At 36.8% G+C, this 144,179-nt stretch overlaps 1 protein-coding gene across 3 annotated transcripts; it reads right to left on the bottom strand.

Annotated features, from left to right (window-relative positions):
• Nucleotides 1–33,492: 33,492 nt before the first annotated feature.
• LOC100030497 (solute carrier organic anion transporter family member 4C1-like) lies at nt 33,493–139,458 on the bottom strand. Of its 3 annotated transcripts, none has more exons than XM_007486224.3 (13): nt 137,883–139,452; nt 126,670–126,933; nt 121,868–122,053; nt 119,903–119,999; nt 102,458–102,579; nt 97,423–97,538; nt 89,519–89,663; nt 88,497–88,692; nt 80,866–81,019; nt 65,512–65,702; nt 61,440–61,504; nt 59,440–59,577; nt 33,493–35,366 (listed from the first exon to the last, which is right to left on the bottom strand). In XM_007486224.3, the coding sequence occupies exons 1-13, from the start codon at nt 138,304–138,306 to the stop codon at nt 35,227–35,229; spliced, it is 2,238 nt and encodes a 745-aa protein (XP_007486286.1). In that variant the 5' UTR covers nt 138,307–139,452; the 3' UTR covers nt 33,493–35,226. The 3 variants fall into 3 exon arrangements, with proteins under 3 accessions (XP_007486286.1, XP_007486288.1, XP_056680974.1); XM_056824996.1 differs by lacking the exon at nt 33,493–35,366 and adding an exon at nt 43,214–43,843 and having other exon boundaries at nt 137,883–139,458; XM_007486226.3 differs by lacking the exon at nt 126,670–126,933 and having other exon boundaries at nt 137,883–139,455.
• Nucleotides 139,459–144,179: the final 4,721 nt, after the last annotated feature.

The following is a 144,179-nucleotide window of genomic DNA, read 5'->3' as shown; positions in this document are numbered from 1 at the left end:
CCAGAGATTCTGGTTGCTCTGGTCCCTGACCCCTGGGAATGCCAACTGTGCTAGATTGGACAATTCTGAAGAGCCATTAAAGTTAGGAAGTTTAAATACCTTTTTAGGGGGACTGAGGGTGAGAGAGGATAGTTGATTGGCTTTATAATGGTAATAAAGAAAAATGAGTAGTCCTGGACAGGAACAACAGTGAGGGATAGATGCTTTCACCTTCAAGCTAAGTAAACTGGGAGTCATTGAATCTTACCAGGCTAAACGTTTGGGGCTTCTCGATTCCACCCTGACAGATACATAATCCCATACTTCCTTGGGTGTCCTAAAAGTTGAATGAACTTAGTTAACAGACTCATCATCATGCATCCCCAGTGGAAACAAACCTCTTTAAACTCTGGAGATAAACTAAATCAAAATAGAGACAAAACTCCATTAGCAAATCCACAAACAGGCTGCCTGAGGAGGTTTTCCATGTCACCAAGGATTCAGGGATAATTGATTTTCTTCCTCTGGCCTCCCTTTAAGGAATGAGTCAGACTGTGAAGCAAAAGTATATATCCCACAGTGTAGCTTTTGTTCCGGTGAAGTGAACATTAAAACAGATTTTCTTTGACTAGAAATGGCTAGAGGAGTTGCCCTCCTCTAAAAGGATGGCTGAGCAAAAGAATCCTCAATATCACTCAAATTAATTGATAAAATAACATAAAAATGTATATTATCAATGAAATCCAGCAGAGATAGAATAAGAAATTCTATTCCAAATTATTACAAAATATAAACGACTGGGAGTCTACCAAGACACAAAAAGTAATTCATATGATGGAGTCACTGATATGTTCACAAAACATTTTTAACTGGAATCCCCCAAACTTAATTGGATAGAAATTATTCACGATTTGGCTATGAGTATAACAATATAATGTAATACAAATCCTATTAACTCTGGAACTCTGTCCTTCAGGAACCTGGTTCTGATCATTGAGCATATGTATCTTTGCCTTAATTTGACCAGCATCTCCACACTCTTCTTCTACTTGGGCCTAACCCCAACTTTCCACTTCCCTTTTCCCTGTTTTCTTCCACCTTTAGAGGCAGAGATTCCCTTACTTACTTGTATTTGTATCCCCAGTACTAAGCACAGTAAGCACATCATGTGTTTAATAAGAGACTTCTTCAGGTGTTTTGTTAAAATCACATCCATAGGGGGCAGTTGGGTAGTTCAGTGGATGGAGAGCCAGGCCTAGAGACAGGAGGTCCTGTGTTCAAATGTGACTTCAGACACTTCCCAGGGCAAGTCACTTGACCCCCACTCTTTTTACCACTCTTCTGTCTTGGAACCAATACCCAGTATTGGTTCCAAGTATCCCACATGGATACCCAGTATCCATGAGGGAAGGTAAGGGTTAAATAAACAAACAAACAAACAAATAAATAAATAAATAAAATAAAATAAAATAAAATAAAATCATGTGCAGAGCATTCCCTTCACACTCAAGTTGGATTAAGTCTGTTCTTGATCGAGGATCACAGATTTAAAGCTCAAAGGGGTGTTAAGCATCACTGAGTCCCATTCTCTCATTTTATAGGTGGGGAAACTAAGGCTGAGAGATGAAAGGAACTATGAAGTGTCTGAGGCAGGACCTGAATCCAGGTTTCCTTGAACCTAGTTAGCTCTCCATGAAAGCATTAATGGCCATTATTTCCCCATCTAGCTCCTTAGAAACCAGGCCTTTGACCATAGGCTATGGAATCATTCCCACATCAAAGTCAGGTTCATTCACCAGTGTTTGTCTCTTCCCTTTTCAGGAAATGGAAACGTTCGCCTTTCTTTGTCTCCCTAGCAGGCCTTCCTTTTGCATCCTCGGGATAATAGCTATTTATTTACAAATATGTACATTTAAGTAGTAATTATATTAATAAAAGAAAACGGAAATTCTTAAGAGAGAAACTAATAGATGGATGGAGAGTCACCAGGAAGCCGCTAGAGTTTACGGAGAAAAGTATTGTGGGAAGGGGGAGTGTCAGGGGGCCCTGAAGTGCCGAGGGGCACCCTCTGACCACTGTTCAGAAAGTCCCAAGAAAGCCGTCTTTAAAACGGACTATTTATTGGGAGAGAAGCATGGGACATCGCGGACTGAGACAAAACGTTTTTCCATGCACAGAGGCAGATGTGTGGCCGCGGCGGAGACCACGGACCTCAGACAAATTGACCTCCGATACAAAATGACTGCGGATACAAAGTTCTCCTAACTCACAGGAAATGATAACAGACTTGTTTTACACACTCCAGCCTGCCTTCCTTCCTTCCTTCCTTCCAATGAACATTTCAAAGAAATGGTCTGGAGTAGGAGACAGGTTTGAATCCAGAAATAAAGGACCGGAATCTTATGCAAGGAGGAGACGAGTTCCGGGCCGGCCGGATACCCAGGAGAAGCTCTGGTTTTACGAGGAATACTAGAGGCTGGTGCCAGTCCTTCTGGGAGAAGCCTCAGGGATTTCTAAGACAAAAGGATACTTCGGGGAGTGGGTGGGGGTGGGGTAAACTTGTCTGGAAGGGAGGGTGGGGGTGGGGAACCAGCTATAACTATTATCTGGACAGTAACACAAATCTCCCTCCGCGCGGCATCTGGAGATCCAATCTTGAGCTTCCGCAGCTTCGTGGAGAACAGACTACGGAGGGGAGAGTGGAATCCGTTTCTAATTAGTTTCACCGTCTCAAATCCTTCTACCTTCACGTCTATTCACTGTCCACGTGGAATCTGAACCCCACCCTCCCCCAACTTGTAGCCCTGCGAGATCTGGTCATCCCCAGTTTAGTTAGCTTGAAGGTGGAAGCCTCAAGGTCGACCTTGGCACTGGAGAGTTTCTCCAACTTCTGGAGTCTCCGACTAACAACAGACCGTAAAGAAGTTTAAGCAGGGCTTAAGTATCTCTTTTTGCCCCAATAGTTTCTCCCCTTGGGCCAAAGTGCTTTCCTGAGGTAGCCCAGCCCTGGGACTGGCTCTTTCCCTTTTGTGTCTGTTGTAAAGCATCCGCTCCTCACAGATATTCCTGTCCGGGACTCTTCTTTTTTCTTTGCTACCCTTGTAAAGCCAATCAACTATCCTCTCTCATCCTCTGTCCCCAGCTCCCCTAAAAGGTATTTAAGCTTCCCAACTTGAATGGCTCTTTGGAGGTTTTCCTCTAAATGGTGACCCCCTCAGGACTCTGTGACCCGAGGGTTTGGGGCTCAGCTCTCCTCAGGAGGCCTAATGATTCACCCACCCCTTTCCCCCTAATTAAGTGGTTTTTCTGACTCTTTTAATAGTTTGTGTTTTCTCCAGTTTAACTTGCCCAGATGCCAAAGGGATCATCCCAAAGCCTAGGTGTCATTATATGGAAAGTTAAGACTCGCTGGTCTGCAAATTTGGGGCAGAAGCAAGGGCAGCAGAGAACAAAATCCCAGGGTTCTCCTGGGAACTAAAAGATAGCTGGGCCTTGGGCTGTGGGCTTCCTCTGCGGAGACCGCTATTTCTGGGGGGCTGTTTTCTACCTGCTCTTCCCATCCTGCCTGCTGCCTCTGTTGCTCTGTTGCCCAGCTGGCTGCGGCTGAGTTCCTGGGTTGGTCCTGAGCTAGCTGGCAGCTGAGTGTGAGACCCGACCTGTATCTTTTCGGATCTGGGACCCCTTTGGGCCTGTCAGGCTTACCCAGACCCTTCCTTAAACCCAGCTAAGGGGGGTTCAGTCAGGAACAGGGCCTGGGCATTAGCAGGGGGGAGGCTGAGAGCAGACAGTTCACTCAGAAGAAATCTGGGCAGAGATCTTTAGATCAGGGGCTTGGGGAGCTTGACCTTCGTTTAGATGATGCCAGTCCCCTTTTCCTCTTCCCTTGTCTATTAAATACAATGATCTGTTCCTATTATAGAGCGATCTGTGTTGGGTACCTCCAGGCAGGCTCTGCCCGCCCTGGACTTAGGTGGCCTTCCCGAAACAGTTTAATCTTCTGTTCTGGCCCTACCAAACATCTCAACCCATCCCCAACCCCACCAACGTTAGAGCTAGGGTGTCAGCACTGCCCCTCCTAAGCTCCAGCGACCCCCTTCTACCTCCAATGGAACCTATAAAGCCTTTAAAGCTGTTTGTGACCTTTCCGTCTTTTTTGCACTTTACTGTTCTTCCTGGCCTTTTAAGATCCAGACTTCTTGCAGTTCTTCCTAAGAGATAATCCCTTTGTCAACTCTCCCTTTGCCCTGGCTATTCCCCTGCCAGCTTCCTAAACATGCCTCATGGCAAGATCCTAGAAGTGTTTCCTGGTCCTTTCTGTGGCCAGAGCTTTCTAAAGAGATTGTCTTCTAATTTACACTGTGAATATTGACCCCGTGAAATCTGGGGGGCCCAAATCTGTGTTTATTTGGGATCTAGAACCCCAAATTTAGTCAGCTTGAAAGACAGAGCCCCACGTTTGCCCTTCTGTCCCATGAGAGTTTGCCTCTAGGGAGGTCACAGCTTCTGCCAGTCCCAATTTCACACTAAGGGGAAGGACAATTCCAGTTAGGTGGGGCTGAGCAAATGCTAAGTGGTCCTAGTGGTATCCCTGGTATCTGAGGTCTTTCCCAAGAAGACCGTCCTTTTAGTGTCCATTGTAAGTGTTCTAATTCCCTGACACCCAGTCCCATGATGGCAAACCTACGACACACATGCCAGTACTGACACACTTAGCCATTTTTCACGACCTATGGCTGCATGTAGGCTCAGCATGCCCACAGCCGTGGTCACGGCCATGCCCCAGTGGGGTGGGGGGTGTGCTGCTTCACACACTGCCTGGAGGGGGGGGTAGCAAGCAGCTACCTGAGGCTGAGGCATGCGGGGCTCCTGCTGGGGCAGGCAGTTAAATAATATCAAAACCAACACAAGAAACAGATTGACAGATAAAGTTAGCGTCGCTTGCTTGGGCTTGAACTGTATAAAATACCAACCTTCAATTGAAGATTTAGCCAATGAAATTCAACAACAAAAAAGTCACTAATAAGCAGGTTAGTTAAAGAATTCCCCTCCCCCTCACTTATCTTAGTCCATGGCACCCCACACTAGTTAAATAATATTCAGACCAACAAAAGAAACCAACTGACATATGAACAAAGAAGTCACTAAGCAGGTAAGTTAAATAATTAGTTTTTGGTTTATTAAATACAGCTATATATTATGTGGGGTGCATGGGGTGTTCAGGGAGGGGTAGTATCTTTGGTATGGAGGGCTTGTCGTGCCCTTCTAAGGCAGCTCTCCAGCCTCTGACCCTCATCTGACACCCAGCTCTCACTTGTGGCTCCCAGTAGCTGCTAGCATGAGGCAGCAGCCACATCCAGGGCAACGGCTTCTACAGGCCGGCTAAACCTTGTGAGAGTAGCCATCCGGTCGTCGTGGACCCCTGGTGAACCAGGGCTTTGCTCACCCAGCATGTGAAGACTGCTTCGGCAGAACAGACAGAAGAAACCAATAAGAAGGTTCAATGGCTGAGATGGCAATGCAGCAAAGCACTGTGGAGTGCTTAGGGCATGTTGGAGCACAAAGGACAACACAACCATCCAATGCAGCTGAGGAGTCTCTAGGTGTAACGACTTTTCGTACCACTGGACCCAGGCTTCCAACGCCGAGAGAGTGGGATTGTCTCTGTGCATTGACTTTTCCACTTAAATCACCTTCACACACAAGTGTCTTTGTGCACACTCATCTATACACCATAGATGAAAACGCACAAAGACAATCGTCATCCTTGGTTACTGAGAGACTACTACTACTATATATTATATATTTTTATTATTTGAACTATATATATCACAAAATTATGGTTTATTTTTTCTTGAAGTGACATACCACCTGAGTTATGCTCAGTTTTTTGGCAAAATTTTGAATAATTTCCTGTAGTATTGTGTCCAGGCTTTTTCTTTTGTCATGGTCTTCTGGTAGACCAATGATTCTTAAATTGTCTCTCCTTGAACGATTTTCTAAATCCTCTATTTTGTGAATGAGATGCTTCATATTTTCCTCAATTTTTTCATTCTTTTGGTTTTGTTTTATAATGTCCTGCTGCCTTATGAGGCCGTTTAATTCTAATTGTTGTGTTCTGGTTCTTAAAGACTGGATTTCATCCCTGGCTTTTTTGTCATCCTTCCCTTTCTGGTCTGATTTTCTATGGAGGTCATCTTTCATCCTCTTTACCTCATCTTTCATCTCCTTTGCCTCATCTTTCATCTTCTTTGCTTCATCTTTCATCTCATTTGTCTCATTTTCCAGCTGGTTGATTTTGGCTTTCAAGACACTATTTTCTCGTTTAAGTTCAACTGCCTCTGTTTCCAGATGACTTATCTTAGTTTTTAAGTTCTTTTCCCAATTGTCTTCAGACTCTCTTAATTGTGTTTTGAATTGCATTTTGAGTTCTTCCACAGTCGGTATCCAATTTGCTGGGATTTCTGACATTATTTGCTGATCCCTCCCCCTCTGTTCCATTCACTGTATAGAAGATGTCTATTGTAACTTATTTCTTCTTTTTCTGTTGTTTGCTCATATTCACCCCTTCTTTGCTCCCCATATTTGTGCTCTTGCTCCTCTCATTTTTTTTGGTTTGGGGGGCTTCTGTCAGTCTCCCTTCTTGGAGCTTTAACAGAAGATCTCTCGGTGCAGTCTCTGGGGGAGTGTTGTTGGGGGGTTGAGCTTTCCTGTCCTCTGGAGGCTTTTGATTGGATTAAAGTCCAGAAGTCAATGAGGGAGGGGTGTGGAGCCTGGGCTTCCCTGAGTTCTGAAGACTTTTGATGGGGTTAAGTTCAGCTGAGTTGGTCTGGGTGTGCTTTGAGGCCAAAACCTCCTGGAAGGCTGGAGCAAATATGGAGGATCTCCAAATCTCTGGCCAGGCTGCCAGCTCTATGCTCCCCCTCCAGCTCCTTCCCCACCAACTATGTTTGACGCTCTGAGCTTGGCACAGCCCTGCCCACTAGGTACACCCTCCAGACCAGCACCTTTGCCTGCCCAGAGATTCCTGCTGCCACTGGAGTCTCAGCGATCTAGGTAGGCGGGTGGAGGGGTCCTGGGACCTTCATTCTCCCTCCCCCTTAAACCCGAGTGTTCTTGGATTCTGGTTTTTGGGGGAGAGTACCTTTTGAATTGAGTCCAGCAGGCAGGTTCCTTGGCTGTCTTGTTGTTAGGTTTGATTTTCACTCCCCTAGGAGCATTAAGTTTGTGATCGGTAAGAAAGGGTATTCAGAGGTCTGAACTTCTGCTCCTTCTAGGCCACCATCTTGACTCTTTTGGCAAAATTTTGACACACCAAACTCAAAAGGTTGTCCGTCACTTCCCTAGCCTCTGGCTAAGGTTCCTTTCCCAAGCCTGGCTCTGTAGTTTGAACCCTCCCATTTCCTTGTAGCCATGGTAAGGTCAATCCATTATATTTCCCTGTCCTTCAGTCCCCCTAAAAGGTATGTAAGTTCCCCAATTCTATTTTTCTTTGGAGCTACCGTCTAGCAGGATGGCTCTCCCAGGGACACCACCCCTAGTCACAGGGTGTAGACGAGGATGAAATATTGGCCCTCTCGATTTCCTGATTAGACTTGGTTTTTCTGACTGCTTTATTAGCTCTGTGTTATTTCCAAGGTAATAATATCTTATATGTTATTGTTAAGTTAATTCAGTTCTATCTGACTCATTCCAGATTTTCTTAGAAAAGAGACTGTAGTTGTTTGCTATTTCCTTCTCCAGCTCACTGTACAGATGAAGAAACTAAGGTGGCCAACAGAATGAAGTAACTTGTCCAAGATCATGCCGCCGATAAGGAATTGGTGCTGGATTTTCACTCAAGTCCTCCTGACTCCAGGCCCAGTTACCTCTGTCCACTGAGCCACCTAACTGCCCATTATACACACACACACACACACACACACACACAGATAGATAGATAGAGAAGAGGGGGTGGGAAGGAAAGAGATATTTTATTAATTCCTCCTTTTTTATATTTTAGAGGAAAAGGAGCAATAATATAGAGACACCCCCCCCTTCTGTTCAGATTGTTAGTTAGTGACAGTTAGAAGGGTGTGGCTGAGGGGAGTTAGTCAGTTGTGGGGAGTTGCAAAGGGCTTTTTGTCTCTGAGTCTCCTGGGGAGAGGGTGTACTGCTAGCACTCTCTTGTTGGCGACAGAAAAATGGAATTAAGGCCTTAATAGCCTTATTAGTAACTTATTTAGATAGTGGTTATATTATTAGATAGTCAGAGTAGGAGAGTAGCAGAAGATACTGCCCTCTGAGGCAGATAGATTTAAGGTTTTTTTTTTGTTTGCTTGTTTTGTTTTGTTTTGTTTTGTTTTGTTTTGTTTTGTTTTGTTTTACACCCTTACCTTCCATCTTGGAATCAAGGCTTGGCAATGGGGGTCAAGTGACTTGCCCAGGGTCACACAGCTGGGAAGTGTCTGAGGCTAGATTACAACCCAGGACCTCACTTCTCTGAGCCTGGTTCTCAATCTACTGAGCCACCCAGCTCCCCCCAGATTTAGGGTTTTTTATAGAAAATTTTAGTCAGGATTGGGATCTTAGCTATTATAATATTACTTTCACTTTCCTTCTTCCTATTTCCTATCCATATGTCCTAATAATAAAACTAAAGTGTTTATAAGAAGCTGCTCTCCTGACTTTTGTTCAAACTCCAACTTCAAAAAATTTACCCTTCCCTATATATATATATATACATATATATATATATATATATATATATATAATATACACCTAGTTATTTGTAAAGAGTTTCAATGTGAGATCCCTATGAGCAAGGCCTGTTTGTATCTTCTTTGTATGGCCAGTGTTTTTCACAGCTCCTACCTATATGCACTTAATGTTTGTTCATTTGACAAAACATATAGAGGACACGTGACCAGCAGAGGTCATTGCTTTTGAGTGATTGGGTTGGTGAATAGATTCATAGGGAGGTAGATGAACACATCTTTTCCAGTAACCATGGCAATATTTATTTGATTTGTGGTTATAGAACTGGAGATGGGAGTGGGGAGAAAGGATGACAGGTTAGAAGGAAAGAAGATAGCCAGAGAATAAAGGAAAGGATGGTTGGAACAACAGCTCATGTAGTGAACCAGGTGGAGCATTTACTAAAGAAAAAATTTATTGGGAAGTGGGATGGTGGTGGAGCGACAAGAATGGAAGCAGTAGCATTCCAGAGTAGAAATTGTTAGGTCTTTCAGACATCAGGAGCAACAGAGGGATCTCAGAGGTCATGGATTGGTGGCATCAAATCAAATAGAATGGAGGCCACTAAATTGAACATAAGGATACCAGAAAGTCACATATTGATTTAGAACACCACATATTAATATTCTCTATGCTCTATTGTATTTTTATTTATTTTGTTAGAATATTTCCCAACTGCATTTAAATCTATTAAATCTATTTCCAACATGGGAATGTTGCAAAATGTTGAATGAAGACCTGATTTTGATTCCAACTGATCCCATGATTTGAGAAGAGCCTCCCTCCCTATTGAAATGTATTTATCCACCACAGTTGCTATGGGATAACCCCAGATTGCAATCTCCTTACTCTAATTAAAAGATTCTTATTATTGCTACTTTGATCATTTTTTTAGTTGATACAGAGCAACACTAATTCTCTCTCATGGCCCTCAGTTTATAGATCCACAATCAATAAACATCTATGAAAAGACTACAACGTAACAGACACTTTCGTAAGTGCTGGGGATACAAGAGACAAAAGAACCCAACTAGTCCCTTCCTTCAAAGAGTTACAATATGACAGAAGAGACAGCAGACAAATAAGTAAATGCAAAGCAAGCTACATACAGAATAAATAGGGGATTATTAACTGAGGAGGCACTGGGAACAGCCAGAGAGGATTCCCAGAACCAGGAGAGGGAGTGGCTTGTTCCTAGAACAGGATTGGAGTCAACTGAAGACTGGTGAACTTGGTTTTGTGGAGCCTCTTGAGCTTGCCTTCCTCCCTTGGGAACTTGCCTTAAGGGAAGTCCCAGACTGACCTTGTCTTAGACTGAACAATAAACCTTAAAGTATCAAATGATCTCATCTTAGATAGAATTAGTAGATATAATGAAATTTTAAGTATCTTTTTGTCTTAGAAGTTTCTCCCATTGTATCAAGCCCTCTCCTTCCTTTGTGTCCATTGTGAAGCCGCTCAATTGAACCTTGCATCTTCCTGTCCCATATTCCCCAGAAAATACACATATAACTCCAAGTTCTTCCTCTCATTGGAAAATCCCCTTCTGAGGTGCTTTGTCCTGAGACCTTGTTCCCAGAATCCCAGAGCTTTGTTTCTGTAGTGTTTAGCACTTGGCCCTGCATGGCGGGCACTTATTGAGGACTTGTCTCTCATCCCGATTGAAGATTTGGAGTTTCTGACTATGCAGTGGTCCAGTGTTTTTCCAAGTTGCCATTGTAAATGTGTACTCATCATCCATGGTAATGAAATCAGCAATCTGGACTATTTCCAACGAGTCATGGAAGTACTAGAAAACAATGATCCAATGGTGGTAGCATTGTGAAAAGTGGATTTGAGGGAGAACATAACTGGCTCTATTTTGTGCTCCATTTTCTGGATGGCTTTGAAAGGAATGTGGAAATGATTGTATTTTGTAAAAGAACAAGTGCTTTGAAATGAATAGTCATTGTTCATATCCAAACCGCTTTCTTGAGTTCTACTGAAAATGCAAAAATGCTCATTTATCTGCTTGCTTACACTTAAGTTTAGCATTGCAGGATTCTTAGCAAACGGGAATTGGATTAGGTCCATTCATTCTTTTACGGATTCCTCAGTATGAAGGAAGTAATATGTACCAAGCATTGGGCTGGCTGTAAAGAGAACAACAAAAGTATTTTCTCTTCTCTAGGAGCTCATATTCTAATGGAGAGAAACAATATGAGCACAGAGAAGTAAATACAAAAACAGACAAAGTGGATATAAAGTGTAAACAAAGAAAATAGCAGTTGGCGAATGGCAGTAGCAACTAGCGGCCTTAGGAAAGACCTTCGGTGGGTATCACTTGAACTGAGTCTCAGGGCTAGAGATTCTATAAAACATATCTGAGGAGAAAGTGCATTCCAGGCCCCGGTAACCCAATTTCCTTAGTACAGAAAGGTCAGACTATCTGTCCCCTGATCAGCCACAGTTTCAGCAGCCCTAGTCAGAAACAGGACACACAAACCCCACAAACTAGGATGGTTCTAAAGGAGAAGGGTTGTTTTCGGGATGAGATATCTCAAAGGCAATCTGATATTCAAGTCTCCTGGTGTAAAAACACAGAGGGCAAGATGGAATGTCACGCATCAGGAACATCAAGTTAAGAATATGTGTGAAGGAGGCTATAAAACTGAAAACACAAACTGGATTCAGATTATGAAGTGCCTTAAATTACTCAAGGGGAGGTACACTGCGACAGGGACCTGGAATGCATGAATAGATGAGGTAGCTGAATGATAGCTTTGTATTTAAGATCTTCCATTTAATAGTTCACCCTTAATTATCTCCAAGATTTTTTTTTTAAACCCTTACCTTCTGTCTTAGAATCAATACTGGGCTAGGAAATGGAGTCAAGTGATTTACTCAGGGTCACACAGCTAGGAAGTGTCCGAGGCCAAATTTGAACCCAGGGTTGCCCATCTCTGTGTCTGGCTCTCAATCCACTGAGCCACCCAGCTGTCCCCTATCTCCACTATCATTAATTATAATTCTAGAAATATTAACTATTGATAACACAAGGAAAAGAAATTGAGATGAGATATGTACACAAAGAACCCAAAATTTGACTTTAAATGACAAAACAGGTTCGGAGCAACCAAAGCTTCTTTGTTGTCATTTTCACCTCCTATCCCTTCATCCCTCAGTTCTTTCCCAAGTATTCTTCTCAATGAGGTATGTTCATTCAAGTCCCTTGCCTTTCTACCCTCTCTCCTCTTACTGATCTTGCCCTGATTAAAGCTTAGTTTTGGATTAGTCCTATGCTCTGTTGTCTTTGCTCCTAAACAAGTGATGTTCAACAAAATTGGAGAAAATTGCAATACTGGGCCAACTGGCTTCACTCTGAGTATAAGTTACATAGTCTCAACTGGATGTTTACACCTCTCTAATTGACAATCCCAATGTCCACAGTGTCCTTTCCAATCCTTTTCATTCCTCCTCAAGCCTTCCACAGCTCTCCTTTCCCTTGCCTCCTCTTAGCTGAGAACCTCAGCTTATATTTGACAAAATATTGAGGCCAGAGGTACTTTTCCCCCCTCTTTTTTTCCTTCTTATATCAACCAGATGCATTCCTCCACTATCTCTTGCTTCCTCCCTGTCTCACATGAAGAATTGCTCTCCTTGCTAAGGCAAATCCCTATATGTGCCCAAGTGATCCCATTCTTTCCTATCTGGCATGGGCATTGTGTCCCCAGAAACTCAGGCAAACTATTATCAGGGAAATTCTGTTGCTCTTTTAAATCCTCCTAGCCCCAAACATCTGATAACTCCTATAAGACCCTGAGAGGATTATCCTCCTTGGATTGTCCTTTAGATTTAGATAGACAGAGAGATGCACCTCAATACCATCAGGCTGTATCTCAGACACCCATCTGTCACCCCCTATGTCTCCAGACAGACCCTGGTCAGATGACCACCCCCCTCCCCACCAAATGCCTGAGGGTTTACCGCTCTAGAGTCATATCCTCACTGTTGTAAATGTAATCCCCAGAATAATGGACTCTGGGAGCAGCCTTCCATCTTGCTGCTGTGAATATTAGATTTACTCCACCCTATTTAGTCTTTAGAATTTTAGCAACCAGGAATATATACACCCCCACTTAAGGATTAACTGTGGGGGAGGATGGTCTATGACCTGTGTGTACTAGCAAGTGACAAATCAGAAACAACTGACTGACCCCCGGGAGATCCCAAGCCAAGTTTAAGCCACCATTGGTATATGTGAGATGTAGGGAGTAATGTAAAGAACTGCCTTTATATTTCACATAACTTCCTGTGAGAGGAGCTTTTATGGCCTTGGCAGTGGTACTGGACTTGCAGGAGCTCCAGCACCAGACATCACACTGCTTCCCTGAAACGACCACATGGTGAGTGATAAGGTTGACTCCCCTTTCCCTTGACCTTTCTGAAGACCTCCAAGGAGGTCTTCCAGCCTCCAAGGAGGCCCCTCACTTTGGAGGAGGCCTCAAGACTGGAAGCCGAACTAGATTTAATCTTCTGGGAAGGCCCCTTGGCTGAGGTCTCTGAACTCCTCCTGGCTCAGGTCAGGCTGGAGCAGAACTTCCCCTTTCTCTCTCTCCTTCATTCTTAATTTCTTCCTTCTATTGTAAACAAATCACCATAAAATTCCATTCTGACTTGAGTATTTTATTGGGATTTAGAATTTTAAATCCCTGGTGACCTGGTAAAAATATATTCAGTCTCAACCCTAAAATTTACCCTTAAAACTGTTCCACCTGAACTATCCTCTTGGCCATTCTCAACATTACTTTCAAAATTAATAAATTTCTCTTTTTATTTTTAAGCTAAATTTTGGAGTCTTCCATTCTTGCAAAAGGTATCCTTCCCAAAACCCAGGGGTTCACCTTTGCACTCCACAACACTATCTTCTCTAGCAAATTGCTCCCTCCATCTTCCCTATTCTTGAGTTCAACTATCTACTAGATGCTTTCCCTACTTCCTAGAAACATGTCCAGAACTGAAATCACTCCTTATTTCCTCAAATCTGAAAATCACTCCTTATTTCCTTAAATTTTAAAAGCACTACCTTTCTCCCAGTCACTCAGGCTCACAACTGTCAACTAATACAGAAAAAAAAATGTTTTGAAGTACTAAAGCAGTTATAATAGTCTTTAATGAAGGTCAAAAGATTACAGTCTGGATTTCCCCAGAGCACCATGTTGGGAGTGTCCAATGAGAAAGATAGTTAAATAATGTAAGAGGAGAATAACAGCCAGGTTCAAGGAGTTCACAGAAACTTGGGCAAGATACAATAGCCAGAGGCTAGGGTGGCTGGGAGTGAGTTTCTTATTCTTGGGATTTGAGTGTTCTCTTTTAAATTCAATCCTTAGGAAAATGATTTAGTTTCTGGGAACAGTATCAGTTCATAGTCAATACAGAGTTATTATTTGTCTTTTGATTTCTCTGTTTTAGCACTGAAGGAAAAAGTCAGTCAGAAGATACTTCTTTAAATAAGGCTCTTATTTCCCCCACTGGTTAAGACAATTTCATTGTTGACCAAATGGAGGCCTAAAGAGTCAGATGTGCTGCAGTCCATCATGTATTAGGGTTCTGAGGAATACTACAGTGATCAGAACCTTTCAGAAATCACCTCTTGTGAAGATTAAATTTAACAATACCCTGATTATAACAATGAAAATACTTAACTCTCCCTTGATTTTGAAGATTAAATTGTAACCCCTGTCTATTTTTTAAAAATGGTACATGGGAGTCAATATGGCAGCATAGAGGCAGTGAAAGTTCAGACTTCTGAAAACCCTTCCTTACTGATTACAAACTAAATGCTCCTAGGGGACTGAAAATCAAACCAAACAACAAGACAGAGCCAAGGAACTATCCTGCTGGACTCAACTTAAAAGGTACCCCCCCAAAAGTCGGAATTCGAGAGCACTCCAGTTTAAGGGGAAGGAAGAAGGAAGGTCCAGGGACCCCTCCCCCACCTAGAACTCTAAGCCTCCATAGGCAACTAGAACCTCTGGGCAGGCAAAGGCACTGTTCTGGAGGGAGTACCTTGCAGGCAAAGCTGTGCTAGGCTCAGAGAATTGAACACAGACAGTGGGGAAGCAGTTAGAGAAGAAACAGCACAGAGCAACATAGACAGTTGCAGGAGTTGAGACACTCCATATTCCCCCTCCCCCCTTTCCAAACTTTTGCCCTCAGGGCACATCCAGCTCAACCCAGCTGGACTTAATCCCATCAAAGCCTCCAGAGGGCAGGGAAGCTCAAGCTCCAACACCCCTCCCCTAAGGACTGTACTGAGAGATTACTTGACAAAGCTCCAAGGTTCGTGAAGGCTGACAGAAAAGCCCAAAACCACAAAAAAAAAAATGAGAGGAGCAAAAGTGCAGAGAACTACAGGGAGTAAATAAGGGGGAAATATGAGCAAACAAGAGAAAAAGAAAAAAGAAATTACAATTGAACAGCTTCTATACAGGCAATGAACAAAGAGCAACAGAGAAGGATGAAGGAACACCAAGCCAAAACAAAAAAACCAACAAAAAAACAGAAACCCCAGTGAATTGGATACAGGCTCTGGAAGAACTCAAAATACAATTCAAAACACAATTAAGAGAGGCTGAAGGCAACTGGAAAAAGAACTTAAAAACTAAGATAAGTCATCTGGAAACAGAGGCACTTGAACTAAAACAAGAAAATAGTGTCTTGAAAGTTAAAATCAACCAGCTTGAAAATGAGGCAAATGAGATGAAAAATGAGGCAAAGAAGATGAAAGATGACCTCCAAAGAAAATAAGACCAGAAGGAGAAGGATGAACAAAAAGCCAGGGATGAAATCCAGTCTTTAAGAACCAGAATACAACAACTAGAAAAAACTACTTCACAAGGCAGCGGGACACTATAAAACAAAATCAAAATAATGAAAAAATTGAGAAAAATATGATTCACCTCATTCACAAAATAGAAGATTTAGAAAATCATTCCAGGAGAGACAACTTAAGAATCATTGGTCTATTGAAAGACCATGACAAAAGAAAAAGCCTGGACATCACACTACAGGAAATTATCCAAGAAAACTGCCCCAATATTCTAGAACAAGAGGGAAAAGTGGAGATTGAAAGAATCCACAGATTACCTCCTGTATTTAATCCCCAAATGACAACACCCAGATATGTTATAGCCAAATTCAAGAACTATCAGACCAAGGAAAAAATATTACAAGATGCTAAGAAGTCATTCAGATACCATGGAACCACAGTAAGGATAACACAGGATCTGACTGCATTTACCCTGAAGGACCAAAGGGCATGGAATATGATATTCCAGAAAGCAAGGGAACTAGATCTACAACCAAGAATCAAGTACCCAGCAAAACTGACTATATTCTTACAGGGAAAAGTATGGTCATTTAACAACATAGAAGAATTCCAAGCATTTGTAAAGAAAAGACCAGCCCTGAACAGAAATTTTGATACCCAAGCACCAAGCTCAAGAGAATCATTAAAAGGAAATTAAGAAAAAGGGGAAAAAAGAAAAACAAAACAAAACAAAAAACCAACTTTTTTTAAAGAGACCTAATAAGTTAAAATGATATGTATCTCTATAAGAAAAGAGGTTATTGGTAACTCTTAAAAATTGTTATTGTCACCTGGGCAGCTAGAAGAATTACACTTAGTGGGAACAGTGACAAACTGTATAGGATGAAATTCCAAGACATAAATATGTATATAGATATATATATGCATAAATATATGTATGTATATTTATATCCAACTAGAGTTTTTTTTAAAAAAGAGGTTAATACCAAGAGAAATGGGAAAAGAAACAAAATGGGATAAATTTATATCGCAAATATGCTCATGGCGGGAGTGGGGGAGAATACCAATACACCGGAAGGGTAAAGAGGTTGGAGATAGGAAACACTCAACTCTTATGTGCATTGAAATTGACTCAATGAGGGAAGAACAATCAAATACATTGGGGCAGAGAATTAATTTGTGCACTATAGAGAAGTAGAAGGGTAACAAAAGGACTGGTAGGGAGGGAAACAATACAAAGGAAGGTGGGGGGAGTTTAAAAAGACTGTAAAGAAAATAAGAGAGGAATAAGAAGGGAGGGGGGCTAGAAAGGGAAGTAAAACTAGGGTGGTAATTAGGGGGACTGAATAAAAACAAAACACTGGTGTAGAGGGAAATAGTGAAAGAAGAAAAGGCAGGACTAGGAGTGGAAATCAGAATGCTAGAAAATACACAGCTGGTAATCATAACTCTGAATATGAATGAAATGAACTCACCCATAAAATGCAAGTGAATAGCAGAGTGGATTAGAAACCAAAACCCTACCATATGCTGTCTACAAGAAATGCACATGAGGAAGGTAGACACCCATAGGGTAAAAGTAAGAGGATGGAGCCAAATCTATTGGGCATCAACTAATAAAAAGAAGGCAGGAGTTGCAATCATGATATCTGACAAAGTCAAAGTAAAAAATAGAACTAGTTAAAAGAGATAGGGAAGGTAATTAAAAACACAGTACTTAAAAGTTAAGTATGGAGATCTATCCACTTTTAGATTTAATCACCAAAGGTGCAAATATCCCATTTCACACAGTGAGTGGGGAAAGTCTGTCACCCATGTATGTGATAGTGGTTGATGTATCAGAATCTACTGACTGCCTTCTGGGCAGTCCTAAAACAAAGTGTCAACTGTGATTGGTAGACCTAAAATTAGGGGAAGACACAGGAAGTGATGAAAAAGAAGCATCTTAAAAAGTAGTTGTTACTTCCTGTTAGATGAAGGTTTTTGGAAGTGGAGACTGGAGGAAATTCTTCATGCTTTTGAGTTGAGGCTGGTGAAGAGGGGCAGAAGGATTTCCTGACTGGATGTGAGGCCCTGTTTTCCTGGTGAGTCTGATAAAGAATCTGCTCACTGGACTGACACAGTGAAAGATTGACTCTTAAAGGCTGGATTTTTTTGAAAAAAAAACTATCCTCTGGAGAGACCTACTCTTGAGAGACACTTTCCAGGTTGTTGGCTTTGCTGAGGCCAGTTGAAACTAATTCTCCCTGCCCAGACGGTCTGGGAGTAAATTACTTAGTGCTCTGGCTAGATATCTTAACTTATCCTCTCTCTGATTTCTTGATTCACTCTTTCTACATTTTGTAAATAAATTGTAAATAAAATCTCTTTGGAATTGATTAAATTCATGGTAAGCACACTCTTATATAATTAAGTCCAACCCTTTAAAAATTAACCCCATTTTGGGAGCAACTGGATAGCTCAGTGGATTGAGAACCAGGCCTAGAGACAGGAGGTCCTAGGTTCAAATTTGACCTCAGACACTTCCCAGCTGTGTGACCGTGAGTAAGTCACTGGACCCCCATTGTCTAGCCCTTACCACTCTTCTGCCTTGAAACCAATACACAGTATTGATTCCAAGATGGAAGGTAAGGGTTAAAAAAATTAATCTCATTTCCCCCTTATACTCTGCAATAGGAACAGCTTCCTTGTTCAAGTGAATTATAAGAAAATTACAACCAAATTCTCAAAATGTACTGGAGACACTGGGTTTTTTGCCTATGCTTACATAGAAGTATCTAGCATTCTGGACTGATTGAAATATTCTGATGACTTTTAAATTATTTGGTTATTGGTTCTTTTAATAGCAGTGTAAATTAACCTTGTTAACCATCTTCTAACATCATTTTGTTATATTTTCCTTAAAATCCATTTTTAGCATATATATATATATATATATATATATATATATATATATAGAGAGAGAGAGAGAGAGAGAGAGAGAGAGGTAGTATCAACTAGAGATCTGGAGACCCCAAGTCTGTCCCTGAGAATTGAGGGAAGTCCCAGACTCAGTCCTTTCAGGCTGAACAATGGACTTTTAGGTACTTAAGGACTCCAATCCAGGTGGGACTATAGATCTAATCAAATGTTAAGTACCCTTTTGTCCTAGTAATTTATTCCATTATATCAAAGTCCTCTCCCAGCTAGCCCAGCCCTTGGCTGGACTTTTCCCTTTTATATGCCTTGTAAAGCATTAGCCTCTCCCTGATAATCCTGTTTTGGACTTCTTATTTCCTTATAGCCATGGTAATGTCAGTCAATCATACTTCCCTGTCCTTAGTTCCCCAAATGGTTTATATGTTCCTCTAGTTCTATCATTCTTGGGAGAATCTTCTAGTGCACTGATTCCTCCCAGAGATATTGTCCCCAGAGTCCCAGGGTTTTGACTCTGTGTAGTTTTTGATGCTTGGCTCTGTGATAGCGACCAATTATATTGGACCTATGTCTTTCCGGATTAAAGACTTCATTTTTCTGACTGTTTTAGTAGTTCCATGTTTTTCCAAGTTGACAATGCTAAGAAAAATGCCAGATGGGGAATTATTGTATTTCAAGGAAATATCATACTGGGGCAATCAGCCAGGGGAGTCTTATATCAGCCCATGCCAAAGTCATTCTCCCAGCTTTCCCTTGAGACGAGGGTTTACCTATAGTATGCAGATATCACTACATAGGGCTATGGTATATATCATTTGGTTCCATAGCATTTCTTGAAACTCCTGTCCAATAAGATTCAACCAAAAATGTCAAATCTCCCTAATCCTGTTTAGGGTTAGATATAAAATTTCCTCATATTGTTAAAACTATATCAGTTTTAAATTACAAGACTTCATTATCATTTCCTAAAATCTAAGCTCTTTCTGCTATAGACATCTAACATCAGATTAAGAAAATAATTACATTCCAGAATTCCAGATGGATAGTGAATACATGATAGTGTTGTGGGCTTTAGAGGTGTACCCCTGGGGTTCGGAATGGATACCGTTCACAAGAATGCAAGACTTTTCGTGCCACTGGACCCAGGCTTCCAACACTGAGAGAGAGGGATTGTCTCTGTGCATCAACTTTTCCACTTAAATCTTCATGCACAAGTGTCTTTGTGAACAAAAACGCAAAGACAATCGTCATCCTCGGGTGCCGAGAGACGACTGCCACAAAAGAGGAAGATTTATTAGTAATGTTACATCTTTGGTCAGCAAGACAGCATAAGTGGAACAACCTGGAGGTTGCTCCCAGAATGCCTCCATTCTGGGGTTTTTATATTCTTCTACAGCAGTAAGTACATGACTCTGGAGCAAGTGGTTGGGGGAAGGAGGTTTGCCTGAAGGCATGGAGTGGTTCTCTGAATTTGGAGGACTGATGGATGAGGTATGTCTTTGTCCATCTCAAATCAATGGGACAATCAAAGGAGAATAATCATCTCAGGGTTTGATGTTTTGGGTTGGGAGTCAGAGGGGAAGGGAGCAAAGGAATTTCTCTGATAATAGTTTGCCTGAGTTTCTAGGGGTACAATGCCCATGCCAATAGTTTACCCCAAACTTTAGAAAAGCACTCTAGTCAATTGCTGTAAATTTCCAAATAAATAGACATTAAATTATATTAGCACTCAAAAAATAAATAAAACGTAAGCTGATTTAAAACTTCCCCACTCTACTTAGATGTGAGGCTCTAGCACTTTCATTTCTGATTCTGATCAAGTTGAAACCTTGGAGTAAAATAAGGGTCATCAGGGGTTCAACGATAATCTCAAATGGCGAAAAGGAAAATTTTCCAAAAAGTTTTAGGAAAGGATCTGAGTCAAGGTAGGCTTAAATCATCTATGAATTTGGCATGCTGACCCTTAATAATGCCCCCAATATTTTCTACCAAACTAAGAAATGGAAATGGTAAGTGCATGTACTGGACAAGAACATCGAAGAAACAGGTGAGTTCCTCTGTCACTATTGAATTAATAGGTGGAAAAATCCTTTCTAGCAAAAACCTAGCAAGGACAAATCTCCACCCATCAGGAAAACATTTCAAGAAGAAGGCAAGAACTAAATAAAATCAGTTTGCCAGATTCAAAGGGGAAGAAACAAGGAAGGACTGACATTATATTTGGGGCAGATTTCACATAATAGCAGTTACAACTCATCTAAAATCTTACCAAGATTAATGGTTCAAACCAGGCAGTTTGTCAAGTCTCCATGACTTCACACTCAACTTGCCCAAATTAGAAAATTTCTTAAACATCTAAAGAAAAATTACAAAACACTGCATTTAACATTTCCTTTCTATTAGCAATTTCTCAACACAAAAATGCACTCATTGAGATTTAAGAACCCCTTTATTTTTTTTTGAAAAATTTATTTAGTCAATTTAGAACATTATTCCTTGGTTATAAGAATCATTCTTTCCCTCCTTCCCCTCCCCACACCCTTTCCCATAGCTGACAAATTCCACTGGGTTTCACATGTGTCCTTGATCAGAACCTATTTCCATGTTGTTGATGTTTGCACTAGGATGATCCTTTAGAGTCTCCATCCCCAAATATATCCCCACCCACCCATGTAATCAAGCATATATTTTTCTTCTGTGTTTCTGCTCCCAGTTTTTCCTCTGAATGTGGATAGTGTTTTTTCTCACAGATTCCTCCTAGTTGTTCAGGACACAGCATTGCCACTAATGGAGAAGTCCATTACATTTGATTGTACCACAATGTATCAGTCTACGTACAAGGTTCTCCTGGTTCTGCTCCTCTCACTCTGCATCACTTCCTGGAGGTCGTTCCAGTTCACATGGAATCCCTCCAGTTCATCATTCCTTTGAGCACAATAGTATTCCATCACCAACATATACCACAATTTGTTCAGCCATTCCCCAATTGAATGGCATCCCCTCATTTTCCAATTTTTGCCACCACAAAGAGAGTAGCTATGAATAGATCTAAGCAATTGGAAAAACATTAATTGATCATAGGTAGGACAAGCTAACATAATAAAAATTACAATCCTACCCAAATTAATTTACTTATTTAGTGCCATACCCATTGAACTACCAAATAACTTTTTTACTGAATTAGAAAAAAAAAAAAACATTACAAAGTTCATTTGGAAGAACAAAAGATCAAGGATATCCAGGGAAATCATGAAAAAAATGCAAAAGAAGGTGGCCTTGCAGTCCCAGATCTTAAACTATACTATAAAGCAGTGGTCATCAAAACAATATGGTACTGGCTAAGAGACAGAAAGGAGGATCAGTGGAATAGACTTGGGGTAAGTGACCTCAGCAAGACAGTCTATGATAAGCCCAAAGATCCCAGCTTTGGGGACAAAAATCCACTATTTGATAAAAACTGCTGGGAAAATTGGAAGACAGTGTGGGAGAGATTCGGTTTGGATCAACATCTCACACCCTACACCAAGATAAACTCAGAATGGGTGAATGACTTGAATATAAAGAAGGAAACTATAAGTAAATTAGGGGAACATAGAATAGTATACATGTCAGATCTTTGGGAAAGGAAAGATTTTAAGACCAAGCAAGAGTTAGGAAAAAATCACAAAATGTAAAAGAAATAATTTTGATTACATTAAATTAAAAAGTTTTTGTACAAACAAAACCAATGCAACAAAATTAGAAGGGCAGCCACAAAGTGGGGGAAAAATCTTCATAATGAAAATCTCTGACAAAGGTCTAATTACTCAAATTAACAAAGAGGTAAATCAATTGAATAAAAAAAATCAAGCCATTCTCCAATTGATAAATGGGCAAGGGACATGAATAGGCAATTTTCAGATAAAGAAATCAAAACTATGAATAAGCACATGAAAAAGTGTTCTAAATCTTTTGTAATCAGAGAGATGCAAATCAAAACAGCTCTGTGGTATTACCTCTCACCTAGCAGATTGACTAACCTGACAGACAAGGAAAGTAATGAATGCTGGAGGGGATGTGGCAAAGTCAGACATTAAAGCTTTGCTGGTGGAGTTGTGAATTGATCCAACCATTCTGGAGGGCAATTTGGAACTATGCACAAAGGGAGCTAAAAGACTGTCTGCCCTTTGATCCAGTCATAGCACTGCTGGGTTTATACCCCAAAGGGAGAATAAGAAAAACAGTTGTACAAGAATATTCATAGCTGAACTCTTTGTGGTGGCAAAAAATTTAAGAACTCCTTTAAAGCAACATATATGTATATTTCTAAACATGTAATGGTTGTACTCTGGAAAATTACATATCAGATTCCAAAGAATTAGGTCACATAGGAGAGGCTACTTCTTTTATCAGAATAGAATCCTTAAGGATTTTTGTGTGCAGTGGATTTCCAAGTGGATGTTGAAATAACAAGATGTCCCCTTTTTAGCCACTATTCAAAATGAAACTGGAGAAACATCAGTTAAAATGCAATTACTTTATTTTGAGGGGGAGAGAGAGAGAGAGACAGAGAGACAGAGACAGAGAGACAGAGAGAGAGAGAGAAAAGTGGGGCAATGCCTCAAGTCATTGACCCAAGACAATGTGCAAAGATATACAGGAAAACCCTTAATTTGTAGGAAAATACAATCCTCAATTTAAATAACATCATCCTGACACATTCATCCTGGTCATGTCCTGACTTTCTTGAAGGGGGTATCCTTCAAATGAACAATTTTAGGGATTTTGTGCCAGGGAATTTTCATACAAATTCAGATACCTGTTTGGTGTTAGGAAGATTGCTACCTTTAACAAAACTATTATTGTGTTTCCCATGGCCTCTGGTCTTTTTAGGCAGGCATCTATTTTTAATAAATTATTTATTTGGAAGATTTTTGCATTATATGATTCATGATTTCCTCCCCTCTCTTCCCCCCCCCCCCTTCCTGGAGCTGACAAGTCATTCCACTGGGCTGTACATGTATTATTGTTCAAAACCTATTTACATATTTTTCATATTTGCAATAGTGATCTTTTAACACCAATACCCCAATCATATCCCCACTGAACCATGTAATTGATCATGTGTTTTCCTTCTGCATTTCTACTGCCCCAATTCTTTCTCTGGATGTGGATAGTTTTCCTTTTCATAAATTCCTCTGGATTGTTCTTGATCTTTGCATTGCTACTAGTAGGAAAGTATATTACATTTGATTGTACCATAGTGTATCACTCTGTGTACAATGTTATTTTGCTCTTTTTGCTCTGCATCAATTCCTGGAGGATTTTCTGGTTCACATAGAAATCCTCTAGTTCATCATTCCTTTCAACACAATAGTATTCCATCACCATCAGATACCACAATTTGTTCAGCCATTCTCCAATTCATGGACATACCCTCATTTTCCAATTTTTTGCCCCCATAAAGAGCGCAGCTATAACTATTTTTGTACAAGTATTTTCCCTTATTATCACTTTGGGGTACAAACTCACAGGCAGGCCCCTTTTGAATGCAAATAGAACAGGCTGGGTTTGTAAAAGGGTGAGTGGGGCAAGGTTTACAGAAAATCAGGAAAAGAGCAATAATAATTCCTATGTCACTAAATTATGGTTTTAACCATTTTCAAAGCACTATGTGAGACCAAGTATCTTCACTGTTACAATAAGGGAGTAACTAAACCAAATTTTCTAAGGTAAAGTCTGAGTAGTTTTTAAGATTCACAAAATCTAAGTAAGTGGTCACCATGGGAAATTCCCAAATATGAAAATACCCAAGTGAGCTGGGGATTTATGGAGTTTTTAATTAATAGAGAAGGAATTAAAGGAAGGAGAGAGAGAGAGAAAGAGAGGAATAGAATTAATTTAAAGTGCTCTGGCTCAGGTTGAGCCAAGAAGTAGTTAAAGGCCTAGGCCAAAGTGGCCTCCCTGAGCCTAAGCGAGAGGGAGTCAGTCTTATCACTCACCACAAAATTGTCTCCAAGCAAGCTCCAGTCCTCCACTGAATCTCCTGAACTGAATTCAGAATCTAACTCAATTCAACTCCAAACTCCCCTTTGAACTGTTCCTTAGCCTCCTTTTAAAGAGAATTTTTTCATATGTCACCTCCCCTAAATTTTCCCATTTGCCAATCACAGTAGATGCTTTTTTCCAGGATTGCCCATTCTTAGTTCTCATCTTCTTTGGTTTTCACCTTCTCTGGTTAGATTATTTCTTCTGAGTACTTCACACCTCTTTGTTAAGCTTGCCTTTTGTAAGTTACTTGACCTTTTTGTGATTAATTTAACCTTTACAGGTACTTAACACCTTTTTGTATTAGATCTAAAAATAAACCTATCTTAAGGTTCTAGCTTCACTATAAGGTATGAGTTAAGTACCTTCATTGTTCAAACTTTTATCTTCCCCTAAAGTATGTCTAATTAGGGTGGAGTAATTTTCAAAGTTCCCAATACATTCCTGATTCTTGTGAGACCAAGTATCTTCACTGTTACAATAAGGGAGTAGCTAAACCAAATTTTCTAAGGTAAAGTCTGAGTAGTTTTTAAGATTCACAGCACAAACTTAAAAGATATCCCCAAATCCCCAAAATATTTTTTTATTAAGACACTGGTTACTTCTATCTCCCTCAGAACAAAAGGGGATTAAGAAGAGCCTCTTTGGGTTAAGGGTGAGGGTGAGGCAATCCTATCCTGCAGTGGATAGGAGAGACTAACTTTGCTAACTTCTATTGGGGTCCTAGGGGCATTGAATTTTGGAGATATTAATATTGCTATTACCTTGATAATAACACTTTAATTATTCACTCCACACAATTCTCACAGAACATAAAAAGCGAATACAAAGGGCAATCAGGTGGCTTAGTGGAATAAGACTCAGTCCCAAATTCATAGGTATTGGGCTTTAATGTGACCTCAGACACTTCCTTATTGTATCACCGTGGGCAAGTCACTTTACTCCCATTGCCTAGCCTTTACCACTTTTCTGTCTTAGAACCAATCAATACACAGTACACAGTATTGATTCTTAGAAAGAAAGATAAAGGTTTAAAAACAGAAGAGTTCAAACAATGATTAGAGAAAAGCTTAAAATCACATTTAAAAGAGAATAGAACATTTAAAAAGAATACTTACAATGGTTAACATTAACATTTACATTTCTAAGGAAGGTAGATACAACTATCAAGGACTTATCTAACTTCATTTGCAATAAGTTAATCAATTAGGGTTTCAATGTCCTAGGGTAGTGTAACATAATGGGAACCTATCTTCTTTGTAATCTTCAGTTCTTAACAAAATTAAATCACCTTAATAGAAGATCTCAGCTTTTTGAACATTTAAAAAAAGATAAAAAATTATAGTGAAATTTTACATTTGTTTCCATTTGCCAATTGAGGAATGACTGGTATTCTTATAAATCTGGTTCAGATCTCCATATATTTGAGAAATGAAACCTTTATCAGAAAAATTTGTTATAAGAAAAGTTTTCCTATTTGCTATTTCCTTTCTAATCTTGGTAGCATTGGCTTTGTTTGTACAAAACCTTTCAAATATAATCACAATTATTAATTTTGTGACTCATATTGTGTATTCCAATAATTCTATTTCCCCCTTTTGTTCCTGTTCTTTCTCCTCTCACTCTGTCCCTCCTCACAAGTGTCTACTTCTAATCATTGCCTCTCCCATTTACCCTCCCTTCTATTAGTCCTCCCTGTTTCTTATTTCCCTCCTAATTCCCTATAAGATAAGCCAGATTTCTCAACTTAACTGAGTAAGAATGTTATTCCTTCTCTGAGCCAATTCTGATGAGAGTAAGGTTTAAGCATTGCCTGTCATCACTTTCATCCTCTCTTCTACTCTAATAACTTTTTTGAACCTCTTCAAGTGAGATAATTTATCCCACTCTATCTTTCCTTTCTCCCTTCTCTCAATGCAATCTTCATTTTTTGCATACATCTTAGTCAACTTTTTCCTGTATCCTCTGTCTATATATACTCCTTCTAACTGTCCTAATAATGATAAAATTCTCAAGAGTAATAAATATCATCTTCCCATATATCAATGTAAATAATTTTACCTCACTGACATATATATGCTTGGATATCCTCTATTTCATGAAATGTCTATTTTTTTTTCCTTGATAGGATATACTCAGTTTTGCTGAATTTCTGATTCTTGCTTCTAAATATAGCTCCATTCTGGAATATTATATTCCAAAACCCTCTGATCCTTTAATATAGAAACCTGACTGTGGCTCCATGATATTTGAATTGTTTCTGTATGGCTCTTTATAGTATTTTTTCCTTGGCCTGGTAGCTCTGGAACTTGGCTATAATATTCTTAGTTTTCCTTTTGGGGATCTCTTTCAGGAGATGATTGGTGAATTATTTCAATTTTTATTTTACCCTCTTGTTCAAGAACATCAAGAAAGTTTTCTTTGATAAATTTCTTATGATATCTAGGCTTTTTTTTTTTTAAATCATGGCTTTCAGGTAGTCCAGTAATTATTAAATTATCTCTTCTGGATCTATTTTCCTTTTCCATTGTTTTTCCAATGAGATAGTTCATATTTTCTCCTATTTTTTTCTATTTTTTGAATTTATCATTTTTTTGCCACTTACGTATTTCTAATTTTTAGGAAAGTATTTTCCTCAGGGAGCTTTTGAACCTCCTTTCCATTTGGCCAATTCTACTTTTTAAAGAAGTCCTTTTCTTCATTTGATTTTTGTATCTCTTTTTCCTTGTCCAGTTCCGCATTTTTGTTTTTTTAACCCATACCTTTGTGAAGATGGTATTAACTGTCCTCTGCCCATTTTTTAGATTTAATCACCAGAGGCTTATATATTCCACTTATTCTTAAGTGGGTGAAGTCTGCAACCCATGTGTGTGAAAGTGGTAACAAATCAGAATCTACTGACTTCCCCTTGGGCATTCCTAAGAAAATTTATAACTACAATAGTCCACATAAAATAGAGGAAGGCACATGAAGTGATACAAAGAAGTGTCTTTAAAAGGAGTTACAGCTTCCTGTGAGAGACAGTTCTTTGTTCTTTGGAGTTCTGAGTTTGAATTGGGTCTTAGCCTTCAACTGGACCTTGGAGGAACCCTGGCTGAGGACTCCTTTATATTGGCACTATCACATGAGTGAGTAAAAAAGGCTTACTCCCTTCCTTGGTTTGTTCTGAGAGGTACTAGCCTCCAGAGGGGCCCCTTGTCTTGGAGGAGGCCTTGAGGATAAAACCCTTGTTTAAATGACCCCTAAACCCTCTGGCTGGGATTTCTGGAGCCCTGCTGGAGTAAAGTCAGGACTTGAGCAAATAGTCTAGATCATTAAGCTAGATTTTTTACTCTGCCCTCTTTCTCATTTCTTTACTTTCACTTTTTCTACATTTTATAAATAAATTGCTAAAAAATCATTCATAATTGAATAATAATTCATGCCACCCATACTATTAAGTAATTTAGTCCAACCCTTTAATTTTAACCCCTTACATTCTGGCCCTTCCACCTTAGAATCAATACCATGTATTGGTTCTATAAGGATGACATTAGAAATTGGGTCTTGTTATATTAGTTTAGAGATAAGAGGTAGAGAAGCTGGCTTAAGAAAGAATTGGCATTTCAAACAGAGCTGAGACAGTGTCCATTTCAAGTCTAAGGGTTTTTCTCTGTGGCAGTTGGTCTCTGGCAGTTGGCAGTCACATTCTCTCTCTGAGGTAGTTGGGAGTTACTCTCTGGGAGGTAGTGAGGAGTTTCTCTCTCTCTCTCTCTCTCTCTCTCTCTCTCTCTCTCAAAGAGTCGTAACTTGGTTCTTTCTGATAGTCAGCTGGCCTTTGTTATTTTTATAAATTAGAGAGGAAGTTAAGAATTATAAGGATAATAGTGTTAGTTTATTTAGAATAGTAAAAATTTGTGTTAGTAAGATTAGGAAGGATCAGTGTTTTGTGAAGATTGGATTTAGCTATTTCCTAATTGTAACAATGAAGATAGTAAAAATGAAGAAGTTTAACAAAAACAGTCTTAGGAACTCTAAATTATTCCACCCTACTTAGACCATACTTTAGGGGAAGATAAAGTTGTAATCTCCTGATTGAACAATGAAGGTACTTAACTTTTACCTCATAGTGAAGCTAGAACTTTAAGTTGTCTATTTTAAGATCTTAATAAAAAAGGTATTAAGTAACTATAAAGGTTAAATTAATCACAAAAAGGTTAAGTAACTCACAAAAGGTGAACTCCATAAAGAAGTGTTAAGTAACTCTAAAGATATAATCTAATCAAAGAAGATGAGAGCTAAAAAGATTGGGCATTTAGAGAAGGAGACATGAGTGAAAGGTCTATATATTTGGCTCACTTCCTTTCTCCAGCACCTTTTGAGGTGGAGAGTTGGCTGATAGCAGCGTGCTGGGCCTTTCAGCATCTTAGCATGGCTACAAGCTATTGCCTAGTTTGGTGGCGAGTTTTTGGTTGAGTTTTCCTCCTTTACTTTCTAACTTTATCCTCTTAGAAGCCTCTAATCTTCTTCAGAGACCTAGAGGCAGGGATTTTAAACTCCCTCTGGCATAGGCCAGGCAGGAGAAATCCTATATTCTCTTTCCTCCTTCTCCTTAAATTCCTTCCCATTATATTAATAAAATTAGCATAAATTTCAAGACTGACAGGCATTTTATTTGAGATTTTCCTTGGTGACCAATTAACTCTATATTTTAAGTCACAACCCTAAAATTAACTTTACAGTATCCTGTGGACACAGGAGAAGCAGTTCCTTGTGGAACCAGGGAGTTTTATTTGGGTGGAGTTAGAATCTCTTAAAGTTAGAAATCTTTTATATCCTTATATTTTCAACAAATATTTTATTTTTTATAACAAGAGTCTCTTTAGTGTCCTTGTGCCTGACCCTCAAGAGAAGTTCACTTATAAGCTTTACTTCACTGATATAAACTGAAGATACTTTGTGAGTACAGCAAGCAGAGTATTAAAAATCAGTTATAATCAATAATCAATCCATTTCTCTATTATTTTTACAGTTTGCCTTTTATTTTTACAGTTCCAAGGCAGAAGAGTGGTAAGGGTTAGGTAATGGGGATTAAGTGACTTATCTGGGGTCACACAGCTGGGAAGTGTCTGAGGCCAAATTTGAACCTAGGACCTCCTGTCTCTAGGCCTGGATCTCAATCCACTGAGCTACCCAGCTGCTCCCAATTCCTGTCCTTTAAATTGTTTTCTTTTTAAACTCTTTCCCCCTTTTCTTGCCGAAATTCTTCCATCTTTTTCATAAGCTTCGATTTAAATTCTTCAAGAGCTTGTGGCAGATTTCCATTTTGGGGGGAAGGTTTGGATGCATTGTATAACCTCTTCTGCTATTTCCTCTGCAGTCTGGGTTTTTCCTCTATAAAAATTATCCATGGTCAATTCCTTCTTGTTTTTCTTGGTGTTGGGAAGTTGTTTTTCCTGGGCTTTGTTTGCCCTGGTAGTTTTTTCCTTCACTTTCCAGTCAGAAATCTGAGTGAGGAGGGCAGGATCTTTGTATGGAGCTAAGGAGCATGATTTTTACCTGAGACTACCTCTGAGTCTCTGAAGCTTCTACTGTTTACTGCCCTTCTCTGTTATTTCTGAGGGGGTGCCAAAGGTCTGTGCTCTTCAGCCTGCTGGGGTCTCAGGTCTAGCTGCTCTCAAGGGCAGGTCTTTGGTGGTCTTAGATAGCTGCCAAGGACTTGGAGGTGCCCCTCACTTGCTCTAGAGGAGCCCCTTGCTCACTTACTGATTCTAACACACAGGCTCTGACTCTGGCTCCATAGGTGGTGTGGGGGAGGGTTGATCAGCTTGAATTTTGGTGGAAGCTATTTCACCTGCTTAGTGTGGAAATGCCCAAATCCTATGTACCTTCAATGCTGTGCCCTCCTGTAGAGTCCCTTCATTCATATGAATTTGGGTTTTTTGACCTTTTGAGGTAGTCTGTATTGGTAGGTGATGAGAAAAGGAAGAGTCCTGGGTCTATAGTGCTGCCATTTTTACCTGGAAGAAGGATTTTGATACTTCTTGAATGTGCATTACCTGTTGTACTATTGTTCTTTATAAAAAAACTGTTACTTTGTGAAAATTATTTGCACTCACACAGTATATTATGGCCAAGTTTGAAAAGGAAATAGATCTCATTTTGTGGTGAGAAACCTCTGTATTCTACCTCTCCTTGGCTGACACTGTGTGTCACTGATTTTAATCTATATGTTTTTTTTATTTTTTAAACTTTTTTATTATTGTTTTTGCTTACATGTGCAATATAGTATTTGTTTTATTTTTTCTCTCCTTTTTATATTTGAAGGATGTTACTAGAATGAGATTTTCTTTAAATTTTTTGATTTTGTAGTAATATAAGTTTAAAATACATTTACCCTAATGTTAATGCATACCCAAAAAGCTTTAGACTCTAAAATTGATGCCATTGATTGTTTAAAAATTATGGACTTTGCTTAATGATTCTGTCTGATTCCAGTAGAAAGAAGCACAAAGCTAAACTGCATTGTGCCTATAGAGCACAAAATCAAAGAGACCAATGCTAGTGGGATTGATGTAATTTTGAGCTAAGACAAGATGACTCAAACTTGTTTAGAGTTTGAGATTGTGGCTGTTTGACATATGTCAAAGACAGATCTTTCTTGTCACAATTCTATCAAAAATCTCAAATTTGGCTTCTACCCGAATCCCATAAGTCTAGTCCCTTTTTCTGTCTTTCATAGTGTGGCAAACTTTCTATAGTCCTGTTTACTGATTGGGTAATTGCATAATTACATAAATCACTTTAATTGGGCCATGATTCATCCTGCGGGATGAACTACACATCGCCAGACTTAGAGTAAGAAAGAGACTTTAAATCTATGCTTATCTACCTTTTCGATTTCATGTGGTTATTAATAAACTTTATGGAAAATAAGAACCTGGAAATACTAATTTTAATCTGACACCCTAGTCTAAAGCTTTTGGGTATGCATAGATATTAGGGCTAATGGATACTTTAAAATAATTTTGTTGCAAAATCAAAAAAATATTGAAACTGGCTAAATGTACTTCAAGTACAAAAATAAGAGAAGAAACTTCAAATACCCTATTGCACATCATAAAAGGAAAAACAATAATAATTTAAAAAAATTCCATAGTACACGTTTCATGACAATATATCAGTCAAAACTATGTCCAACTTCTCTGTAGACTTTTATCTTCAGTCCAGTCACAGGAGGAGTAAAAATAAAAACAAAAAACAAACAAATCCAATGTAACAGAACATATAGATAATAGCCAAAACACAATAACTGAAAGTCACAAAGTGTAATGGAATATTTTAGATTAGAGTAATATTTGAACTTAAAAACAAAATTAAATCTTAACACAAATATTCAGCAAATACAATAAGCTTGACAGGATGCAATCACTCAGTGTCTATAGAAGGTACCCTTTTTGCATATGAGCAATGAATCCAAGAGTCCTTTTCTCCAATTTTGATAGTTGTTGGAATGGTTAACAAGACTTGGAATGGACCTTCCCAGGCAGGCTGAGTTCTTCCAGTGCACTCGAAGTTCTTTATATATACCTTGTCTCCTGGGTAGAGGTCATGGAGTGAGACGTCTATAGGTCCTGCTTGTACAGCAGCCCCAGATTCATGGAGTTCTCGGAATTTGAACTTTAAGTCCTGCTGGAGAAAAAGGCTTAGCCTGTATAGAGTGGTGTCCAAAAAGCATCTCAAATGGTGAGATGTGTAGATCTCCCCTGGACCTGCTTTAAGAGGGCTAAAGGGAGAATTTCAGACCATTTTAAATGAGTCTCAGTGAACAATTTTCCAATCATAGTTTTAAGATCTTTATTCATTCTCTCAAGTTGGCCTGAGCTCTGGGGATGATATGATACATGGAATTTGGGAGTGATCCCTAAATAAGAATAAATCTGAGACAAAACTGAATTGGTAAAATGAGTTCCCTTATCTGAATCAATTCATGTTGGCAGGCCAAAGTGAGGAAAAAACCTTTTTTAAGAGGAGTACCTCAGTAGAGACCTCTATGGGTCAGCAATCTGATATCATCTTTCCCCTCTCTCTCCCCTTGGGTCTCCTAGGGAGAGGGATGCTCTAGTTGGTGGGCCAGGAATAGTAAGGGTTAGTATAGGGCAAATAGTAGCATTAACTCTGGTACTGGAATAAGCAAAAGAGTAGTGACCTTTTAGCTACCTTAAAACACGTATTCTGTGCATAGTAAGGAGTAACTTACTGGGAACCTAAAATATTTTAAGGGACTTGACAAATTAAAATTTTAATAATATCTAGACAAAAAAAGGAACAATCCCTCTAAAGACTAAGGTGAAGAGAAGATTTAATAAATGTTTTCTCTAAGGAAAATCTCTTTTTTGTTAGGTACATATTTTGCTTATGCACTTACTGGCCTGAATTTTCAGCTTATTCTTATTATTTTCCCCTAAAATTCTTGAGTTAGTGTTGTATAGTTCAGTCTGATAGACCATGATACAAAAATATGGCAAGGTACAATAGGGAAATTCTCTGGTAACAGAAGATATGGATTCAAAACTCAGTTTTTCAATTTTCTACCCATGTAAACTTGGGCAAATTCCATACTTCGTTGAGGTTCTGATTTCTCATTTGCAAAATAACTGAGTTAGGCTTGATGATTTTAAAGAAATTTACCACCTCTGTATCTATAATTTTGTGTTCTGTGTACCCAGTGAGACAGTATGCCTACTTGAGGAGTGTTTATAAGAAGGGAGGGAAAAGGAAACAACTAAGTAATATCACAATATGAGATAACCCTAAAATTAAACTAATTCTCAAATATAGGATTGTATTAGGATACATTTTTCAAATGTATTCTTATTTCCAAAATTATATTCAAGCGACTACTAGACATGTGACCCTGGACAAGTCAAACTCTCTTCAAGACTCTCAGTTGATGAACACTTGCTGATATACATTGGCAATTGAGAGTTTCCTCACTAGTTCCTTAAAAAAATCAAGTCAGATATCAGAGTAAAAAAAAATCAGTATCAATTTTAAAAATTTATTTCAAATTAATCAAGGCCAAACTTTTACAGTCTTTGGAACAGTTAAAAATTCCAAATCTTGCCCCCCAAAATTCCGAATCAACATATTTTTATCATATAACCTTGGTAACTCAAATTATCTGATAAACAAATTCACATGTGTTCTTTATAAAGAACATTTTCTAAACATCCAGAATTTTATTATTTTCTCATATTTCACAGTCATAAAAATTTCCATACATTTGTTAACCATCTGAATTTTTAAAGAGTCACTTATATTTTCTAAAAGAATCGATGTCTAGTCAATACTTCTATGAATACTTAAAGATTAATAGTATACAAATTACATACAAAATTATTACATTCAAATTTCTAAAAGTCATCATAACAAGCTGAATTTATTTATTTATGAAGATTGACTAACCAGTATAAAATTAGACAAATTTGTTCACAAGAACAAATTATATAGAACTCTGGAAGAAGCAGAATTCTCTGCTCTTCAGTTTGTTCTGAGCTTAGCCTGGTTGAAGTTGAGAAGATCTAAGCAAAAGGAAGTTTTTTTTAGTTCTCTATCACCAACTCTGTACTCAAGGCACCTTAGCCATGACCTTTAACAGGATATTCATAAGGATTCTGTAGCAATTCACTAGCAGAAAGACTTCATGTTTCCCTCCCTGAGTCATGGGGTATTTTTTAGATTACAGAAGAGTGATGTTATTTTCAAAGACTGAAAAACTGGGGCAATTCAAATATGATTTTAATTTATGTACCAGATTCAAAAACGAGCTTATTGTTTCTTACATGAAATGTGTTAAAAGATCTTTTTGTGTAACAAATTTTAGATTAAGAAACCTTTTCACATTTGGAAAATGTATAGACATTTTTTATCCACTGGAAATGGTGCATTTCACTCATGAAGCTCTAAGTTTGATATGCTGATTCATTTTTAAAAAGACAACACTAAAATAAGAATTACAAGTCTGGGATATCAGCAAGTTGTTTAAAGAAAAATACCTTTATGTCAAGGTAAAAGTAACTAGCTTTTTTCATGTTAAATGAAAAATGACTAAAAGGATAAAAGAAAATGGAAATGAGCATTGTAGACTGACCAATGACTCACAGAAAGCCCCAGAAAGAAGGCCAGTATAGAGCAAAAGGAGAAAAAATATGAAATCATACATTGAAGTTATTTTAATTAGAAATTGCATAATATATTACATTCTTGTGTTATTTTAAAGATAATCTTTTTGAGGGAAAATTTGATCTAAATTCCAAAGATGTATAATTATATTACACATAGAACAGTTATTAAAATAAACAAAATCTTACACAATGAAATGGACTTTTTGATGGTACTTTTAACAGTTTTTTTGTACTCAAAACTGTTAATTACTGATGGGTTGTCTTTGTCTCCTTTATTTAGCTCAAATAGTGCTTTTTCCCTTACCCCAAAAAGATTATGCTTCTCTCTTACTCACCATAATGCACATATGTTTATCTTTTGGAACTGCTCATAGTTTTTGGGGGTAATTAATGGGTACACAATCTACTTTATTACATTTTAGCCCAAAATAAAATCTGCATGTACCTAAAAATATAATTGTTAAATATATGAAATAAATTATATAAAAATAATATACATTTTGTATAATATTCCAAAATTACAGCTGTACCATGCAGCTATAACACAACAGTCTTTCAGTTATGAAATGTTCTCTTCAGTTTTTGTATTATTTTTTAAGTCTTGGTTTCAAGATTCATTCCTTGATCATCCTCTTGATTGGCTGAATGCAATGATTGACTTGTGTCTGATGGAGGCTTGTATGACTTTAGTGCAAAAACATTGAAGAGGATAGTGATTACTTTACACATTATACCTGAATAATAATAATAAAAAAGAAATGCATCGATCAGTTCAAGTTTCTAATTATAGTAAAAAATGTTTCTGTGAATATCATATTTGTTGACTTGACCCCATTTATTATAAAAATGAAATGTATACATTTTATTCACAAATATCTATGTTCCCATGTAGCTACCCTAATTCGTTTCAGGAAAATAGGTGCACACTTATATGAAGTTACATAGCTCTGAGATTTCTTATAGAGTTCAATAGGAAAACAAGGGATGGTGGTGTTACTTCCCATAATATGTTCATTATAAATTGAAGAAAGGCTATTTCCAAGTTTAAAACATTAAATATACTCTATTTGATTCGATATACAAAGCTTTGCTGTTTCAGAATGGGACTTATTTGGAATAACAGTGCTTCACATAAACCACAGAAGCTAGAAATAAGAAATAATGACTGACATCTTTATCTTCCATGTCTCGTTGGTCATTACTATGTACGTCATAATGTAAATATTAATTCCTCCACAAATCTCTTTGACTCTCTCATGGGGATTTGGGGAGTGCTCCAGCTTTTTAAGGGTGATAACTACAAAGACTATATGTTGAATTGAAAATGACTAAGTATAGGCTCGATTGATGGAATTTGTATCTATCCTTTGAAGTCCATCCTAGAGCAGTTTGGAAAAGCCCATCACAGGATAACACATTTGTTAGCCATACAAAATCTCTATGGTGATCTAATTTATAAAGGGGCTGTAATATATATCAGTGGAGGAAGTGTTCATATTGAGGAAAGCATAGCTCTTTGGAGTATGGAAGCATCTGAATTCATAAATACCAGTTAATGAGCACATGTTGTTTTAGGACAAAGACATTAACTACATTAAATGGTGGTGTTTTGAAGGACACGTGGGGAAACAATGGAACTAAGAATAAAGGGGAAAATCTTTGCATGAAATTTCTCTGATAAAATATGATACCAAGATATATAGACACGATACTTATATATCAGACTATTGGTAAAATGATGTAAATGATAAACAAAAAGAAATGTAAATAAATTTTAAGTAATGAAAATGGAACTAAATGTAAATGAAGAAATGCAAATGGTCAACAATCATATGAAAAATATTTCCAATCACTAATAATGAAAAAATAGAAATTAAAATAATTCTGAAATCTCTAATACCCTAACTTTGATTAATCACTGCTGGATGACATCTATATTAAGTAGAGTTGGACTTGGCGTCAAAATGATCTGAGTTCAAATTCTGACTCAGATTCTTAATAGTTGTGTGAATCTGGCTAAGATACATAATTTCTGTTAGCTTTAGTTTCTTCTTTTTAAAAATTAATACAGTAAAAGCAGATGGTGAATAAAGTATATCCTGGCAGACATGATCTTGGTGTTGATTTTATATTTTACTTTGCTATAAAAAAAATCTGTTTTTCTATAGAAGGGTCAATCAATGGAGTAGACTTGGGGTAAATGACCTCAGCCAGCTAGTGTCTGATAAACCCAAAGATCCCAGCTTTTGGGACAAGGACTCAATATTTGATAAAAACTGCTGGGAAAACTGAAAAGCGCATGGGAAAAATTAGGTTCAGATCAACATCTCGCACCCTATACCAAGACAAATTCAGAGTGGATAAATGACTTAAATATAAAGAAGAAAATTATAAGTAAATTAGTTGAACATAGAATAGTATACCTGTCAGATCTATGGGAAAGAAAATAAATTAAGACCAAGCAAGAGAATATTATAAAATATAAAATGAATAATTTGATTACATTAAATTAAAAAGGTTTTGTACAAATAAAACCAATGGAATCAAAATGAGAAGGGAAGCAACAAAAGGTCAAAAGGAAGATAACATCTACAAGTGAGATTCAAATAAAGGAATCTAAGAATGAGTACAGGTTAAGTCATTCTGATTACATTAAAAGGAGAAAAAAAGACAGCACATTGTAAAATAAGATGCTTAAGCTATTCACATTGTATAGGACAGCTTAAGAAAGGTTCATGCTGTTCAGATGATAGAGTGAGAGAAAAGACTTTGATTTAAAAACAAAAAAGCTTTACAGCTGATGTTCCCAAATGCATTTTGTACAAATTACTTCTATCTTAATAATAATAATAATAATAAATTATATCCTAATGAAAATTCAGATTGTGAAGAAGATAAATATTTCTGTAGAATCTAAAGGGATTTCTATAGAAAGCAGGGGAAAGATAGAAGTAATTTCTTCTTCTCTTAATCTAGGTAATTTATATTTTTGTAAATATTCATCCATATCACCTAGATTTCTATATTTATTGCCATATAATTGGGCAAAATAGTTTTTAATGATTGCCTTAATTTCCTCTTCACTAGAGGAAATTCTTTGTTCCTTTTTTTTCATTAGATTAACCAGTACTTTATCTATTTTATTTATTTTTTCAAGGTACCAGCTTCTAGTCTTATTTATTAGTTCAGTAGTTCTTTCACTTTCAATTTTATTGATTTCTCCTTTAATTTTTAGGATTTCTAATTTAGTTTTCAACTGGGGATTTTTAATTTGTTCACTTTCTAATTTTTTAATTTGCATGCCCAATTCATTAACCTCTCCCCTTCCTAATTTGTTAATATATGTACTGAAGGATATAAATTTCCCCCTGAGAACTGCTTTGGCTGCATCCCATAGATTTTGAAAGGATATTTCATCATTGTAATTTTCTTTAATGAAATTATTAATTGTTTCTATGATTTGTTCTTTAACCAATTTTGGAGAATAATATTAATTTCCAATTTATTTTTGATTTGCCTTTCCATGTATCCTTACTACCCTTACCCTTACTATTTTCATTGCATTGTGATCTGAGAAGGTTGCATTTATTATTTCTGCTCTTTTGAACTTGTTTGCAATGATTTCATGCCCTAGTACATGGTCAATCTTTGTGAATATACCATGCACTGCTGAAAAGAACGTGTGTTCTTTTTTTGTCCCTATTTATTTTTCTCCACATATCTATTAACTCTAATTTTTCTAAGATTTCATTCACATCTCTTACCTCTTTCTTATTTATTTTTTGGTTTAATTTATCTAGATCTGATAGAGGAAGGTTCAGGTCTCCCACAAATAAATAGTTTTACTATTTATTTCATTCTTGAGCTCCACTAGTTTCCCCTTTATAAATTTGGATGCTATACCATTTGGTGCATAAATGTTGAGTACTGATATTTACTAATTGTCTATACTGCCTTTTAATTAGATCTATTTCCTTTAAAGGTTTTTAGAGTTAATTACATGAGCATCCAAATCTTCCTTCTGTAGCCCCTGGCTACATTTCACTATTGTCCAGTACCTATGAAACTGACATGGAGAAGGAGGCATATAATTGATTATTTAGTGAATTGGCCAGTTTCATGCAATCTTTAATTGCACTGCCAGAGGTTCCACTCTGCAATTTAAAAAAAAAAAAACTCTCTCTTTCCATCTTGGAGTCAATACTGTGTATTGGTTCCAAGGCAGAATGGTAAAGGCTAGGCAATGGGGGTTAAGTGAGTTGCCCAGGGTCACAGAGCTGGGAAGAATCTGAGGCCAAATTTGAACCTAGGACCTCCCATCTCTAGGCCTGGCTCTCAATTCACTGGGCTACCCAGCTGCCCCCTCGTCTGTAATTTTTGAGTCTTAACTGAGTGTTGCTTTTAAGGGATGTGAAAAATGAAAAATTAAAGTTAATAGAAGTTCATTTTGTGATGGTAATATGCAAGTAAACTTTTGGATGTGAGTTTCACTCCTTTAGGACAGATTTTTAAGAATCCCATCATAACTTCATGCAGTTTCCTCAAATTTTTGTTTCACAATCTTTTCCCAACCTATTGACCAAATTTATAGTATTCTGATAGGAACAATATCATAATGAGTTTTGTAGCTTATGAGTTATCACTTTTGTTCAAATTAGTATTCATTATCTTCATTTATCCTTCTACTTAGCTGATTTTCAATTTCTTTACTCTCTTTGATTTATGATTTTTCCCACACCTCTTCCCTCCCCTGTTCTGGGGCTGACAAGCAATTCCACTGGGTTATACATGTATTATTGTTCAAAACTTATTTATATATTATTCATATTTGCAATAGTGTGATCTTTTAACACCAATACCATGATCATATCCACATCAAGCCATGTGATCAATCATATGTCTTTTCTTCTGCATTTCTACTCCCACAGTTCTTTCTCTGGATGTGGATAGCGTTCTTTCTCATAAGTTCCTCTGGAATGTCCTGGATCATTGCACTGCTACTAGTAGAAAAGTCTATTACATTTGATTGTGCCACAATGTATCCATCTCTGTGTACAATGTTCTCTTGGTTCTGCTTCTTTCACTCCATATCTTTCCAGTTCACATGGAATCCCTCCAATTCATTATTCCTTTCAGCACAATAGTATTCCATCACCATCAGATACTACAATTTGTTCAGCCATTCCACAGTTGATGGACACCCCTCTTTACTCCCTTTGAAGAGGTGGTACCATCTGGAAATACTTGAAAGTGGATCCAACCGGATCCACTTCAGATTTTTATTACACAACATCAACTGGGCTCTCACTTTAGAGAGGCAATCCTTCTACTCTTGCCTTATCAACTCATTATCCTCACTGCAGAGCTCTACCTTACATGCAGAGCTCTTACATAACCTTTTACATCAAGAATTACCTTTTCTCATTACTCCTTAACTTCCTATCACTCAGATACTTTCTGCCACTATTTCCTCCCTTTGCTCATATCTCACAAGATGAGAAGGCATTTCACCTTATTAAAATTAACCATTCTGCTGCTCAAGTGATTGCCTGTCTTATCCAGAAAATTGGAAGGTAAGAGTTACACACACACACACACACACAAGCAAACCATGACCTACTAATCAGTAGTTTCTGGATTTAGTTAACCACCTATTAACTCATTTATCATTCATTTTGTCTATCTCTCTCTTCATTGATTGACCCCATATCACTTCTGCATTTGGTAGAAAACTCTGAAAAGGCCATTTAGAATGGGTGCCTTTGTTTTCTCTTTTCTCACTTTCTTTTTAACCTCTAGAAATACAAGTTTCTGTTCTCATCATTCCACTGAAACTACTTTCTCCAAAGTTGCCAATGATCTCTTAGTTTCAAAATCCAATGGTCTTTCTCAATCCTCACCTTCTCCTAGTTGAAATTTTTTTTCTGAGACCACTTTGTCCTGGTTTCCTCCCGTTTGAGCACTTCTCTGTGCACTCTGCTAAAGTCCCCTCAAGATCGTGCCCTCTAATACTAAAATTTGGCCAATAAAAAAGACTAGTAGCACCTTCTAGATATTCTTTCAATAATGATTCATTAAGGGGAACAGCTAGAGTCAGGAGGTTCTGAGTTCAAATATAGCTTCAGACACTTCCTAGTTGTGTGATCCTGAGCAAGCCACTTATTCCCCACTGTAGCCCTCACTACCCTTCTGCCTTAGAATCAATAAATAGTATTGATTCTAAGATGGAATGTAAGGGTTTAAAAACACCACAAAAATCCATTAATCAATACTTTCTGGATTTGGCCGAATTCATCTATGAATTCATCTATCATTCAGTCTATCTGTCTGTCTCTCCCTTTAGTAAGGATATTATGAGAGCCTTCATCAAAACTCTTAAAGAAATTCAAATATATGAGGTCTATGGTATTCAATTGATATACTAAACAATGTAAAAAGTGGAAATTGAGCTAGTCAGTATTTTTTCTTGTTCTTCATAGCCATAACTAATAATTTTGGTTATTTCTACTCTCATTCTCCCCCTCATTAGTATTCTCATGTCCTTAAACCATTCTTTATTTGATATGAGTTAAATAAGGCTTAATTCAAACTGGTCACCCACCTACAAAGTCATTTGAATTTGTCAAAAGATCTTTTGAACTGTGGAGTATAGAACTGAACATAATTCTTCAAATATGCTGTGACCTACCCAGTTTATAATATAATTATTAAAGTTATCAAATGAAATAGTATATGTCTATTAAATCAATGTGTTCTAAAATGATATTAACCTTCCTGGAAGTTATCACCCACTGTTGACTTATCTTTTTCACATGAACTACTATTAAACCATATCTTTTATAGTCTTCATACTCAATTTTTAAACTTGATTTAAACAAAACATCTATGTGTAAGGTTTTATATTTTACTCTATATACTCTATTCTGATATTGCTAGATTGAGCTTACTATTCTTCCTTTAGAAATATCTCTGGATCCTGATGCTGTCATCTATTGTATCCATTATTTATGTCAGCTTTAGATCATTGAAAAATTTGGTAAACATTTCCCTAGAGATCCATCCAAGCCATTGATTAACAGGACAGGTTCAAGGGCAGAGCCTAGCTCCTCATTGGAGACAGGGTCCCCTTGTCAAAAATAATCTTATTAGGAAGCCTGTGTTGAGAGTACATTGGGATGAAAATAGGTATTATTGTAGTTGCCTGAAATGAAGAGAAATGAATCATTTTTATATGTATTGCAATGACCACAAAAATGCTATTACATTAGTGAAATATAGAGAACTTGGAGAAAAGCAAATGTTAAATTTATCCTTTTAGGACTATAATGCAATAAAAATTGAATTCCATAAAGGGCCTTAAAGGATAGATTAAAAATTACCTAGAGAGTAAATAACCTAATCCTGAAGAATGAGTGAGTTAAAAAATAAATCACAGAAACAATCATCAATTTCATTAAAGATAATGACAATAATGAAACAACATACTAAAATTTGTGGGATTCAGTCAAAGCAGTCCTTAGGGGAAAATAATCTCTAAATGTTTGCATCAGTAAAACAGAGAAAAAGTAGATCAAATAATTGAACATGATACTAGAAAAGAATTACTTTCCCCCATCTTTTACTAATGTAAACATTTAGAGATTATCTCCAATTAAAGATAGAGATAGAGATCTAAATAGAGAAAATAATTAAATACCAAAATAAAAATTCTGAAGATCAGAGGAGATATTACCAAAATTAAAAGTAAAAAAATTAATTAATAAAAACTCAGAGCTAGTTTGTTGGAGGGAAATGAAATAGATAAATCAGCTTAATTTGATTTTCAAAAAATTAAGAAAATCAAATTGTCAGTACCAAAAATGAGGAGGGTAAATGTATCACCAAATGAAGACAAAATTAAATATTCGGAGCTATTTTTCCCAATAACATGGGAATAAAACCTAAATGAAAATTTATAAAAATTAAAATTGCCAAGACAGAAGAGAAATTGAATGCTAAACTTATTCCATTAAAAAAAGAATATTTAAAATCCATAAATGAGCTCTCTAAAGAAATCTAAGGAGAAAAAATTTTAGGACTAAATGGATTTAAACAAACATTTAAAGAATAATTTCAATACTACATGTTGTTTGAAAAAATAGATAAAGAGAAAGTACTACCAAATTTCCTTCTATAACAAAAATATGATTTTGCTGTCTAATCTAGGAAGAGTAAAAACCGAGAAATAAAACTATAGACCAATTTCCCTAAGGAATATTGATGCAAAATTTTTAAATAAAATACTAACAAAGATGTTATAAAAATATGTCACAAAGATCATGCACTGTGACAAGACTGCATTTATACCAGGAATACAGGGCTGGTTCAATGTTAGTAAAATTATAAGCATAATTGACCATATCAATAATGAAAACCACAAAAATCATATAATTATTTCAATCAATATAGACAAAGTTGATGACAAAATAAATCTTAAGATGCAAATGACCCAGTCTAGTTTTTTTTAAAGCACTATATAAAGAAAAAAAATAAACAGAGCTTTTATTAAAATTATCATATCAACAATATCTATCTAAAATATTCTAAATATCTAAAATGATCTCTAACAATGAAACACTTGGAGCATTTCCAGTAAGATCAAGAATGTAAAAAGGATGTCCATTACCATAATCACCTTTATTATTCAGTATTGTATTAGAAATGCTAGCTAAGGCAATTAGACAAGATAAAGTAGTTGAAGGAATAGGGATAGGCAATGAGGAAACAAAAGTTACTTTTTACAAATGAGATGATTATTTACTTAGAGAATTCTAGAGAATCAATTAAAAAACTAGTTGAAACAATCAATAGCTTTAGCAAATTTACAGAATATAGAATAAACATAATTATCAGCATTTTGATATATGGAAGGAACCCCTTATTCATGGTTTCAATATCTGAGGTTAACTTTTAAGCACCTGTGAAGCATGCTGAAAGTCTCTTTAGCTTTCAGTTTTATTTCCAATTTTGATTTCTCTCTTTAAAAAAATGTGTGTTGGTGTCAGGGAAGCAGTAAAATGTAGAGCTGGTGGAGCAGACAGGAATGGAGGATGAGAGCATGCTTATATGGGGTCAACAAATGTTTGCTTGTATCTTTTGTTTCAGTGATCCACAGTAGGTCTTTTTGGGAATGTATTCCCTACGGACATGGGGGTCCTAGTAGCAACAAAACCTAACCAGAAGAGATAGAAAGAACAATTCCACTTAATATAATTCCAGGCAGTATCTGCCAAGACACACAGGAACTGTGCGAACATAAATACAAAACACTCCACTCAAATAAGGACAGATACAAATAGAGAAATATTAATTGCTCATAGACAGACCAGGTCAATACAACAAATAAGATAATTCTATTTAACCTGATGCACATATAAAGTAAATGGCTTGTTGTAATCTGGGATGCCTAGAGCAGGGGCAGACATGATAGCCTTTTTTAGATCTGATAGAGTTGACAAGTGTTCAGGCTCTAATTTGAGGGGTTCAGGAACCAAATCCTTTGTTATTGTTATAAGGGGTTTAGTAATTTCCCCATAGCAAGGAATCCATTGTCTGCAAAACCCTGTTGCTCCTAAAATTGCTCTCAGCTGTTTCTTAGTGGTAGGAGCACTCAATTTTTGGATATTCTCAATTCGTTTTGGAGAAATATAACGAGCACCCGCAGTCAAGATGAATCCCAAATATTCTACTTTTTGGAGTCACCACTGAACTTTATCCTTAGAGATTTTATGTCCTCTTTTGTGCAATTCCAAAAGAAGGTGTTTGCTATCTCCTTGACATGTTTTTGCATCTGTTGAAGCCAAGAGTAGATCATCTACATATTTGATTAATTTGCTATTTTTAAATGTTATATTGTCTGTGTCTTGGCTCAAAATTTGCTCAAATAAGCTCGGACTTTCGACATAACCCTGTGGCAGTCTACACCAGGTATATTGTGAGCCCTTCCAGGTGAAAGCAAAAATATGCCTGGAGTTCTCATGTATAGGTATGGAAAAGAAATCTGAACACAAGTCTACTACTGTAAAGTATGTAGCTGTGCTAAGAATAGATGAAATAATAGTATGTATGTTAGAAACTACGGAGTGTCTCTTTATAACGTGATTATTCACTGCCCTTAGATCCTGTACGAATCTATAGAGGTGCTTGCCATCGGGCCCTCTTTTTGGTTTTTTAATTGGCAGGATGGGCGTGTTGTATTCAGATTTGCAAGGGATTATTATTCCCTGTTCTATCAATGAGTTAATAACTGGTGTAATACCCTCAATTGCCTCCTTTGAGAGGGGATACTGAGGGATAGAAGGAGGTGGGCTAGATTTAGTTTTTATCTGCACAGGAACAGCCAACTTAAGTAAACCTACATCGGAAGAAGATGTGGCCCAAAAAGACTCCGTTATATCTTTAGGTATTGCAAAGATGGGATGCTCTTTTTTCTCCTGACTCTGAGAGAATTACAGGGAGTAAATTTAAAGATTCCTCTGGTACTTCTAATGATAATGAACCATCTGGGGAGCAGATTATTGTGGCTCTGAGTTTGCATAGAAGGTCCCTCCCCAGCAAATTTAAAGGGGAGTCAGGCATCAAAAGGAAAGAGTGTTGTACCTCTAGGGGTCCTATAGACACCATTCTAGGAGGAAGTCTTTTAACTCTTTGGGTTATTCCTGATACTCCCATTACATTCTCTGAGCCAACAGAATAACATTATAAATCAGGTGTTCTCTTTAATACAGACCAGGAAGCTCCGGTGTCTAATAGACAATCATAATAGGTGTTACCCACCTTTAAGGTAACATGGTCATTAGTATGGGGGGGGGCAGTGGATAGGGACAATGGGTAGTAGGACATCAGGGTCAGGGAAATCAAAGGTTGTATCCTCTGATTCCTGTGCCCCAGCCCCTCCCCAGACACCATCATTGTGTTTGGGATATTCCTTGGGCACTCCCCTGAAGGGCACCTCTCTGAGGGTCATTAGTACCTCGAGTATTTTTTGGACAAGCTCCATTTCTCACATATTGTTGTTGTTCATTATCATTATAATTTTCTTCATTTAGAGCATTGTCATTATTTTCCCAATTCCTATTTCTATAATTCTGGTTTCTAAAGTTCTTATTTCTATATTCATTATAGTTATTTCCATAGTCATTATTATAATTTCTAGAATTCTGGTTTCCATGACCATTATCATCATTTCTATAATTATTATTTCTAAAGCTATTATTAAACTGTGTGTTCTTTCCAATCATCTTAAGAAAGGTTCTACATTCCATCATTTTGTGGCCCTTCTTCTCACAGAAGTGGCAAGAAATGGATTGATAATTGGATTTCTGGAGAGGGGCAATTGTCGTTGGTTCATTATCATGCCCACTTTCTAATTTAGTTATCCTTTCTATTAAATATCTCATTTTTTTCTTCATTTCCTCCATGTCATCATTATTTTCTTCCTCCTTTTCTTTGTTTCCCTTTAAAACATATATAGCTGTTTTTCACAATTCTTCAAGGTCCATATCTGACCATCTTGGGCATTGTGTTCTAAAATAATTCTTAATTGCTTTGCAAGAGTTATTTACAAAGATTCTTCTAACTTGTCTTAAGCTACTCTCTTTAGTTAGGTTCCAATCTAAGTATCTGTCCCCAAACTCGATTATTCTATCCATGAATCTGGAGGGTGTTTCTTCCTCCTTTTGCTTAATTTTTTCAAGTTCCATCCACTTATCTGTACTGTCTGCACATTCCTTCATTGCCTTGAGGATGGCCTCTCTACAATGGTATAGTTGTAGATAATCCTCAGGATTGTTATAGTCCCATTCGGGATCCTGAGATGGCCAATGTGCTGCATTACGCCCCCGGGTTTTGTTGATATGAGCAATTATTTTATTTTTTTCACGTTCAGTTAAAAAAGCCTGTAGCCAGTTCTCAACGTCCTTGTAAGATGGATTATACTGAAAAAAATATGTCTCCCATCTTTTTGCTACTAGAAAAGGATCTTGTTCATATGTGGGGATATTTCGTGTAAATTCATTTATTTCTTGGGGAGTAAACGGTATCCTATGTCTTAAAGTCACCACATCCCCATTCCGTCCTATTTCAGGTACTTCTCTTAGAGGAAACAGGTCTCTAGTTGAATTTTGTACCTGTGGGTCAGTTTGACAAGGACAGGTTTCTCTAGGAGGACAAGATCTCCTTTGCATTGGAATTTGGTTTTCTGTAGGAGAGGGAACATGAGAAACTGGGATTGCAGGGGAAGGGTTTTGGAGATTAAATTCAGTCAAGATTTGCACTACACGAGAGAAGCAGTCTGTTAACTGGGCTATAGGGAAGGTGTTTTCCATCTCTATTTCAGGGAAGGAAACTTCCTCATTCAAAGGTTCAGAAACAGGTCTGTTTCTGGTGGAGTGGGTGTTTGCCAATTGATCCTGTAAGAAACATTTTAGATCTTCTAATTGGGCTTGCATTTTATCCTCAATTTTTTCTATTTTAATCCTCAATATTTTTTATTTTAGCATCTCTGAATATAGTATTGAGGAGTACAAAAATGACAGTACCTATTAATATAAAAATTTGGAGGTATTCTGCATTCCTCAATGCCCCTAATTCTTCAGCTGCCATATAAATGTCAAAGAATGTAGTACTCATTTATATATATATATATATATATATATATATATTTTTTTTTTTTTTTTGTAATTATTTCTCTAACAGTCTTCACAAAACATGTGGGGAGCAAGGCAAAGCAACAAAATTTCCACAGGGTTTTTTTTTTCTAATCTAGGAAGTTGTTCCTTAAGGGAAAGGATATTTAGAAACAGCTCTTCCAGCCAGGACTTTAGGGTCCTGTTGCTGAGATTTAAAACAGCTGTTTTCTATCTAACTATCAGAGTCACAGAGCTGGGAAGTATCTAAGGTCCAATTTGAACCTAGGACCTTTTGTCTCTAGGCCTGGCTCTCAATCCACTGAGCTACCCAGCTGTCCCTTAAGATTAAAGGGAAGAAAAAGAAAAACTGCTGATTCCAATTTAATTTAAGGAGAAAAGAGAAGAGAGAAAAAGTTTTTTATACTCACGTGTTCTAGCAGCTGTGTCTTTAAGCCAAGTTTGCTGTTAAAAGGGACTAAGTGGTGAGAAGGTAGAGTAAAAAGGCAAGGAATTTCAGAAGTTTATTGAGAGAATTCTTTAGACTTCCATGTGGTCAGCCACAATGTGATATGGAAATCACTTTAAAAGACTGATATATATTAATTTAAGGTTGCTAAGGAATTCAGCTATGTAATTCCTAAATGAAAACTCAAGTCAGCAGTCAACCTTTTATGGAGTTTTTAATTACAAACAGGAGGAAGAAAGGTATGAGAGAGAGAGAGAGAGAGAGAGAAAGAGAGAGAGAGAGAGAGAGAGAGAGATAGAGAGATAGAGAGAGAGAGAGAGAAGGGAATAGGGCTTCAATACCCCCTCTGTTTAGGCTGGGCCAAAGGCCCAAGCACTTAGATAGCTGAGGCAAAGAAAAGAGATCAGTCCCTATCACTCATGTGACCAAAAAGGAGAAACAGTCTCAGGGGCCTCCACCTCCAGCCTCCTTCAGAGCAAGCCCTCCTCTCAGACCTCTCCAGGAGCTCTCCCTCCAGGACCTCTCTCCTCTCAGACTCCTTCAGAGCAAAACCTCTCAGAGCCAAAACCTCCCAGAGCAAAACCTCCTCTCAGAGCAAAACCTCCTCCCCTGTCCTCAGACCCCCGCTATCTTTAAGGAAACCCTCTAAGTCCCCTCCCCTCAGTTCTCACATCTACCAATCACTGTCGATGTCTCCCCTGTGCCAATGGTGGCTCTAGCTTAACCCAGGACCGCCCAGAGGTCTGTTTCCTTGCACATGTCTGTTGAAAGTCATATTCTCAAATAATTAAATCTTGATCTTTGCTGCAGCCCTTCCTAAATCCTGTTACTCTGAGTAGAGTGGAGATTGTAAGTTCCAAGATCTGGTTCTGTCATTCCAAGTATCTCTATTGTATCAATTCTAAAATCAATCATGACTCAAAGAACTTCCTGTTCTATGCTTAAGCATAGGTCAAAGCCCTTTCCATTGTTTAACAAAAGGTTTCTGTCCTAAAGTAGTCTTAAGTAGGGAGGAGAAGGATCCTCCCATGCCAAGGAGTTTCACATTCCAATAGAGTTCTTACTATCAGTAGGAAATTTTTCAAGTATGAAATTTCCCAATGGGGAAATTTCCAACATTCATAAGTCTAAGAAAATTTAAGGTTTACAATGCCACACCAATCAAACTACCAAAGGATTACTTCATAAAGCTAGAAAAAATGATCAAATTCAATTGAAAGAACAAAAGGTCAAGAATATTAAATATGACAATGATTCCATTTCTTCTCCTTCTATTTGCCAAGGACAGATGGGACCAGCTGCAGTAATCTTAGGTTTGTTTTTAATATTAAGCTTCAAGCTAGCTTTTACAGATCTCTTTCACCCTCATCAAATGGCTTCCTAATTTTTCTTCACTTTCGGCTGTCAAAATAGTTATCTGCCTGAGAATGTTAATATTTCTTCTAATATTAATTCTGGCTTTTGATTTATCAGACTGGCATTTTGCTTGATTTACTCTGCATTTAAGTTAAATAGTGTGACACCATAGATCCTTATTGTACTCCTTTCCCAATTTTAAATCAATTAGTTGTTCCATGTTTGGTTCTAATTGGTGCTTTTTGACCCACATACAGGTTTCTCAAGAGAAAAGATGATCTAGTACTCTGATGATTTGCCACATTTTCTTGTTATCAAAAGCTTTCATTTAGTCAATGCAGTAGAAGTACATGTTTTTCTAGAGCTCTCTTGCTTTCTCCATAATCCAGTAAATGTTTGTAATTTGGTCTCTAGTTCCTCTGCCTCTCACAGGCAGTCTGTCCTTCTGGTAATTCCAAGTTCCCATGTTGTTGAAGCCTCATTTGCAGAATCTTGAGCATAATCTTGCTGCTTTGTGAAATGAGCACAACTGAACAGTAATTTAAACATTCTTTAGCATTGCCCTTCTTCAACACTGGGACATCAACTGCTATTTTCCAATCCAGTGGCCTTTGTTGAGTTTTCCAGATTTGATGCCCTATAGAGTATAGCACTTTAACAGCATCATCGTTTAGTTTTTAAATAGCTCAGCTGGAATTCCATCATGTTCACTTCCTATGGTCCACTTGACTTCATTCTCCAGGGTGTCAGGCTCTATATCAGCAACCACACAATTATACTTATCAGTGATAACATTTTTCTTCTATAGTTCCTCTGAATATTCTTTTCCCCTGTTCTTAATCTCCTCTATTTCTCCTAAGTCCCTAACATTTTTGCTTTTCATCATATCCATTTTTGCATGAAACATTCCCTAGATCTCTAATTTTCTTGAAGAGATATTTTGCCTATCTCATTCTACTGTTTTCTTCTTTCTTTGTAATGTTAATTGAAGAAAACCTCTCTCCTTGCTATTCTCTGAAAATTCTACATTCAGTTAGATATATCTTTCTCTTTCTCATTTACTTTGTTTTCCTTCTCTCAGCTATTTATATTCACTAATGCAAATAAAAACAACACTGAGATACACTGAGATCAAAGAAAAAGGACCCAAACATACAAAAATATTTATAGCAGCTCATTTTGTGATGACATAGGATTAGAAATTGAATGGATTTCCTTTAACTGGGAAATGGCTGAACATGTTATAGTGTATGAATGTGATGGAATACTGTAGTGCTATAAGAACTAATGAAAGGGGTAGTTTCAAAAAAATTCTGGGAAGATTTATATAAACTGTTACAAAATTAAATGAGCAGAACCAAGAGAATATTTTACACAATAACAGAAATAATTGTGAAAATAGTTAATTGTAAAATATTTATTAAGTCTGATGAATGAATGCCTCACAACAGTTTCAAAGGTCTCATGGTGAAAAATGTCATCCACTTCCAGACAGAAAGCTGATGGACTTAAAAGTACAGATTAAAACACATTTCCCCCTTTCTTTTTCTTTTTTCTTTAAGGGGCAGGCATGACTTTTAAGGAAACATGTTTTACAGGATTTTATATGGGCAATGGGTATTGTATTTCTTGCCTTCTCAATGGATGGGGGAGTACATAGAGGGAAGTAGAGTCTCTGGAACTGAGAATAATAAAAGTGAATTTAAAAAAGATATAATTCAACTAGACTAAGGAGCTAACGGGTAATAATCTCAATAGAAATAATGAAAAAGAAGTGAGAAGAAAGGGGTTCTAGCATTAGCAGACTTTAAACTATTTGGTCCTTCTTTAAAAAAAAATAGGCTGATTCCTGGAACAGTAGGTACATAAGATCCAGAAACAAAGAAAGCACAGTTTTCAAAATTTTCAAATATCCCAACTAATGTCATAAGAACTATCTGATGGCATTTATCTGAAAAATTGGAAAGCAGTCTAACAGAAATTAGGTTGGGACTAAATATCTCATATATACCCTAAGTTTTAAATAACTAAATAACTGTAATAGAAACAGATATAGAACTACTGAAGTATAGAAGTTAGATTGCATTATACTTGTAGGTTTGCATTTGTTAGTGACAGGAATTTTTCTTAGTTGAATTTATAGACTTTAGGAAATAGGACAGTTGTATGTTCAAAAATGTTATGGAAATTGTTGGAATGGTTTGAAAATTGTTACTTGATTTGTTGTGATGTCAAAACCATGTTCATGTAAATCCCTATTATCTAAAACATTTTCCTATACCCTATCTTAGCTTAGCACTAGGTAGACAGAATAGCTAAGATAAGTTAGGCATTTTGTTATTTTGGGAAGGTAAAAAAATATTTTAGATAGTACAGAGTTAAGAATAGATAGATAGTTATATAAAAAGTAAGTATCATTAATTTTGCTGGTTGCAAAATTTAAAAAAAGGGAGGAATTGTAAAAGAGAGAATCTGCATTGTATGCAAAGGACTTCATCTGTCAATAAAAAGTAACATTCCATTTGGAATGTTCCCAGGACGAGGCAGTTGGAAGCTAACCCCCACAGCTGAACTAAAGGACTCTCTTGGCTTATGAGAGAGGAGGGAAGGAGAGACTTGCTTTTGAGCCAGGCTGAGAGGCTTCTGACTGGATCCCTCTTAGTTTCTGACCTAAGCTGAGAGACCCTTGTGACTTCTGGAGCTGGGGGAGAAGCTTTTGAATTAACTCTCTTGGCTTTGGAGAGGGGAGGGAGAAAGAAGGTTTTGTGTGGCTGAGGGTGGTGGCTGGACCTGAAGAGCTAATTGTGTCTCTGGACTTGAATTAATCAAACTGAGATTATCTGGCTGGTTAAAAGAAGAAAAAAGAAAATAATTGTCCCTGCTAGTGACTCCCTGATAGACTGGTGTCACAGTTGTGACTGAACTGCCATTTTACCAATACCCTCCTAATTCTTTGTACAGATTAGGGAATACCCCATCCCTCTTACCTTGTCCTTCCTCCACCTTGTCCTATCTTCCCCAATAAACCTCCTTACTTGAGAAAGAGAGAAAAAATATCTTTTCTAAACCTCACAGTTCACCACTGAGTTACTTAGGAGGTGACTAAGATGGGGAGGGGAAGGGAGGCAGGAGGGAGTGGGTGGAAAAAATGGGTAGCATTTGAAGGGAGGAGGGCAGGCAATATCTTGATCCATAAGCCATTTAATATAGATCTATTAGCCATCTAGAATATTGATCCATTGACACCTTCTGGTAGTATCTCTCTATCCAAGTATGTCCTTTATTACTATAGGCAACCCCAGTATCTCCATTATTACAACTAGAAGTATCCAGAGTATCCTTTTATTACATAACCTGTATGTAAAAAAAGGTATACCATAAACAAATTAGAGGATTAAGGAAGAAGATTCCTTTCACTAGACTTAGGAACTCTGATTAGCCCAATAAAAAATCTTGACTCTAGAGGATCCATGAGCAATTTTGCTTCTCATCTCTGGAGAAAGAGCTGATGGCCTAGAACTGCACAATGAGACATCTTTTCAGACTTGAACAATATGTAGATTTGTTGTGTTTGATTATACTTAGTTCAAAGGATGTATTTATTTTTTGGAGAAAGGAAATTAATGGGTATGGTATGGATATGATATGATGATGACAAAACAGAAGAGTAGCAATGAAATATTTTAAAGATTCACATAAGAAAGCAGAAATTGATTAGATACAGTCAAGAAGTACAGTTGTGAAGTTGTGAAACTATCATGTTAAACTTATTATATTCTTTTTTTCTGCATAATTCCACAAGTTGAATGTTATAGGTGAAACCATGTAAATATAGTTATCATTGCAATCCTTTATACATATTCATAAAACATGCCTTTTTGCCAAGAATAGAAATTAAGTTCACTAGCTGATGAGGCATGTAGATAATCTCTTCCCTTTTTTTGTCTTGGGGTTACAATGCCTTACTAATTATTTTGGTTTTGTCCATCATCTTATTCATTCCAAGGAGCAGTTCAGTCCATTTTTTGATAATATCCCCTGCCCCCCCCCCCCAACACAACTACAACACCTACATTTGTTACATTTTTCTTTCTCTGCTATCCTTGGCTCATTTTGATTTTTAGCATTCTTGATAACATTATTTCAAGACTACCTGGTTCCCTTCTCTATCTCATGCTAGCTTTGCTTTCATTTTCCATACATGAAGTTAGTTGGTCAGCTCCATGTGCAGCCATACTAGTTTCTTTATACATATGCCTCTTTACTTTAGAATTGTTTTACATCATTAGAATTTCTCCATTAAGTGCTTGCTTTTTAAAAATCCCTCACCTTCTATCTTAGAATCAATACTATGTATTAGTTCTAAGGAAGAAGAGTGGTAAGGGTTAGGTAATGGGGATCAAATGACTTGACCAGGGTCACATAGCTAGGTAGTGTCTGAGGTCAGATTTGAACCCAGGACTTCCTGTCTCTGGGTCTGGTCTCTGGGCTCTCAATCCACTGGAGCACCCAGCTGCCCCCAAGTCTTTCCTTTTTGAGGAAATTTTCCACAATTTTAGGCCATGTGATCATAGCACTCTTTTCTTTGAATATTTTGAAATGCTTTCCTCAAATCTAAGGTGAATGTCAAACTATGCTTCGCTTTTTTTTAATCTTTCTTAATCACTACACCCAAGGTAATGGACTACTTCTCAGTCCTCAAAAGATTTCTACTTCATCAATGGAGCCATCTTGGACAGGATCAGAACTAGAAAAGAAGCTTCTTTTGTCTCTTACTTCACCTTTTAAAAGGTGAGATTATCATTAAAACAAGAAAAAAATACCTATTAGCTTCTTTTCTTTTGCCAGAGAAAATGCCTCGCTCTGTGCCCATAATGTGAAAGCCTCTCTCATATGTCTCTATGGAACTTCTGTTCTATTTCCAAACTTCTCATATAACTCCTTTCTGTCCAGGTGAAATGTTAGCGACTATACACTACATGATTCTTCCTTTTCTCAATGACGTTCATTGAAGTGCTAGTCAGCATTCTTCCTTTTTGGGTTATTGGAATTCTTAACTTGAATACATTTTTCTTTTTCTTTTTTAACACTAGACAAAGCTACAATTATCTCTTTCACTTTCTCCTCCTGTTCCTTCTGAATACAATATATGCTCCATGTCTTGTCCCACCAAATTTTGGTGATGTTCTTGACATCTTGACATCAAGGATCAATCACCTGTTCACACTGTTTATTATTAATTGGAGTTCAGGCTGGATCTTTTCTTATAAACTGTTTCCAGTATATTATTGGGAATATCTACTATAGTTCTCCATTTGGCCTTTGTTCATTGCAATCTAATCCCAGCCAAGAATATATAATTTATTTCCAGCCATGATCCAAGAATACAAATGCCAATCTCAAAAACCATCTTCTTTTAAAAAAAATTTAATTAAGAAAAACACTTACCCTCTTTCTTAGAATCAATCTTGTGTATTGATCCCCAAGCAGAAGAGTAGAAAGAGCCAGGCAATGGATGTTAAATAGTTTGCCTTGAGTCACAATAGCTAGGAAGCGTCTGAGGCTAGATTTGAACCCAGGATCTCCTGTCTCTAAGCCTGGCTTTCAATCCATTGAGCCACAGAGGTGCCCTCCAGAAAGGACCTTAATCAAATCTCTTTTGAAGTAGCAGTAATAAAAATATTGTGCTCATGAAAGTTTCTTTTCCCTTTTGACTCCATAAGCCCTTCTAAAATTTGCTGAATGTCATCATCCCAAATTAGTAGTGTTTCATCTGCTTTGACAGATCTTGGGAGTTTCTTCTTTAAGTTCCCTATATAGGCTGTTAGAAGAGAGTAAATCTTTCTCATCAATCTTAGGTTGATATGTAGGTGAGTCAGTATTCCCTGAGAATTTTTTGTTCTTACTCTTATTGAATGATTTCTTACCTGTCACCTCCTCCAATATATCCACATGAATGCACCCAGGAGTTCAAGTAGATAGTTCTTTCCTGGTTCCCTGAAGAAATGGACAGAGGATCCAGGTTCCTCCTTTAAAGCAATAACCTATTGAGTATTTATGAATTTTGAGGATTCTGAGGCCTTTCTTATTTGTACCCCCAACTTCCTACTGATGGCAGATGAGTTGGGTTTTTTTGGTTTTATTTGTTAACAGCGTAGTCACATGAGAAATAGGATTTCTCCTATTTCTCTTCAGGATCAGGATGAATGAATTTACTCATTCATTGCTATAACAAACAAGGAATGATTCACTTTACAGGAAACCAGTACTAACCAGAGCAAATCCAATGGCCAACCAACCTAACAAAAGGATGGGCCTCTTCCTCAAACCCTGATGGACTTGCCTTCTAATCCACCTGGCTCCTCCAGCTTGTCCAAGTGAAGCATTTCTATACACTGTTTAGAGCTGAGCTACAGCAACTCTCTTAAATATTCCAGAACTCTGTTCTTATTTCTTTTGACAGCTCAACACTCCTGTGTATGGTATTATTGTAATCGCCGCATACCAAATACATATCACTTTTAAATGAGCTATTCTATGATTTTTTAAAATTTAATATCTTCTTTTAGATATAAATCCTCTCCCTAATCTGAACATTATTGCCCAGCAAGTCTTCTTTTATATTCTATAGATGGTGACCAATTGTAGCTCTTCCAGAGGACAGGAATCCAGGGGCAAGGATAGGAGGGGTAACTTCCTGTTCTTTACCCCATCTTTGAAATGGGCGCATTTGCCCCAACAGCCCTTCATGTCCAGAATTCTCTCTCTTGTCTCTTTCTCCTCACTTCCCTGAATTCTTTCAAGTCTCAGCTACAATCCTTGCTATTGCAAGAATTGTCTGGTCCCCATTAATGCTAGTGACTTGCCTCTGAGTTTATTTCCAGCTTATCCTCTGTGTGTGGGCATGTATGTATGTATGTGTCCATAGTTGTTGGTATTTGGTCTCCCCTATTACCTTGTAAGCTCCTTGAAGCAAGAGCTGTTTTCACCCTTTGTCTTGCCTCAAGCATTTAGCACAGCACCTGGCACTTAATAAATGCTTATTGTTGTTGCTGATGGTAAGTGGGGACTATAAATAGAGGTCTTAGATTTCCTTTTCAGTGAAAAATATCTGGACCCCAATGGAGATGAATAGATGGCCAGACAGGACTTTGACAGGAATTGCTGTCTATTAAATCCTTGGTAACTTCCAGATTTCGCTTTGAAAGCATATCCTCTCCACTGACATCTGAGACCCAGCTCTAAGTGGTCACACAGTAATAATCATGGTACAATAGTTGAATAATTTGTTTTTCTGGAACTAGATACATTCTAAACACGATGATATTATTCTACCACAGCAACCTCGAGCTCATTTTCCTCTGGAGGGAGACAGAGACAGCTTAGTGGGGGCATCTATGTGTAATACATAAACCTGAAACAAACTCCAAGATCTACTCCAAGACCTACACATAATAAGTAGATCATGTCAGTTTAGCCACTGGATTCTTAGAGAATCAGAGAAGATAAGCCACAGAGTGGCCCAAAGTGCAAAGCCTCTTAACAGGCCCTTAACAGTGATGTGAAGGTCTTAGATACAGTTCTGGAATAATTAGGTTCTTGATGGCTATTAATGGCTTCAATAGCCATAGAATTGGACTTGATCCAGAGTAGATTCTACATCTGACTCAGTATATTCTGACCAACAAAATCTACATAAACTATTATCCCTCTTGTAGCCAGGATGTTGAGGGTCTGCTCACTGATAAGGCAGAAATAAAACCAAAGCTATTGTTGCTAGATATCCACAAGCTAAGGTCATTCCTTTTCCATTCTCCATTTTTTTTTTCCATGAGAGGGCTCAATCATTTGGCATAGAAAAGTATAGTACTGACAGTAGCTCAGTTAGAAAAGACCTCAGAAGTCAAGTAGTCCAATCCTTACCTGATCAAGAATTGCCTTTCCAATAATATAGATCACATTGAAGAAATGGTCATCAACTTTCTTCTTGAAATACTCTACTACAAGGAAAATTACTACTTCCTTAGTCAATTCTATTTCTGGACAGCTCCAATTGTTGGGCAGCTTTTCTAGATATTAGGGCTAAATTTGTATCCATCCAAAGTTCTGGTTCTTCCCTCTAAGGGTAAAAAGGACAAATCTAATTCTGTTTTCTAAATGATATGCCTTAAATATTTGAAGATAGCCATCTTGCTTCCTTTAAGTTTTCTCTTTTTCAGGCATCATATTTCTTTTTTTTTTAAGTTTTGGAAATTTTTATTTAATTAATTAATTTAGAATATTTTTCCATGGTTACAAGATTCCTGTTTCTTTCCCTCCTTACCCCACCTCCCTCCTCCCATAGCTAACGCACAATTCCCTTGGGTTTTACATGTGTCATTGATCAAGAACTGTTTCCATATTATTGATATTTCAGGCATCATATTTCTAATTCTTTCAACAGATCCTTGTGTATCATGCTACTGAGCAGGGCTTACAGAAAATCTGAGGTTTAACAGAACAAGCCTAATTCGTTTTTCTACACCACTTGGCCCCTTCCTACCTTCTCAACGTTCTTTTACTCCTTTCACAAATCCTAAGATCCAGCTATAATGCACTACTCACTTTATCCAGAACTCTCTATCACCAAGTCTGAAATGCTCTTTCCCCCAAACTCTGATTCTGAGAATTTCTGGTTGCTTCTGTTTTAAAATCTCCATGTTGTTCATTAATATAAGTGGATACTCATATAAAATCAAAACCCCAATAAAAGCACAAATAAACCAAAGTGAAAAAGTATGCTTTGATCTGTGTTCTGACTCTGTTGGCTTTTTCTCTGCAAGTGGACAGCATTCACTGTCACAAGTCCTTCAGAATTATCTTGGATCAGTGCAATGCTGAGAGCAGCCAAGTCTTTCATAGTTGATCATGCTACAGTTTTGCTGTCACTACCTACAACGCTCTCCTGGTTCTACTCATTTCACTCGGCATCAGTCGGTCTTTCCAGCTCTTTGTGAAACCACCATATACCACAATTTGTTAAACCGCTCTGTAATTGATGGACGTCTCCTCAATTTCCAAGTCTTTGACACCATAAAAAGAGCTGTATAAAGCATTTTGTACAAATAGGTCCTTTTTAAATTCTGTGGGATCCTGACCTAGTAGTGGTGTTCCTGGATCAAAGGGCGGAGTTTCTGATTTCTTTCAAGTGTCACATCCCACAAGGAGGCTTTTCCTAGCCCTCCCAGCCACCACTGCTCTGTTCTTTGGAGGTTACCTTCCTTCTGTTCTGATATGTCTCCCTCATCATAATGTAAATAACACGAGAGCAGAGCAGAGACTTTGTACTCCAGTACTAAGCAAAGTGACTCAAACTCAATAGGTGATTTGATTAACTCGAATTTGCTACTTCTCATATGCTGGTTCATGGATTTTTAAAATGAGTCAGTTTCTTGGAATTTTGCTTCTAACAGCAGTAAAGAGGATGGAGGTGACAGTCTGGGGAGTAGCATTTGATGAAGTGCGCACATCTTTGTGAACATACTGATTTATACTTGTTCTGGTTGCTTAGAAATTCTTTTTTTTGCACTTACTGCAGCTGTATTTAGGATAAGAGAGGCTTCATCAAAGAGGCATTTGTTCTGTTAATCTGGGGCTTTTATGAATTATAGACTTCATTAAGTTACAGTCAAACAACATAAGCCTGTTACAAACATTTTGTTTCAAGATGACGTATTGACATAAAGAGACTTACCAGCTTTTTTTTAAAGTTTGATGCATTTTTGTTTTTAACATCAAAATAATTTCTTTCTATGTTCCTTGCCCCACTCCCCTAGGCCTTTCCTTGTGATAAAGAAAAAAAGTGAAGCATCAACAAACTTAAGATCTCTTTAACAGTAAAGCACATTTTCTAAAAATCAGACAACGTGCAAAGTAACTGCAGACATACATCAAAAAGGTAAGTGTGAAAGGCTAAGAAACTCATTTGAAATGGGGATCTAATTATACTCACTCAATCAACATGAGTTTAAGAAAACTTGTAAATCTCAACATAAAAGATTACTTAGAAACTATTTGAAAAAAATCACTTAAATGGGAAAAAACTGTGAAGACATCACCATGAACACTTCATCCCAAATCTAATTATTTGTATAATGAATGCGATCATTCCCTCAAACACAAATGCAATTGGTAATGTTCTCCATACAGTCTCCATAGTTATGAAAACATTCACTTCCTGGAGAAAGTCAGTCTTTGATGGGGGAAGATGGCTTGTAAATGAGATAGCGTCAGCGGCTTTTCCCACATATTTACCCATACCAACATTCTATCACTTACTTATTCCTACCAGCATGTAGGCCATTTTGGGGTTGTCATAGATCCGACAAGCTCCTCTCACTCCACAGTCATTGATGTCCCACAGCACACAGGAGCTGTCTATGGCGATGCCAAAGCAAATCGGTCCAGGAATGGTGCCTATTGAAAACGCCGTGACATAGGGAGAAGCCGTGAGAGAAGATGACGGTTACAGCCTGCTCTAGGCTCCGCATTTCGACACAGACACTCAATACACTCTTGTACATGTTCGTGTAACTTCAGGGCAGCCACAGGTACTGTAGACTGGAATGGCGAGCTCAGGAAGCTGGGGATGGTTCAGTTCTCTTCATCACCCGGCACCTGGCAGATGCCTCTGTATGGGGGCAGGAAAGGACTCTATCTGTGAGAGAGTGTGTGTGTGTGTGTGTGTGTGTGTGTGTGTGTGTGTGTGTGTGTAAAAACACGTCCAAGTGCATGTACACATGAAACCTTACAGAGGAAACTCAACGGCTTTGTTCTTGTTTGCCAGGATAGAGAAGGGAGAGATTCTGTGCAATTATTCAATCAACCATCCATTTAGTTAAGGGGATGGCTGGACGGCTCAGTGGACTGAGAGCCAGACCTAGATATGGGAGGTCCTGGGTTAAAATCTGGCTCAGACTCTTCCTAGTTGTGCGACCCCGGGCAAGTCACTTAACTAGCCCCATGCTGGCAAACCTACGGCACCTGGGTCAGGGCATGCTGGAGGGGGCTGATCCCCTCCCCCTCTCCATGCATAGCTGAGGACATTACTTGACCCACACCTCTGCCCAATGGGAGCGCTTCCTCCCTCACCTGTCTGGGGTAAAGGGGGGCTCCCATGCAGCGTGAGGGTTTCAGTGTGGTCTCTTGGTCTCTAAAAGGTTTGCCATCACTGGCCTATGCCTTTCTGCTCTTTTTGCTTTGGAACCGATACACAGCATTGATTCTAAGACAAAAGGTGAGCAGTTTTTAAAATGAGAATGACGTCATCATCATCATCATCATCATCGGTCAGTGTAAAGTGCTTTGCAAATCTTACAGCACTAAATAAGTATTCGTTATTATGTCTTTCTTTTTCTGTCCTCTTTCTCCTATACTAATTCCTCAGCCAGAATTCCTCATACACGGTCTTTTCCAACCTCTCAATTCTGAGCTCTCTCTTATTCCTTATTGCAGCTTCCCTTACTATTCACAGAAGTGGCAACAGTGGCTCTGGCTCCATCTCCACAAGGAGATCCTCCATATTCATAGGATAAAATGTATCTTTTTACACATGCACAGAAAAGATCACTTCCTGGGTAAATCTCCAAGGTTTGAAGTGCAGGTGAAGAGTGAGTACTTTTTTAAGTGTCATGTATTTAAAAATGTATATAATGGAGGCGGCGGATAAACAGCCTTTAGTTCCATTGGGCACACCTCTCCTATGTCATAGTTTTCTTTTTCACCATACAACAATCGTTAAAAACCTCGATACCTTCCAAAACAAGATAAAAAAAGCTTCAGCTTCTGTCTGAGCATCCAATCGAAAGCAGAAAAGCAACAAGGGTCGGGCAGTTGTCCCGTGTCACACAGCTAGGAAGTGTCGGAAGCTCCTCCTAACTTCAGCTCGATATTCTCTGCTGTGCTGCCTACTGGCTCTCAGTGGACTGAGAGCCAGACCTAGACATGGGAGGTCCTGGGTTAAAATCTGGCCTCAGACTCGTCCTAGTTGTGTGACCCTGGGCAAGTCATTTAACTAGCCCCATGCTGGCAAACCTATGGCACCTGGGTCAGGGCATGCTGGAGAGAGCAAGCATACCATTTGAACTTTCTACCACTGTCGAGGAGCCGTCATCATTGAGGCTGACAAAAAGAGTTTTTCCTCTGAAAGGTGAAGGTCTTTCCTTCCCGTTTTCTCTGTCACACTTTACATTTCATTTGTGCACCGATAGATAACCCTAACAAAAGGAGCAAATCAACACAGACAAGGGTTCAGAAAGAAGTATGTATGGAAGTCCTACCCAATAATCGGATTAGCATGAATTGGACTCCCAGGGCCAGAGAATGCTGTCTGTCAAATACACACCTGTAAGCAAGCAATAATGACACAATCAGTAATAGGTCCAGTGAATACACACCAAATCCACGGCTACTCGGTTGATTCTTCACATCACTTCTTTCATGGAATACTTGGTTTAGAACCCCACTAATTAAAATAGAAAAATGCCCCAAATAGTAATATTTTGCTCACTTTTGAAAGTTGTAATAACCGGTCTGGCCGGCCTTAACCCCTTCAATTCACACATACAAGTCACGCCTGCCTGCCTCAGGACTCCAGTTCTCATGGCCAGGAATATATAACCATGTCTTTATGTCAATTTGTCCCCAGGTTCCAGGATTTGTAATTGCAGAATGACAGGGAAATAGTATATGTTGGATTAGAACGTTCTTTTCTTGACAAGGAAGAAATAAGCATACCTATGTCTGTAAAGGAACGGCTCCATACCAAATCTGGCCAATTCCGTTAAATGACTTGTACACCAGGTCTAGTAACCAAGACCCTGTGTCTTGTTCTCTTTAATGATTAGAGTCCTATCTCAGTTAACGACCAAGTAAGCTCGTCCCTTGGGTGGTCTGAAGTCTTGCTCCTCCAGGTGGGTCTCTACTTCCTGCTCCCTGATTTCCTCTTTGTCAGGGGTGCTCAAGAGGCAAATTGCTCCCATGCCATGGGAACTGGATAGAAGAGCTACAGCAAAACAATAGAGGACTTAAATCTAGTCTATGGACCTGGAAAAGGTACAGGATACATGTTTTCCCCAGGATAAATTTTTTTTTAAGTCTTTATGGAGGGAGGTAGGAGAGAGCTAGGTATTGAATAGCACTATATATTAACTAGCTAAATACTTAGTAGGAAATGCAGTCACTAGAGAATTTGGGCAAAAAAGTAACAAGGAAAAAGAGAATTTCTTTAAATTGAACCACATATGACATGTTCTCCAGCATTTTCAATACTCAGGTCATCTTCTTTTGGACACATTCCTACTTTCCAGTTCTGATTCTTAAATGCAGTGTCCAGACCTAAATGCAGCCCTCTCTTTACATGAGCCCGGGTATATATAGTAGGACTGCCATCTCCTAAATCCTGGAAATTGTGCCTCTCTCAATGTAGCCTAGGATATTAGGATTATGACTCCCAGGTATTTATATATGCAGCTCACCAGTCCCATATCACTGACTAGGTGCCTACTGGACATTCCTACCCGAACGCCCCAGAGGAAGCTCAATCTTAACACATCTAAGAGAAAACTCATTTTTCCTTCCCTAAAGCTTAACCTTCTCCATAACTCACATTGGACTGCTCATACACATTTCATCTTCTACATCCACGCCTTTGGACAGTCTAGAATGTTTGCTTTTCTCACCTCCACTTCTTAGGTTCCTTTCAAGTTCATCTGAAAGTCTACCTCCTCTCCTGAGCTCCATTCTGCCAGTACTGTTTCCCCTATCCCTAACCTCCCACAAATTACCTTATATTTACTTCCTATATATTTGGAAATCATTTATTATTGATTCAAATGTTGTTTTTCCTAGAAAAAAATTGCTTCTTGAAGACAGGAACTGTTGCATCTGCTATGCATATCACAGTACCAGGCACATCATGGGTATTAAACATTCCTTTGTCTGGAATACTCTTCCATATCACCCCTTCCTCTTAGAATCCCCGGCTTTCTTTAAGAATCAGTTCAAATGTCACTGTTTGGAGTTAGCTTCCACCTACTTGCATCTTGTATATTTGTATATTTTTATCTGATCGGGTCTTGAAGTCTTTTTTTCCTTTTCCTTTTTCTTTATCTTTCTTTATCTTCCCATTGTTTAACACAGAACCTAGCTGGATTGTGGATTGAATGATTAGCTTTTTTTGGCTTCCATTTCAGGATGGAATGAGTCACATCTTTCTAGCCAACTTGTCAAGTTGGTTTTCTAAGCCCAAGTAAAATTTCTTTTGCATTTATTCCCAATGATTTCATTTTAGACCAGTGCTCTAGTTGTCAAGATCCTTTTGAATCTTCATTCAGCCATCATGTCATCTCTCCTACCTAAATTTGTGGCATCTGACCATCTTATAAATATGCCATCCCTGCCTTTAAACAAATGATCGATAAAAATGTTACATAAAAGAGAACAAAATACAAATCCTTAGGGATCTGGGGGTTATACCTCTAAGCTGACATCAAGCTACTACTTAACTGAAATGGTTTCTATATTGGTTTTTTTTATTTTTTATATTAATAGATAGATAAAAAGACTATTGAGGTATAGACTGGAAGTGGCTATTTGTTCATATCCCTGCTTCTAATTTCCCCCAAATTAGCAGATATGTTTTATTCTTTCACAAGTCACCATGAATTAAGATACAACTAAGAGGGCTATTTCACATTCATAATCAGAACACAGTGATGTCCCAAGAGTCTTCTGTTCTTCTATGTTTTTTGGTTTGTAGTGAAAATTTATCAGTTCCTTCTCTTGATGCAGATACACACTAGTTATTCTTCAAACAATATTCTTATTACTGTACATAATGTTCTCTTGGTTCCACTCCTTTTACTCCTTATAATTTCATGTAGGCCTTTCCTTTTTCTTTTAAAATAACCTGCTTATAATTTCTTTTTTTTAATATCATACTTCCCTTATTATATGTAAAAATAACTTTTTAACGTTCTTTTAAAACAAGTTTGAGTTCCAAATTGTCTCCTTCTTTCCCATCTTCTCTGTCTTACTCTTCCCATCCCACCTCCTTCCTGAGAAGATGAACAATCTGAGGTAGATTTTACATGTATAATCGTATGAAACATTTTTCCATATTAGTTATATTATGGAAGAGATCTCAAATAAACAAAAAAAGAAAGTGAAATACAGTGAAAATTTCAGTCTGCATTTAGACTCTATCATTTCTTTCATAGAGGGCAGATAGCATTTTTCATTAGTCTCTGGGATTGTCCTAGATCACTGCATTGCTGAGAATAATTAGGTCATTCCCAGCTGTTCATCCGAAAGTTTCATTGTCACTGTCTACAATGTTCTGCTTCTACTCATTTCACTTTGCATATGTTCAATGTTAGTCTTTCTAGATTTTCCAAAATCTTCATACCTTTCATTTCTTTCAGGACGATAGTTTTCCATCACCAACACATATCACAACTTGTTCAGCCATTCCCTAACTGATGGGGAATCCCCTCAATTTCCATGTCTTTGACCAACGCTTAACGTTGCTCGAGGCATATTTTATAGTCAATAACATCAAAATAAAATTTTATTGTATTTGCTAATTTGTGATTCATGTTCAATCAATATGAGTTAAGGAGCAATTAAGATATGCTATTGCATATTCATGACTGGAAACAAATTATAAAGTAGTTTTGGGACTTTGTAAAATATTTGTGGTTCTAAAATATGGAAATGATTCAACTCTTAAATCTACCTAAAGTATAATCAATATTTCTTCTAAATGAATTTAGGCTAGAATATGTAAAGACTAAAAATGAAAAACATAGTAAGTTAACATAGTAACATAATCAACTGCTTGATTTCTACATGAACTGGACAGACCTTCATGAACTGATGTGAAGTTAAATGAGTAGAACCAGGAGAACATTGTACATAGTAACTGAAACATTATGGGATGATCAAATGTAATAGACTCTGCTACTAATAGCAATCTAATGATCCAGGACAATTCCATGGAATTTATGAAAAAAAAATGCTATCCACATCTAGAGAAAGAACTGTAGGAGTAGAAATGCAGAAGAAAAACATATAATTTATTACTTGTTTATATGGGTATATGATTTGGGGTTGTAGTTTTTAAAAAGATTACTTTATTACAAAGGTGTATAATATAGAAATAGATTTTGAGTAATAAGACATGTATAAACTAATGGAATTGCTTGTCAGCTCTGAGATAGGGGGAGGAAAGAGGGGAGGGAGAGAACATTAATCATGTAACCATGGAAAAATATTCTAAAAAACATAAATAAAATAATGTGAAAAAATAAATAATAAAAGATAATTTTTTTTAAAAAATGAGAAGCATACCTGAGGATGGCCACAGTAATTGGTGTACCAGACATAAAAGTAAACACAACTGTAGCAAAGAAAAAGGCAAAGAATATAGGTAAATTCTTGCATCGTGATTCACATTTCCCAGCTTGAGCATCTATGACATCACCCTCCACAGTTGATAGTAGTCGTTTCTTCTGTCCCACACAGGAACAATTATAATATACCTATGAATGTTGAAAATATGAAATTAAGTTTTCATGAATATGGCTGTTATACAAAATTATTTATGAAAATAAAAATCATTTAAAATAAATAGTTATGTAGGGACTGAACTCTTTTTATCTGGGGGGTCAGCTGGGTGGCTCAGTGGATTGAGAATCAGGCCTAGAGATGGGAGGTCCTGGGTTCAAATTTGACCTCAGACACTTCCCAGCTGTGTGACGTTGGGTGAGTCACTTAACCCCCATTGTCTAGATCTTACCACTCTCTTCTGCCTTGGAAGCAATACACAGTATTGACTCCAAGACGGAATGGGTTTAAAAAAAATCCATCACAATTTAGAAAGGTATTCTGGATTCTCTCCTCCTTGAAAGAACATGTCTTTACTATATCAATTACTGTTGCTTTAACTAAAAGTTTTTAAGTTAAAATATTTCTTTCTATTTCATTTCAATTCAGAGAAATATATTGAACACTATTAAGTGCTACTGAAGGAATTAAAAGAAATAAGCATAAATTTTTATCTCAAAAAATAATTATCTAACTGAAAGAGGTTTCATGTTGAAAAATTATGTGAGATAAATGAGGTGGAAAATTGATGCCACGCTGCACAAAGTGTGGCATATGATGGTGATGGAATACTACTGTGCTATAAGGAATGATGAACTGAAGGATTTTATATGAACTAGAAGAAACTCCAGGAACTGATGCAAAGTGAAGTGAGCAGAACTAAGAGAACATCATACACTGAAAGTGAAACATTGTGGAACAATCCAGTGTAATGGACTTTGCTACTACAAGACAATCCCAAAGAATTTATGAGAAAGAATGCTGTCCATGTCAAAAGAAAGAACTGTGGGAGTAGAAACAGAGAAGAAAAACAAATGACTTATCATTTGTTTATATGGGTATATGATTGAAGGTTTTGGTTTTAAAAGATTGCTCTGTTGCAAAAATGAATAATATGGAAGTAGGCATAAGTGATAACATTTCTATAACCCAGTGGAAATGTATTGGATCTGAAAGGGGGAGGGAAAAGGGGAGGGAAAGAAAATGAATCACATAAACATGGAAAAATGTTTTAAAATATATATATATATGTATATATATATATATATATATATAAATTCAACTTGTAAAAAAGAAAAGAAAAGAAAATTTAAATTTAAAAAAATTTGTGTCCCAAAGATTTTTTAAAAAAAGAAAAAAAGGAGTCTTTTTTGGAAGGACTGAGCCAAGATGTTGGATCAAAAGCAAGGACAACTCAAACCACCATAAGAATATTCTCTAACCAGCCTCAAAATAACACCTCAAAATGAATACTGGAGTGAAAGAACCAACAAGGAGATAAAGTACAACAACTTTCATGTAGAGAACAATTTGAAAGGTAAGCAAAGGATATGAATCACTGGATTGAGAGGGGAGCCCAATCCACAGAAAGCTACCTTAGGGAATACCAGTATAAGCCAACAGCAAATCTCCCCACCTTACCTTTACTATTCCAGGTTCTGAACCTGGGCCCAAGCCAAAAATTAAGACAACACAAGAAGAAAATAACAGCAGAATTGCCCAAATAAAAAAGGAGGTTCAAAAGCTCACAAAAGAAAGTTATTCCTTATAAATTAGTATTGGGCAACTAGAAGCTAAAGACCTCATGAAACATCAAGAAACAAAACAAAATCAAGTTGGAGAATAAGCAAATCAGGGAAGTCAGCTTGCCATATTTGAATTGGAAGTTAAATTAATGCTTCAAAAATGGGGTGAGAAAGCACATAATTAATAAAATAAAAAGGGGGAACTAGTGGGATATAATCTGTGTCTTTCTCATAAGAAGCATTAGGAACCTGGATAAAAGTACACCACCCCCCTTTTCAAAAAACAAAACCCTTGACCTGTCCACTTCACATTTCAAAGGCTTTGATGGGTGGAGTAGTTCTATGGGGACAAAGAATCTCCCACCCGGTGGTAATTCACAATCCATCAATTCCTTATCTTGTAATCTACAATCCAGTAATTCACTTAAAGATGTCAAAGATGATTAATTACAGTCAGAACAAAAGGTGGGAGTAGGTAGGTGGGGTGGGGAGTTTCTTTGATTGGAAGACCCTATGAACTAGATCTTTAGACTCAATACTTTGACATTCCTTAGGCACCCAAAGCTGAGCAATAACCCTTTCACTAAAGAATAAACTGCTATCTTGTACTTTGACTTCTGAGCTCCATGTATGTGATCTTCTTTCAGTAGTGAGGTCCACTCTCTGCAACCCTGCCTCATATAGATCCAAGATAGACAATATACGAATTATTGGACTATCTGAAAGCCATGACAAAAAAAAAATCCTGGATATCATAATAAAAGAAATAATCAAAGAAAACTGCCCTGATATTCTTGAACAAGACAGTAAAATAGAAATTGAAAGAATTCATAAATAAACTCCTGCAATAAATTCCTAAATGACAACTCCCAGAAATATTGTAACTAAACTAAAGAGCCCCCAAGCCAAGAAGAAAATATTGCAAACAGCTGGAAAGAAACAATGCAAATACCTTGGAGCTACATTCAGGTTTACATAGGACTTAGCAGCCTCCACATTAAAGGATCATAAGTCTTGGAATATGACATTCTGGAAGGCAAAAGATCGAGATTTAAAACCCAGGATCACCTATCCAACAAAACTGAGTATATTCTTTTGGGGCAGAGAATGATCATGCAATAATATTCCTGATAAAACCAAACCTAAACAGAAAATTATATTTCCAAGCAAGACCCAAGAGAAGCTTAAAAAATAAATAATAAAGAGAAAATTGAAGGGACTTTATAAGATAAAACTTTATATATTCCTATGTAGAAAGATCATATTTGTAATTCTTAAAAATGTTTATCAGTATTAGGGCAGTTAGCGACTATACATAGATAGAGGGTATGAGAATAAGCTGATTAGGATGACCTGATATGCAAAAAAAAAAACCCCAAAAAAAACAACCCAGAAATCAAGAGGTGAAAAATTGTATTGCATTGAGGGAAAATGGAAGGGAGAGGTTGAATGGGGGTAAATAATCTCACCTAGTAGCAAGTGGTAGAAAGAGAAATTCCATTTAAAATAACTCTGGACAATATAAAATACCCAAAAATCTACTTGCCAAGACAAAGCCAGGAATTATATGAACACAGTTTCAAAACACTTTTCACATAAATAAAGTCATATCAAAACAATTGGGAAAATATTAATTGCTCATGGGAAGGCAGAATTAATATAATAAAAATAACAATTCTGCCTAAATTAATTTACTTATTCAGAATCATATCACCATTCAAACTATCAAATAATTATTTTATAGGACTAGAAAAAAAATAACAGAATGCATCTGGAAGAACAAAGGATGAAGACAATCAAGTGAACTAATGAAAAAAAAAGTTAAAAATGGTGGCCTAGCAGCACCTAACTGTAATATAAAGCAGTGATTATCAAATCAGTTTGGTGCTGACTAAAAAATAGAATTTGAGTGATGGAATAGATTAGATTTCACAATATACAGGGTAAATGACCTTAGCAACCTTGATAACTTTGATAAATCCAAAGACTCTAGCTTTTGGAATTAGATCTCATTATTTAACAAAAACTGCTGGAAAAAATCAGAAAATAATATGGTAGAAATTAGGTATAGACCAATATATCAGATTCATACCAAGATAAGGTCAAAATAGATATATGATTTAGATGTAAAAAGCGATACATTAACTAAGTTAGGAAAACAGAATAGTTTTCCTGGCAGATCTTTGGAGAAGGGAAGAATTTATGACCAAACAAGAGGTAGAGAGCATTATAAGATGTAAACTGAATAATGCTGATTATATCAAATTGAAAAGGATTTATACAAACAAAACGAATGTGGCCAAGATCAGATGGGAAACAATGGGTAAAAAAATTTTTATGACAAATTTCTCTGACAAAGGCCTAATTTCTCAAATTTGTTGAGAAGTAAGTCAAATTTACAAGACTACAACCATGCCCCAACTGATAAATGGTCAAAGGATATTAACAATTAGTTTTTAGATGAAGATATCAAATCCATCAATAATCATAAGAAAAAAATGTTCTAAATCACTTGATTAGAGAAATACAAATTAAAACAATACTGAGATGCCATCTCACACTATAAGATTAGCCAATGTGACAATAAAGGAAAGTGAAAAATGTTGGAAGGGATGTGGCAAAATTGGGACACTAATGCATTATTGGTGGAGACATGGACTGATCCAAACATTCTGAAGAGCAATTTGTGACTATGCCCAGTACTAAGGAAGGAGAGCCTGGGCTTGTCTTTATACTTCTAGAAGTTCTTTGGTGATGGTTCTCAAAGATGGTAGTTGTTTAAGTGAGATGCTTCCCACCCTTAGGCAATTATAAAACTGCTTATGACATATTCAGAAAGAGGAGACTGAAATAAGTATGTTCTGTGACCTTAAGAAATGTTCCTTGAAGATAATTACAATGAATTTTTAGTCCCTTCAGTCATGGTTTCCCACTGGGGGAATCTCGTCAGAATATAGTTTAGAAAATAGAAGAGAAGTTACATAAATCCCCCTAATCTCTACCAAATTATCCTCCAAAAAACTATGATGTCACAGCTTGGTGCAAGCTAGCCCCCAAAAGATGAAGATATATAATTTTTTTTTTACCCCAAACAACTTAGAAGGCAGGCATTAAAGATCTAGGGTACCAGGATGAAAAATTAGAAGAAGACAACAAAGACAATATTTTTGCATCCAAAGCCTCCAAGAAAAATAGGAATTTCTCTCAAGCTCAAAAAGAATTAATGGAGGAGCTCCAAAAGCATTTTAAAAAGCAAATAAGAGAGGCAGAAGGAACTCTGGGGAAAAAATTAGAGTGATATAGGAAAATCATTTCTCTTTTAAGACTCAGGTCTAGGCCTTATTGGCTTGAGGCCCTTCATACTTATTCCTTTCTTACTCTCTCTCTCTTTCTTTGATTACTCATTGTATTGTTAATTAAAATCTCTATAAAACCCAATTGACTTGGGTATTTGAATAATTGGGAATACTTCCCTGGCGACCACCTTATATTTGATTTTAAAACCCAAGACACAGTAGTGAAACATATTTTGGCGGTCAAATTTACTCACCCTCTCTTATATCTATCACAATTTATATCTTCCACTATTTTAATCACTACAGTTTAAGACCTCAACCATTTTAAATCTCACACCTCCCCCACCCCATCCTGTAGCCAATGTGCAATTCCAGCTTTACATGTGTCCTTGATCAGAACCTATTTCCATGTTGTTGGTGTTTTCACTAGGATGATCATTTAGAGTCTTCATCCCCAATCATATCCCCGCAACCCATGTAATCAAGCAGTTGTTTTTCTTTGGTATTTCTACTCCCAGTTTTTCCTCTGAATGTAGATAGTGTTCTTTCATATAAATCCCTCTGAGTTGTTCAGGATCACTGCATTGCCATTAATGGAGAAGTCTATTGCATTCAGTTGTGCCACAATGTATCCAGCTCTGTGTACAATGCTGTCCTGGTTCTGCTCCTTTCACTTTGCATTAGTTACTGGAGGTCGTCCCAGTTCACATGGAATCCCTCCAGTTCATTATTCCTTTGAGCACAATAGTATTCCATCACCAACAGATACCACAATGTGTTCAGCCATTCCCCAATTGAAGGGAATTCCCTCATTTTCCAAATTTTTGCCACCACAAAGGACGCAGCTATGAATATTCTTGTACATGTCTTTTTCCTTATTATTTCTTTGGGGTACAAACCCAGCAGTGCTATGGCTGGACCAAAGGGGCAGACAGTCTTTTAGCGCCCTTTGGGCATAGTTCCAAATTGCCCTCCAGAATGGTTAGATCAATTCACATGCATTAATATCCCAACTTTGCCACATTCCCTCCAACATTCATTACTTTCCTTTGCTGCCATGTTAGCCAATCTGCTAGGTGTGAGGTGATATCTCAGAGTTGTTTTTGATTTTCATCTCTCTGATTATAAGAGATTTAGAACACTTTTTCATGTGCTTATTAATAGTTTTGATTTCCTTATCTGAAAATTGCCTATTCATGTCCCTTGCCCATTTATCAATTGGAGAATGACTTGATTTTTTATACAATTGATTTAGCTCTTTATAAATTTGCGTAATTAGACCTTTGTCAGAGGTTTTTGTTATGAAGATTTCCCCTCAATTTATTGCTTCCCTTCTAATTTTGTTTGCACTAGTTTTGTTTGTACAAAACCTTTTTAATTTAATGTAATCAAAATTATTTACTTTACATTTTATGTTTTTTTTTTCCTAACTCTTGCTTGGTTTTAAAATCTTTCCTTTCCCAAAGGTCTGACAAGTATACTATTCTGTGTTCCCCTAATTTGCTTATAGTTTCCTTCTTTATATTCAAGTCATTCATCCATTCTGAGTTTATCTTGGTGTAGGGTGTGAAATGTCAATCTAAACCTAATCTCTCCCATACTGTCTTCCAATTTTTCCAGAAGTTTTTATCAAATAGTGGATTTTTGTCCCAAAAGCTGGGATCTTTGGGTTTATCATAGACTGTCTTGCTGAGGTCACTTTGCCCAAGTCTATTCCATTGATCCTCCTTTCTGTCTCTTAGCCAGTATCATATTGTTTTGATGACCACTGCTTTATGGTATAGTTTGAGATCTGGAACTGCAAGGTCAACTTGCTTCACATTTTTTTCATTATTTCCCTGCATATCTTTGATCTTTCTTCATTTCTTCTAAATGAACTGTTATGTTTTTTTCTAATTCAGTAAAAAAAAAGTTTTTTGGTGGTTCGATGGGTATGACACTAAATAAGTAAATTAATTTAGATAGGATTGTCATTTTTATTATGTTAACTCATCCTACCCATGAGCAATTAATATTTTTCCAATTGTTTAGATATAGTTTTAATTGTGTGGAGAGTGTTTTGTAGTTGTGATCATTTAGTTCCTGTGTTTGTCTTGGCAGATAGATTCCTAAGTATTTCATATTGTCTAGCGTGATTTTAGATGGAATTTCTCTTTCTAATTCTTGCTTCTGAGATGTGTTGGAAATATATAGAAATGCTGATGACTCATGTGGATTTATTTTGCCTCATTTTCAAGCTGATTAATTTTGGCTTTCAAGACACTATTTTCTGTTTCCAGATGATTTATTTTGCTTTTTAAGTTTTTTTTTCTCCCAGTTATCTTCAGCCTCTTATAATTTTTTTTTAATTGTATTCCGAGTTCTTCCATTTGCCGGAGTTTCTGTGTTTTTGCTTTGTTTTGCTGTTCCTTGATCCTCCTCTGTTTCATCTGCTCTTTGTTCATTGCCTGGATAGAAGCTGTTGATTGTGATTTCTTTTTTCTTTTTCTGTTAACTTATATTTCCTCCTTCCTCCACATTTGTATTTGCTTGTAGTCCTGCTCCTTCTCATTATGTGCTGGATCTGTGGGTGGCTGTTCTTTCCTGAAGGGGCTTCTTCTCTGTTCTGTTGATTGATCAGGTTATCAGATCTTCCCAGGCTGGCAGTAGAATCTGAAAAGGAGCGGGGCTTCCCACCCTTTTGTTAAGATTGTTGCCTGTAGTTCATTGCAGCTTTTCCCCTTGGGACTTAGTCAGCAAGACTCTTAGATCAGTCTGTGGGGGAGAGGTGCTGAGCTTGAACTTCCCTGCCCTCTGAAGGCTTTTTATCTATCCTATTGATGAAATTGAGCCAGGGTAGAGGAGTTGATCTGCACAGCTGGATGTGCCCTGAGGGCCAAATCTCCAGGAAAAAAGGGGGGAGGAGAGGGGGGAAGATGGAGGTCTTGGCTGTGACTGGGTTGCCTGCTCTGCACTTCTCCTCCGGATGCCTCTACAATACCTGTGTTTATGCCCTGAGCCTGGCACAGCTTTTCTGGCAAGGTACTCCCTATCGACTAGCACCCTTGCCTGCCCAGAGATACCAGCCCCACTGGAGACTTAGTGCTATAGGTGGGAGAGGGGTCCTGGGACCTTCTTCCTTCCCTTTAAATCTGCATGTTCTAGAATTCAGGCTTTTGGGGGGCATACCTTTTAAGTTGGGTCCAGGAGGAGGATTCCCTATCTCTGTCCTGTTGTTAGATTTGGTTTTCAGTCCCCTTGAAGCATTGTGTTTTTGAAGGGTTTACAGAGGTCTGAGCTGTTGCTGTCTCTAAGCCACCATCTTGACTCCGCCTCCAGAAGTCTCTTAGGAGTTCTTATGGAGTTTCGGAGTTCGAGTTGAAGACTGGTGAAGAATCTGTTGACTGGACCTGAGACCTTAGACTTGGTGAGACTGTCCTTGACACGTGGTGTGTGAAAGAGCTGACTCCGTTCCTGGATTTTCTGAAGAGACTAGCCTCAGGAGAGATCTATCCTCTTGAGAGAGGCTCCCTGCATCCCCAGGTCCTTGGCTACAAGGGTCAAGGTCTCTCTGACTAAGGACTAAACTCCCCTATCTGTTTTTGAGCCAGGGGTCAGAGCAAAATACTTTGTGCTTAGGCTAGATATCTTATCCTCTCTCATTTTCTTACTTTTGTTCTTTCTATATTTTGTAAATAAATCTCTTGGAATTAATTGAAATTCCTGGCAACCCTATTCTTAAATAATCCAGTCCAACTTTTTATAAAAACCCCTCAACATTTTCTGCCTCTTCCAGAGAGGAATGGGGAGGGATGTGCACCTGTGAGTGTGGTTACTGAGAGATTGGGGTCTCATCAGCTGTGGCCATTCCCAGAAGAGGTGAGTCCGTGGTTGCTGCCACAGAGGGGATGATTGTCTCCTTACAGTAGCAGTGGCAGACTTGCCAACAGGCTCTGGTTGGAACACCTGAGGCTAATAATCATGGACTGGGGCTTGAGTGGAGGATCTGGAATTACATCAGAACTTAAAGAATTAAAACCTGGAAAAACTAAATAGGACCCAGGTAAAAACAACCCCCTTACCCCATTCTAAAATTTGAGGTAACATGTCTTAACACGAAAGGAAACCTGAGACTCCAACCAAAGATCAATAATTAAATCTATTGTCCTGACTGCCAAAATCTAATAAACAAACAAAAATAAATAAATAAATGAAAGTCAGTAAACAAAGGGAAAAAAAACCTAACTATTGATAACTACTATAGGGTCAGAGAAGATCTTGGCTTAAACAAAGGACAGTGAAGTAAAAACATCAAAGAAATACAATAAGTGGTCACAAGCTCAAAAAGAGCTTTAGGAAAGAACTTTTAAAAATACTTTAATAACCTAAAGAGAAAGGTTGAGGAAAAATTATGGGGGGAAAAAGGAGAAAAGAAGCAATGCAAAAAAATCATGAAAATTATGAAAGATTACGTAAGTGGAAAAGGAGATCCAGAAACTCATAGAAATAAAAAAAAAAGATGTTTTAGGAAATAGAATTTGATGAGAAGCTATAGATTTCCTAAGACAACCAAAAATAATGAAGCAAAATCAAAAGAATGAAATAATAGAAGATTTTATTAAACATATTATCACAAAACCAAAAGACTTGGAAAATAGATCAAGGAGAGACAATCTAAGAAGCATTTGACTCCTAGAAAGTTGCAATTGTTAAAAAAAGAGTTTAAATACCATGTTTTAAGAAATAAAAAAAATGCCTAGAAATTCTAGAATCAGAGGGTAAAATAGAAATTGAAAGAATCCACCAATCACTACCTCAGAGACTCAAAGATGAAAATGCATAGGAACATAATTGCTAAGGTCTGTAGCTCCTATGTTGAGGAGAAAATACTATGAGCAACAAGAAAAAAATAATTTTAATACTGTGAAACTACAGTCAGAATAACACAACACCTAGAAGCCACAATATTAAAAGAAAGCAGGACATGAACACAACATTTTGTAGAGCAAAAAAAAAAAATCAGCTTTAATCAAGAATAACATATCCAGCAAATATGAGCATAATTATAAAAAGTTAAAAATGGATATTTAATGAACTAAAGGAGTTTCTACTATTCCTGGGGAGAAATTCAGAACCCAGCAGAGAATTTCATCAATAAAAATGTCCAATCTTAATGAAAGACAAATCATAAGTAACCCAAAAGATCAAATTGTTTGGTCTTGAATAGGAAAATGGTATCTATGCCTCTGGGGAATGACATCACTGCCTGGGTATTTTGAAGGTGTATGAATGGAGGGAGGGCTTGAGATCAAGATGAATGGAATGGAATGACCAGGATGAGGCAGAGTGAATAATTATATCATATGGAGGAGAAATGTATAGCGTAACTATCATGGAGAAGGAGAAGAAGGGATGGAGAGATGATAGTAGCCTACTTTCATCAGACCTGGGATAAAGAAAGAACAACATACACAATTAGAAGGGTAAAGATTTTTATAATATACAGAGCAACAGGAGGGAAGGGGGATAAGATAAGGGAAGGACTGGGTAGAGGAGTACATATTAAGAGGAGGGTAATAAAGTAAGGAGATAATGTTGAGATTCTTGGGACAATATAGGGAGGAAATGAACTCATCAATTTTGGAATTGAACTCATATCAAGACTCAGGAGGGCATGGTTATGGGAATAAGGAAGGGATTTTTGGAAAGGTGGATAGGAATAAGAAATAAAATTTAAGGGGGAAAGGACAAGGAGGGACATTTTGAAATGTGGATCAATTTGCAAGTAGGAGGTCAAAGGGAGAAGATAAGGGAGAACTTTTGGGAAGGTATGTGAGTTGGAGAGGTACTGGTCAAAGGAAATTAGATATCTGAGGAGGAACATGAGAGAAAGAAAGGAAGAAAAGGGGACAAACAGTGAGAAGGAACAGAAATGCACATCTCATAATTATGACATTGAGTGTAATGGGATGAATTCATTCATGGGAAGAAAATGTATAGCAGAAAGAATGAAAAATCAGGACCTGAGCTCCAGATCGTCACCATGCCTCGGGTGATCCAGAGAATGCAGGAGTAGCAATGAGGAACCCTTACAGAGTTGTGACTAAAATGGATATAATTAAAGGGATGAACAAGGCAACTATATTATGTTGGGGGTTACTATGAGTAATGAAGCATTATCAGTATTGGACCTGTTGCACCAATAATTATAGATTATTTTTTATTATAGATTTTTGCATCTAGATTTTTAAAGGAAAAACTAAATGAAATACAGGCTCTGAATAAACATTTATAGACACAGTCTCTAAATGAGAAATAATAAAAGCAGCAGCCTTTGACTTTCCTCTCTTAGAACTAGATAAATCTAACCAAAATATAAAAAGTTAAGGAGATAAATAGAGCATTAGATAAGTTAAGTACAAGAGATATCTTGAGAATCCCCACACACCTACCTGCATGAGGTCCGTAGTAGATCTAAGCTTAAGCATACACATGATCCAAACTTGGTTTCTGATGGGATAACAATGGTTTATGGAGAGCATAAATGTTCTACAAAAGCCTGCATTCATGAGGGGTCGTGATATTGGAACAAAAGTTCCTCTGAGTATGACCAAGCTGGGTTTGGTTTTGGAAAAAGTATAGTCCTAGCAGCAGACTGTGTCAATGTCGCTAAATATGGCTCTGATTTATGTTAACTGAGAACCCGAAAAGTTAAAGAGATCAATTTAGTTGCTGACAGGAAAATGGAACAAATATGAAAGGAACTCAAAAGCAAAGGATATTTCCACTGGCATAGATAATTTACATAACTTTTTCATGCATTTGTTTAGTTAAATGTTTTTGTTGGTGGTGGTGGTAGTGGTTACTAAGTATATAATGAAAAAGAAAGAACAACTTAAATGCTGGAAGAATATGCAGTTCACATGACTAGGCCATGCTATTATAGTAAAAGTGGTAACACTATCAAAATTAATCAACTAAACTACATATGTATACAAATCAAACAATGGAATGAATATTTTAAAGAATATGATAAAATATATTTCAAAATACAAAAGCTCTAGACTATCAGGGTAAAGTCTATCAAGGGTGTAAACCTTAAAATTCCTTAGACTTAACAATGGTGAAATTTCCAACATTTATAAGTCTAAGGAATTTTAAGGTTTACAAGGGACAAAGGGGAAATAGCACTACTAGAGCTCAAACTATATTATAAAGCAGTATTTATCTAAACCGGTTATGAAACATAGACCAATGGAACACACTAGACAAGGAAGATTCAGAAATAACAGAACTCAGTAACCTGATATTTTATAAATAGAAAACTTCAATTACCCAGGGGGAAAATAAACAAACTCCTCAGCTAATTAAAAACTCCTCGGAAAACTGTAAAGAAATCTGGAGGAAATTAAGCTTGGAGCAGTACATCTTATACTAAATTCCATAATACATTCTAAATTATTAAAAATAATACAGACCAAAGAACAAAAAATAAGAAGCGAAGCAGATCATATATCTCTTTATTTTATGTGGAAGAGATTTATTCTTAACAACTGATTACCAGAAACTGAAAAGCTTCTGCACAGAAAAAAACTGATACACATAAGAAGGAAACTGGTTGAACAGGAAAAACATTTTATCATATTGATCTAATTAAAGTTTGGCATCAAAGATATATCCACAATTTATGTGTACATATTATATAATTTATATATACAAGCTATAATTACTAAATATTAATCAAATTAAATTATTAGAATATGACTAATAGCTATTCACCAATAGATAAGTGGTCAAAGAATTTGAACAATTCTCAAAAGAACTGAAAATTATTATTATTATTAAAGACATTATTTGTGGTTGTTATTTAAATTACTTTATATATCTAGTGTTATAATAATCATATAATGAAGTTGTATAACTAGGAAAAGCTCTAACAAGTATAAGGGGTAATATATTTAGGGTTGAGACTGAATATATTTTAGTTGGTCACCAGGGATTTAAAATTCTAAATCCCAATGAAATACTCAAGTCAGAATGGAATTTTATGGTGGTTTATTTACACTAGACGGAAGAAATCAAGAATGAGAGAGAGAGAGAGAAGAAAAGTGAATTGAACTGCTCCAGCCAGGTCTGAGCCAGGCAGGAGTTCAGAGGCCTAGGCCAAGGGGCCTCTCCAGAAAGCCAAGGGAAAGAGGAGTCAGCCTTATCACTCACAATGTGATCTTCTAAAAGGAAAGCAGTCTGAGGTCTCACGCTGAGCTCCTCCAGGCTTGAGTTCCCGGGCCAAACCCTCAAAAAGGGTCCCTCTCTCAGGAAATGAATAGAGTGAGAGAAGAGGGGCATGGGAGGTTTGAGAAGAAAGTAAAACACTCTGAAATTTCTGCGTGGTTTGAGAGAAGGAATCAATTAGAGAGGAATAAAAGGACTGCCTTGCAACAAGGGCATAGTTGAAGTCAGAGAACAAATATTTATGATATATCTAGTTACCATAGTTGGATGCAGTTGAATGAGCTGGGACAAAAAAGGAAGATGGTGGGAGGAAACCATGCATGAAGTTTGACAATTGATGATGGCAACAGGATAGAGGGCTGTGGTATTTGAGAGCAGAGGATAAAGCAGCATATAACTAATTGACTTGCTTTAAAGTTAAAAAAAGTAAGAGTAATAGCCTGAAACTGTACTTAGAGGTATGAGGATAGGAGTTACCAATGAATAATTATCTTTTAGTGTACCATAATCTGGTTCTTTCCCAACTTTCTATCTTGGATCCTTTTGTCCTCACCTCTTCTCTCTTTTCTTCTTCATTTCTCTTCTCTATATTTTCTTAGTTATCAATTTCCATGAGTTCAGTCATTTCTCTGCAGATAACTCCCACTTCTTTATATGCACTTTCTATTTCTCTCCTAATTCCAGTCCCACATCAACAATTACTTGCTTGGATAAGCATTATATGTATTTGAAATTCTCAAATGGATTCTTTTTATTGCCCCATCCTCATTACCTTCAACTAATACCTCCTCCAAGCACCATCAATTTTCCATATTTGTGACTTTAGAATTGTCTTTGAATCTTTCCCTCTTTATACAATCATTTATCTGCACTTGTTAGCTCTGCTTCCAGAAGATTCCTCGCAACTATCTCTTTTCCCTAATCACATAGCCAGTATCCTAGTTCAGGTTCTTATGTCTTGCCTGATCTACTGTAACTGCCTTCTAAATGGATTCCCTACTTCAGTCTGTCTCATCTCCAAGCCATTCTCCACTCAGGTGCTAAAATAATATTTCAAAGGCAGATATCTAACAAAGTTACATTTCTACTTAAAAATTATAGTGGTTCCAAAAAGGCTTTAAATGTGATGTGGAGAGATTGTATTCTAACCTAGAGACCACAGGAAACCGCTCGATATAGCCACTCTGTTGTCAGATTTTATTACCTCTTCCTTTATATCTCTTATATATATATATATATATATATATCCCTTCATCTCCATTCAGACTTTTTACCCTGGTACAAGCCATCATAATAATTTAACTAGGTGACTGCAATAGCCTTTTGATTGATCTCCTTGCCTCAAATCTGTCTCTACTCCAATTCCTCCTCCATTTAGTTGTCAAAGTGATCTTCCTCAATTGTAGTTCTGACCATATCACCATCTACCCCCAAACACACACACACATGTACACACACATACACACACACACACACACACACACGCAAAATCCAATGGCTCCTTATGATCTATAGGATCAATAATATAGTTCTCTCCCATTGCTTAAATTCTCATAATCTTCACCTTTTGGCTTCCATGGCTTCTTGCAAGTCTCAGATAAAATTCCATCTTCTACAAAAACTTAATATAGCACTTAATGCCACTTAATACTAGTGTCTAGTATCCCTCTGTGGTTTATCTCTAATTTTCAGGTTTATATTTTATAGTTGCATGCTGTCTCCCCCATTACTCCTTCAGAACAGGGAATGTCTTCCGGCTTTCTTTACATTCTCAGTGTTTATAGACTAATTGCTATTAATTTTCCTGCATTGGTTGAAAACCTGATCAGAGGAAAATATCAACCTCATCATGAAAACCAAGCTCTTCCTTACTCCTCTCAATTTGTTGCTCTGAAATATAACTTTGGAAATACTATATAACTACAAGGATATACTTCGAAAAGGAAGGTGAATTAAATAAATTAAAACAGATGTTCACATAAATAGTGTAGATTCAGAGTACTAGAAATATTCTGGAAAGATAAGTTCTTCACTGATGTGGAAGAAAATATTTTAAAATTAATTACCTTTTGATGCTCTATTTTATCTGAAGCCGTACAAGCTGCAATGCAGGGAGAGAAATACTGGAGACTGTCTCTTCCACACACAGGATAATAAAATGAGCGAGAGCAATTACATCTCAAATTACAAGGGGCTGTGATGTTTCCTATGCTTTCTGCTCTGTAAGAAACAAATTGATTCTGATTTATAAGTCAATGGTCACTTTAAAATGTAGCTGTCCACCTAACAATGAGAGGCACTACAGAAAAGTCTTGCTTAGAGGTCATATAGTATAGATTTCTATTAATAAGTTTGATAGTAAAGAAAAACGGTTTCCATTTTGTTACATTATTTACATTTAGGTATATACATATATATTGTTTTTTAGTAACAAAAAGGGTTGTACAGTTAGACTACAGCATATGACATACTGGAAAAAGCACTGACTCTGGAATTAGAGGATCTGAGTTCAAATTTTATCTCCAACAATGATAACTTACATAACTTTGACAAAGGCATTTGACTTCTCTGCACTTCAATTTCTTTAGTTACAAAATAAGAGGTTGAATGATACGGCCTTTCAGGTAATTTCTGATTTTAGATCTAGCATTCTCTGATTGAATTTATGATCAATCAATCAATCAATCAAGAAGAATTGATTATCAAGCATCTACTATGTGCCAGGCACTCTGCTAGGTAACAGGAATAGAAAGACAAGAGGGAAATATCTCAAACTGAAAAAGCTATATTCTTCCAGGGATGATATGTATATTGTATATATACATTATTTAGGAATACATATTTATATACATGTGTATAAAGTTGATAAAGGATAGCCGTAAGAGGGCATTACTGGCAAATGGATGTGGGGAGGGCAGAGCCAGGTAGGTGGAGAAAGCAGGGGAGGTCTTATGGAGAAGTTTGGCTTGAACCGAGTCTCAGAAAAAACTAGCGATTGCAAGAGATAGAAGGGTATTCCAGGCACGATGGACAGTCAGTACAAAGATAAAAATGGGAGATGAAGTAATGGCAAAAGGACAGTTTGTCTGGATTATCGAGTGTGAATGTGTCTGTGGTTGATAGGGGTCAAACTGGGAAGAGCTTTGAGTGCCAAAGACCAGATTTCACATTAGATTCTGAAGGTAATTAGTGAGCCGCTGGAGTTCGTTAAGTAGGGCACTGACATGATGAAGTGTATTCTTTCAGAAAAATCACTTTGGCAGCTATATAGAAAGTGGATTGGAATGAAAAGAGGCTGGAGGCAGAGACGTCAAATAAGAGAGGGACTACATCAATATTCCAAGTGATACCCCATGACAGGCTAGTGTAGGCTGTGTAACAGGAGAGAAGGAGGTGTATGTGAGATCTGGTGACTGATTGGACATGAGATGATTGCGGGTGAAGAGCTGACTACCAGGTTGCTGGCTTGGTGAATAGCAGAATGGTATTTGTTGTCCTTGACAGAAATAGTCAAGTTGGAAAGAAAGGCATATTGAGGGAAACAACAATGACGTCTGTTCTAAACATTTTTAGTATAAAATGGAGCCAGTCCAAAATATACCCGAGGATTTGTGGATAGGTAACCAGAGTTCATGGAGAAGACCAAGGCTGAATTACAGATCTGGGAATTGTCAGCACAGAGATCACAAGTAAACTTGGGAGAACTTATGAGGTTACCAAGGGAGAAAATGTAAAAGAAAGACGGACAGTCATAAAGCCTGGGAGTAGATCCACAGCAAAGGCTTATGATATGAATGATGGTCAGGCCAGGAAGACTGAAAAGTAGTGCTCAGGTAAGGAGAAGGGGAACAAAGGACTTGCAATGTCCTGAGAATCCAGAGAGCAGATGATACTATTTCTGCCTGAAGTCTTTCAAAATGATATTTTTAAGAGCAATAAACATCAGAAAAAGGGGGGAAGGGAAAGAATAGGGTAAAATCTGTGAATTAGAAAATAGAGAAAAAATCCGTTTGGCAGAAACTAGGTATAGAGCAAAATCTTATACCATTCACCAAGATAAGATCAAAATGGATACATGATCTCAATATAAGTAGAAGAACAAGGAATATATTATCTATCAGATTTATGGAAAGAAGAGGAATTTATGAGTTAACAAGAGAGAGAGAGCATTGTGAGATGTAAAATAAACAATTTTGAGTATATTAAAAAGGTTTTGTACAAGTAAAACAACAAGAATTGTCAGTAGTAATAATACTATCTTACAAAGTAAAAGAAAAATACCCAATGTCAAAAGATATAATGGAAAAATTATGTTCAAAAGAACCACAGACAATGAGAGAGTACCATCAAGCAGCACAGCATCTAAATTCATAAAGGAAAAGTGGACTGCAGTGCAAAAAAGGTACAGAAATCAAATAATATAATTGTAGGTAATCTCAATGTCACTCTAGCACTAGACAAAGCTAAAAAAGATGAACAGAGAGGAAAATATAGAAGTATACAAAGTGCTGAGAACTTATGGAAACCTTAAAGCTGAAAGACTTGTAGAATCTTATGAGTGTGAACATTAAAGTAAATATGTATTTTTCAGAATCACCATTTGGTAGGCACTAGAGAAAAATTATAAATGTAGAAACACATGAAGATTCAATTTGTCCTTTACAAATGAATAATACTACATAAAGCTAGGAATGAAACATACAAATTGCAGACCTAAATGGCAACTTAATAAAGGCACCATAAAATATGTCAAAGAATAAATCATAGAAATGATAACGGCATGAAAGAGAATAACAATAAGACAATATAACAAAAATTTAAGGTATAGGTAAAGTAGTCTTCAGAAAAAGGAATTCTATCTCTGAATATATACATTAACAAAGTAGAAAAAGGCAGAATTAAATGAATAAGCAATTAAAAAGTGCTAGAAAATCAACAGAAAACAAGACCAAAATAAGAGCAAAAGAGGACCTAGACAAAATGAAAAAAAAAAAGATTAAAGAATTGAAAAACAAGACTAAAAGATGCTTCTCTTAAAAGGTAATAAAATCAACAAACTTTTAAGATAATCTAATCAAAAAGAAGATGCAAAATCAAATTATCAAATTTTTAAAAAATGAACATATTATCAGATCAGAGAAAATTAGAAAAAAACTTTCTGAACCTATTTCCACATGTAATTATATGCTGGCAAAACTGAGAGTTTAAAATAAAAATTGAATAAATATCTAAATTTAAAAAATATGAAAAAAGATATTTTAAAGCAACTTGGTCTAAGAAAACAAACTGAATTAGAAGTAAAGCAATTAAGAAACACCTGTGGAACAGATATGCTTGTAAAATTCTATCAAACATTCAAAGATTGATTAATGCTTAGGCTATATAATTTTTTCTCAGAAATTGAGAATGAAAACACTTCATGAAAATACTTCGTTTATGAAACAAATAGAATCATACTACCTGAACTGGCTATCTGAAAGATAAAGCAAAATTTATACTTGAAGGGTAAAGCAAAGACAAAGAAATACAGATAAATGTCACTAATGAATAGATTTTAAAATGAAACAAAGTGCTGGCAAAAAGATTATATCAACATATTAACAAAGTATAACAGATGCTGTATTTAAACCATGGATTCAGGGATAGTTCAACAGAAGAAAAACCACAAATTATGTCAAAAATGACAATTGATGCAATCAGAGTTCCTGACAACATTTGTTTATGCCTAAAGTCTACAAAGAATATGTTGATATGTTAAAAAAGTAAAAAATTAAAGTAATCAACAATATGAGTATGCTAGAAATTTTTTCCAACAATATAATAACCTTGGAAACATATTTTCATTCTTCATTATCAGTTGACATAAATCTGGATATAGCATTATGCCACCAGCTTATATTTAGACCCAAACTCTTTTATCCTTTCCAAATGACAGCTTTACTTGTTTTTATATTTATTTATTTATTTATTTAAACCCTCACCTTCCATCTTGGAGTCAATACTGTGTATCGGTTCGAAGGCAGAAGAGTGGTGAGGGCTAGGCAATGGGGGTCAAGTGACTTGCCCAGGGTCACACAGCTGGGAATTGACTGAGACCAGATTTGAACCCAGGACCTCCCGTCTCTAGGTCTATCTCTCAATCCACTGAGTCACCCAGCTGCCCCCCAAATGACAATATTATAAAGAACTAATTATATTTTGGTAAAAATATTTTATGTGCTGATGTTATTTTAAAGTCTTAGAGAATCAGTTAAGAAATTCACTAAAGTAATAAATCACTAAAGTAATATCTGAAATGTTTGCGGTTAAATAAATCTATGGCATATAGGAATAATGAAATACAATTGGACTTCAAAGCAAGTGATGATAATGACAATAAAACATGGCAAAAAAATCCAATTCAGAATGCATGCAATTCCAGTTAGGTTTTGAATAATGGGAATAATGAATCCTATAAAGTGGTGGCATTATTCAAAGTTACACTATTTGAAGTTATTAAAAAATGTAAAATACAGTAATTAGTACCAGCCCAATGGAAATATATGGTACCAATTTGAAAAATATGACCTCTTTGTGAGATTTTTTATTTATACTAACTGTAAAAAAAGCAATAACAAAACCCCACTATTACTTAAATCTGCTGAGTGAAAAAATGAAGTAGAAATTATGAAAACTAAACAAGAGAATAACACAACTGAAAATCAAAAAACTCCACTTAATTGACAACTAAAAATATGACCTAGTTTTTTGAAGGAAATAAAACTACTACATGGTCTGATTTTCAGAGTGAGGAAAATAAATTGCTCATATCCAAAAGGAAAAAGAAATCACAGCAACTGGATAGGAAATAAAGAAAAATATCAGAAATTATTTTGTCCAATGGATAATTTTGAAGAAAGATGAACTTATAAAATATAGTACCCAAATTAACAAAAGAAGTTTATCATTTGGATAACCCAATATCAGGTGGAAAAAAGATGAAAAGGCCTTAAAGGAACTCCCAGAGGAAAAAACTTCAAGACTAAAACCAATTAATTTCAATAGTACACATACAGTTTCAAAAAGAGGAAAAGATGAGCCCTTCCAATCTCTATGATATAAATATGATCCTGAAACCTAAAACAGGGAGAGATACAGCATCAGAGATGTCTCTAATGAACAGTGATTTAAAAATTTTATATAAAATATTAGCAAATAGGTTATATGAATCAATTTGTATTTACACCCAAAATGCAAGGTTGGTTCACTATAAAAAAGACTGAAACCAAACAAACCACATAATAACTTAAATCATTAAAACCAGATGATTATATACACAGATTCCAAAAAAGCTTTTGACAAAATTCAACATGTTCCTGTTTTTAAAAAAGTATACACTAGGAGGTAGTTAGGTGTCTCAGTGCATTGAGAATGAGTCCTAGAGATGGGAGGCCCTGGGTTCAAATCTCACCTCAGACACTGCCTAGTTGCATGATCCTGGGCAAGTCACTTAACCCCCATTGCCCAGCTGTTACCACTCTTCTGCCTTGGAACCAATACATGGTTTTGGTTCTAAAACAGAAGTTAACAGTTTAAAAATATATACTAAAAAGCAGAGCAATAAAAGAACTTTTCTTAATAAGATGAAAAATATGTATCTGAAAGTAAAAATAAAGAGAAGATGTCATGAAGAAAATGCAGAGGCCAGTTATGTTAAGGATTAAGATGCATGGCATGACAAGAACAGAGAAGACTACAGAAAGTAAAATGGAAAACAGAGGAGACTAAGAGAGGAGAAAAGCTATTCAAAAACTAAAGGACATAGAAAATATTGAGGAATACATCTATCAAGTCCTACTGAGAGATTGAACAAAACATTTTGAATATAGACCAAATTCCATGGATATGTTGGTGTGAAGTAAAAAAAAAAAGGACTGTGGTAAAAAAAAAAGGACTGTACTATTATACTCCTTATTTAGTATCATGCCAATGAAAATAAAATTGATTACTTTAAAGGACTAGGAAAATAATACATTTCCTATGGAAGAAAAACGGACCAAGAATCTAAATTAAAAAAATAGTACTTTGGAGGAGCATCTAGGTAGCAAACAGATAGGTGTGAGTTGGAGGACCTGGGTTCAACTATGGCCTCATACACTTCATTCATACCTGTGTGACCCTGAGCAAGTCACTTAAGCCCAGTTGCCCAACCCTTGCCATTCTCTGACGCCAAGACTGAAGGTAAGGACTTATTGTGTAAATGTATAACGTAGATTTTGGAGAAGGCAGGGAATGCATGCTGGACACTCTCTAAGGACATCTCTCACTGATGGGTTCAGAGAATCCAAATGTGGTATTATGCCCCATTATGGGAGGGACAATTAATTCATGATGAAAGATGAGCTTGCTTCTCATTAGGCAGCTCTTCTTCCCAGACACTGTCACACAGGATGGACACTCTACATGGCTTTGTCATTGAAGGCACAACCTCCTAGGGGATATGAGAAGAGAGAGCTCAATAGAATGAGGAGAAACAGTGGCCTTTGGGAGGAAAAGGGTCATATCTTCTTCTGAGACTGAAGTGAAGGAAGGTATAAAAGGGTTTTGAGGAGGACCCTTGAGAGAAGTTGTTAAACAGCTGCTACAGAAAGGACAGCAGAAAGTAAATGAAGAATAAAAGGACTGTCATGCAATCACAAGACTTGAGAACTTCCATCTGTAGTAGACCTAGATGGCCTGATTGTGGACTTCTTTTAGCCCAGGTGCAGAGGGTGGTCACCAAGGGATGGGTTTAGCAAGGTATGGATGATCAGTGAAAGGAGGCAGCAAGGAATTCCTGGGGTGAAGAAAGGCTGTAACTATGGAACCAGCTAATTCTAGAACCACATTGGAGAAGGAAAGCCCAAGGCGTGGGGTCATGGTTTGGAAGAGGACTGAATCATGCAGGGATGAGCAATTATGACGAGAATCATGAATTCGTTGAGTAAGAATTAGATAGAAGGACAAATAGGAAGGTTTGGTCAGAAAGGAATTTCAGAGACTTTTGATCGTTGAAGTAGGATATTTTTGTATAATGACGAGATAAACTAAAATAGAGTAGAAGTGTAGATCATGAGAGTGAGCGATGGTACAATGGACAGCACCAAACCTGGAGTCAGGCTTGTAGCCTCCAATTCAAATAGGGTTTCAGAGACTTACTAGCTCTATGACCCTGGGAAAGTTATTTAATTTCAGTGACTCAATCTCAATTTCCTTCTCTATAAAATGGAGATAATAATAGCACTTATCTCCCATAGTTGTTCTGAGGATAAAATGAGATATTAATAATGTATTTTGATGAATTAGAAGGCACCAATGGGTTATCACTGAAGTTCCCAAGTATAAAAGGCAAGAAAGACAGTACTAATAAAATTCTTTCTTCTCTAAACATTTATTGTACAATTAGCAAGTATAAATTTTGAATTGATACATTTGCTATTATTGTTGTCATTATTATCAAACTTTTAATATACTCTTCATTTTTTTCATTTTTAGATTTTTCTTGATGATTGCAAGCTCCTTGAAAGCAGCAATCATGTCTTATGGTTTATAAATCACATACTATTTCATATTGTATTGAGCAGATATAGTACCTTCTTGGTAAGTACTTGATAATGACTAATAAACCTATTTTTGGACTGTGAGATGAAAATATCAAAAGATATTAAGATATAGTTACCCTTTAAATGGTTGAAAAACTCCAGCAAATGCTTCATTTGGGCATTTCATAAAAATTAAAGTCATAGTCAGCAAAAATGCTGCTGAAGATGAAAATGCTGCAAATTTCATAGCTTCTTTACAAGACATTCGGAACCTGGAAACAATGACACCACCCAAAATCTGTCCAAGAGCTGCTCCTGGTATTAAAACAATCCCTATTAAGAAAAAAGTCCCAAAAGTTAGAGTAAGAATAAAGCACAGTCAAACACAGAGAAATTCACAATAATATTTGGAAGAAAGTAAAATAATCTATTTGACTAATTGGCAATGGTAGATCCTTCCCCTCCTAAAAAATATAGGCAATAAAGTTGGAAAAGTAGGTGAAAAAAGTAAAAGTCAAGAAGGATATTAGAAAAGCTATAGAGCAGAGATTGGGAAAAAAAGATAACCTCAGAGAAAAGGATTTGGAAGATCTCCTTCTGCTAAATTGTATCCTTAAAAGGACTGTCTGTGAAAAGCTCAAAAATACACAAACATTCAATAATGTGGAACTGCTAACTAGAAGTTAAGAAATAAAAAACTTCAATTTTTTCGAAAGATAGGAAAACTTGATGAAAGGACATCTAATAGCAATTTCCTCGTTTCTAAAACTGAAGGTTTAAACTATCTGATCTCTAGGATTCTTTCTTAGTCCCAGGTTCTAGTATTCAGCTTCTAGTTTTACTTATTTAACTTTGGCTCCAATTTCTTTCCACAGCATCTCATATGCCTCTTTGAGAGGTTAAGTGACTTGCTGAGGGTCACACAGCCAATGTGTATCAGAGGTAGAACTTGAACCCAGCTCTTCCCTAATCAAGGGCCTAAATTTGACTTTTCATTACACCATACTGCCTCTTCACCTCAATTTTCTAGAAACACTTAAACATTTTGACAAGGACCACATTAAGATTTGCATACGCCAAAAGTTTCAATAATATAGATACTTATGTTTAGGATAAAAGAAAATTTAATGACATTAATGTAATGGTGAGGAAACTCTACCTCCAAGGGTAGCTGCATAGCTGGATGACTTTCCAAATTGATTTTCTATGTATTTAGGTAAAAAGGTAGCAAATCCAGTAGTAATCAAAGCTTCTGTGGTGGTAGATAGGACTAAACACATAAAGGCAGGATTCTTCAGCAAAATCTAAAATTAAAGCATGCAAAGTTAGTAACTGCACATGTTTCATTAAGTGGAACACTTAGGAAGGGTAACTTTTGGCTTTCCCATGTTCAAACTTCGCATTTCCCCACCTTAAGACCTATGTGGTAAGTTTAAAAAGAAACCATGGATAAGTAATATAAAGGCAGACGGTACTCTACAATCTTGGATTGAGAGTCGGAAAGAGCTGGGTTTGAATCCTGCCTCAGAACCTAACTACTTATATGACCTTGGGTAAATCATTTAGCCTCTCTGTCGAAGTATCCTAAATACTATAAATACTTATAAAGTGAGGAGGGTGAATTCATTTATTTCCAATCCCCTCCAGTTCTCAATCTAGAATCCTATTAATGTGAAAAAGCTATTATTAGCACATTGCTTGAGCTACTTTGTTGTCATAATTCTACTGTTGTTGGGGGGCTAGATGAAAAATGGACATAGTAGCAATCAGTATTCAAACTATACACTGACAAAGTATTACAATGAAATAGTCCATTGAATCCATTTTGAATGAAGAAAGGCGTATTTTAAATGATATGTGAAGTACACAATATTTTGAAAGTGTTCTTTTATGTTTTCCCCTAATTTTCCCATAATCTTGCTGACATCATTAATTGACTTAGCAATTACCCTTTTTTCTCCAATAAAAAATATAGTGTCCTTGAATGGTCTTGACTCAATTTAATTACACACACACACACACACACACACACACACACACACACACACACACACACACATATATTATATATATTTCCCAGTCTGTGAATCCTTTCCTGCCTTGCTCTACTATAGTCAAGCATAGCCAGTTCTTGCTTGAATCATGCCTGTCCACTTGCCTTATTTTTTTGCCACAACATCAAAGTTGATAAATATTGCAAAAAAGTAGTCATTCTGACTGTGCCCATATACATTTAGAATCCCTTATTTCAATGGAATATTCACGTGTGCCCAGAAATTCTTTAGTCATTGCTTGTCATGTTCCTTCTGTTCTAGACTTTTTGCTTTCTCTTTGAGCCTGCAGTAACCCTCTGCCATTCCCCATTCAGCAAGTAACATCCCAAGAAAACTGGACTAATAGCTGCTGGAATTCAGGATTCCATCTTTCATGCTTGTGTATTTAAAAAAAGGGGGGAAAGAATTTATTTTGTTTTTACACAAGAGCACACTTTGCAGAAAGCATTCAGGCAGTTTCTGGAAAAGCCAGATTATTGCTGATATGCCTTCGTATGACTGTCCCTTAAATTGGGGAGGATGGTACTAACAGTGTATATTTCGTCAAATTCTGGTTATTCGTGGCAGCTTAATTCATTGTGCATATTGATCTTTGGGCCCTTCTTTCTTCAGTATGTATCACTTTACAAGTTTTCCCTGACTTTTCTTCTTTCTTCCTATGTCATTCCTTTCTGCATAGTAATATTACATTTAATTCGTATAACATAATACAGAGTTCAAATCACTAGATACATATTTTGGTTTTACTCTTTCACTAACATAAGTTATTCTGCTATGTTCCTTCATATACAGCTGGTTTATTTTATGCTGTCTAACCGTCTCAGGGACATAATCCCAGAAGGAGACTATTTCAATGAAATGGCATTACTAATTCAGAAACTTTTACTACATAAATGCAACTTGATTTTCAATATGGTAGAACCAAATCCTGAGAATTCAGCATTGAAATGGTGAATGAACCTTAACTGCCTTCCCACAGTTCCTCGACAATGAATTTCCCATCATTTTTAACGACTAGTGTGAAATGATACCTCAAGGCCTTTAAAATTATATTTCTGATTAGAAATGGAATCTTTTTCTTTCTTTTGACATTCATATATATTGTGTCTCATATATAACAATAACACAGCATTAGCTGAAAGGCTTGCATGGGAAAGTCCTTTATATTTAAAATAAATAATACTTTACTTTTCTCCTTTACATGCAAAAATGATTTTTTTTAACATTCATTAAAAAAAAAAGTTTTGAGTTCCAAATTTTCTCCCTTCTTCTGGCCATAGACTCCATCTCTCACTGCCTTGTCCCCACCTTCCCTATAAAGTAAATAATCTGATTGAATACCTTTTTTCTTCCACTGATCTTATTTATGCAAAAATTATTAAACTTTCCATATGCATTCTATTTTGTAATTTATAATCTCACCATATGATGGATTTATTGATTGACCACAATAATGAAAGCTATAACTTTTTATTCTATCTATTTTGTATAATTTCTTTTGCCCTTCCTCCATTTAGAAATAATTGTGTTATGATCATCTAAACCTCCTTTTGTCAGCAGAGAACTATCCAATTTTCTTAACAGCTCTTATTAAATAGAATCACTTCCTCATAACTTATGTTCTTGAGTTTAATTAGAACTAGACTGCTTTGGGCATTTACTTTGAAAATCATGTTCACCTAATCTGTTCTATTATTTTCTTTTTTTGTTTCATCTAGGAATATATTTTTGATAATATCATTTTATGCTACAATGTGATATCTAACAGTGTTAAATCGCCTCCATTCTTTCCTAATTTTTCTCATAATTTCTCCTGATATTCGTGAACTTTTATATGGTCAACTAAATTTTATCATTTTATTTCATTCTATAAAATACCCTTGTGGAAATTTGACAGGAAGAGTATCACATCTATGAAGCAATCCAGGTAGTAGAATCATGTCTACTTTATTGGCAAAGCCCAGAAATGAATGTTGAATAGCTTCAAGCCAACTAATACTTATTAAGTACTTACTATGTGCAAAGCACTATGTTAAGGTTTGAAGAAACAAGCCAAAAGGAAACAGATGTTGCCCTCAAGGAGCTTATATTCTCCTCAGGAAAACAACATGTATACAAATAACTAATAAAGAGAAACAAAGTAATTTCAGGAAGGAGGAAGGGTGGAGAAATCAAAAACTGTCTCGTGCATAAGGCAACACCTGCACTGAACTTTGAAGGAAAATAGGGACTCTAAGAGGTGAAGATGAGAAGGGAACAAGGTGGATACGGTAACCTGGGCAGAGGCCCAGAGGTAGAAGATGGGATTTGACCATAGTATGGGGAATAGATAGGAGCCCAGCTTAAGTACCTAAAGAATGGTAAAGGGGGTAATATAAAATGAAACTAGAAATACTAGTAATCATTATATTACAAAAATATAGCTATATATACACAATTACAAATACTTGTAATGGATGTTAAATGTCAGGCTTAGGATTTGAATCTTTTTCTCAAAGGTAACATAGAGCCACTAAATAATTTTGAGTTAGAGAATAACATGGTCAGATAGGTGATTAAGGCATTCTGGAAAGTGTAGATTAAGGTTTGGAAAGGAAGTCATTAGGACAGTAATCAGGAGTCTCTTGCTAATGCAAATGAGAAGGTAAAACCTGAAATAAGTTAAGAGGTTATCTGAATAACAACATGTAGTGAAATTGAAAAATGTTATAGAGATAGAATCAAAAAGATTTGGCAACAGAGAGAACATGGGTAGTATGGAAGTGGGAGGAGCCAAGACCAATTCTGATTCATTCTCTTGCTCAATCTATTCTCTTGGTCTTAAAAAAAATTCTTTTAAAACCAGCTTATTTCATTTTGCTCAATAGTTTTTGTTTTTAATTTTTTCTTTCTATATTTCAAAATGTCTAATATTTTTACTCAATGGTTATTAATTTGTTGATTTGAAGGATTTCTTAGATAAAAGATGAATGAGTTGGTCCTGAGAGCTCCACAGAAGATTTATCCCATACACAATCTTCTTGTAAGCTATTTTTTGCTTGTTAGTGCACACACACACACACACACACACAACATGTACACGTACACCAAGGTTACTAATATAGTGCTTGGGCTCTACATCACTGAAGCTTGATGCTACCAGTAGACTGCCATATAAGGCAGAGGAGGCAAGACAAGGCAAATGAGATGCTACTAGTAGACTGTATTAGGCAAATGAGAGTAAATGAGAGTATCTTTTTTTCTGAAAGTAAAGTTTTAAAAAACATGTAATGTAATATGTAACATAATAATGTGATACGTATGCTTTGTTATAAATATGTAATAAATTATACTAACTATGCTTATCCAAGAGAAATAAATTCTCATATTAGCTATGTCCAAAAATTTGTCTCATTCTGTTTTTCCCCCCTCTTATTTCTCCTCCCTCCCCAAGAAGGTGAATAATATTATATAGGTTGTGCATATATGATAATATAATAACATTTCTCTATTCATCATGTAAAATGAGATGCATTGCTTATGCTAGAGAAAAAAATCATGGAAGGAATACAGTGAAGAATGATATGTTTCGATCTACATTTGACCTCCATCTGTTTCTTCTATGATAGCAGATTCCTTTTTTGTCTTGAGTGCCATGGAATCGTATTAGATTCTTGCCTTATTGAAAATCACTGTGTCCTTCCTGGCGGATAGGCATTATGTGCACAATGTTCTCCCAGTTGGGCTATAAGGAGTCTCTATTTCATTTGTGTACTACACAAGACACTGATGCTCTATTCTGGAAATGACTATCTTCAATAAGCATATATTTGTCCTCTTTTTCACTTGTTCATGGTATGACAGTGCTAAGGATAGGGGCCGAGCCTATGGCATTCAGTGGTAAAAGGAAAGATCAGATACAGAACTCTAGCAGTGCAACTTATATTCTTAACTAGAGCAAAGTGACTTAACCAGAGTCCCATAGCCAGTATGTGTCTGAACACGATTTGAACCCAGTTCTTCATAGCTCCAAGGATAGCTTTATAGCTACAATGCTATGTTCTTATTGGTTATTTAACAGAAAAGACTAGAAGAGCCTTTGCCTTAAAAAATTCACCACAAACTAAATTTCTGAAAAGTACTTATTTTCTCCCTTTCCCTTTAGATAAATCTTTAGGGGTTGTGATCCTATATCCAAAGGACAAGGCAGATGGATGAAATGGTAGTACAAGATAGGTATTTCGCATAATAATGCTACCAATTATTTCTATCTTGCTGGAGAATTCAAAAAAGTACAATTTCCATGCCAGAGATGAACTCTCAATACTTATTCAATAGGAACATTCAGACGTATAACTAGAAAAGACATTCATTTGTCTTCTCAAAGCATATGCCAAATGAATTTCCTATTCTTCTACTTCTGTTATATAACTTTGCGATATGAATTCCATTATAAAAAGATACAGCTACATTATAATTTTCATATTCAGCAAGTATTCTCTCAGTATTTCTTAAGATAACAACAATACATTTTGTAATTTGCCACACTATCCAAATATTTGGGAAGTAACTTGCTGAGAGATCAAGTGGAAAGGGAAAGCTCCACATATTTTTTTTTCCTTTCAGACTTATTAATTTAGACTTACAAACATAAAGCTATAAGGAGAAACTTCTAATTTTTGCTTCCTTGTATTGGGTAAAGTGATTTCATCATCCATTTTGATTTTTTATCTTGGGCATCCCCAAATCCAAAGTTATTTCTGTAATAAGAGAGATATTGCTTACACTAAGTGTTTTAAGATGCTTTTTATTTATTGAATTCATTTCTTGAATGCTTTTATATGATTTGTAGAGGCTAAACTTTCTCTGGGCCCTTTAGAATTCCTCTATAATTACTGTAACTCAATCAAAACATAACAGAAGGGGGATGGTTAGTAGCCACTACATGCAATAGGTTGCACAAAATTACATGAAGTGCTAATAATGTGAACGAAAGAGTTCACCAGCAGCTCAGTACACTAAGGAGCAGGCAGGGAATTGGGAAGAGTGTGGAAATGTCAGCTCCAGGTAAGGAAGCACTAGCAGAATTAGACATGAATTTAGTTTACCTGAGTGGAATGGAAAGACAAAAGAATTAAAATGTACAAACAGACAAAGAAGGAAAAAGAGAATATAGAAATAAGAAACCACCTCAGAAAAGCTAGACAGAAAGACACATAAAGAAAAAAGGCTTGACAGTCTACAGAATAAACATGCAAGTCCTAGGCAAAACAGAACAAAATATTATCTTTATCAGCATCTATGCACAGAATTGTGAGGATACATAAGATAATCCATGTAAAATGCTTTGCAAACTTTAAAGTGCTTTTTAAATGTTAGCAATTATTATTGTTAATGCAATGATTACTTGTTTGTTTCTAAATGAAATTCAAGTTACTGATATTAAATTTAATATTAAAATTTTACCTTTAATGAACTGCAGACAGCATTGTTTTATTAAAAAAGATTATTGTAGACAGCTTTGTTAAAATTCCTTTGGGAATTTACAATCTGTAGTTTATAGTGGCATAATAAAGAATCCCTTTTATAATTTCATTTTGTTTAATTTAATAAAAGGTCATTTCTACTTTTTTACACAAATTTATTTCCATATTTTTTCATAAAGGTAAAAGTAAGATTCAAGAATAAGAAAATGACATCAAATAACTTTACAAATTAAAGCAATCAATATAATAATTAAGAGGCTGGGATTATTCAATTTATGTTAGCAAATATTTGTGAAGTGTCTATCTTGTATAAAGTGAGAGGCAGCATCACATAATAGATGGAAAGCTGGACTTGGACCTGAGTTTGATCTCACCTTTGACAAATGAATGGCCTCAAACAACTTTCTAAGATGATAAGCTACAAACAAATGACTGACTTGCAGTGGTAGAGAATTTCGGTATGAGCATTTCCCTCCTCCAAAGTTTAATATATATACATGACATATTAAGCATATCACCTTTTCCTTTCCTTTCCTTTCTTTCTTTAATTGTGATTTCATTGTATAACCTCAGATCCATATAATTATCCATCCCTTGTCTCACTCTGTGACTAACCTACTTCCTCTTTTCGCAGGCATATACATGTTCTGAATTATATTCCTTACAATATTTCTTGTGCATAGAATATCAGTGAAAATATATTGTAGTCTGCTTGCACCCACAATGAATGTTACCAATGCTTTTGCCATTGTCATGGACAATGTCCTGTAGAGTCAAATGGAAAATAGATTTTCTAAAGATTCATATTTCTGAAGTTGTTACTAAAGATAAAAATGTATAAATAATTGTACTAAATATAAATTACACTAACTATGCATATATAGTATGTTGAGTATAAAATTCACAAAGTAAATAAAACCTGTATGTTACCAAGATCAAAATATACTGGATCTTGAATTTACAAATAATTCAACAAAAATAACTGCTCTAATTTGAAAGTTATACATGCAAGTGATTTCCAGCTCTTTTATAATGATTAACGTCAACATTCACTAAGCCTTGATTCCTTACTGCAAAGAATACTGCAAGAAAAAACCACTGAGAATCATAGCTCGAGATGGTGAAGTCCTCCAGGTGATAGTGCTTGTTTACTAGAGCACCTCCATGAGAACTACGATACTCAAAAAAGAAGATGCTCATAATCCATGCACAAAAGATTAAAAGGATGAAAAATCCCTATTGACTATTCTGTGGCGCCCTATTGGAAGTCCAGTCCATTGAGTTCATTAGAGTCAGGAGACAGGAAGAGAAAACAAGGAATCTTCTTTTCCCTTCTTCCTAAATGTTAACCATTGGCTTAAAAAAGAGAAAACGTGTGTGTTTGATCTGTATTACTTTCTACATCTGTAAAAGATAATCTTTCCAAGTCTCTTTTAATACTAATATTTTATGGTATTTGAAAACAGAAATGGTTCACCATTCCAGGCATAGTATCAAGAAATGAAATAATCTCATTAAATTTATTATAAAAGATGTTACATTACCAGAAGAGATGCTGGAAAATCTTTAAAACTCTTTCCAAATTCTGCATCCTCAAATTTTGTTATATTATTATCCTGATGGACCTGAGAAACTTTTCCAGCTCGTACTACAGAAGTGCCTACAAATGAACAAATTTGATATCATAGGCAAGTTGAACAACTTTCATGATTTCTACAATTAACATAACTTAGTAGAATCTAATTCTTCTATACTAACAAGTCAGGAATGTGGAAATCTACATTATAACTAATACTAATGATTAACATCTAGAAAGCATTAAAAGGTTTGCAAAGCACTTTACATATATTATCTTATTTGACTCTCACAACAACCCCATGAAATAGGTGATATTCCTATTCTACAGATGAGCAAACTGAGATTAAGTATCTACTCCAGGGTCACAAAACTATTAAATATCTAAGGAAGAATTGGGAGTCGGGGCTTCCTCAATACAAATCTTCATCATACCACCTATATGTCTCAAATTAGGGGAGCTCATAAGTGTTAGGTGCTGAATGACCTATTTCCCTAGGCAGCCTTGCTTTTTTCCCCTTATATGCTTTTCCCCAAGTATAGATTTAAAAGATTTAGAGCTGGAAAGAACCTTGGATTACAATCCTCTTTCATTTTATAGTTGATCATAGAGTCATGGGTTTAGGACTGGATTTAGATGGCTTAGAGATTATGAAATCCAAACCATTCATTTTACAGATGAGGAAAATGAGGCCCTGAGAATTCAAGTAACTTTCCATCCATTGTACCTCACAAGATATAAAAATGGGCATGGGGTGGCTCGAGTTTGATATAAAATAAAGCCAATTAAAGGAGAAGTTCTGTAGCAATATATAGGTTTGCGAGTAAAATATATTGTTGGTTCTATAGACTGTGATCATTTAATATGGCCTAAGAAACTTCTAAATTCTATAAACATTCCAAATTGTAAGATTCATCTGTCATTCAAAGATTTTCACAGCAGCATTATATATAATTGCAAAAGATTAAAAGCAATCTTAATGACTCACACTAGGGAGATAGTCAAATAAATTGTGGTACATTAGTTTAATGGAATATTATGATGACATCAGTTACTGAGACACAAAGAAAATTGAAAAGGGCTTTATGAAATAATACAAAAGAGAAAGAGTAGAACCAAAAGAATGCAGTAGATGTTGTGACCATATTATAATAAAAAGGAATGGAAAAAATACTTATGGACAAGTCAGAAGAACCAATGGATGGAATTCGGCTCCAGAAAGATGATGATGTTACTCTTTCACAAGAAACAAATGGACAAAAGTGTATTTGTACTATTAATAAAAAGAAAGATGTATGAAAAATTCAGAAGAAAAGAGAGGGAAAGAAAAGTAGTGGATGTTTGGATATAAATCAATAGAGGGAGAAAAATAAGTGAAATTATTGTATTAATGTTAAACTTCAAATGATGCTGGAAGGCCAAAGGCAAATGCTTATTCTGATCAATGAGGAGGTTCCTACCCTCAAGGAGCTTACATTCTATTGGGGAGACAACATATATATGTAAATACAGAGTACATACAAAAGAAATACAAGGTAAATTAGTGGAAATTCAAGCTGGTGGAGATAAGAAAGGCTTTATGTAGAAGGTGACATGAACAGAAGTTGAAAAGAAGGCATGAAAATCAAGAGGACAAGGTATCAAAGGAGCATACTCCAAGTACAGGGAACAAACAGCCCAGGACAAAGAAAAGTAGATGACACAACAAGACTGATTCAGATGGACTGTAATCCAGCTGCAGAGAACCAAACAATGGGGAAAGATAGAACTGTCTCACTTTATAATGCCCAGAATAACCTGAGGCTAGTAAGGAAAAAGTTTCAAATATTTTTCATTTATCTCAGTGTCAATGAAAAAATGGCAATAGATGATTAAGGAGAAAACAAAACCTTTCAGGTCTTGCTTTGTTTCCTCTGCCATGGAAAATGATTTTATTACAGAACAAAACTGGCTAATAGTAAGAGCTGAAATTCAGAGTAGGGTAAGGGAGCAAAAGTGACTCTTAAAGAGTTCAAATCTCCGAGTCTGTCTGTAAAGATCTTCAGATGTCATTGCTGAGTCAGATAATGACCTCAGAAAAGTTGGGAAGAATAGAAGAGGTACTACAGGATTTGAAAAAAAGCAAACATCCGGGTTTTTTAAAAAGAAGTGAGAGATAGTGGTGTGAGGGAAGAGAAGTCTACAAAGCCTTGGTCAGTGAGCTTGATTTTGATTCCTGACAGAATTCTAGATTGCAAAGAATGGTTAATGATAGTCTAGAAGAGAAGTTAATCACAGAAAAACAGTATGACTTCATCAAGAATATATCAGCTGGGTGGATTGAGAGTCAGACCCAGAGATGGGAGGTCCTGGGTTCAAATGTGGCCTCAGACACTTCCCAGCTGTGTGACCCTGGGAAAGTCACTGAACCCCCATTGCCTAGCCCTTATCACTCTTCTGCCTTAGAACCAATACCCAGTATTGATTCTAAAACAGAAGGTAAGGGTTTAAAAAAATAGAATATATAATGACAATTTAACCCACTTTTTTTTTTCTTGACAGGGGAACCACATTGGGAGAACAAGGTAATAACACAAATATATTTTACAAAATCTTTCATGAGTGTTCCTGTGAACTTGGTAAGAGAAAAGAAAATTAGGCAACATAGAAAATAGTATAATTTGGTGAATGTAAAAATGGTCAGATGACTGACTATATTCATTAATGGATTGATGTCAATTTGGAAAAAAAAATTCTTTACTGACCTCCCCCAAGGAACTTCCTTCTCCCTTGCAGCTTAACATTTAAATTAATGATTTGGCTTTGGCTAACGTCATAGATGACCTGCTAATTGAATATGCAGGTGACGCAAAGCTGGGAAGGATAGCTAATTTGTTGGATGACAGAGTCTGGATCCAAAACGATTAGATTGGAATCCTAGTTAGAATCAAATAATACAAAATTTAATAAAGTTGAACTAAACAAAACCAAACAAACAAAAAAAGACTACTACAAGTACGAAATTGGGAAACCTGGACCAGACATAGTTAATTGCAAAATGATGAGAAAATTTTCATGGACAACACGTCCTATTTCAGTGAAAAGTATGATATGGTAACTAATAAAGCTGATACCATCTTGGGTTGCAATAAGGATAAAGGAGCTGAAATTCTGCTTTATCTTCATGCTCTCCTCAGATCATGTCCCCCGTACTATGTTCTTCCTGGATGCCACATTTTAGCAATGATAATGTATAACTTACAAAGCACCCGGTGGAGGGCAACCTGTATATGGTCACAATATGTTAGGATAAGTTGAAGGAGTTGGGGTATTTCATCTAGAAAAGGGAAATCATAAGGGGTCCCGGCTTCATGCACTTAAAGGGCCATCTTGTTGGAAAAGGATTAGATTTGTTCTGCTTGGTACTAGACGGCCTATATCACAAAATCTCATATTTAAAATTAACTTTAAAAAACATTTATTAAGTACCTACTATGTGCAAAAACACTGTGCTAGATGCTCCAGTTACCAGTCCAAAAACCCAACCAAACAAAAATGCACTCTGCCTTCAAAAAACTAAAGAGTCATTTGAAGAAGAAAGGATAAATGAGTAAGGATATTAGGAAAGCACCACAGAGGAAGCAGATGAGCTGAATCTTAAAAACCATCAAGGATTCTAATACAGGAAGATAAAAAAGGGCATGAATTGCAGGCATAGGATATAGAGAAATAGGCAAAGTTGGAAGATGAATGGAGAATGGCAAATGAGGCAGTTTGGCTAGAACATGAAATATGTGGAGACACTCTGAAATGCATGAAAAGACTGACTGCAACAAGATTGGGAAGGGCTTTGAATGCCAACCTGGGAAGTTTGCATTTTAATCTAAAGGAAATGTGGAATCTTGGAAAGACATGAGGAAGTCGGGTGACATGTTTTTTGGCAGTTGTGAGGAGAATGATTTAGAAAGGAGAGCGTTTGGAAGTAGAAAGCCCAGTAAGATTATTCCAATAATATATGTAAAAGATGATGAAGGTCTGAATCAGGGTAATGGTTTGGAATGGAAAGAAAAAGATGGATGCCAGTAAAACTGGAGAGAAAGAATGAACAAAGTCTGGAAGCTGAGTGGTTAACAGGGGGAGTCAAAAAGAGAGAGCAAAGAATCAAATACGACTGACTGCGGTTATTGCTAGAATGCATATGGAAAGGGTGATGCTACCTTCAGCAAGAAGAGGGAAGATTAGACAAGGGGGACATTTAGGGAAAAGATAACGAATTGCTTTGGACCTAATGAATTTGAAATGCCTATGGGATATACAGATGGAGATGGCCAGCAGGCAGGGGAAAAAAAAACAAACCATTAAACTACGCCTGTGGCAAAGGAATAAAACAAAATAAGGAAATTTTGGAATATTAATATAAAGCCAGATATATTAAAAAAACAAAAAAAACCTAAATGGTTTTACCACTGAATTGTCTTAGAGAACTATGGCTTAATCATGCAGAGGAGATACACTTCTAGATGTGCTATGTGGAAAATTTCTCCCAACAGACTATTATTGTGATTTAGACCAGTAAGGCCTATTTTGTTCTAATAAATTAAGGGCATATTTATTGGAAACATAAAATAGTAGTAATGATAACTGTTATTTTATAACTGAAATTTACTTAGTCAATAGAATGTACTGTTATAATGAGATAATTTATGGTTATTTCAGTTACGAAATAAAAATGACAACATATTACAGTTAGTGCTTTTAAAGCACTTTCACATATTATTTTATTTTAACCATAGAGCCATCCTGTAAATGCAAAGTGGATTATTTTTGAATAATGCAAAGCAGAATTTTTTCAAACCACTTGCTAATTGGAGTTTTGTTATTGTAATATTTCTAGCCTATGAGCACAAAGTAGCAAGTCCAATGGTAACAATGAAAACTAAATATACTAGTCAAGCAAGTCTTAGATTTCAGTGCCTGCTCTAAGAATGAAGGTTATTTTAAGAAATTATCTTTTTAACATTTACCTGGTAAATGCTTTGGAAAGCAAGAAAAAGGTATAATCAAAGACCATCCCAGCAAGCAGGAAATAAGAAACCCTATCCACCATGCACCCAGCCAGCGTGGATCATCTTCAGTGATGTCAATTCTTTAATAAGAAAACAAAAAGATTCAACTATTTTCTTATTACAAATACATATGAAAACACTTTGCTTCTTTGATATTATGAGGCAGGTGCCATATTCTCTACTATCTTTTTATTTCCTCAGTGACTAGCTTCATACACAATTGTAGGAGCTTCATAAATGATTGCTGAAGAATGTTTAAATGAAGATAGAAATTTCTTCAGAGGAAGCATAGTATCAATTATTGGATAAATAAGCACATATAAAGGGCCTACTGAGTGCTAGGGTTACAAATACAATCTGAAAGAATCTCTGCCCTTGAGGAATTTATTCTCATTTTATAAAGTAGACATTCATAGGAAGTTTGTGTAACATTTTGTCATGTTTTTTGTCACTAGTTTATATTGTAATTACCAAAATCAAGATCACTATCTTTTTTGTCCCTAATGCAATCAGCTCTTTAAAAAAAACAAAACAAAACTGGTTTTCAAACTGGGGTGACCTTCATAGAAATTAGCATGAAGCAAAACTATTAAAATATCTAAAGATGAAATCCTTTTGAAAACAGATTTAAGGAACAAGGGAATTATTCCATTCTGGAAATCTTATAATGTGTATATTCAATCACTAAAATCAGATTCTCAAGTTCCAAAAATGATAGAGAACTAAGAATCCTAAATTTATGCAACTATAGGGAAGCAGGGGACCCTAGTATTCCATGGTTGGAATAGAATACTTGTGATCCTGCACAGATCAGAGCACAGAACAGGAGAGTATTTAACACACCTCTCCTTCAGTCACACCACCTTGGAAGGACTGAAAACTTGGATCTCTGGAAGCACCTACCCAAAGAATCTGAAGTTTGGGACTATGCCCCTTCACTATAGAAATGAAGTCCAACTTTAACAATGTTGTTGTTGTTAAGTTAAAAATCAAGGAAAATGATATAAAAATGATTGAACAACAACAACAAAAAGAAAATCAACACATAAAGTTATTTTGGTGACAAGGAATACCAAAACACAAACTTGGAAGAAGACAAGAAAATCAATACTGCTGCACCCAAAGCCTCCAAAAGGAAAGGTGAATTTGTTTCAAGTCCTAAAAGAATTCCTAGAGGAGCTCAAGAAGGATTTTAAAACTCAATTAAGGGAAGTAGAAGAAATAATGGGAAAAGAAATGATAGAGATTCAGGAAAATAATGAAAAAAGAGTAGATAGCTTCATAAAGGAGGAACAAAAAAATTAAAGAAATAATACCTTGAAATAACAGAATAGACAACTGGTAAAAGAAGCACCAAAATCCACTGTAGAGAAGACCTCCATAAAAAATAGAACTGACAAAATGTAAAAAGATATATTAAAACTCGCTGAAGAAAAGAACTTCTTAAAAAATAGAATTGGCCAAATTGAAAAAGAGGTACAAAAGCTCACTGAATAAAATAATTATTTAAACATTAGAATTAGGCAACTATAAGCTAATGACTCCATCAAACACCAAGAAACAATCAAGTAAAGTAAAAAAAAAAATAGAGGAAAATATTAAGTATCCCATTGGAAAAATAACTGATCTAGAAAAAAAAATCCAGGAATAATAATTTAAAACATTGTTGAACTACTTGAAAGCTATGATTAAAAAAAAAAGAGCCTGAATGTCATCTTTTGGGAAATTATCAAGGAAAGCTGCCATGGTATTCTAGAACTGGAGGACAAAACAGAAATGGAAAGAATTCATCTATCATACCCTAAAAGAGATCTCAAAGGGATAAACTCTGGGACTCTTACAGTCAAATTTCAGAACTCTCAGGTCATAGAGAAAATATTGTAAGCAATTCAAATATGATAAGAGCCACACTCAGGATAATACAAGATTTAGCAGCTTCTATATTAAAGGGTAGGGGGGCCTAGAATACAATATTCCAAAGGGCAAAGGAACTAGGATTAAAACCAAAAATCACCTACCCAGAAAAAAACTAAGTATAATCCTTTGGGTGGGGGTGGGAGGTAGAAATGGGCATTCAATGAAATAGAGAACTTTCAAGCATTCCTGATGCAAAGACCAGTGTTAAATTAAAAAAATCTGACTCTCATATACAAGACTCAAGGTAAAAGGTCATTAGAAAAGAGAAATCTTAAGGGATTTGATAAGCTTAAACTGTTTACATCTCTACATGATAAGATGATACTTGTATCTCCAAAGGTCTTTATCATTATTAGAGCAGTTAGAAGTAGTATAAATAGACAGAAGGTAAGGATTTGAGTTGGATATGATGGTATGGTATCTAAAAAATAAAATTATGTGGTGAGAATGAGGAATGCACTGGTAGAAGAGTTAAGGGAGAAGCATAATTGGGTAAATTATCTCACACAAAAGAGGCTCAAAAGAGCTTTACAGTAGGGAAAAAGATAGGGGAAGGCAGTGTTTGAGCATTATCCTAATCAGAACTGGCTCAAAGAGGGAAGAAAATAATCAGATGGGTCTAGAAATCTATCTTACCCCACAGGAAAATAGGAAGGTAAGTGTATAAGTGAAATGGAGGAAGAGACAGAAGAAAGGGCAAAATAGAGGAGGTAGTGGTCAGAAGCAAAATGCTTTTGAGGATGGACAGGGTGGAAGAAGAGAGAGAACAAGATAAACAAGAGGAAAAGAAGATGGAAAGTAATACACAGTAATCATAACTGTAAAAAAATAATTTGCAGATTTGACCTCATTTCTCATATATAACTTCTCATCATACATTTCTAAAATGTATAAGAATACAAGTCATTCATTCCACAGTTGATAAATGATCAAAGGAAATGAATAGGCAGTATTCAAATTAAGTATTCAAAACTCCCTATAGTTATGTGAAAAAAATCTAACTATTAATTAGAGAAATAAAAAAATAAAACAACTGAGGTACCACCTCATATTTATGAGATTGGCTAATATGCCAGAAGATGAAAATGACAAACGTTGGAGGGGATGTGAGAAAACTGAGACATGAATGCATTGTTGGGTTATAAACTGATTCAATCAGTCTGCAGAGCAATTTGAAACTATTGTTCCATGCTTTCAGTATCTACTTATAGAACATACCTTCTGACCTAGCAGTATCATTACTACATCTATATCCCAAAGAGATTTTAAAAAAGGAAAGGAATCCATATGTAAAAATAATATTTATAGCAGCTCTTTTTATGGTAGTAAAGAATTGGAAAGCAAGAGAATGACCAAAATTATAGAATGACAGAATAAATTGCAGCATATGATTATAATGGAATACTGTTGAAATGATGAGCAGGATGATTCCTGGAAAACCTGGAAAGACTTACATGAACTGAAATAGAGTGATATGAGCAGAACCAGGAAAACATTGTAAAATAATATACAATGAATAATTGTGAATGACATCTATTCTCAATAATATAATGATCTAAGATAATTCCAAAAATGCCATCTAGCTCCAGAGAAAAAAACAGATGGAATCTAAATCCAGACCAAAACATATTATATTTTACTTTATTAATTTTTTTTAGTTTTCTTCCACAATATGAATAATATTGAAAAAATGTTTTACATGATTGCACATGTAAAATCTATATCAGATTACTTATTTCAGGGAGGGAAGAAGTGAGATATTTGGGAACTCAAAATTTTTAAAAAATAAAATATTGTTTTTATATGTAGTTAGGGAAAAAAATAAAATTTAAATACAAAAAAGGAATCTATCTTTTACGACTGCATGTCTTAGGCTCAGCAAAATATAAATACTTCCTAAATTTACTTCCTGTTCTTTTTACTTAGTAAGAGTATAAATCATACATTACTGGGTAAACTGGTAATCCTGAGGTCTAAGTAAAGATTAGGATCCTATTAGTTATATTCTACTATTTTCAAGATGGCTAACTCAAAAGTTCTTGATCCATGGCACAAAAATCTAGAGAAAGTTTCATGAATTATTTTTTTTAAATAGAAATAGGTAAATTAGGAGGAAAGATAGAGAATTTCTCATGTAATTGGGGCCCATAAGAAGTATATACAAATATGGATAGAGTAAGGGGAGTGGGCATCACTTTCATTTAAACTGAGCAACAGGGACAGGACACACACATAAACATAAATATATACAGAGGTAGCTAGATAATCCAATGTATAATATTGGACCTAGAGTTAGGAAGACTTTAGTGAGTCAATAAAAATATATTAAGCACCTAATGTGTGCCAGGCACTGCTAATATTGGAGGTAAAAAATGCAAAAAATAGATATAGTTCTCAAGGAACTCATGGTCTAATGAGGGAGAAAGCATGCAAAGAAGCTATGTGCCAAAAAGCTATTATGTAGAACAAATTGGAAATAATCAACAAGAAGGTACTAGAATTAAAGAGGATGAGCAAGGACTTCTTTTAGAGGGTGGGATTTCAGATAGAGTGTGAAAGAGTCGGGAAGCCAGGAAATAGAGATAAAGAAGGAAAGCATTCCAAGCAGGGAGGATAGTCATTGAACATGCCCAGTAAGAGGAGCAACAAAGAAGGAAATGCCACTGGACCCCAGAATTATGTGAGTATTAAATATAAGAAGCCTGGAAAGGTAGGAAGAGGTAAATCATGAAGGGCTTTGGATGATCATGGAGGTCATGAACTGAAGTTTACTTAAATGCAAGGGGAGGTGGCAGGACAGAGGGGATATGATTATAATTGAGCTTTAGGAAGATCAATTTGACAACTGAGTAGAGGATGAACTGGAAGCAAGGAGAGACTTGAAGTAGAGACACCAACCAGTAGACTATTGCAATAGTCCAGGCATTTGGTGGTGGCAGAGTCACAGAAAGGAAGGCAATATATACGGTTACCAAAATCAAATTGACAGGACCTGGAACCAGATCGACTGGAGGGCAAGGGGAGGAGGAAGCTGAGGAGAGGTCGAGAGTAATGAGTTAAATATGACACCTCGTTTGTGAGCCTAGTTACTAGGACATAATGGTAGTATAGTCAGCAGCACTAGAGAAGTGAGGAAGAGGCAAGAAAGAAAAGTTCAGTTTTGGACAGACTGAGTTACAAATGTCTACAAGATACTTAATTCAAGATATTTAATAGGAGTCTGGATTATTATACACGCACACACACAATTTGGTGTAGGAATGCATTCAACTCAAAAGGAATATAGAAAGAAATAGGAAGAGGAAAAAGGAGATGACTGTAAGATAGAGTTTTGTTTATGAAAAAGTGTTGCAAAACAAAGGGTTGCTGCTTTGATTCAGGCAAGAAAGCATAAAAAATAGATTTAATTAAAAGAGATAAATGGGGAAACTATATTTTGCTGAAGGTAACAGAAAATAAATTAATTTCAATATTTCAAATATGCCAAATAGCACAGGATTTAAATCCTTAAAGAAAAAAGTAAAGTAATTGCAAGGAAAATTATACATACAGTAAAAGTATAATAGTGGAAGGAATGTCAATGTGCCACTTTTAGCTGTGGGTAAATCCTAGCAAAACAATTAATAAATAAACAAGGGAGTAGTGAAAGACTAAATAGAATTTTACTAATGCTAACTCAAATAGACTTCTCATTATTACAGAATGGAAATAGAAAGAACTATGCCTATTTCTCAGCTGTAGAGTTCAACTTTGCAAAATTGATCATGTAAGATGACATAAAACCTAATAAGCAAATGCAGAAAAGTAGAATTATTAAGAATATCCTTCATTGAGAGCCAGGCCCAGAGACGGGAGATCCTGGGTTCAAATCTGGTCTCAGAAACTTCCTAGTTGTTTGACCCTGGGCAAGTCACTTAACCCCCATTGCCTAGTCCTTACCACCCTTCTTCCTTAGAACTAATACACAGTACTGATTCCAAGATGGAAAGTAAGCATTTAAAAAAAAAAAGGAATATCCTTCATTGAGCACCCTTCAATAAAAATTATATTAAAGGGCCACTGGAAAAAAAAAATTAAAAATTCACTGATGACTAAATAACTTAATCCTACAGGACTAGTGAGTCAAATAATAAATCACAGAAAAGATGAATAATTTCATAAAATGACAGTAATAAACATACCAAATTTGGGGGTACAGTCAATAAGTACTAAGGATAAAATTTCCCTAAGTGTTTTCATTTTCAAAAAGGAGGAAAAGAGATCACTGGTAATGAAACTGAAAACAAAAACAAAGACCTAGAAACATAATTTTAAAAATGAAACAACAAAATAGAACTCACGGAAAAAGAAATGAACAAAAGTGTATATAAAATCGCAGAATCAATCAGTATTACCAGGAGAATGGGGGGGGGGGGGAGGAATAGATAAACCATAAGATAATTTAGTTAAAAAAGAAGAAAGAGAGAAAATGAAGTTGTTAGTAGAAAAAAATTTAAAGGAGATTTAAAAATAAATGAAGTAAGGGCAATTAATAGAAACTATTTTGAACAATTATATACCATAAAATTAACTTATCTGAAACAAATAATGAGAAAAGTATTTTTTTAAAGTTAATAGAACAAGAAATAAAGAATATAAACAATATAATTCAAGAGGAAGAAATCAAACATGCCATTAATAGACTTTCAATGATAATAAAACAACCCACGAACATATGGATTCAGAAGTGAGTTCACTTGAAATCACTTAAGTGTTTGAATAAAAATTAGTTTCAATATTACAAGCTATCTGCAAAAACAGAAAAAGAACAGATCCTTTCAAATTCCTTCTGTGAGAAAAATGCAGTCTTGAAACATAAAAGGAGACTCAAAACAGAAAATGAATCCTATAGCCCCATGATGGTAAACCTATGGCATGTGTGCCAAAGATGGTACATAGAGACATCTCTGTGGGCACATGCATCATCACTAGCCAAAGTTAGTTACTAGAAAGGTGGAGAGTCTCAGATGGAGCTCCTCCCATTTCCCATCTCTACCATGCCTCCCTGCCCCTCTGTCCAACAGCCCAATGGAAGCTTCAGGTCACTCCCTTCCTTCTCTCAATGTCTGCCTCTCATCACTTGCCCCTTTGCCCCATAGCCTAATGGGAAGTGCTTATTTCCTCTCCCTCCTCTGAGCAGACCACTTGTGCCTCTCCCTCCCCTGAGCAGAGTGCTTGGGCCATTCCCCTCCCTTTATCTCTCTTCTGTTTAGGGTAAGGGGCAGTGGGGTGTGGCACTGGGTCTCTAGGTATGGGGTGGGGCACAGAGCTTGGTCTCTGAAAGGTGTGCCATCACTGCTATAGATCAATATCACTAATAAACATTTAATACAAATTTTAAGTAAAATATTAGGGAAATATGTAAAATAATGTATTTCAAAGATTATTATATATTATGACTTGGTTAAACTTATGCTACTTTAATATTAATACACTTACTTAACACATAATAAGAAAACATAAAAACTATTCATTATAATAATAGAGAAAAAGCTTTTGACAAAATTCAACATTCATTTCTGATAAAAAAAAAATTTAAGAGTAATAAATGGACCTTTCCTCAACAGAATAAATGGTGTCTATCTGAAACCAAGAGTTAGCACTAACTACTATAGAATAAACCAGAATCCTTTGCAATAAAATCAGAGGTGAGGCAACCATGTCTATTGTTGATACTTTTATTTGATATAATACTAGAAATGCTGGTTATAGCAATAAGATATTAAGATATTAAAAAACTGAGAGAATAAGCACTGACAACAAGGGAACAAAATTACCACTTTTGTAGATTATGTGACATACTTAAAGAACTTTATCTAAAGAGATTAACTAAAAAATTAATTGAAGTAGCCAATAATTTAAACAATGTTGTATGACATAATATAAAGCCACATATATTATCATCATTTCTGTATAATACCAATAAAAGTCAGCAGGAAGAGATGGAGAAATTCCATTTAAAATATAAAATACTTAATAATCTACCTAGCAAGATACATAACAAAACAATTTAAATACCACTAAAAAAACCCCTAAATAATTAGAGAATTATTTTTGAGAGTAGGATGAATCAATATGATAAAATTACAATATAACCTAAATTAACTTACTTAATACTATAGTAAACAAAGTACTAAAGGAATACTTTATGGGTCTAAATAATAATAATAACAATAATTAAAGTGACATGGAGGCACAAAATGTCAAAAATATCAAGGAAAATAATGAAAAATGTGGATATGAAGAAGGCCTAAGAATACCAGATGTCAAACTATATAACAAAGTAATATTCAAAACAATTTGGTACTTGTCTAAACATAGAGATCTGTCAGCATAACAAATTAGGCACACAATATGCTAAAGCGAAGAAACCTAGTAGGCTAGTGTTCAATAAGCACAATAGTTAACCCCAGATACTGAGATAAAGAATTGCTATTTGATAAAAAAAAATTTGGGGGGCAGCTGGGTGGCTCAGTGGATTGAGAGTCAGGCCTAGAGATGGGAGGTTCTGGGTTCAAATTTGGCCTCAGACACTTCCTAGCTGTGTGACCCTGGGCAAGTCACTTAACCTCCATTGCCTAGCGCTTACCACTCTTTTGCCTTGGAACCAATACACAGTATTGATTCCAAGATGGAAGGTGAGGGTTTAAATTTGTGTGTGTGTGTGTGTGAGAACTGGATAGCAGTAAAGAGGAAATTCATTTTACCCAACAGCTCATACTTTTGTCAAGGGATGTTCCAAATATGGAGGTGACCAAGTATAAAAGTTCAAATTGTAAAGAAATTAAAGATACATGGGGGGGGGGAGGAATTAGAATCAGATCTATGGACAGAAGATTTCATGGCCAAATATGGGCTGGTGAGAATCAAAGTAGAGAAAGTGATTAATTTTGATTACATAAATTTAAAAGGTCTTATAAAAAAATTAATTGAGAGAAAACCAAAAAGGGATACAATTAAAACAAAAATTTTGCAGCAGGTTTCTCTGATAATATTCTCAGGGACTGATTTAAATTCATAAGAATAAGAACTATTCTTCAATAGATAAATGATCTAAAGATATGAATGTGTTGTTCTTAAGGGGAAAAAAAACCCAAAGTTATTTAGTCATATGAAAAATACTCTCTTCAGATTTGACTCAAAGGGGAAATAACACTCACTCTGCTGGATATAGAAATCAGTCACCCCATAGGGAAGTAAAAAGGGAAATGGATAAGAAAAGGGGAAGAGGGCTGATAGAAAGGAAGACAAGTTTGGGGTCATGGCACTCAAAATTAAACATTTATTAAGAAGAACTATGAAGAGAATAAGAGAAGAACAAACAGGGTAAATGAAAGATGAAGGGAAAGACACAGTTAATTATTTTAACAGTAAATATGAATGGGATAAACTCATCCATAAAATGGGAGTAGATAGAAGAATGGAGCAAAAACCAGAATCCTATAATAGGCTGTTTATAAGAAGCCCCTTTGAAGCAGGGAGACACATACAAAGTAAATGTAAAGAGCTGGAACAGAATCTAGTATAATTTAACTAAATTAAAGAATGCAGGAGTAGCCATCATGATCTCAGACAAAGCTGAAGCAAAAACAGATCTAATTCAAAAAGATGAGGAAGGAAATTATATCTTGCTAAAAGGTACCACTGACAAAGAAGCAATATCAACACTAAACATATATGTACCAAATGTTATATCATCTAGATTTTTGTACTATGTATTGATTCCAAGGGAGAAGAAAGGTAAGGGTTAGGCAATGGGGGTTAAATGGCTTGCCCAGGGTCACACATCTAGGATGTGTCTGAAGCTAGTCTTGAACCTAGAACATCCTGTATCTAAGCTTGGCTCTCAATCCACTGAGTCACCCAGCTGTCCCCTTGTATCTAAATTTTTTTTTTGAAAATTTTATTTAATTAGTCAATTTAGAATATTTTTCCTTAGTTACAAGAATCATGTTCTTTCCCTCCCTACCCCCACCTCTTCCCATAGCCGGCGCATAATTCTACTGGGTATTACATGTGTCCTTGATCAAAACCTATTTCAATGTTGTTGATGTTTGCATTAGGATGTTCATTTAGAGTCTATATCCCCAGCCATATCCCCATCAACTCATGTATTCATTCAAGCAGTTGTTTTTCTTCAGTGTTTTTACTCCCACAGTTTTTCCTCTGAATATGGATAGTGTTCTTTCTCATAGATCCCTCCAAGTTGTTCACGATCACTGCACTGACACTAATGGAGAAGTCGGTTACATTCCATTGTACCACAGTGTATCAGTCTCTGTGTACAATGTTCTCCTGGTTCTGCTCCTCTCACTCTGCATCAACTCCTGGAGGTTGTTCCAGTCTCCATGGAATTCCTCCACTTTATTATTCCTTTGAGCACAGTAGTATTCCATCACCAACATATATACCACAATGTGTTCAGTCATTCCCCAATTGAAGGGCATCCCCTCATTTTCCAATTTTTTTGCCAGCACGAAGAGCGCAGCTATGAATATTCTTGTTCAGGTCTTTTTCCTTATTATCTCTTTGGGGTACAAACCCAGCAGTGCTATGGCTGGATCAAAGGGCAGACAGTCTTTTAGTGCCCTTTGGGCATAGTTCCAAATTGCCCTCCAGAATGGTTGGATCAGTTCACAACTCCACCAGCAATGCATGAATGTCCGACTTTGCCACATCCCCTCCAGCATTCATTGCTTTCCTTTGCTGTCAGGTTAGCCAATCTGCTAGGTGTGAGGTGATACCTCAGAGTTGTTTTGATTTTCATTTCTCTGATTATAAGAAATTTAGAACATTTTTTTCATGTGCTTATTAATAGTTTTGATTTCTTTTTCTTAAAGTTGCCTATTTATGTCCCTTGCCCATTTATCAATTGTGGAATGGCTTGATTTTTTATACAATTGATTAGCTCTTTATAAATTTGAGCAATTAGACCTTTGTCAGAGGTTTTTGTTATGGAGATTTTCCCCCAATTTATTGCTTCTCTTCTGATTTTGGTTGCATTGGTTTTGTTTGTACAAACCTTTTTTAATTTAATGTAATCCAATTATTTATTTTACATTTTGTAATTTTTTCTAACTCTTGCTTAGTCTTAAAATCTTTCCTTTCCCAAAGATCTGACAAGTATACTATTCTGTGTTCATCTAATTTACTTATCGTTTCCGTCTTTATATTCAAGTCATTCACCCATTTTGAATTTATCTTGGATGTGAGATGTTGATCCAAACCCAATCTCTTCCATACTGTTTTCCAATTTTTCAGGCAGTTTTTGTCAAATAGTGGATTTTTGTCCCCAAGCTGGGATCTTTGGGTTTATCACAGACTGTCTTGCTGAGGTCACTTAGCCCAAATCTATTCCACTGATCCTCCTTTTCTGTCTCTTAGCCAGTACCATATTGTTTTGATGACCGCTGCTTTATAGTATAGTTTGAGATCTGGTACTGCTAGGCCACCTTCCTTCACTTTTTTTGTCATTATTTTTCTTGATAGCCTTGATCTTTTGTTCTTCCAAATGAACTTTATGTTTTTTTTCTAATTCAATAAAAAAGTTTTACATCTAAATTTTTAAAGGATAAATTAAATTACTTTCATTTCTTCATTTTTTTCCACTTGAGAACTCTTTCACAAATGGGAAAGATATTATACATGATGAAAATCTTTATCAGATTGCTTGCTATTTCAGGGAAGGGGGGAGTCAGGGAGGGACTGAGGGAGGTAGAATCAGAAGGAATGAGAATATTTGAAACTCAAAACGTTTTTAAAAATGGATGTTAAAAATTGTTTTTACATGTAAGGGGGGGAAAATAAAATATTGTCATTTTAAACCCTTATGTTCCATCTTAGAATCAATACTGTGTATTGGTGCCAAGGCAGAAGAGCACTAATGGTTAGGCATTGGTGATTAAGTGACTTACCCAGGGTCACACAACTAGGAAGTGTCTGGGGCCAGATCTGATCCAAGGACCTCCCATCTCTTGTCCTAGTTCTCTATCCACTTAGCCACTAGCTGTCCTCCAAATATATTATTTTAAAAATAGCTAGAGGGGATTGTGAGAAGTAAAAAAGGTAATTTTGGATATAGAAATTAAAAAGACTTTGCACAAATACAATCAATGCAGTCAAAATTAGAAGGAAAACAAGAAATGGGGAAGGGGGAATTTGCAGGAAGTCTCTTTGATATCAACCTCATTTCTTAAATGATGAACTAAGTCAAACATATGAATGAGTCATTCCCTCAATTAATAAATGGTCAAAGGACATAAACAGATTGTTTTCAAAGAAATCAAGGCTATCAATTAGTCATTTTAAAAAGTACTCAATCCCATTTTTAGATTTAATCACCAAAAGAGTATACACCCCACTCACAATTGAGTGCAGGAGGTCTGTGAGTCATGTGTGCATGTGGGTGACAAATCAGAATCGACTGACTGCCCCCTGGGCAGTCTAAGCAAAAGCTTTAGATGTAATTGGTACAAATAAAATGAAGGAAGACACAGGAAGTGATGAAAAGAAACGGTCTCTAAAAACACCAAGAAACTTCCTGTGAGATTCTCTCTTCTCTTCAGTCTTTGACCGGACTTTGGAGGAGCTCAGGCTTGAGATCTCAGACTGCTTCCCTTTGGGTTGACATGTGGCGAGTGAAAGACTGACTCCTTTCCTTAGATTTTCTGAAGGGACTGGCCTCAGGAGAGACCTATCCTCTTGAGAGAGGCTCCCTATATGCCGAGGTCCTTGGCTCAAGGCCAAGGCCCCTCCAGCTAAGGACTAACTAGCCCTGCCTGTGTAGACTAGACATCTTACCTTACCCTGTCTCTGATTTTCTTACTTTCACTCTTTCTATATTTTATAATAAATTGTTAAAACAAATCTCTTTGGAATTAATTAAATTCTTGGTGACCCTATTCTTAAATAATCCAGTCCAACCTTTCATAAAAACTCATCACATTTCTACCCCTTACACTACAAATGAGAGAATTGCAAATTAAAACTTGAGATATCATCTCACACTCATCAATTTGGTTAATAGGACACAAAAGGAGAATGATATATGCTGGATAGGATGTGGAAAAACTGGGACACTAATGCTCTTCTGGGGGAGTCTGGTGAATAATTTGGAACTATTCCTAAAGGACCATATAATTGTCCATACCCTTTGACCCAGTAATACCACTAATAGGTCTAGTTTTCAAAGAGATCAAAGAAAAAAGGACTTGTTGGTATAAAAATATTTATAGCAGTTTTTTTTTTCTGGTGGCAAAGAATTGGAAATTAAGGTGGTACCCAGCAGTTGGGGAAGGGCTGACCAAGTCATAGTATATGATTGTGATGAAGTACTTTTGTGCTATAAGACATGACAAGAACATAATTTCAGAAAAAGCTGGGAAGACTTACTTATATGAAGTCATACAAAGTAAAGTGAGCAGAACCAAAGAGAATATTATTACCTAGTAACAGCAATATTGTGGATGATCAACTGGAAGACATAGCTACTCTAATGGGGCAGCTAGGTGGCTCAGTGGATAGAGAGCCAAAACTAGAGTCAGGAAGTCTGGGGTTCAAATATGGCTTCAGACACTTCCTAGCAAGTCACTTAACTCCAAATGCCTAGTCCTTACTGCTATTCTTCTTTGGAATGATATTTAGTATCCATTCTAAGATAGAAGGTAAGGGTTAAAAAAAGACAATCCCAAGGGACCCATGATGATAAAGAGAGAACTGATGAATTCTAAACGAAGATTAAAACATACCATTTTGTATTTTTATTGTTTTGTTTTGTTTATGGTTTGGGGTTTGTTTGTTTTTTTGGGGTAATAACGATAATATGGATATATGTTTTATGTGATTTGTGGAAGAGGCATGCATGCAAAGGACAGAAACTGGAAATGGATCAGCTGTCAATGAAAGGAAAATTCCATTCGGAATGTTATTGGAAAAGCAGTTTGGAGCCAAGCCAACGGTGACTGATTTTCTGGGCTTCTTGGCTGCTGGTGGTGACTTTGAAGGAAGAAGCTGGGTTTATCTCTGGGCCTTGGGATAATCCAGCTGGAGGTGGCCTGGCTGATTTGAAGGTAGAAGAAGAAGGACAAGAGTCCACATATCTCTCTCTGACTGGCTCTGTTTCATGGTTGTGACTGAAGTGCCACTTCTCTCAATATCTTCCAACCTAAGGCTCACTGTAGATAATAGGAAACCTCCAACCCTGTAGCATACCAGGCATGTTGGCATCTGGGAAGTATGACTGATGTATCGATATTGTATTACCAGACACATGGTCAGACCTCTTGATGGTCATTGTATGGAAAGGGATAGGCCGAAGCACTAGCAAAGGACAGCGCCTCCTATTGCTATAGGAGGCACCAGGGAGTTGAGACTCCCCACTTTTTCTAGTGACACTGTTGCCCCAAAGCAGACTCTCTTGTCTAGGAGTATCAAGGGGTTGATACTGCCCACCTATTCTCTTGTTCCTCTTATTTCCTCAGAGTTCGCATTCCTCCCCACATGTTTCAACTTTTGCCTTTGAGTCATTATTATTCTCCCATTTTCTTAGCCTCCTCTCTCCACCTCAGGTTATTACCCACAGATAAATATTATAGGACTCCTGTGGGGGGTCGCTATAATCCCTCTTACCTTCATCCTCCATCTTTCCTGTTTTCCCCAATAAACTCTTATTTGAGATAAAAGAAGATGAAGAGTAATTCCTCTGAAACATCATAGCTCACCCTGAGTGACTTAGGAGGAGACTGAAGAAGAAGGGGGAAGGCGACACTGAAGGGAAGAAGAGGGGAGGAAGGGAGATTGGAAGAGGGAGGAAGGGAGGTATAAAAGGAAGAAGGGTAGGCAAAGGAAGATAGAACTACCTGATGCATTAGTTACTGTATCCATCAAATATACCCTCCAATATCATCTATTACAGATTTCACATGCATAACTGTTATCAGATCCCTTGACTTTTCAAAGAGAGGTAGGAGGAGGAGGGTGAAAGTTAATTTTAAAGTCAAAATTTTCGAATGATGATTATTTTTTACATGTAATTGGGAAATATTTCTCAGAAATGTAAAAGGCCTCAGGTGAAGGGTTGGGAAGTGGCAAGGAAACACCAAATTACCACGCTGAATACCCGGCAAATGCTTGCTATCGTGCTAGAAAGCATGCAGTGCCTTTCCTGGTCCTTTCTTAGATTCTCAGGCTTTCTGAGGTAGCAGTTAAAGGAGTCCAAAGTAGAGCCACTGAAATGGCATCCACAGCAAGATGATATAATAAGGCCGTTGAGCTCATCAGTTCGGAAGAAGGAAGCCTGAAATAGGTCCTCTTCACAGTAGAACAATGTGCCTTTGGGATCTAGTACTACTTCCCTCTGTGTCTCTGTTTCTGTGCTGTGTGCCCTCCCCACACCCCCACCTCCCCCTCAGGGAAGTCTCATTTTGTTTTTAGTGCTAGATTGTATTATGCAGGGAACAGCTATGAATATAGAAAATATAACAGTTCAGTTCGGGAGGGATGAATATGTATCACAAGGTCACTTGTCAAATGTTTAACAATGTCTGAGCTCTCTCTGACTCTCTCAGGCATGCTTGTGGCCGGTCATTAGACCTAGGTAGTGGGGGACCAACAGGACCACCACTATAACCTCTGTCATTTCCACTCCGTGACCCATCATCAGAGAAGCTTTAAATCCTATGAAGGCTGAGGGAAGGCTACACCATGCTAATGGCTATAGCAGCCCTAACAGTGCTGCTGCTATCATGGCTTTGCCATTGCTTCAGCCCACCTTAGTTTGTCCATCATTTCTCAACGGCAAAGCCATAAGGAAAAGCAGACATCTGTACGGGGAAGAGTCTCTTTACCTGCCTGCAACTGTTAATTGCCATTGTTCCATCCCCTTCCACTTTCCCTCCTCCCCATTCCCTAAGGACATTTCCCCATTGCTGGTGACCAGCTGTGCTTTGGTCTACTGGTGAGATGGGGCTCTTCGCTGGTTTTCTTGGTCGGTAATGGAGTTAATGAAAGATATGGATGTGTTTGTATTAGAGGGCACTTCAGAGAAAACTGAACATGAGACCAAACACAGAAAAGCAGTAGAAAACGAGAGCACCAACATGAGGAAGAGAATACATTTAGGTATCATCCATTCTCTGTCTAGAGTGAGGAAGATTGTCCAAATATGGATGCTCAGCGTAAATGGACAACTGAGTACAGATACTTGGAACTGATTCCAAGAGCAGTAGATTCTAGGATGAAGCAGAAACAGCAACTCTAACTGGGAAAGGACAAGAGAGTCTGCAGGAAAATGTAGTGGAAAGCCATTATATCTCACTTGAGCAAAGGAAGCACCATCTTTCATTAGAGAGAAAGAATATCATCAGAGACAGGAAAGTGTCTGTCAGAACCAAGAGATATAGTAAATAGTTATGAAAAAGTTAAAGAATATAGGCAAAATTGCTTATAACAGAATGTTCTTAAAAGATAAGTAATAGAGGGATGACTGCCAGAGAAAAGGAAATGGAAAAGGTAAACAAGGCAAAAGATAATGAAAACTTTTCATTATAAGATTATCTAATTTCCTAGCAATGAATCCATACCATTTGTGTTGTGATTGGCTGATAAAACTATGAGAACCAAAGGATACAGCTTATAAAGCTCCGGGTAATCTAATCTTCTACTGTTCCATAAATGAGCTTAAGTACTCATACATACCTAGGGACAGAGGCATCCTTCAAAGGCTTAGGAGAGGGTAATCTTGTCTATGTCTTTCCTATTGGGATTATTGATGCAGTTTGTCATCATATTTATATTCTTTTTGCTAATTTCATTGCAAAGTTATGGATGAAGAGGAGGAGTCTTAGCTATCAGAAGGGGTGGGGGCCCACAGCAAAGCAATCTGAAAGACCACCTTTTATAGGGAGTAAGTGGTGATAGGATGAGGACATCAGTCTTTCTGGACATTTACTCAAGGTATTATATTATTGATTTCATTGGCTTCTGGATTAGAAATTAGAAAGAGTAAAAACAAGTAAGCGTTCGAAAGCTCTAGGTTCCGGGGATGATCCTTTGTTCATTACAAGAAATGAATTTTGTTATCTTCAAATTGCCATGATACTTGCCTCACTGAAAACAGCACTGTACATCATGCATAGCATCATACTGATAAACTTAGTGTCGCCATTAATTTAACACTCTACGGCCTGTTAAAAATGCTTTGCAGCCTTCACCACATACACACATAACACAGGAATATAATGAACTAACAACAATGTCATTTCTACAAATATTCTTTTTGAAGAATTCAATAAATGCTTAAGGAAAAAAGACACTAATTTTAAGAAACAACTCAAGTGTAACACCTATAAGAAATATTTCACATAATTAAAAACAAGAGAAAATAAGGAAGAAAATAATGACTTACTTTTCATTATTATTATTATACTTATATATTATTAATATACTTACTCCATATTTACATTGGCATCAATATAGATGGTTAGAAGTTGTCCTCCTAATACATAGCCAATAGCAGGGCCAAGGACAGACATAGCATAGCCAATTCCTACAAAATACGTTTTGAACATGAATACATATTATCATTTTCAAACATTAAGTTCAATAACAATTTACTATCTCCTACTGTCACTTTCAGAACCAATGATAAAAATGAACATGGAATCATCTAAATACTCCGGAGATTAAGAATAGAATAATATAAATAATTTTCTTATATATACATGATAAATGATGGAAAATATTTAAATTTAAAGGATTTTAAAAACTCACCCAATCCATAAACAAAATTAATATGATTTATTATAAACTTTATCATTGTTGATTTTATTAAAAATAAAGTGAATATTTTTAACACTTTTCATTTGTAGAACTATACCAGTATGCTACTTTCTGGATACAATAACCCACCTTTTCTTTACATTTAGATTTCAAAATATTTTAAGCATAAATGGAAATCTAAACTAGTATCATCTACTTGTTTTTGTTTATAAGAGTATAATTTAATTTATTTTAAATAAAAAAATCATAATAGTAGCTTTTTATATCATCTTCATATGAAAATACATTTCCCCCATCCATTCTCAGAAATAATTTTCTGATAAAAAATTAAAAGAAAAAAATCAGTTCAGCAAAATCAACTAATATTTTTAAATGAATATGAAATGAATCTCACAATAATGAATTATCCCATACCTGTAGTCATCTACCGCTAAATAAAGGAGGGAAATGAAGTTTCTCAACTCTTCCCTATGGCTAAGACTGGTTTTTAACTTATAGTTTTACCTATCTAATTTTGATAGTAGATAAAGTTAATATAGTTTTTAATATATATTGTTGCAATAATTACATACTTTATAATTATAAACCGTATAAAATAAATTTTGACTTATTTGCTACTTGACTTATCCACTCAATTTTCATCAGCGGCATCAATAATAATGACTTTTTTTCTAACAGTACCAAATCAACAAAAATCAAGAAAAAAATAACTTACACTGTGTAAATACCCCAAATAAATAAATTGACCACAATTCACATATCCCAATCTATTGGGACCAGATTTAATCTGGATGTAAAATAATGTCAAGGAAATCAATCTCAGCTTAGGAAAAATGCCATTTGAGTCCATTTATACAGCACTATGGATCCTTAAATGCTCTCAAAACGATCTCCCAGTTTGAAAGTCTGATTCCACTTCACTTCCCTTTTCCCCCTGAGAAATATGGGTTAAGTACTAATGAGTTCAAAAGGATGCTTTATATAATCAACAATGTAGGCTAGATCTTTGAAGATCCTAACATAAAAAAAGAAACAGAACTACCACAATTTTTTTTAAAGATATACAAAGGGGGGAGCTGGCTGGCTCAGTGGATGGAGAGCCAGGCCTACAGAGGGGAGGTCCTGGGTTCAAATCTGGCCTCAGACATTTCCTAGCGGTGTGACCCTGGGCAAGTCACTTGACTCCCACTGCCTAGCCCTCTCCACTCTTCTGCCTTAGAGCCAATACTCAGTATTGACTCCAAGATATAAGGTGAGGGTTAAAAAATAAAGATATACAAAAAGCAAATAAGGTAAAACTTGAGGATCTTTCCTTTACCCCCCATTTCAGCAGTCTTGAGAAGTGTTACGACACATCTCGGGGAGCCCTGAAATGCTAACAGCCCAAAGGACATCAAGTCCAGCTGAATCCCTATCAGCAAGGCTCACTGACAATCCAAGCACAGACTTAACAGGCTCCTGCTTTACAAGTGGCCAACAGAATCCATTTTCCAAATACAGAACAAGCAGACAAGTCACGAATCAGAGCGGTGCCTTTACGTGATGGAGAACATATTAGTATCAGTAACGAGATCTAAATGGAATTGAGTTGTTATGCTCAAACAGAGAATTCCAACAATTGGCCAAAGACTTCACCTATGTAGAGAGAGGACAAGTGCGTGGGAACACTGTCGTCGATGAAGGCTGTCCCCAGAGTATAGAGGGGGGTCCCTCCGATTCCCAGCAGCATCTGTCCAAGGATGAAGACATAGAGGTAGTTGGAAAGCGAAGAGGTGATGTAGTGCTGACAAGTGTTGTTGAATCCCGTCAGCGGGCAGGTGTCTGAGGAGAGGGGAAGACCGCCATTAGAAGGTTGCTCCTCATTTAACGATGTAAATACAGCACACTATGTTCCTGTCTAATAGGTAAATGTGACTTAAGTCTTTCTTAATCATAGCTTCTGGCTCGACATTTCAGGTATTTTGCATTGGACTCCACAAAGTCGCTGTAAAATAGGATTTCTTTTAACCTTTAGCTTCCATCTCAGAAGGAACACGGAGTATTGATTCCAAGGAGGAAGGGCAAGACGGAAGCCATTAGCTTCGAATGACTTGCTTAGGGTCCCACAGCAACGAAGTGTCTACGGCCATATCTGAACTGAGAATTTGACATTTCTAAGCCTGGCTTTCAGGCTACTAATCCACCTGGCTGCTGCCAAATTCCATGATTGTTCAAAAACTGACTTCTGCTATAGTAAAACTATAAAAAGAATATAAAATACACATTTTATTAAACTAATATAAAAATAATAAAATATAAAAATATATTTATAAATATAAAAAATAATAAAATCCCGGGGCCTAGAGGAGGGGAATGTATTAAATTGCTATTACTCCCACCTATATAACCTCTTTGAGCTTGTTATTAGGGACTCTGATCCACAAAAATCTTTAAAAAGCCCTAAATATGAAAAGTGCTCTGCCATGATGATCTTGATCATGAGCTCACTTTTCACTCCTTAATTCCATGAGGACTTATTAAATACCTACTAGGTGCTAGACTACTGTATCAGGCAAAGGGGATGAAAACACAAAAATAGGAAAATGTCTTTTCCCTGAAAAGTTCATGCAAAGCTAGAGGGACACAACATGTACTACATATAGTACACAAATAACCATAAAATGCATGCAAGGTGATCTTAAGGGAGGGGACTGCTTATATTTGGGAGAATAAAAAAAATTCTTGCATAGTAGATAGAACTTATTCCAAAAGTAAGTGAAAAGAGAGTAAATTCTAGAATTGGAGAACAGTTTATGAGAAGACAGCGAAAGGAAGCAGAATGTCTTTTATAGGGAACAGCCAGGAGGCCACTTTGTCTGAATTTAAGAGAGGATGTGAAGGGAAGTATAGTGAAATGAATTGAGAAGAGTGTGACAGACTTTCAAGGTCATCCCAAAGAGTTTATATTTTACTCTAGAAGGAATGAAAAACTATTGACACTTCTTGAATCTAGAGGAATGACATGGGCAGAGAGTAAGAACAAAGTCAGACCTGTGCTTTAGAAATCTTTTTTGCCAATGTTGGAGGATGGATTGGAAAAGTGAAAGGCTAAGGAGAGGGGCCTGATTACAGTAATTCAGGCAAGAAGCGGTGAGATTTTGAATAGAAAAGCAGCCATATTAGTATATAGAGATATATAGCTATAATGATTATATTAGAAGATTCAGAAAAAGCTTTTGACAAACCATGACACTTTTTTGTTAAAAAAGGCTAAAAGTACTGGGATCATGCAACCTTCCTTTAACATGGATAATATGCTCTATTAAGAGCTCTAAATAAGACACATTAGAGGTTTTTCTAGAAAGACTAGAGAGACAGTAGAAAAGTTGCTCCTTTTCACAGCTATTTAGTGTTTTAGAAATGCTAGCTAGAGCAATAAGATGAGAAAAAGAAATATACGGAGTAATAAGCACACTCAAAGAAAAAATAAAATGATCACTTTTTGCATATCATATGAAAATTAATTGGAGAAACCTAGTCAGCAAAAATTAATTTAAACAATGAATAACTTTTAAAAAGTAAGACACAAAGGAAACCCACCAAAGTTATCAGCATTTATGTGCTTACCAACAAAATCAAGGAGGGAGAGAAAGAAAAAGAAACTTTACTCAAAATTATAGAATAAAATATTTGCTGTTTCAGCTTCCAACACACACACACACACACACACACACACACACACACACACACACACATACATACACACACACACACGTACATACAGACAAACACACAAATAATTATGTAAATACAATTACAAGCATTCCTTAGAGAAAGAAAGATTTAACTAATTGGAAACATTTATTACTCATGTTTAGACCATGCCAATATACTTTTTAAAATTATAATACTACCTAAGTTAAATTACAGAGTCCACAACAATCCAGGTACCAACCGATTACTTTATAGGATTAGAAAAACAAATAGCAAAATTCATCTGAAGCAACAAAAAGTCAAGAATCTCAAGTAAATTTTAAATTGGGAAAGAGGTATTAAGGAGGGATGTGGAAGAGCCAGACGTTATAGTTCAGGTGAGTAATTGTCAAAACTCTCTCATAGTAATTAAAAATATTAAGAGTTCTATGGAAAGGATTAGGTATACAAGACCCAGAAACAATCAACTAGTGGTTGATAAATCCATAAAAATGTAGAAAAAGCTGGAAAGCCGTCTGGTAGAAAGTTGATTTAGACCAATATTTCCTATCATTTACCACAAGAGTCTCTAAATAGAAAACAAGCTAGATATGAAAGGTCAGATCATAAACAATTTAGAGAAGAGAAAGAGGTAACATTTACAACTATAGATAAGGGGGAAATTATTGGAATAGCAAGGGATAGAATGACAGAAGATAAAATGGACAACTGGCTCATGTAAAACAAACATTTTGAACAAAAAGAAGATGAATTTGGCTGGAGTTAGATGATAAATAGCAAACGGGGGGAAATTTTTGCAGTAAATTTCTTGTCTTGATATTCCTAACATATTGGGAAGCTGCAAATATATAAGAGCCATCCACAAAACAGATACAATAACAAGCTATAAATAGGAAGCTATCAGAGAGAAAAGAGGAAAAAAGCAAACTATCAATAGCCATTTCAGAAAAATGTTCCAAGTAAATAACAAGAAAATGCAAATTCCAACAACCCTTAGTTTCTATTTTATACCCATCAAATTATCTAGGAAGGAAAAAAAGCAATGACAGCTGTTGCAGAGGTATGGGAGAACAGACAATATAATATACTGTCAAAAGCTACCGTTCTGAACTGCAATTTCAAACTATGCTTCAAAAGCAAATAAACTATGCATATTCTGTGACTTAGTTATGAGCTAATTATTTTAACAGTATCTCTACTGAAAGAGGGAAAGGACCTATGTAGTAGTCAAAAAAAATTATGGCGGCACTATTTGTTGTAGTAAAGAACTGAAAATGATGTGAATGTCCAATTGGGACAGGGCTGAACAAAGTATGTCTATGAATATAATGGCAAATTCAAAGAAATCTGGGAATACACATGTAAAGCAAGCACCATCAGGAGAACAATTTCTATAACAACTATATATACAGGAAAAGGAAAACAATTTGGAAGCACCAATGAAATCATCCAACACAACTCCAAAAGCCTGAGGAGGAAGCATGCAGCCCACATTTTAGCATATTGGGGCAAAATGAGACATACTTTGCAGATACAGCCAAGATGTGGGTTTATTTCGCTTTACTATATTTCTTTTCTTAAACATCATAGAGCTTTAACTGAGGAAGCAAGGCTGAATTACAGTGGGAGACGGATAATGATGCTCACACACAAAAAGAACAAAAACAGTTATGAAACTTTTTTGGAAATGCACATAAAAAAAGAGCAGGAGGAAGCTGAGAAGATACAGCCAAGCCTCCAAGGTAAAAGATGATTCAAAGATCTGAGTAAGAAAGGAGGGGCTCTATGATCCATACTTTTATCTGTAAAAGACATGGGCCAAGTAAAATAAAGCGAGTGGGGACCAGGATGGGAAAGGGGGAGAGTTCCCTGAGTCAAAGAGTAGAGTAGGAGAGATAAATAGTTTAAAGAAAAAATTACAGAAACCTATGGTGCATTATCCTATGCACAAAAAAAAAAAAATGCAAGATTCAATTCTCCACAAGCAGGTTAGGAGATACCAGAAAAGGTATATATTCATATCACCTTGTCTTCAAAATAAATCGCTGCCCTCTTTTTACAAAGCTCTCTGGGAGACTGAACAGCGCATTGGGCACAGTGAAGCATGCTCACAGGCCTCCTTCACTGAGAGGTCTTGAGGAACCAAATCAAGCTCGGTATCTCAGCATCATCAGTACCATCCCTTCTAGGATCACTATCTCAGTGTGTATGTATGTATACATATATGCATATATATAATAGATTGCTAAACATAAAACAAGCTGAAGGTACCTAGTTTTAATTTTTTTTAATTTAAGATTATTTAATGGAATTAATTTTATGAAGGGAAAATCAACTGTAAGAATTACACTTTAGGTTAGTGTTCTCCATTTGCCTGCAATGTGAGACAAAAAGAGATTACAATAATCCTAACAGGAAATGTGAAATGAAAAAAAAGGTTAAAAATCTAATAATATAGAATGGCTCTTTTTCCTTACCAAGATTTCTTTCTCATATGAGAAGGGTATATGATTACAGGAAACAATAAAGATGTACTATATTCTATTACAATTTCTAACTAGAATGTGAGCTCACTTAACACACAGTAAACATTTAATAAATACTTATTTATTCACTCTTAAGGATGTTTAATTAGAGTAAAAGATATGGTCAGTCACCTCTATCATGTCATAGGCTGTCCCGGATCCAATTCTACAAATATTAAACTTTTTATAAGTAAAATGGATTATTAGGAAACATTTTACCTTTAAATACAGATGCCAATTGATATTTTCCACTAGTAAAGTGGGGCAAAGAAAATATAAGTGATCCAAATCCCAACATAAAGGATGCAAAAGCAAGCCATCGTGGCTTGTGTCCTCTTTCTCCATAAAATGATACAAATAATGACAACAAGCAAAATGAAATATCATAACTTGATGACACCAAACCAGTCATGAAACTGCTTAGTTGATAGCGCTTCTCAATAGTGGAGATGCTGATATTTACTAAACCATTTACCACAATACCTACAAGAAATAAAAAAGAGATCATGAGACTAGGTACATTAAAAAAAATATAATTTAAAACCAAAATCAATGTTTTTGTTCTTTTTTTTTAAGCCTTACCTTCTGTTTTTGTATCAATTCTTTTTTTAAATTATTTTTTATCACATACTTAGTAATCATCAACATTAACAAAATAACATTTAAATAAATAAGTGCAAAAATGTAGAGTTCACAGTTTACAACTTGTTTAAAAATATATGAATTAAATATGTGTGCTAATATAAGCATCCTCTTCTTTGAGTTCCCTTTGGATTTGTTTTTCTTTCATACTTTTTTCTCTTGATTTTGTGGATTTTTAAAAATATAATCATAGTATGCATTGTTATTCTCTTTTCATCTCTTCATATATTTCCCTTATTTTCTTTTTTCCAATATTTATAATTTCTAATAACACAATACAATCTATTATGTTAAAATATCACAATCTATTTTGTCATTTCCCCTAGACATTGAATTTGTGTTTTTCTAATTATTTTGCCATTCCAAACAAAGCTTCCATGGATATTTCCATATATAAACGGCTTTTTATCTTCTCAATAATTACCTTAGGACCTAATCCTAGTAATGGGATCCCTAAATTAATAAGCATGAACAGTTTTACAGCATCAGACCCGGGGTTGGGAAAACCTGGTCAAATATGATCTCAGACACTTCCAAAGTATACATTTCCATCGTGTTTTCTAAAAAACAATTTACAACTGCTCTAACAATGTAATATTAATCAATTTTCTCCATGTTTCTATCAATATTTAATTTGATCAACTTAACCAGTCTGGTTCTCAGATAGCATACATTGTCATTTAGCTAGATTGGTCCTTAGGCAGCAGACACAATCTGCTGCCAGGATCATACTCTTTCCCAAACCAAGTCTTTCCAGCTTGGTCATACCCAGTGAAACTTTTGTTATGCTGCCACAACCCCTCAGGAATATAGGATTACCTCCATAGACGGATAAATATTAAAGTCAGACTTTTTCAAAATATTTATGCTCTCTAAACCATTGTAATCCCACAAGAAGTCATGTTTCGATTATGTGTATGCTCTTGATTGTCTACTGCTAGACTCAAACAACTATGTGGGGCCCAACATGTGCCCTTTACTCTGAGAAGTCAAGAAAGTAGAGAGAGAATCCAATACTAAGCTACTTCATAATGTTAAAATCTATAAAAAAGAATAAATGGAATTTTTTATAGCCCATAATAATTGCTTTATTTTATCTTCATTGGTATTTAGTATCAATTCTAAGAAGAGCTTCAAAGGGTAGGCAATTGAGGTTAAGTGACTTGCCCAGGGTCACACATATGAAAATGTCTGAAATCATATTTGAACCCAGTTCTTCCCAACTCCAAGCCTGATGCTCTATCCACTGTGGTACCTAGCTGACCACACTATATGGGTTGAGTGAATTGTTAGAAGAATATAACTGCATACCTATTGCTACACATTTTTCTTAAGCAAAAATACTTTATCCCCTTTATATAACTAGCTACACTACAATAGGCAAAAAAATTTGTTTCTTTGTTTCATGTACTATTAGTTTAATACTAATTAATAAATAAGCTAATAAATACTAATTAGTTCATGTGTAAATAACACACATTTCTATCAACTCCTGGTGAGGTGTATCTATCACACTCTGAGTACTCTAAGAATGGTTTTTCTGATCCTTGTTTGCTTATTTAAAATAGCTAATCAAATAAGTAAGATATCATTTTATATGATAAAAGTTCATGCCATACATATATCTCACGTATTACATTTCCTTTTTTTTTACCTTACTTTCTGTCCTAGTAACAACTCTAAGACAGAAGGGTAAAGATTAGGCAAAAAGGGTCACACACCTAGGAAGTGTCTGAGGCTAAATTTGAACCCAGGTCCTCCCACCTCCAGTCCAGCATTGCATCTTCTGAGTAACCTAGCTGCCCCTCATGCAATACATTTCAAAAATCATTATTATTTGCTGTTACCTACAAACTGGCAGATTACTCCCCCAACTTTCTGAAAAATTTTAACAGTTCTCTCATGGTATTCTTCTCTATTTTATGCCCTAAAAATTGATGTTATATATAATCCTAGACTGGACTTTCACTGTAGTAAAGCATCCTTTTGTACTTCCCTAATTAATTTTCTATCCCACTTACAAAGCAATCATTCCAAATCTTTTTGTCCTTTCTTAAGACTCTCATGGCATTATGTCCCCCATCTCCCTCAACTGAGTGAGGTTACTCCATACTTCCTTGAAAAAACTGAGAAGATATTCTCTTCCTTCCTCAGCTTACATTGCTCAGATATCTTTCACCTCTGTCTTCCTTCACCCCTTCTCACATGAACAAGTGATCTTGCTTCTGGCCAAAGCAAACTTCCCTTGTCCCTATGATCCCATTCCATCTCATCTACTCCAGCAGTTCTCTCCCTCTATAATAATGTATCCAATGGCAGCTTTCTTCTTAGCTATAAACACACAAATAATTCATCTATATTAGAAACTTTCACTTGATCTGGCTGGCTGCAGCTTATGTCTCTTCCCCTTCTTGGCAAAACTCCTTAAGAAAGTCATTTTAAATTGTTGACTATACTTCCTCGTCTCTTGTTTTCTTCTGAACCCTTTAGAATCTCTTTAATCCTCATTCAACTGAAACTATGCTCCAAAAAGCCCTAAAGATCTCTTCTTTACCAAATCTAGAGGCCTTTCCTTCATCCTTATTCTTCTTAACCTTTCTACAGCTTTTGGCATCGCTGATCATCCTCTTTTCCTGGATACTCTTTTCTAAGTTTTCAGAACACCATTGTCTCCTGTTTCTGTTATGATCTACCTACGTGCTCCTCAGTCTTCTTTGCTGGATCTTCATCCACTTCCTGAACACTAATCATGGACACTTGAAACAAATTCTACACATGGAAGATGTTGTCTCAGAGGTAAAGAGAAGGGAAAGACCAAATTCTGAGGCCAACATTCAAGAAGTTGGAGCAAGCATGGGATTTCTATCATATCTCTAGGAAGACTGCATTGTGGTAAAGGGAGATATTGAAGACAGTCACTGGTTCTATAAGCATCTTTTAAAATGTATTTTTTCAGTTACATGTAGAAACAATTTTTGACAACTGTTTTTACCATTTTAGGATTCAGATTTCCTGCCTCTCTCCCTCCCTCCCACTCCTCCCTGAGGCAGTAAATAATCTGTTATAGATTATACCAGAGCTTTCATACAAAATATATTTCCACATTATTCTTCATGATAGAAGACACATACAATAAAAAACTCATGAAAGAAATAAAGTGGAAGACAGCATGCTCTCCAGGCAGACTCTGACAATTTCTTTTTTGGCTGTGAATAGTATTTTTCATCATGAGTCCCTTGTGGTTATTTTAGAAGCTTGCTTCACTGATAATAATTTAGTCCTTTACTATTGATCTATTTACTATTTACATACTAATATTTACTATTGATATAATTGATCATCATATAATATTTCTGGTATTGTATACATTTTTTCTCCTTATTCTTCTCATGACTTTGTATCACAGTTCATATAAGTCTTTCCATTCTGTTCATTTCGTATAGTGCAACCGTGTCCTAGTACAACCACACACCACAACTTGTTCAGACATCCCCCAAGTGATGGGCAACTACCCAATTTCCAATTCCTTGCCACTACAAGAAGAGCTGCTAAAACGATTTTTGTACAGGTGGGCCATTTCCCCTTTATCTCGGATCTCTTTGGATACAGTACCAGTAGCGGTATTGCTGGGTCAAAGAGGATGAAGAGTTTTATGGCCCTTTGCGCATGATTGTAAATTGTTCTCCAGAGTGGTGGTATAACTTCCCAATTCCACCAACAGTCTACAAGCATCTTGAAGCAGTGATCCACCTTGAAAGAAGTCCAAAGAAAAGGTTGGCTCTTTCCCAAACTTCTCTTTCTGATACCTTTCTGCAGACACCATATTATAATATGCTGTTTCATTACCTAAATGTTTCCAGTAAGCGGAATTTTACCTGGAAGAATTTATTTTTCATGTTGTATATTAATTCCTATACATTAGGGAGAATCACTGTGTATGCCTGTGTCTGGGATTTGGGTCAGAAATACCATCCAGGTTGCTGCTTCTTGCATTTTCTTGGTCCTTGGGAATGCTCAGGAATGTCTTCCTTTTTAACAAAATGGATGGGGATAAAATTATGAGAGAGAAAGGTTCCTTTCTTGAGCCCACTTGTGAGGATGGGGATGGATGGACAAATTGATGGGCCACTTCTTAATTAGCTATCATCAATTAAAGACATCTTGGGATGGTCAAGGGAGGACCTGAATAATGAGCTCCTAAAAATCTATTTTAGTAAGCTGCATGACACAGTTGGGGTTGTCCCATGGAGATCGATATCACTTCATCAGGTATGATATTAGTCTAATCAATAAACCTGATATAGACAATAAACCCACATTCTTATTTAAAATTTAATCTCTCAAGACAATATTTTTTCTCGTAACATGCCTAAACCACCATTTTGCAATTCCCTTCAAGAGCTTACTTTACAGATGAAGAAAATGAGGCAAATAGGCTTAACTGACTTGCCCAGGGTCACAGAGCTAGCTGAATTTTGTCTGAACCAGAGAGAAATCAGGAGTTGGGTAGAAAAGGTTATAAATGTGAGGTTGGACAAAGAGTGGAATTTATGCCTAGGTGTTGGGAATTTTAACTGGCGGGCTTAGTGGAATTGGGTCAGAACTCCAAACTTTTCATCTAAACCCCCCTGAAGCAAAACCGAGGGGGAAGATTTGGACCCCAAGGCAATGCCATGACTCCTCATGTGTGAAATGAGCTAATTACTGTAAGAGGAAGCACTTGCTTGTAGTCATCCCATAAAAAGGTTCCTTCAGGAAAGGGGCTGTTTTTGCCTTTCTTTATAAGCCTCGATCATGCTAAGGGTACAAGTGGGGCTAACACAGTGCCACATATACAGTAAGCACTGTAAGTGCTCATTGCCCGCCTTATTGAATTAGGTGCTAGGTCACAAAAAACAAGTGAAACAATTCCAGCCAGCTGCCAGCAGAAGAAAGGCCTCCTGGGGAAGTGGGTCCGAGAAGTGGAGGGTTATGGGTGAGTGGGAGAAATATGTAAGAAACCGGGAAAAGCCGTATCATAGAGGGCTTCAAGCACCAAAGCACAAGCTTATTTATTGGATCCTGGACACAATAGAAATATTCTAGTTGTCCACGTTTTTGAATGTGGAAGTAGTCCTCTCCGACCCACTCAGACTTCACTTTAGGAACAGAACAACGCAGTCAGCTTTGTAGAAGAGGGAGAGTCGAGAGATAGGGAGACCTTTAAGGAGGCCACCACAAAGGCTTAGATAAGAGATGATGAGCTACCAAACTAGACTGATTCATATGTGAACGGAGAAAAAGGAAACGTTCCTCAACTGCCAAGACTTCGCAAAATTCAATAGCTGATTAGATATGGAGGATGAAGCCAATTATACAACACAAATGTAGAAATGATGGTGATATCCTGAATCATGTGCAAGTCACAAACTAGAGCTATGTGGAATCACATGGTAACTCTGTGTCAACCTAAAAGTTCTGGGATGCAGCTAAAGAAATCTTCAGAGGAAGAATCTCTGAAAAGAAATAAAAACAACATAGAAAAGGAACATCTTAACAAACTGAGTATCCAATTCTAAAACATGCAAAGTGAACAAATGCAAAACAATCATAAAAGAAGAACATTTTAAGAAGTTTGGAAAAAGTATAAAATTGAAACCAAAAAAATATATGGAACTGATAAATAAAAACTATTTGTAAAAAGAATAACAGAAGTAATAAATCTCTAACCTAATAAAAAGAAGATAAAAAATTCTTTTTTATACTTATAATTGACTAGTCTGCAAAATTCTGGCAAAATTGACAATTAAAAAAATGAAAGATTACCTATGAAAACACAAAATATATAAAATTAACAGGAAATATGAAGATCTTAAATAGCCCACTCAAGAAAATGAGAATGGAGTATAAGGGGATTATTAAGGGGGGAAAAATCCTGACACAAACACATTAACAGACTCTATCAAAAATGTAAAAAGCAGTGAGCAGATAGGCGGCTCAGTGAATTAAGGTCCAGCCCTAGAGACCAGAGGGCCTTGGTTCTTATCTGATCTCAGACACATCCTAGCTGTGTGACCCTGGGTGAGTCACTCCTACTGCCTAGCCATTACTACTTTTGATTCTAAGATGGAAGGTAAGGGTTTAAAAAATTTTAAAGAGCAATTAATAGATATGCTACATAAGTCTTTCTCAGAAATTGAGAATCTATTCTACCTATCTACTTAAATGAAATAATTTCAGCCCTGACGACTAAACCAGGAAGGATAAAGCAAAGAAAGAACTAGAGACCAATATCTCTAATGACTATCAATGAAAGATTTTAAATAAAAATCTAGCAAAAAACTAAGCTATACATCTATATTCCCACTTTAACCAAGTGGGATCTTACAACAGGTATACAAGAATAGTTCAAAATTTAGAAAATATTGTCATAAAAAATACTGACAACAAAAACACACCAAACTGTATAATGTTGCTCTATTTCCATTTATCTTTTCATTTAACTTGTTATACATTTTGACCTTTGCTCTAACAGATTTAGGATATGATTACAAAACAAAGAGAACCGATTTTGAATTTATTGATATATGAAAAGAGCTGACTAGAGATTTTCAAAACTCCAACCAAAATATCTACTATTCTGTCTATACAAATCTTTACATTTATCCATACACAAATCAAGTATATCTTCAGTGGAGGTATTAGAAGGGAATGAACTCGCTTTCAAAAGAGTTATTCAATAATAGATTGCATCTTTATCATTTTCAATTATTATGTAAATAACATAACATCACACTATGCTTATCGTTTGTTGATTACGAGGGAAAAAAAGCATTTGATTCTGTAGAACTAAAGACACCTTTACAGGCTTTTTATAAGATGTCTCCATCAATGCATCAAAATAATTCAATATTCCTTGGAAGATAAAAAATAAAAAATCATCTTTGTTAATAACCCTCTATAACAACCAGCAGAGAAGTCATTAAACAAGTACATTCTGCTGATTTTGTTAAGAACTATCATTTTTCAAGATTTCCCAGAAATCTGTAATCATTCCAAGGAATTTGCTCTAACGGTAAACACCAAGAATATCAATGAATCAGTATCTGGTGGGAAATCATATAAAACTTCTCTCTCAGTATGCATACCCAGGACAGACCAAAATGTGGATAATGAGTACGGTTAACATTTAAAGGAAAGAAAATGACAGATTGAATTGCCTTGGGAAAACTGCAAAGGTTCTTTACTGATCCTGAATTTCTCATGAATTTTTTAAAGCAATATTCACTTGTGTTTCTACATGGCAGTGAAACAGGGAATACAATTTTCTCTAATAAATGAACATTTTCTATTACACAAAGAACAGTGGACAAGTAGTTGGGAAAAGATCTCGATGTATTTAAGAGATTTGGAAAGGACCTCAGCAGCAGTATAGCATTATCTACCTGACAGATGTTCATCTAGCCTAGGGATATAAAACTCAAAGCCCATAAAATTCCCTGAATGTGGCTTGAACCAGATGAAAATGTAAGCTAAATGTTTAAAGAAGTCAATAAAAGGACAAACTAAATAATATGAATTGGTGGTTTTCCAAGACAGTATCAGACCACAGGGATCTCTATATTTGGTTGTTACCACTGAGCTAGCCTTTGCTCCAAAGCTTCTGAAGGTGGAAAACCCACCAGCTTTCAAAGCATTCCATTCTACTATGGGAAAGACATTACTATGTGCCAGGCATTGTGGTAAACACTGGGAATTCAAAAAGAGACAGAAGATAGTCTCTGCCCACAAAGAGCTCACAATCTAATGGGAGAGACAATAATCAATATACAAAATAAATTATATTCAGGATAAATAGGAAATGATTAAGAGGGAAGACACTAGAATTAAGAAGTGCTAGAAAGAGTTCCTGTAGAAAATGGAATTTTAGTTGAGACTTAAAAGAAAACCATAGAGGTCAGCATGAGGAAGAAGAGATAGTAGGAAACAGAGAGGGGGCATTCCTGGCATGAAGGACAGCCTGAGAAAATGCCCATAGCCAGAAGATAGGATCTAAGAGTATGAGGCAGGGTGTAAGATGTAGGAAGACTGGAAAAGTAGGAAGGGACTAGGTTATGAAGGGCTTTGAATACTAAGCAGAACCTTTTGTATTTGCTCCTGGAGGCAATAGGGAGCCACTAAAGTTTATTGAATAAAGGGGTGACAGTCAGATCTGAATTTTAGGAAAATCACTTTAGTGGCTGAATGGATGGTAGATGGAGTGGAGAGAGACAGGAGGTAATGTGGGTTTGCAACAGGGTGGTAGTAATTAGTATTAGAAGGGAGAAAGGGACATATTTGCAAGATGTTGCAAAGATAGAAATCAACGGGACTTGGCAAGATTGGATATGGGGCATGAAGGATAGTGAGGAGCCTAGGATGACTGGATGTTGTTAGCCTAAGGAACTAGGAAGATAGAGTAAAACAGAAAATAGAAGGGTTTAGAGGAAAAGATAAGTTCTGTTTTGGACATGTTGGATTGAAAGAGGTCTATTAGACATCCAGATCAGATGTCTGAAAAACAGTGTAAGATTTGAGATTTCCAATCAGTAGAGAGGCTGGGACAGGGGAGGTAAATTAGGACAAGTTCTACCCACACCTGCTGCTTCTGTCTTCTTGGAAATAGAACACATCTATTCCCTTTCTCTCACAATAGCCCTTCAAATAACTGAACACAGCTATTACATGCTCATGTCAAAAATACCTAAACATGGCTATCATATTTCTTCACAATCCCTTAATAAATGCATTCTATTCCTGTCCATCATAAATTTTAAGACGGAAATCCAAATCCATATTTTCTTTGGAGCCAATATGTCTCATCAAGCTATTACTTCTTAAATAATTTCCCCCCCAAAAGCCCTACCTTTAATTGTATCAATAATGATATCCCTATTTTCCTGAAGTCTAAAGCAGTGATGGCAAACCTTTTAGAGACTGAGTGCCCAAACTGCACCCTCATGCCCCATGTGAACTGCACCTTTACCCCAGACAGGAGAGGGAGGAACACTCCCATTTGGCTGCTGGGCAGAGGGCTGCACGACATGAAATATACCCTCAGGTGCAGTGGAGAGGGGGAAGGGAGCAGTCCCTCCAGCACGTGTGCCATAATGTCCCCAAATAGGTCTCCAGTGTCTTGCCCAGGTCTTCACGACCCCAGTCCTGGTTCCTAGGTAATTTGCAGCAGTATCAGTCATCTCAGCATGAATGGACCTTAAATTAGCCTGATCTCCTAGTAATTAAATCATATATTAAATATGTAAATCTTTGTAAATCAGTTCCTCGCCCAAACCCTAACCTACATTACTCATTCGCTGAGCACATTTTGTACTTTCTTATTTCTGAGCCTTCCCCAGCCTGAAACATGATCTCTCCACTGAACTCTTTTCCATTCCTCACACTGCCAGCTCAGGTGAGATTTCCTCTGTGAAGTTTTCTTGATCCCTCCAATCACAAGGGAGCCCATCTTTCCCTTGAATGCTCCCTGATACTCCCATAATCCACCTAGCACATTCTATGTTGGCTTATAGCAGCTCTCAGTGCATTCGTTAGCAGTCTCATTAGATTAGAGCATCGTTCGGAACCCTAATAGTGCTTTACAGTGAATAGACTTGCAATAAATAGTTGTTTATAGGTTGACTAAGTGCAAGTGTTTCCTGGGCTAAGAAATAGTCTTGAATGTGCCACCTCACTGACAGCATTATTTAGTGAAGCCCACGCCTGACTCTCCTAGGTGCTGATGTTGTTTTAGGAAAAACAAAGCCCCCAAAGGACTGAACGCTGGAACTGATGCGGGCTTGGATTTGCCTTTTTACCCAGGACCGAGTTTCAAGAGGACAATACACTGTCCAATAGCCTGGGCCTCACTGTTATCCAGCAGTCAGTCAGGATACGCTGCTTTTCCCAAGCTTCAGTTAATTCAAGTAACCTGGCTGCTGCCCCTCCCCCTTCGTAGAGCTCAAACGCCCCCCTTTCCATAGTTCAGTGGAAGTCTCGGGACAGCCATTCTGATTACAAGATTCATGTCTGCCTCGATTACAGACCCATTTTTAGGACGTCTTTGGTGAATGACCGATAGGTCCCACACTGGTCACCCCCCCTCCCCCGCACAGGTACACAAGTACTAAAAAGCTCTAACTAGCCGTGTTCAACGTCTTAGAGAGAGGAGAAAGGAGAGGAGAGGCGAGGAGCCTTAAGACGAGCACGCGCTAACCCTAAGGGGGCTCTGCTCTCCAGGGCTGTGTCCGAAGCTTGGCTTTCAGCTCCCGTCCCGACGCCGTCCACTCTCAGCCCTGTATCGCCGCCTTCAATCTCTCTAAGGGGAGGGCGAAGTTAGGAACTCCGGTTAAGCAGAGCGCCCAGACCAGAAAGGAGCCTTTCTCCGGGCGGGCTCTGGAAATAACTCCGGGCTCATCGGGCACTTTCCCTGCCCTCTTTCTCCCCCCACCCACTCCTTACACACACATTTCCACTTCTTTCTGTGCATTCTCTCTCCGTCTCTCAATTCTCTCTCCGAGCTCTATATCCGTCAGTGTGTGTGTGTGTGTGTGTGTGTGTGTGTGTGTGTGTGTGTGTGTGTGTGTGTGTGTGTGTGTGTGTGTGTGTGTGTGTGTGTGTGTGTGTGTGTGTGTGTGTGTGTGTGTGTGTGATGACTGACTGACCCCATCTTCCGCTCTCCCACCTCCAAACATCGCGTGCGTGAGGCTCCCCTCACACGCACACACACACGCAGGCAAGCCTCCGCCTCTCCCTCCCCCGGGACGCGGGCTTACCTTGCGTGAGGGCCAGGAGACAGTAGTAAAACAGGTAGCCCTTGGGGTTGTTCCAGCGCTGCAGGTAGGCGGGAGTGAAGTTTCCCCAGCCGCACAATCCCTCCTCCAGCTCCACGGGCTGTACTTGTACCCGCTCCCGCGGCTTGGAGGATGGCGGCTCCGGCGGCTTCGGCAGCTTTAGCGGCTTTAGCGGCTTTGGCGGCTTTAGCGGCTTTGGCGGCTTTGGCGGCTTTGGAGGTTTTGACTGCTCCGGCAGCTCGGACTGCTCGGGCGGCCCGGATGGCGGCGTTTGTTCCTCCGGGGAGCCGGACAGGTACGAGGTACTGGTAACCTCCTCCTCGGCCCGAGGCTCTGGCGCCATTCGCCGGAAGCTGGGGCTGGATGGGACGAACGCCGGATTGTCGATACCTCCTGATGCCTCCATGACCGGACGAGCTCAAAGTCGTCGAGCGTTGTCTCCTGGACGCCGTCTGCCCTTCAACCCGGGAGGACGAGGGTCGGTGGCGCTAGTCTACGGGCGAAGCTGTGTTCAGACCTCCGGTGCCCTCCGGCCCCGGCCCGGAGGCGAGGCCGAGTCGCGGCCGCTGCCCAACTGCGGAGCCCCCGCCCCCGCTTGGAGCCCGAAAGCGGGGCGAGGCAGGCGCTCCCCACGCGATCTCTCGTGTCCCTTTGGGGGGAGGGGAGGGGTCTCCAGGGCTAGCAGGAATTGTTATCGTGGGAGTTTAGTTTTAGTTTTTTGTTATCATTTTTGTGGCTTTCCCCGTGTTCGGGAACTGTGTGTCCATCTCAAATAGCTACTGGACCCCCGCGAGAGTTGAGCATGACCTCACGGCAAGCAGTTATTTCAACTCTGGCAACCAAGTACTCGGAACGAGTGGCATTAAAAAAAGTCGGCCAAAAGTAAACGCCCTCCGATAAATGAGGCTCTTCGCCTTTTCCGCATAAGTCCCTCATGCCCAGGAAGGCCACCCGCAAACCGCCGTTTGTTTATCCCAAACAGGGTTCTGCCTTTTCCACACACACAAACTCCCGGCCCTTTTACATGGTTGAAGAGGAACGGCTTGCTGTCCCTGTACTCTTGCTCATCTCCAGCTACCTGGGAATACACGGAAATCTTGCCTCCAGAACAAAGCCCGTTACCCGCAACTTAGTGCCCGATTTTTAAACCTAGAAAAAGCTGTCTACGCTCCCCTCTCCCATTCGAGGCCCTGGCAGTCCGACGGCAATCCCTTTCTCCAATATTACCGCCGGCTGGTCCTCATCCTTGGACCTCTGGGCAACATTGGCTGTTAACCGCCTTCCTCCCTTGAGCCCATGTTCCTTTCTCTTTAGCTTGTCCTGCCCCTGCCCTCTGTGTAGCCTCTCAGTCTCTCTGGCTGCATCATCACCAACTTTGGGCAGACGTAGGCCAGCACCCTGTCCTCCGCTCTTTTCTCTTTACATTCGGTGACCATAGCAACATCCAGGACTCAGCGAGGCTCTTTCGCATCTACAGAGCCAGTCCCCGTTTTCCTCCTGATTTTCAGTCTTCTCTCCCCCAAAGCCTGGAGGCGATTTCTAACTCCTTAATTGAACATGCCCCACAGAACTCGTTAGTTCCGCCACAGCCACTCCTCCATACTTTGCCTCCTTCTGCCTCCCAGCTTCTGAGGGCTCCAAGGACCCCAGCACCCTTCTGTTATTCAGTCAGCTTCATGAGCTCAGATTCAGCCCCATCTCTTCTGCACACAACCACGTGCTCATTTTCCCACACAGGTCTTGTGTCTTTCTCTTTCCGTGAGCTCCCAGGACCAACGTCTCAGGTCTCTGCGTCAATCCAATGAAGTAAGATATATGCAAGCATCAAAGGACGATTCATAAGATTATTCAGTATTAGCTGCTATGATTAGGATGTGATGGCAAAGCCACTGCAGGGGATATTTAAAGCTCATGGAAAACAGAAGTACTTCATGATTGGAGAAACACAACTGGGCTTCCAGTTTTCCAGAAAGGACAAGGAACAAAGTCTGACAATGAGAGCCGGTGGGGTTAGCTGTAGATCTCAAAGCACTGTTGATAATATCGTGGGTGACTATCTAGAAAGGGTCCACGACGTCATGAAAAGTGAAATCACCTCATTCCCTTTTCCAGCAAAATCCCTCAACCAGTAGATGGAGGGTAATGCTGTGGGTCCCACCGTTACCTGGACTTTCTATGAAATATCTCCTATTATTTCTGCACAGAAGATAGAGAGATAAGGGTGAAGGCAAAGTAATCAGCTGGATTCAACACCAAGTTAGCTATCTTTAGGAACTTAACCATTAGGCATTAACCATTAGTAAGTTCAGTGTCAGCACAGCAGGATGTCTCAGGCTTTCTCTGGGTATCATGGACCATTTGGGCAGTCTGGTGAAGCCTATGGATTCCTCCTCAGAATAATATTTTTAAATGCATAAAACAAAGTTGGGAGGGTTACAAAGGATACCAGTTCTCTTGAAATACAGTTATAAAAATATTTTTAAAGCAAGTTCTTGGACTCTTAAGTTACAGATCTTAGGGCAAGTATTCCACTAATCTAACAAGATGAAATTCAAAAAGGATTAATATAAAGCTCTGCCCCGAGGTACCAAAAAACCCATCCTTCCATGTATAAAACGAGGGCATGACAAAATATTATTCAATGAGGGTAACAGTGTCATGTGGCAGCCAATTTATATATTAAGCCAATATCAGTTTATAAGCTCTTGATCTGCATTAAGGCATAGCTTCCAGGAATAGAAAGGTTGTAATGCCTTTATATGATGTGGACTATGTCCTTTTCAGACCTTTCATTCTAGCAAAAGCCTGACCCTTTATAGCCATTGGAATGTTTCAGGTTAAAGATTCTATGTGAGTTTTGACAGTTGGCCAGGAAAGCCCCCATTTCAAAACCCAGTGTGATAAAGGGAGATCAGTAAACAAAGTGAATGAGATCAGGGTACAAGCTCTCTGTTCCCAAACTTAAGTAAAAAATCTACCCTTCATGCCCACACTTCAAGCAAAAGACTAGGAGAGGCATTACCTATTTTACAGGATTGATATAAGAATCAAAAAAGAAACTTCAAAAATCTCAAGGATTATAGAAATGTTAGCTACTAGTATCTTTTTTCTTTTGTGTAGTTGTACAATTATTTCCCTAGAGAGAAAGATATGAAGACTGTACCCGTAAGTAATGAAGAGAACAAACAGAAGCCATAAATAGACTTTGTCTTCTGAACTATCCCAATTATAACTGCCTCTTCAGACTTTGATTGCCCTTGCTTCCCTTAGCAGGATTTGTGAAGATTCAAGCTGTTCCCAGGCATGAAAAAAACATATTTTTATCCTGGATTTTCTCCCTACGTGCTATACGATTGAGAATCTTTGGGACGCCATCATCTCTAAAGAATCTGGTTCAAATTGGTGGTTCAGAGACAATTTGGGCTTTAAGGTGAGCTCAGGCAGGCTGCAGCACATTTCCAACAGTGACTGTAGTCAAAGAAATGTGTTCAAGGAAATGAATGATCAGAAAAGCGGTGGTGAAGTCATACAGTTATATTGAGGGAATTGACTGTCCAAGACCTCATGAAATGTAAAAAGATCTAGAGAAGGGATTTGTCAAATTTCATGGAGTTCATCAATTTGGATGAGGAAAAATCATGTCATTTAAAACTAACATTTGCTTTCCTTTTTAATATTATTCATTTTATTTTATGAATTTAAAAACATCATTCTGAGAAAGGGTTCATAGAATTTACAATAGAGGACTCCATGGCGAAGAAGAAGAAGAAGAAGAAGAAGAAGAAGAAGAAGAAGAAGAAGAAGAAGAAGAAGAAGAAGAAGAAGAAGAAGAAGAAGAAGAAGAAGAAGAAGAAGAAGAAGAAGAAGAAGAAGAAGAAGAAGAAGAAGAAGAAGAAGAAGAAGAAGAAGAAGAAGAAGAAGAAGAAGAAGAAGAAGAAGAAGAAGAAGAAGAAGAAGAAGAAGAAGAAGAAGAAGAAGAAGAAGAAGAAGAAGAAGAAGAAGAAGAAGAAGAAGAATCCATGATGAAACATACTATCCACTTTGTGATAAAGGTAAAATGCAATTCAGATTGAAGACTGAGACTTTGGGAAGGAAGGGGGCATGGCCAAATACAGTAATTGCTTTTGCTTGACTGAACATATTGGTAACAGGGATATTTGCTTCTTATAACCTTTAACCCATTCATGTGTCAATTTCCAGTGGTCTGTGAACACATCCCATTAGAGGAAATATAGAAAAAAGCTTAGACTTAGCATCAGAGAATCTAAGTTCTCTCACTACTTTGGGGTCCTTCAGGAAATTTCTGATGATGAAATTCCTTTAATTAAATGGAGATACAATATTTCTACCACTTATGAAAGAAGGTAATTTTGAGATAAAAGTATATAAGATGGTTTGTTAAACTCTAAAATGCAGCTGCTGTGTTCGAATCACACCTAAGCCCTGGAATTCCAACTCTGTCACCTATCTGTGTGACTTTAAGGCCTCAGTTTTCTCATCTGTAAAATGAGAGATCCTCTCTAAGGTCACTTCTCTTAGTATCCTATTCCATGAAAGAACTGTATACATTTGAGCTGTTCTCAGGTCTTAGAATGCCAAATATGCCTTTTGAGAACAATAACACCCTGCTGGTTCATGATTGACATCTGGTGGAGAAAAGAAGCTGCTGCTTAGCTTTCCTCCCACAACTTTTGGGACAAGACGGTGATTAGCTTTTCTTAGTAGCTCATATTATAATGCTTCTCCCCAAGATGACGTTACTGGGGATTGTTTGTATTAAAGCGATAGAATTGTTTTACTCAGACCAAATTTAGGACTTTATGCTGAGATCTAGGCATCACATTCCAGAAAAGGAAGGCCACGTTAAGAACCTCCTAAGTACTAGGAACTTTACAGATGCTATTTCGTTTTATCATGATAACAACTCTAAGATAGAGGTGGCATTATTGGCATCTCTCGTTTATTGTTGGAAAAAATGAGGCAGACAGGTTAAGTGACTTGCCCCAGGGTCACATAGCTACTGGCCAGATTTTAACTTGGCTCCAGCATTCAATTCACTGAATCACCCAACTCTCAGGAGCAAACTTACTGTTAATAGAAAAGCTTCTCAGATGGACGATGACTGAAAGCTGACAATGCTAGCTATCATGGGCCAAATTGTATAGTTTACAAGCACTTTACATGTGACCTTTCACTTATTTCTTATAATAAGCCCGTGAGATGGATAAAACAAGTACCACTGGGCCTTTTTCATAGATGAGAAAGCCAAGGCTCAGTAAAATGGAGAGATTTGCGCATGGCCACATAATTAGCAAGTGGGAGAAACAGACTTTTCATCTGTCTGCTTCTATTCCAGATCTGCTTGTTCTCTTTCCATCATAACACAGTACTTCTTTATACCAGTTTATGCAGGGAACTAGAGATATTGAACCTGGAATGACAAGACATAATGACTGTCTGCAAATTGTTGAAGAGCTTTGGTTATTTCAGAGGTAATATCCTGCTGAGTAATTAACTCCAGACCAAGGAGCTGCCCAACCTCTGAACTTAAACATGCCACTTGTGGCAGGAAATACGTAAGCTTTGTGTAGCTAGTAAGGACTGAGAGGACTTTTACTGGGGATAACTGCTCAGATAGGGTTGCATTTACATCTCAGAGTATTTTACTTCAACCTTTTATCCTTTAAATTTATTTTCATCTGCTATTAAGTAAAATTTCAATTATATTTTATGATCCACACAGGATCTTCTGGCATTTTAAAACTTGAACCTGAGTTGTTAGATTAGCTTAATTTAGATCTGCTTATCATGTTTAACAGTTTTCTTTTCTTCCTTTCTCTCTCTCTTCCTTTATCTTCCTTTTTGTCTTTCTAATTCCTTCCTTCCTTCCTTCCTTCCTTCCTTCCTTCTTTCCTTCCTTCCTTCCTTCCTTCCTTCCTTCCTTCCTTCCTTCCTTCTTTCCTTCCTTCCTTCCTTCCTTCCTTCCTTCCTTCCTTCCTTCCTTCCTTCCTTCCTTCCTTCCTTCCTTCCTTCCTTCCTTCCTTCCTTCCTTCCTTCCTTCCTTCCTTCCTTCCTTCCTTCTTTCCTTCCTTCCTTCCTTCCTTCCTTCCTTCCTTCCTTCCTTCCTTCCTTCCTTCCTTCCTTCCTTCCTTCCTTCCTTCCTTCCTTCCTTCCTTCCTTCCTTCCTTCCTTCCTTCCTTCCTTCCTTCCTTCCTTCCTTCCTTCCTTCCTTCTTTCCTTCCTTCCTTCTTTCCTTCCTTCCTTCCTCTCTCTCTCTCT

Source organism: Monodelphis domestica, chromosome 3 (genome assembly GCF_027887165.1).
Source record: "Monodelphis domestica isolate mMonDom1 chromosome 3, mMonDom1.pri, whole genome shotgun sequence".
In the NCBI taxonomy this organism is placed as follows: domain Eukaryota; kingdom Metazoa; phylum Chordata; class Mammalia; order Didelphimorphia; family Didelphidae; genus Monodelphis; species Monodelphis domestica.
The sequence above is the reverse complement of the archived record's forward strand: the minus strand, read 5'-3'. Positions and strand labels throughout refer to the sequence as shown.

Bases quoted from the DNA above. Each gene is read 5' to 3' on its own strand.
- LOC100030497 (XM_007486224.3), bottom strand. From the start codon at position 138,306: ATGGAGGCATCAGGAGGTATCGACAATCCGGCGTTCGTCCCATCCAGC. The intron at 122,054-126,669 runs GTAAAATGTTTC...CCCTCTCCTCAG, and splicing joins ATTGGCATCTGTATTTAAAG to ACACCTGCCCGCTGACGGGA. The intron at 59,578-61,439 runs GTAGGACTTCCA...CGTTTTCAATAG, and splicing joins CATGCTAATCCGATTATTGG to GCACCATTCCTGGACCGATT.